Here is a 144,179-nt window from a genome sequence, read left to right as displayed (position 1 = left end):
AGTACACTGAATTACTGCTTAACTATCCGAACTTGACCAGGCCGCCCGGCGCTCCCAGGTTCATACCACATGATACGCTGCATCACATTCAAACGACTGATGGTCGCCCAGTAGCATGCTGACCTAGGCGTCTCGCTCCGGACCGATTGTCGATAGCGAAGGCAGAATTTGACGCCATGATTCGCGAGGGCATAATGCGGCCATCTAAGAGCCCGTGGTCCTACGCATTACATCTTGTTCTGAAGAAGAGTGGAGCTTCGCGCCCATGCGGTGACTACCATGAGCTTAACTCGCGAACAGTGCCGGACAGATATCCCGTTCCGTTACTGAGGGATTATAATCACGCTTTACATGGTGCCACGGTGTTCACATTTCTGGACTGCGCTAAAGCGTATACACAGATTCCGGTGGCCAATGACGACATTCCGAAGACTGCAATAATAACGCCTTTCGGTTCATTTGAAAGCAAATTTATGACTTTCGGTTTACGCAATGCCGCTCAGACCTGGCAAAGGTTTATAGACTCGGTTCTCCAGGGGCTGCCGTTCTGTTTATTATTATTATTCCTTATTTTTTGAGTTAATTGCTAGTTCCGTGCCTCCTGGCTTGTGTGGACGAGTACGGTTTTCTCTCCAATAACTATGGAAGTTTTCCCAGGATTAAGGATCCTTCTGTAGAGGCCGGAAGCAAATTTTGTAACTCCGATCAGTCCATGCATGCCGGGCGTCGGCAGATACGCGCTCGCAATAAAGTTATTGTTGCTGAACTGAAGGTCTTTATTCTTCTGAATCACGTTAAGCAAAGGTCGTGCAGCCACCAGTTTAGCTGAACCCGACATCTCCACTAATTTGTGTATCACGTCCAATTGATCACTTGGGATTACTGTTTTTTTTTGTGAGCATGCTTTTCCTATCTTCTCACACATGCGAAGTTTTTGTTTAACTCGCACATAGACGGAAGTCGGCGGCCTTTCGTACGATTACGACGGGAAAATTAGGTTTTCCGTCATTCAGTACGAAACCTTTTTCCCGCTGGTGACGTCCTCAACATGATGAAGAGGAAAATGTTAATCGCATTCTATATTTTCGCTCTTCATACAGTAAACGTTTATGTTTATTTCGTCTTTGTGACTAAATTTATTCGCAACACATGTAGCAGACAGTATCCACTTGTGCAGTTGAATGTGCCTGCAAAAATCATATACACACATCAAAAAAAGGTTTGCATCACCCCGTTTCCCAAAACTCCTGAAGACAGACATTGACTGTGGATATTGTATCACAGACACAGACAGTCCCTTTGACTGTTCAGAGATGTCATTAAACGCACCCCCCCCCCCCCCAAACAACCATGAATGAGCAGCGCCTATTAGACAGCCGGTCAGTTCCACCAGGAAGGATGTGCACAGCTCGTGTTGTCTGTAGTTCAACCATGTCTAGACGGTCAATACCGTGTGTGGCGAAATAAATAAAAAAACATTTGATTTTAATTGTGTTTTTTAACTTTAGAATTTTTGAAAGGCTTTTTGACGGATTGTATTGACCGGCTTGAATGCGGACAAATTCAGTGCTGCGTGAAATATGCCTGTAATATAATTTACCATTTCGATTAATTACATTTTGAATTCTACGTCATTGTTGGTTTAATCAGAGTTCTCACCTTAGACGTAGAATTAGTCCTTCTGCTACAATATTAATTCATCAGTCGCCATCGAAGTTCTTCTCTTTGTTGACCGTGTGTATCTTCCTAAGTCGGCATCGGTTCACTTCACGAAGACGGTGGAAACCAAGGAATACAATGCTACGTTGCTTTAAATAATTTTCGTAACACTTCGATACTTCTCACTATTTTTATTCACAAGACAATAAGACTTGCTCTGCTAGTCGCACAGACCATAATTACTAACAACATGGCTGCCTTTCCGCACAGTCCAAAAATCACGTCCATCCTCCATGAGGCAACAATCGAAAGTGTCCCTTAGCTCCTTGGAGTATGAAACAAAAGAGAATCCAATGTGAACTTTACAAAGATTATAATATACATGCCTCTCAATTTATCTTTGGCGCAGCTTTTAAGATATTGTATGTCTCTGCGTCGGAATGTGTCATTACAACTGCCCCCCTACTGTATACTGTCACTAGAAAATTTTATTTGATTGACAGGATACAGTAGTCGACCTTGCAATTGATAGGTTTGGGGTTCTTTTATTTACAAACTTCATTTCTATTGTCTCATTTTCATGGCACTGTGAATTCTTTGGTATTACTGAGTGTGTGTCAGTTTTTTGGTATACTTATGCTAATATTTACAAACCTTAATCCTAATATACAAAGTTTTGGTTAACATTGAGAAAACATCATGTGGTAAAGTTTGTACAATAAAATATACAATGAATACAACGTTATTTACAAATGTTTCCTTCCTCATCAGAGGTGAAAATTAAGTCCTTGTATTGCTTTCTGTATTTATTCTGGGGCGACGAGCTTTGTTCGCTAGCCCGTGTTGAATATGGGCGGGTGATACTCGCGCCTGATTGTTTGGTCGTCCGTTAGCTGGCGACGTTGGTTGAATGCACGCGCCAGTGCACTGAATATACACCGACGTGAGGGTACCGTCAAGACTTCCGAACCTCAGTGTGCGTGTGCTTTTTGTAGTTCCTTCCAGTACTTAGACTGGATACGACGAGGTACATTGGAATATGTGCCCCGAAGAACACACCACACTATGTGCGAGGCGGAGGACGATCCCGTCGATGCAGCTCCAGGTAAGAAGCTTACCATGTCAAACTTGTTTGGCATTGTCCTTTCCTATTGTGACGCCATGGGTCGTTTGACGATACTAGCTTCAATTTTTCGATGTCCCTTGTTTAGGCTCGCTGACACTTGCAACGTAGCACTACTTTGCACAATTTCAATTTCTACACACACCACTTTAACCGCGAGTATTGCGATCGAAACTTCCTTTTCACTACTTTTTTCTTCGCATTAACCCCTTTTACCTATTGTAATGAGATTCATTCCCCTCAATACTTCTGGTCAATGTACATAAATATTCACAAATTTGTAAGTCACGGGACTTGGCATGAAATACAAAATACATCACATACAATGGAGTAACATATAATACATACAATACATTGTTTACATTAACTATAGGAAAAAACTATCGACTAAAATTGAAAAAAAATTTTTGACCACTCATAGTGGCTTCTTCGTCTTGGATTTTACTGACACACACACACCTTTTTCCATTAATCAGTTAGAAGGAACAAGTCCTTTCTTTTCTTTCTTGAACTCGAGTGTAAGTTAAGGTTTACCTTCGTTACGTATTCTTCATACGCAACGACATGCATCAGCATGCAGAGAACACACCTGTAGCCGCTCCACTGCAGCTTGGGAAGGGAATTTTCTACCTTCTACTTAGGGTAATGGCAACGACTACGTGTATGCTACGGTTTTTACCTATAAAATCTGAAAATGCACGAAATAATCATTTATATGCAGCGTAACCCTAATATGTACAGTGTTTTGTGCTTAAGCACGTTCTGGTGTGCTTGTAAATCGTTACCTCTAATAAAATTTCCTACATTAACATAGACATATAAACATACAATCTTGAAGTTCAGGGTGTAGCAACTATTAATATGTACAGTGTTTCATAATAGCAGCACGCCCTTGTGTGCGTGTATCATTTTCAATTTAAGTACGCTTATAGGCGTCTTGTGTTATCATGGGAGAAAAAATACAGACATTTTAATGCATCGGTTGTCATGAAAATCTATGTACACGAATAATCCGACTTTCATAGCTTCAGTGCAGCATGAAATTCTGTATGACGTTTTTTTTTTTTTTTTCATAGTTTATTTTATAGATGATTCCTTTGCTTACAGGTCGTCGATCACACTACTTACCTGTTTCTCGTACAGCGGCGATATCATTTTCATTCTTTGTGACTGTAAATCGTGATATGTATGAAAAATATAGTTTTGACATGATTTATCATTTCATGTTTCAAGTGTGTAAAGTAATTCATATCTTCCTTCCGCATACATGAGTGAAGAATCGCTAATGTTGCACTTTGTATCAGGTTTTTCGTATTTTCTGGTAAACTCGTAGAGTCTTACGGTTTTAATTGTTTCTTGACGTTAGGTATACCTGTTTATACGAGGTTGTCTTAAGAGTTTAATTTTCCTTATACACTTCTACGTTGGTTAAGTTCCGTACATGTACAGAGCTTCTTTCGCCTTTCACACATTCATACATACGTTTATACACACAAAAAATATCTACCACTATATTATACACTTTGCTGGTGGGGCCCTTTTTCGGTACCCTGCACCATTCCTTCAATATTCCAAAATAATTCAGGGCGTGCTGAGCATCGTCCCTTCATACTAATAATACTTACAACTAAATATTTCTTCCTACATACATAACTGCCTTACGGTCCATTAATGCGCAATCATTCCATATTTTCCTCCTTGACACTTTAGCTTTCGTACATGTAACCTCGTGTATAGCTTATATATTCTACAAAGTTGTTTGCTGAGTGCTTTAGGTGTTTCCTAACGTTAATGTGTTTCAAATCCTAGGTATTTGCTTTGAGAGCGATTCAGTTCATTACTCACGCTGCATAGATCTGTTTATTATTTTCCTATTTTCACGCTTGTGTCATTCTTTTCCTTAGTCACAAAAATTCACACGTTTACCTTGTTGTTCATTCTAAAAATCGCTAGCTACTGTGTAATGTAAATGTATGCGTTATCTCTTTGCTTTCCTCTTTGCTGCTTTTTCCCAATATGTAATTGTGTGTTGTTCTCGTGTACATAGCCTTTCTTCCGGTTATCTATCTGCATTATTTATTTATTTTTTTTCTATTTTCTTTCTCCTTCTGTACAAGCTAAGATTTTTTACTCAGTATAATATAATATTACAATACCGTCCATGACCAGTATGTACTTGTATGTTCACTTTTATTACGTAGTACCAGCTTATAATTAAATTTTCTAAGCTACTATTTACAAGACTTGTGTACCCTTTTCTTTCTTGTTTTTGAATGGCTCTCGTCACTGTGTCTCATAGTAAGCGTGGTCTCAAAACTTTTAAACGTTCTGCGCATGCGCGCTTGTGTACCATGACTGGACTGCAGGCGCGGGGAAAACTCTGCATTGTTGGTGAACATTATTCGTGATAGCCGCCATCGTGTAATATGAGTCACGTGTCGTCTGGACTCGACCGCGCATGCGCCTTCGCGCTTTGTATACACTCAGCTGATCGGACAGGGAAGGGGGAAGATTTCTCCCCGGCTCGCTGCCTACAGCGCGGCCAATGACCTCGTCTTGACATGCAGCTATCGCGTGCTCATCAGCTGAGCGTTGGATTGCAACTTCGACGCGTGGTTTGTTGCTCGTCTCAAGCGAACAAACTCTGGCCTTCGCGTTAATTTGTCTTTGTTCCTCTCTCTTAAATAACTGAGTTAGACTACAAAAGTACCGTATGGTTTATTTTATAGTGTTAAAGACTCACAGTAACACATGTTTCATTAGGTGTGGTTAACTATGCGTTTTTTAGCTGGCATATGCCCCCAGTTGGTTACTAGTTTCGATGTTTACTTTATGCTGCCGGAAAACTTCAATACCTAAAATACAATTGACGATTAACTTGTCAACGATTAAGAATGTACAGTTTATCGTGACATCGCTAATGGTAACAGGTATTTGCGTCTGCCACTTAATACTTTTTGACTTGTTACCTACAGCTGTCAAGATTTTACAATTTTCCATTGGCAACACTGGTACTTTTAATGCTTTCGAAACTTCTTTGAATAAACTGTTAGAAATAATATTCGTAGATGCCCCTGTATCTAAAATTACGTTGGTAATTATAGTTCCTATCTTTGCTGTTATTACAGCCTGCACGAGGTCACTTACCTTGTCTGGTGCTTTCATCTCTTCTTCACATAGATCATCTTCTACGGTCGCATCCTGATCATATCTTAAAAATAATTGTCTAAGATGTAATGTGTTCTTGTTTGTGCCCCCTGTCGTCAAATCGGTCGGCCGGTGGGGGCTCATTACGACCGATTGTTGTTTACCGGGGGAGACAACGGCGTTGCTTCAGTACTGTCCGTTACATCTACAAAGTGTACTGAGTGATTATTCTGTCGCCAATTAGTTTCCGGACCGCTGCGTGCAACATTTTCTTGCGACCGGCCGTCGCTATTCCTCCTTGGTCTGTCATTCCTATTACTGTAACTATTGTAATTTTCATTTGTGTGCCGCCTTTCATCACGCGGGCCTGACCAATCATTCACGTGATTTCTATCATTTCCATACCGCCGTGGACCGTAATCTGTACTATACCTTCGGTCTTCACGTCTCTGTGGCGCCGAATTCCTCCGATTCCCGTAATTCCAGGTTCCATTATTTGGCCTTGTCGCATACGGATGCCAACTGTGTGGGTTTTGCCCACTGCCATTAAAATGATATCCGTTACCGTTGTTTTGATTGGTTCCGGAATATTCATTCCGATTACTTGTGCTCGGCTCTTCTTCGTATATTAGATCAATTGAGTCAAGCACGGAAAGAAAGTATTCAAGGTCGTTCTCCGGTATGGTTACCAATTTTTCGCGTAAATTCGCGGGCAGTCTGTTTTTCAGAATTTTGAGAACGTCTACGTGCGGTATTGGATTGTTCCAATAGCGCGTCTTATTCAAGTACTTTTCGAAATACTTTCTCAACCCGCCGTTTTTTAGGTTGAACGGTTGTGGGTTGAATACCTCACGTCGCAGTCTTTCTTGGACCCCAGCAGACCAATATTTCTCCAAGAAAGCCCGTTCAAATTGTTCGTAGGTGACGCACTGTTCAGCCATGTGTGGCCCACAAAAGTGCGTCGCCTTGTGTGAAGCCTACTACATATCTAATCTTCTGTGCCTCAGTCCAGTTTCTTGGTAAGACATTTTTAAATGCTCTTACAAATACGACTGGATGAGTTTTTCTGGATTCTGTGGAGAAAACTGGAAACTGTCTATGTTTCAACAGGCTCTCATCGACTAGAATCGTCGAGATGCAAGGCGACACGCCTACTGCCTGTTGCAGCACCGCGTTTGGCGAATAGCCATTGTTTGCCTGCGCCGGTGCGTGCACATACGCCGAACTGGACGCGTGATGTTCTGCGTTATTGACATCGTAATCTGGCACGGGTGAATAAGTGTCAGGCTGCCTGTTGCTTGACGTAGGCAAATCATTTGAAACATTCAGTCTACCAGCAATTTCCTTGCGTATTCTATCCTCGGCTACTTTGATTTCATTACCTAATTTTTCAAAAAGTTTTGTTTCCCGGTCAGTTATTGATTCATTTACATTACCGTTTTCTAAAGTTTCATTTATTTTGATAATGTCCGCGTTGATACGTCGAGTCTCCTGTTTCAGAAAACCGACTTCTTCGTTAACTTTATTAACTTGGTCAGGTATTTCTTCACATGCGGACTGTACTCTTGTTAAATTTAATTGAATAGCCTGTACGTTTTCATGTATTTCTTTTTGTACGGTTTGTGTTTGATTGTGTGTTTCTACTATTTCTGACAGTTCCTGTTCCTGTTTGTTTGTAAGATCTGACAATTTCTTTTCTAAGTCATTTGCTAATACATTGTATACACTATTGACGGTTTTGATGACTTTGTCTTCGATCTTTTGATCGATTTCATTGGTGAGTTTATTTAAGCGTTGATCGAAATGTCTGTGCATGTTCGCCAGTTTTGTGTTCGTTGTGTTGTGACTGATCTTTAAATCAGATAATTGCTCGCTCACGTTTGACATCAGACTATATAATGCCTCAAGCGTAACTGACGAAGCTTGTGTGTTTGTCTTTATTCCATTATTTGTAGCCATTGTTTCTCTACCACGATCTGATTGAATCGAAACCGGGCTAGGTTCACTGGTTTCACGCGAAATATTTTCATCTGATCTGGTAATCGATGCTTCATCGACTGTGCACAAGGTTTCATTTGCAAGTGGTTCATTATTGTTAATCCCTGTGGAGTGCAACTGAATCGTATTTACTTCTACATTATGTTGTGCTGAAAAACTAATTGCGTCATCATTTACGTCACTATTGTCAGAATCGGTGACGTGTCCATGAACATTTGTCAAATTAAAGTTCTCCTATTCCATTGTGGAGATATTATTTTTATCTGTACTTTACTGTTAATCTAAATCTTTAAATTCTCTCGCAGTTGAATTAATAAAAATATCTCGCGATTGTTATTTGTTGCGCGTCGGAAATTTACAAGATGGCGCACTACGTCTTCTAATTCTGCGATTGTTGAACATAAAAAAGTAATTATCAAAGTGTAATTGTGTTTTGCCACAAACACTACCAGGATTTTAATATGGAAAGGAAAAGGTTCTGCTTTAAGTGGAGCTAAGCCAAGGTGCAGCCACTGCATGCGTTTGCGCTTTCCTACCTTAATTCCGGCTGAGCTGCGTCACTCACGATTACGTTAGTTTTGTAAATCCTTGTCCTTGTTCCTTCTGGTTATTGTGCCATCCGTTTATACAGTTAATATTGTTTCACCTTATTCGTCATTTTCCATGTGCGTCATGTAACAGAGAAACAGTAATTAGTACATTTGTAGCACAACAATGAAGTACTTACTCTTTGTTCCACCAGCACTGTCCCTGTCAGCGGTCGCCAGTGTGGCGAAATAAATAAAAAAACATTTGAATTTTATTGTGTTTTTTTTAACTTTAGAATTTTTGAAAGGCTTTTTGACGGATTGTATTGACCGGCTTGAATGCGGACAAATTCAGTGCTGCGTGAAATATGCCTGTAATATAATTTACCATTTCGATTAATTACATTTTGAATTCTACGTCATTGTTGGTTTAATCAGAGTTCTCACCTTAGACGTAGAATTAGTCCTTCTGCTACAATATTAATTCATCAGTCGCCATCGAAGTTCTTCTCTTTGTTGACCGTGTGTATCTTCCTAAGTCGGCATCGGTTCACTTCACGAAGACGGTGGAAACCAAGGAATACAATGCTACGTTGCTTTAAATAATTTTCGTAACACTTCGATACTTCTCACTATTTTTATTCACAAGACAATAAGACTTGCTCTGCTAGTCGCACAGACCATAATTACTAACAACATGGCTGCCTTTCCGCACAGTCCAAAAATCACGTCCATCCTCCACGAGGCAACAATCGAAAGTGTCCCTTAGCTCCTTGGAGTATGAAACAAAAGAGAATCCAATGTGAACTTTACAAAGATTATAATATACATGCCTCTCAATTTATCTTTGGCGCAGCTTTTAAGATATTGTATGTCTCTGCGTCGGAATGTGTCATTACACGTGGTTCCATCGAATTCACGTTGTTACTTTGTGCCAGGAAGCACTCTCAACAAGGGAAGTGTCCAGGCATCTTGGAGTGAACCAAAGTGATGTTGTTCGGATGTGGACGAGGTACAGAGAGACAGGAACTGTCGCTGACATCCCTCACTCAGGCCGCCCACTACTACTACTACTACTACTACTACTGCAGTGGATGATCGCTATCTATGGATTATGGCTCAGAGGAACCCTGACAGCGACGCCACCATGTTGAATAATGCTTTTCGTGCAGCGACAGGACGTCGTGTTACGACTCCAACTGTGCACAATAGGATGCATGATGCGCAATTTCACTCTCATCGTCCATGGCGAGGTCCATCTTTGCAACCGCGACACCATGCAGTGAGGTGCAGATGGGCCCAGCAACATGCCGAATGGACTGCTCAGGATTGGTATCACGTTCTCTTCATCAATGAGTGTCGCATATGCCTTCAACCAGACAATCAACTGAGACGTGTTTGGAGGCAACCTCGTCAGGCTGAACTGCTTAGACACACCGTCTAGTGAGTGCAGCAAGGTGGAGGTTCCCTGCTCTTTTGGAGTGGCATTATGTGGGGCTGACGCTTGCCGCTGGTGGCCATGTAAGACGTCATAAGAGCTCTACGATATGTGAATGCCATCCTCCAACCAATAGTGCAACCATATCGGCAGCATATAGGTGAGGCATTCGGTTTCATGGACGACAATTCGCACCCCCATCATGCACATTTTGTGAATGACTTCCTTCAGGATAATGACATCGCAGAGTGGCCAGCGTGTTTTCCAGACATGAGCCCTATGAGCCTTGGGATAGATTGAAAAGGGCTGTTTATGGACGACATGACCCCCCAGCCACTCTGAGGGACCTACACCGAATCGCCATTGAGTGGTGGGAAATTCTGGACAAACAGTGCCTTGATGAACTTGTGGATAGCATGCCATGACGAATACAGGCATGCATCAATGCAATAGGACGTGCTACTGGGTATTAGAGGTACTGGTGTGTACAGCGATCTGGACCACCACCTCTGAAGGTCTCGCTGTATGGTGGTACAACATGCAATGTGTGGTTTTCATTGTCAATAAAAAGGACGGAAATGATGTTTACGTTGATCTCTATTCCAATTTTCTGTGCAGGTTTGCGACCGGACCGCTGAATCTTTCCATCAGTAAATGGGGTATGTTCTCCACTGACTCGGTTGTTTTAACCCCCTCCACTGACGGAATGACCCACTTCCCAATTCCGTATGTATAAAACCAATACGGACTTGTAGCTGTCACGCCTTTGCGCTTACTGCTACGTATTTTAACTGTAAATAGCTCAGTCCCAATGGTAAGAGGCAGTAGTGAATTCACGTAGTTAATATTTGAATCCAGCACAGCTGCCACAAGCTCAGCTCACTTTTACTCCACTCCTACCCTCGCCATTGCACCACATTAACTAGGTGCTACGTGGACCTTGCTAAATTCACTTGCGTATACATTTTTGACCGTTACTCGCCAGTATTTACCTAATGAATAGTACACTACTAACCGGACTATTTCCCTAAGAGCTGTGATGATTGAACGGGTTCGATCCACGGCCTACAGTGCCCTACAGTTCACACGGTAACACTGCCTACCTGACCCACTTAACTTGGTAGTGAGCTTATGTATCCAATCACCACTGCTGGCAGCAGTGGATAATCCTATCAGCACGGCGAGAGCAGCAGACTTACCGTCGAATCCTCCTGAAAATACTTATAACTACGGTCGCCAGCTCTGAAGGAGCAAAAGAATAAATCAATTTTTGGGCTCGTTTCAAAGTGAAATGGCTTGAGTTGAATTTAAACTTAATTCTGAATACTACTATTTCTGATCATTCTAGATGATTCTACAAAGCAAATACTCTCTCAATTTCTGTGAGGTGGCTTGGTAATTACTACCAAGACAGGTTATGCAACTTCGGTTAACAAAATTCTATCCTTCAACTTATTTAATGATTTTGGATATTACTCTTTGGACCATTGATACAGAATCAGTTAAGTGACTTTACTTGAAAGGTTGCTCAGAAAAATTTAAGTAACTGTAAATAGGCGACTCATTCTGGTGTGACCATTGCTCTTTTCAACATTCTTATACGCTAAAGTATTCTACAACCAAAAGAATTGTAAATGAAAGAGGCGATGGTGGCCTCAGTCTGATTTCACTATACTATGTTTGAGGTTACTACACTTTACAATGAACAACATGCGTCGTAATTTTACTCATTACTATATTCTGTCCTCTGCACTTGCATAAAAGAAAACTGGTATTCTCCTTTTACATGTATACAAAGTTCGACTTAACAATTGCAAGCAGTCTTGCCTTGGGTAGACGTGTCGGTGCTGGTGGTGAGATGCACGTGGCTAACGCAGCTCTTCACGCCTCATGCCCTTAATGGCGGCTGGAACTACGAGCTGTAGCACTCGTATAAGCTACTGCACGTCCGCCATAAATTCTGGGCGCAGGAACTCTTACAATCAGCCCCAGTGGCATAGAGGCGGCTTCGACAACCATTCGTCGCGTTCTACTCCACAAACGGCGACGATATTCGCCTCTTCACTGTTGCACTATCACTTTTGCGTGAGCACAGTTACGCACGTCCGATCACGTCAACACTCCCCAGGCCATTCCATTGTTCAGTCCCTGTGTCTCCAGCTACCTCTAGCTACGCTCGTATCACCAAGAGTGGGGGCGTTCCCCTACCACCTTTCTACCGAAATCATTTAGTATTTAAGAATATTTATATTTACTACCCTGGAGTTCATACCAGTCATAATAATTTACTACTAGCGCTTTACTACATTAAATTATACAGTAATAACTTATAATTACCAAGAAAAAGAATACATTTGACTCTGAGAGCTTAGTGCATTGTCTGACAGCGCTAATTCCCAGTTTCGCCAATAGATGGCATCAGGGTGCACTCCCTGGCAGTCTCACACAAGCGCGCCCGTTTCCGACGCGCGGGCTCCAAATTACTGTCAGCCCACCATCATTTCAGTTCCGTTACACATGCCCCACTTCTTATTGAAGTATCTTACAGTGATAATTCAATAAGAAGTCTCTCCTATAATGAATCTGAAATGCTCGATAAGCTTTTTACCATGGGTTTTCCCTTTCTTACTGATACACCTCGATACTTATATTACATATTTAAAATGAAACACCAATTCTTTCTCTCTTTCCTGCTAAACATTACATAAATGATTTACATATATTCTTTCCAATTTTCTTATTTCTAAACACAGTACACTTTAAACAACTTTTTTTTTTTTTTACAAAGTTTTAAATACACTTCTTTTATTTCAGGCAAGTAAAACACACCTTATGCGCCTATTACTTTGTAGCCCGTCCTTTTCACTTTACCTCCTCACTTTTCTACCTCTTCCACAACACTTATTTACACATCTATTAAGGCTTTCTTAGAAGCTCAGTCTTTTCCAGTCTGTTTAGGCTCTACTTAAACTAGAAGTTTCATTAGAATACTGCAATATATTTTAGTGAGCGTTTACCTTTCACATAGAACAAAAGAAACACAACTATTTACATATTGGTTTACTTTAATATTTATTTATATATTTATTTTCAATCTGGTAGAATTCGTGGTTCATACCTTTTGAGATCCACAGGCGTTTGCCTGTTAATGGGTACTCTAAATAATAAGCATTCACATTGGGTATGGACACTATTTTAAATGGTCCATTATATATATATTTAAATTTGCTGATCTCGTTATTAATTTCACTTGACTTTTCATGTGTTTTTACAAGAACGAGATCACCTATTTTGAATTTGGGATTCCTTACTTTTTCGTCGTGACGACGAATTCTCGCATCTGCTTGTTTTCTCATCTTGTCTTTTACTAAGTTCTTTTTACTATCATAATCTAATTCAACTCTATTTGGAAATTCTAGTAGGTCTTCTACTAGACTTTTACTCCTTGTCTTTTTCAGGATTTCTTCTGGAGTAAATCCAGTGCTCTCGTTTGTTAATGAATTCATGATTTCTTCGAATTCACTCACATACATGCCCCACTTCTTGTGGTTACTATGGCAGTACGTCCTAAATAACCGACCTATCTCACGCATATATCTTTCTGCTGGATTGGTTGATGGGTGATAAGCTGAGATATGTACCACTTCTACCTGTTTCTCAGTTATCCCATCCTTCCACATTTTTGAGCAAAACTGAACACCATTATCTGATAGTATTCTCTTTGGCTTCCCTACTTTCACAAAATAATCACACACCATTTTATCATACACAGCTCTGGCAGTAGCTTTTCTCAAGGGATAAAGCTTTATATACTTTGAGAAAAGTTCAACTGCTACAAATATGTACACAAAAGCCCCCATGGTTTTCGGTAATGGTCCAAAGATATCTACTGCTACTATTTCTAATACTTCATCAGGTTTTATTGATTGCATGGGCCCTTGATTAGTTGCATTTGTTACTTTCGCCTTTTGGCATAGATCACAAGATCTTATCCTCTGTGCTACCCTTCGTGCCATGTTGTTAAAGGTAATGCATTCATCTAACTTATCGGTACACTTCCGTGCACCACAATGGCCATATGCCAAGTGAACATAATCTATCAGCACTTCAGTGTGTTGTTCCGGCCAACATACTCTCCACTTCCCTGGATTATTTAATCTTTGAAGATACAGTACACCTTTATGTATTTTATATGAAGCCCTTATGTTAGTTGCGTCCGGATTGTCAAACTTGACCTTTACCGACTTGAGTGCATCATCATCACTTTGATATCTTCGCATATTCCGACATATTTCCCTAATTTTTTCTCTTCCTTCCGCTTTTTTGAAGTAAATCACCTCAAAAACATCTTCCCTATCCTTTACACTTTCTAGTGTCTCACCTCCTTCCAGTAATCTCGACAAAGCATCCGGTACTGCATGTTCTTTCCCTTTAACATACTTGATCTCTATATCAAATTGTTGTAAAAACAGCGCCCATCTGGTCAACCTGTTATGTAACAATCTGCAGTCCTTCAAAAATATTAAAGCTTTGTGGTCTGTATGGACCACAGTCTTATGTCCCCATAAGAAAAGTTGAAATTTCCTAAAACCCCATACTATAGCTAAAGCCTCCTTCTCTGAAACTGTATAGTTTCTTTCGTACTTAGACATGGTTCTACTCGCAAATGCTATTTGTCTATGAGTTTTTTCCCCATCTATCATTACCTCCTGAAATATGGATACTCCCAATCCATAATCTGGACTATCTGTTGCCATGTGGAATGGTTCACACAGGTCAGGGTGCCATAACTTTATGTTTTTAGCCAAATTGTCTTTTAGCCGGTTGAATGCTGTTTCACATTCCTCAGTCCATATATACACACTGTTCTTCTTAAGTAGGTTGTTCAGATGTGGGCTATTGAACACTTGATCATCCACATACTTACGATAAAAGGAACAAAGTCCTATAAACGACTTTAGTTGTTTTTTATTCTTGGGAGCCGGACAATTTCTTATGGCTTTGACTTTGTTGGGATCCTTTTCAATTCCCTCTGGTGTTACTATGTGACCTAAAAACTTTATTTCTTTCTTCACAAACTCGCATTTTTTCAGGTTCAGGGTCATTCCTCCTTTAATTAAAGCTTTGAACACCCTGTCGCATAACTCCATGTGCTCTTCCCATGTCCTTGTAGCAATTAACAAATCATCTACATAAACCGTGATTAGCGAACTCAGTTCACTCCCAAAAATTTTGTCTAAAGCCCGAATGAACACTGAAACGGAAGTATTTAGGCCAAATGGTACCACTGTGTAATGGTAGCAGAATAAAAATGCCGTGTACTTCCTAGACTCCTCACTTAATGGGATTTGCCAGTATCCTGCCGTTAGGTCTAAACTAGTCATGTACTTTACACCATTAAACTTCTGCAATAAATTATCTATGTTCTCTGGACGATCCAACTCCCTCTTCACTACTTTATTCAGAGTACGAGCATCTATCACTATTCGTACACTTCCATCCTTCTTACCTACTATCACCAATGGGTTATTATATGGGCTAGAACTCCGTTCAATGACCCCACATGAAACCATTTTATCTATTTCTTTTTGAACTGCTTCTTTCTTAGACAAGGGTACATTATATGGTGGTTTAGAGAAAGGTTCATGCTCCTCTACCTCCATGCAGTACTCATAATTTATCACTTGTCCCGGTTTGTCCGAAAATACCTCCTGATTTTCTTTCAGAATTTGCCATAGATCCTCCCTTTGGGCATCAGATAGTCCTTCCGTTTTATCCACTACATTTCGAAGGAGTGTCCCCTTATTTCCATCTTCAACTATCTGCCTCACCAGAAACCAATCGTATTTTTGACCTATTCCTGAATCATGATCATCTCTAAATTCTACCCATCTCAGCTGGTTCTCTTCCATTACTCTAGATGATTCAAATGGTATTTCTAATACCGCACTATCAACTTTACAAACTATTATCCCTTTGTCACAATCTATAATTACTTTTTGTTTTATTAACCAGTCAATGCCTAAAATGATCTCGGCACTGAGCTCTGGAACTACTAAAAATGCATTAGAAAATAGCTTGTTTTTTATCTTAAATTCCATCATCACTTGATGTTTAAGAGGTTTACTACATTTCCCTGTCGCCCCTATCACTTTAACACCTGTTACTGGCATCATGACTACTCCTCGTTGCTCTTTGATCATCTCAAAAAATGCGTGCGAAATAGCACTTATTTGAGCACCCGTATCCAACAATACATATAAATCGTACCCACATACATTAATAGGTAGGATTGTTTGCATCCTATTGTCCTCTTTCATACTTTCTTTATCTTCCCATAATAAATCCTTTTCCACCGCCAAGTCTTGCCATATTATTTTTCCGGTTTTTATACTGACCATTCCATCCGGAGGTTTCTTTCTCCTTTTCATCCTAAATTCTTTCACCACTTTTTCCAATAGTCCTTCGTCTAGGCTCTTTAATGCCATCGCGTTCTCATTCGAATCTGTCATGCCTGAACTCTCGGTTGCGGAATCGGAAACTTCCTCTATTTCTTTTTCTCCCTGGATGCTTTCTGATGATTCTGACGATAATTCCTCCTCCTTAGAAATATGACCTTCTTCGGGTTCAAATAATTCTCGCAAATTATAATCCATTTCAATACTTTCCCTTTGTTGGATAGTGCATTCGCCACTCTTACTTTCATTATTTTCCCCTACTAATGGAATTCCAGTCTCACTCAACTCATTTGCTTCAGTACTACAGGGATCACAACACTCTTTCTCTTGGTTAGATACACTTTCTCTAATTTCTTTAAAAGAATCTTCATCACAGTCATGTACTCTTGCTGTCACTAGGTACACATCATAATCGGTATGGCTCTCTAACACTGTCATGGAAATGGAAATGGAAATGAAGTCCCGTGCTTCTTTTGTCATATTCGGGTCCAAATTAATCACTTGAGTGGAAGATCTTTCTAATTGTGCTGGCTTGCTTTTGAGCTGATGTATATATTCTGCATACGAGGTAATTTCTGAATCGGCATGCGTCTCTGCACTATGCCCCTTTTTCTTATCCACCCTTTCCTCTTTAATTACTTCTCGATGCGATTCGTCGACTATTCGTACGAACCTTTTACCATAAGTCACATCACTCCTCCCTTGCCCCTGCCTCTCTGCACAGTTGCCATCCCTACCGACAAACAACGCCTTCTCTGACTCTTCCTTCATCAATTCGTCACTCTGACCTCGAATTGTACTTATTTCATTCACGTGAGCCTTCACATCCGACCGACATTCTTTTCCTACTTCATTTCCCTTAATAATTCCTCCCTGCTCTCTCTCCTCTGTTTGTATCCCTGCATTATAGTTCGCAAAGTTTCGTTTATGTAACTGCTCTTCAGGCGAACGACGCACTATCCTACTATAGTACTGCCTACTCCGATCTTCCCTATATTTGGGCCATTTCTTTCTTTCCGCGCGCGTTAGGCCCTTGACCTGCGCGGTATTTAGTTTTCCTGATTTTGATAATGCATCCTGTTTCCCTGATAGTGTCCTCTCCCTCGCTGAGAGTTACCTTCTTGACCTCTTCCTCTCATCATGTTAATTTGCGGTTCATTCCTACCACCTTTTACTATTCCATTCTGATTTCTGAAACCTCGAAACTCTCTAGTTTCACGCCACCTATCTTCATTCTCGATTTTTTCTAAAAATTCATCGAATGTTCGATGAGTGCCTCCTACATAACGCTTTGAATCGTCAGGTAGCTTTTTCCACAACTCCCACACTATCTCCGATTCTGATCTACGATCTTTAAGATACTCCAAACGCTTGAACCATCCTTCACAGTATTCTTTCATGAGCCCACGCCCATGTTCTGGCATTCTGGCGACAACGAATTCTCTCCACAACCTATCTCTCTGTTGCGTGCTCCAGAATTCCTCAAGGAACTTTTCTTTGAAGTCTGTAAACTTCAAATTGTCGATATCCAAATTCAATCCCCAACGTTTAGCATGACCTGCTAAAGCGTCTATTACTAAATTAATTTTTTCTTTATCCGACATGTCTGTTGGTAAGACACGTTCACAATTTTTTATAAAATCCATTGGATGCCATCCACCTTGTTTCTTTTGAGGATCGTATTTTTCCTCCCTACTCAGTATTTCCGATTTTTGCATTACCAATGGGATACCACTACAGTTAAGAAACGTCTGATTCTGAACTTGCTGACTTAATAATTTTATCTCATTACGGAGTGTATTTTCCTGCTCCTGCACACATGCATCAAAACTCAACATGGTATTGCGCAGTGTTTCAATATCAACTGCCGTTTCTTTAACAATCTCTTTCTTTAGAACTGGTACTATCACCTGTAATTTACTTTCAATTATCGGTTCTAATTTTTCACTAACCAAAGGTTCCACTGATTTCTCTATTCTCTGAATTTCGGTATCAAACCTTTCCTCTATTTCTGTGACTTTTCTCTGAACATTTGTTATTTCAGCCCTAATGCTATTTACTGATTTGTTTACCTCTGTGATACGTTGGCTTTGCGTATTCAAAATATCTAAATTGGCTTTTATTTTACCAGATAGGTTTTCATCCAATTGGGATATATGACTAGCCATTTCTGCTTTCAAACTAGCATTCCCTTCTTGAATTTGCGCCATCATCCTATTTAACAAACTTGTTAATTCCATATCCTCTCCCTTGTGACTTGCATCCACAGATACATTGGGTTCACTTTTCACTACCTTTGGTTTCACTTCCTGTTCCTCCTGTCTTATGGGTGTGGATTCATCTATAAGATTTTCCAACCCTACAACAGTATCTATGGTCCCTAATTCTGGGTCTGACCTTGTAATGTTTTCGTCTTGCTTGTTACTATTCGACTCCATCTTATGCTGCTGTATTTCGTGCCTAATAGAAATGTTTATTAAACCAAGTATTACTTGTTTAACTCCTACTATTGGACTTTCTTTTGCTGCTTTGCAGGTTGTCGTCTTGAACTTACCAATTGTGGTATATTTGTCTACAACAGAATTTTAAATTTTAAATTTTCTTGAAACTACAAGTTTATATAAAACACTTTTATTGCAGCCATTATTCTACAAACTTGGTTAGTCCTGTCACGGTCGCCACATGCGACCGAACCGCTGAATCTTTCCATCAGTAAATGGGGTATGTTCTCCACTGACTCGGTTGTTTTAACCCCCTCCACTGACGGAATGACCCACTTCCCAATTCCGTATGTATAAAACCAATACGGACTTGTAGCTGTCACGCCTTTGCGCTTACTGCTACGTATTTTAACTGTAAATAGCTCAGTCCCAATGGTAAGAGGCAGTAGTGAATTCACGTAGTTAATATTTGAATCCAGCACAGCTGCCACAAGCTCAGCTCACTTTTACTCCACTCCTACCCTCGCCATTGCACCACATTAACTAGGTGCTACGTGGACCTTGCTAAATTCACTTGCGTATACATTTTTGACCGTTACTCGCCAGTATTTACCTAATGAATAGTACACTACTAACCGGACTATTTCCCTAAGAGCTGTGATGATTGAACGGGTTCGATCCACGGCCTACAGTGCCCTACAGTTCACACGGTAACACTGCCTACCTGACCCACTTAACTTGGTAGTGAGCTTATGTATCCAATCACCACTGCTGGCAGCAGTGGATAATCCTATCAGCACGGCGAGAGCAGCAGACTTACCGTCGAATCCTCCTGAAAATACTTATAACTACGGTCGCCAGCTCTGAAGGAGCAAAAGAATAAATCAATTTTTGGGCTCGTTTCAAAGTGAAATGGCTTGAGTTGAATTTAAACTTAATTCTGAATACTACTATTTCTGATCATTCTAGATGATTCTACAAAGCAAATACTCTCTCAATTTCTGTGAGGTGGCTTGGTAATTACTACCAAGACAGGTTATGCAACTTCGGTTAACAAAATTCTATCCTTCAACTTATTTAATGATTTTGGATATTACTCTTTGGACCATTGATACAGAATCAGTTAAGTGACTTTACTTGAAAGGTTGCTCAGAAAAATTTAAGTAACTGTAAATAGGCGACTCATTCTGGTGTGACCATTGCTCTTTTCAACATTCTTATACGCTAAAGTATTCTACAACCAAAAGAATTGTAAATGAAAGAGGCGATGGTGGCCTCAGTCTGATTTCACTATACTATGTTTGAGGTTACTACACTTTACAATGAACAACATGCGTCGTAATTTTACTCATTACTATATTCTGTCCTCTGCACTTGCATAAAAGAAAACTGGTATTCTCCTTTTACATGTATACAAAGTTCGACTTAACAATTGCAAGCAGTCTTGCCTTGGGTAGACGTGTCGGTGCTGGTGGTGAGATGCACGTGGCTAACGCAGCTCTTCACGCCTCATGCCCTTAATGGCGGCTGGAACTACGAGCTGTAGCACTCGTATAAGCTACTGCACGTCCGCCATAAATTCTGGGCGCAGGAACTCTTACAATCAGCCCCAGTGGCATAGAGGCGGCTTCGACAACCATTCGTCGCGTTCTACTCCACAAACGGCGACGATATTCGCCTCTTCGCTGTTGCACTATCACTTTTGCGTGAGCACAGTTACGCACGTCCGATCACGTCAACACTCCCCAGGCCATTCCATTGTTCAGTCCCTGTGTCTCCAGCTACCTCTAGCTACGCTCGTATCACCAAGAGTGGGGGCGTTCCCCTACCACCTTTCTACCGAAATCATTTAGTATTTAAGAATATTTATATTTACTACCCTGGAGTTCATACCAGTCATAATAATTTACTACTAGCGCTTTACTACATTAAATTATACAGTAATAACTTATAATTACCAAGAAAAAGAATACATTTGACTCTGAGAGCTTAGTGCATTGTCTGACAGCGCTAATTCCCAGTTTCGCCAATAGATGGCATCAGGGTGCACTCCCTGGCAGTCTCACACAAGCGCGCCCGTTTCCGACGCGCGGGCTCCAAATTACTGTCAGCCCACCATCATTTCAGTTCCGTTACAGGTTCCAGAACTCTAGGAAGCAAGATGATGCTAAACTTTTTTTGATGTGTGTATTATATGACACATAGTTAAGGAGATATGAGGAAAGGGAGACGTACAGTGAAAGGTGGGAGAGTAGGAGCTGGACAGAGAATAAGGAGAGCAGTTGGTGGCTAGGGAGAGGGGAAGAGGAAATGGATGTAGAAACGAAAGAGGGGGGATGGACAGAGGGTGGGGAGGGGTGGAGAAGATGGAGAGAGAGGAGAGGAGAAGGAGGTGGATGGAGAGGGGGCAGAGGAGGGGGACAGAAAAAGGAAAGAGAAGGAGAGGGACAGAGGGGTGTCAGAGAAGGTGGACAGAGAAAGGGGGAAGGAGGAGATCGACTAATGAGCTTGAAATGAGTACGTATTAGAGCAGCAGCAGGTATTCATGTAGTATTTAAGTAAATTACATTATTATCATACTTTCAGCAATACATAGTTTATTGTTTTTTTTCATTGAGTTCTCAGAATCATTGTTTCCATGTTATTGTACACTAATGGTCAATTTACATTGGCCATCATGTCATGTCACAGGATGTCACATGATGGCACCATCTTGTCAAAGTGTACTCACAGTGTCTGCTATGGCACATCAATGCACTTAGCCGAGTGCCAAACTGTGAATGCAGGCCATCAGTTACCATCTGTATTCAATGTTAAAGTTTATTAATGGCCAAAGCAAACTTCATGATGTACACTCTTGATCAGTTTTGTGTGGTAAAGTGCTTTGATCTGAAACAACATTTTGATAATGCTCATTTATTTAGTAACTAAAATGTATACATATAAACACATCAAATAATATTTACAAGGTAATAAATAGGGTCTGTTACCTTATCAGTTACATTTTTTCTTACATAACTAATAATGCAACAAAGAACTACATTCTTCTTCTTCATTAGAGCTGACATTTTCACTCATAATGATGTTTAATGAAAATTGCTTTACCAAGTTATGTTCTTATTTACAGAGTAGAGTAGAGTAGAGTTCCGTTGGTCCTGCTAGTCATATTGTACACAAATGGCACATTCTTATGTAGGACAAGTCAATGTATAACAAAATATAATAACAAGCAATTTACATGTACATTAACTTCATTATTTCCTGTTAAACAATCTTTGAGTTACAATATACAGTGCAAATTTTGTACAAAAATAAAGGGAAGATATTACAAAGCAGTATTATATGTTAAATCATCAAGGCTCTCATAGCACTTATGTGATTCATCACTAACGAAAAACACAAATTTTTGGTTTACTTCCTGAAGGAACTCGTGGAGGCTATAGAAATAGTGATCAGTCAGATATGCCTTAGCAGCTGACTTGAAATTTGCAATGTCATTTATTGATTTAGTTTCTGGGGAAAGTTTATTATAAATAACTTCGTCATAGTATAGTAGAGGTTTATTATAAATAACTTTCCCATAATACAGGGCTTCCTTTTTATTTAGGGTGGTATTGGTGGGCTTTATATGAACGTTTCCTTTCTGCTTAGTGTTATGGAAGTGGATATCTTAAATTTTTTCGGAGCAAGTGGGATTTTTCCATTGAATATTTTACCACAAAAACAATTATCTCATACACATATATACATGGAAGTTAGAGGATTTCTAGCTTTTTAAAGAGTGGTCTGCAGGGTTTGTTCCGTTTTACACTTTCCATTGTTATTATAATTCTTGTTTTTAGCCTAAAGAGCTTTTGGCTAAGAGAAGAATTACCACAGAAAATAGGTCCTTGTTTTAAGTTGTGAGTTTATATAGAAATAATATACAGTTTTGAGACAATCTTTGTTGCAGCATCCTTCTAATAATCTCATTAAGAATTTCTTACAGATTTTTTCAATATGCATCCTTCCATTTAATATTATCTTGGAGTGCTCAACCAAGAACTTAATGTTGTCTACACTCTGAAGATGCTTGTCAAATATCTGAGTCTGCACAGTTTGTTCATCCTTCTTCACATTGCAGAAATTTAGTGCCACTGTCTTACTTGCATTTATTACAAATTTGTTGTGACTGAACAAGTTTTCAATATTGTTCAGTGTCTCTGTTGTAGGCTTCTGAAACATTTTCTTTTTCCCACTCACTAGTACACATGTATCATCAGCAAACTGGATGGTGTTCTGGCAGAATTTGTTTAACTCATTCACATACAACAGAAATACAAGAAGTCCTAGCACTGCACCTTGTGGCACTCTATATTTAATGGCTCTATAATATGAATTGTGTTGGGTCCATTTGCTGAAACTTCGATTTAGTACTTCAACCACTTGTTTTCGATTGCTTAGGTATGATTTTATCCAATTAGTAAATGTCCTCTTTAATGCCCATGTTTTCAAGCTTAGGCAAACGTTTTGTGTGATCTATGACAACAATACTTCTGGTCAGGTGACTACAGGGCTATAAATACAAAATCAAATAGGGTTAATGCAGGAGTTGGTTTAATAATGAATAAAAATAGGAATATGGATAAGATACTATGAACAGCATAGTGAACACATTATTGTAGCCAAGATAGACACAAAGCCCTCGCCTACCACAGTAGTACAAGTTTGTATGTTAACCAGCTCCGCAGATGACGAAGAGATTGAAGAAATATATAATGCGATTAAAGAAAGTATTCAGATAGTGAAAGGAAATGAAAATGTAATAGTTACAGGGGACTGGAATTCGATAGTAGGAAAAGGAAGAGAAGGAAAAGTAGTAGGTGAATATGGAATGGGGGTAAGGAATGGAAGAGGAAGCCGCCAGGTAGAATTTTGCACAAAACAAAACTTAATCATAGCTAACACTTGGTCCAAGAATAATGAATGTTGTACACATGGAAAAGACCTGGAGATACTGGAAGGTTTCGGATAGATTATATAATGGTAAGACAGAGATTTTGGAACTAGGTTTTAAATTGTAAGGCATTTCCAAGGGCAGATGTTGACTCTGACCGCAATCTATTGGTTATGAACTGTAGATTAAAACTGAAGAAACTGCACAAAGGTGGGAATTTAAGGTGATGAGGCATGGATAAATCAAAAGAATCAGAGGTTGTATAGACTTTCATAGAGAGCTTTAGGGAAGGATTGACAAGAACAGGGGAAAGAAATACAGTAGAAGGCTGCAGAGGATGAAGTAGGTAAAAAGGCGAGTCCTAGAAGGAATCCTTGGGTAACAGAAGAGATATTGAATCTAATTCATGAAAGGAGAAAATATAAAAATGCAGAAAATGATGCAGGTGAAAAGGAATACAAACATCTCAGAAATGAGATCGACTGGAAGTGCAAAATGTTTAAGGAGACATGGCTAGAGGACAGGTGCATGGATGAAGAGGCATATATCACTAGAAGTAAACACATACTGCCTACAGGAAAACTGAAGAGACCTTTGTAGAAAAGAGAACCACCTGTATGAATATCAAGAGCTCAGATCGAAAACCAGTCCTAAGCAAAGAAGGAAAAAAGAAAGTTGGAAGGAATATATAGAGGGTCTATACATGGGCGGTGTACATGAGGGCAATATTGTGGAAATGGAAGAGGACGTAGATGAAGATGAAATGGGAGATACGATACTGGGTGGAGAATTTGACAGAGTACTGATAGACCTAAGTCGAAACAAGGCCCCAAGAATAGACAACATTCCATTGGAACTACTGATAGCCTTGGGAGAGCCAGCTGTGACAAAACTCTACCATCTGGTGAGGGAGCTGCATGAGACAGGTGAAATACCCTCAGACTTCAAGAAGATTGTAATAATTCCAATCCCAAAGAAAGCAAGTGTTACTGAACTATCAGTTTAATAAGCCACAGCTGCAAAATACTAATACGAATTCTTTACAGACAAATGGAAAACTGGTAGAAGCTGATCTTGAGGAAGATTCGATTAAATTACATAGAAATGTTGGAACACATGAGGCAATACTGATCCTACGACTTATCTTAGAGGATAGGTTAAGGAAACGCAAACTTAGGTTTCCAGCATTTGTCGACTTAGAAAAAGCTTTTAACAATAGTGACTGGATTACTCTCTTTGAAATTCTGAAGTTGGCAAGTTTAAAATACAGAGAACGAAAAGCTATTTACAATTTGTACATAAACCAGATGGCAGTTATAAGTGTCCAGGGGCATGAAAGGGAAGCAGTGGTTGGGAAGGACGTGAGACAGGGTTGTGCCGTATCCCTGATGTTATTCAATCTGTATATTGAGAAAGCAGTAAAGGAAACAAAAGAAAAATTCGGAGTAGAAATTAATATCCATGGAGAAGAAATAAAAACTTTGAGGTTCGCCGATGACATTGCAATTCTGTCAGAGACAGCAAAGGACTTGGAAGAGCAGTTGAATGGAATGGACAGTGTCTTGAAAGGAGGATATAAGATGAACATCAACAAGAGTAAAACGAGGATAACAAAATGTAGTCGAATTAAATCAGGTGATGTTGAGGGACTTCGATTAGGAAATGAGACAATTAAAGTAGTAGATGAGTTTAGCTATTTGGTCAGCAAAATAACTAATAATGGTCGAAATAGAGAGGATATAAAATGTAGACTGGCAATGGCAAGGAAAGAGTTTCTGAAGAAGAGAAATTTGTTAACATAGAGTATAGATTTAAGTGTCAGGAAGTCGTTTTGACAGAACATGAATGGAGTGTAGCAATGTATGGAAGTGTAACGTGGACGATAAATAAGACGAGAATAGAAGCTTTCAAAATGTGGTGCTGTAGAAGAATGCTGAAGATTAGATGAGTAGATCACGTGACAGATGAGAAGGTATTGAATAGAATTGGGGAGAAGAGGAATTTGTGGCACAACTTGACTAGAAGAATTGATCGGTTGGTAGGACACATTCTGAGGTATCAAGGGATCACCAAATTGTACTGGAGAGAAGTATGGAGGGTAAAAATCGTAGAAGGAGACCAAGAGATGAATACAGCAAGCATTTTCAGAAGGACATAGGTTGCAGTAGTTACTCAGAGGTGAAGAAGCTTGCACAGGATGGAGTAGCATGGAGAGCTGCATCCAACCAGTCTCTGGACTGGTGACCACAACAACATCATCACAAAAACAACAACATGACAACAAAAGCCTTAGAGAGAGATATTCCAATGACATTATCGCCATTGTCTAGTTTCTTAAGTACTTCACTTAATAGTTCAAAAATTGCTACATTAGTTGTTGTGGATAGTATTTTGTGCTCTTCCAGGAAAGCTACTACTGTTCTTTGAAAATTTGTTCTATGATTTTTGAGTATACTGATAGTAGAGTGATGCACCTGTTGTTAGCCAATTCATCCTTTTTACCTTTTTTGAATAGTAGTTTGAGCTTAGCTGTTTTTAGTCACAATTGTAAAATTCAAAGTGAGCAAATGGTTGTACAATGAAATCTCCACATTTTTAATAAGACTGTTGGGAATGCCATCTATACCAATGGAACAGTTCATTTTTAAACTATTGATAACTGACAGGACGTTTTTCTGAGTTGTTGGAGAAAGGAAGTTTTTATTGCAAGGTTTGATTCAGTGACTAACTGCTCACCTATATTGCTAAAATAAATATTGAACATATTTGCTGTTTCTTTAGGGTCATTAACTTCTCTGCCATTACAAATCAGTTTAATATTGGAACTCGGGGAGAAAAATTATCAGTTTGCTGTTTCACTATATTCTATACAATTTTCATTTTGTTGTTAGAGTTACTTATAAAGTAGTCATCTGCCATTGCTTTAGTGTCCTTGATGACTTTTTTAAGTATCATTTTATATTTCTGACATATGTAAGGAATTCATTAGATACTATGGAGATTTTGGTGGTCGCATATAATCTTTTCTTTTCAGCTATTTTTACACATATTATCAACAAGCAAATTTTTTGTTAATTTTTTTGATTGATTTTTAACTGGAAATGACATGTTGAAACAATGTGTAAGGATATCTGTAAATATGTTGAACTTCTCATGCTTGTTTTTGTATCTGTTCATGTCAGACCATGTTTCCTTGCTTAGTAAATTGCTAAAGTATTAAATGTTTTGATGGCTGAAGGGAATTTATAATTTATGTTGCAAAAATAGCCATGATCGTCTCTATCTTTCTGAACTTTGTTGAAGTCTATGTTAAACTCTTCACAAATTATAACTGTTTTGTTCAGGAACTTGGTGCTGTCAAGACTACCTTCAAATTGATTAAAGAATACTTTTATGTTTGGGTTTGGACTTCTGTATAGCCTAATGATGATTGTTTTTATTGAAGTTACTTCTATAGTAGAAATTTTAAAATCACCTTCTTTTCCGAACTTTTCCAGAGATTTTAAGCACCAATAGCTGATACTTTCTCTCGCAAACACACAAGTTCCTCCTCTTGTAGATATTTTTCTACAGAAATGAGATGTCGTAACTTATCCCTGTATGCTTGTGATTGTTAACACCTCACCAGTTAGTCAATGTTTAATAAAACACATGACAGATGGACCTGACAATGATACTTCTAGCTCATTAATTTGCAATGTCTGCACATTTTTATGGACAACTGTAAACGTGGTGTTTCTGCTTGGCATATTTGATTCATTACTTACCTTATTATTTTCGATTTCATCTGAAGAGCACTTTTGGGATGATCTATGGAAACGTTGTCTTCCTGTGTGGCCAGTTAAAATCCGTAGTGTAGGTGTCTGTTCTCTTGTGTTGTAGTAAAATCTGAATAATTTTTAGCTTTCCGATATGTGGTTCCACTTGACTAAGAACACTCAATGAAAAAAGTAACCAAGCCACCATAAAACTTGCTATTTCTAATAATAAAATACAAATTAATATCTAAAAGCAGAAAATCCAATACTATAACATTTGTGAGGGCGGCGAAAATAGGTTAAGTTCCGATGTCAGCAGACGACGTCACCATCAAAACTTTCTTCCCGAAAAACCTTGATGTGACGTGACGTGATATGATGGTCCACTGATGGCTTGTGTATGGTAAATGGCACTATTTGAATTGCATTGTGCAATACTTTGATGTCAGTAAAAGGAGGCAATATGTAACCATTAACAAGTTATACAGGTCAGAGATTAGAAGCATTAGCTATGGTGTGCTTCAAGGATCTGTAATGGGATCTTTCCTCTTCAAATTATTTGTATATAATGAATGAATGAATGGAAATGAAAATAAGATACTGTATGCAAATGATAAGACTTTACTAAATGTTTCCAACAATTCTGAAGCACTTGAGAAAAACACTTCTTTGTCAGTGAACAATACAGCTCAATGGACCAAGGAAAATGAGTTAATTATTTATCTGAAAATAAAACTATGTGCATGGTTTCCAACAGTAAACAAAAACATGAACACACAGATGTTTTTCAGAAAAAAAGAGTGGAAGATGTAGCTTGAGTTAAATTTTTGTGTATGATAATAGACGGTCAGCGAAATTGGAAGCAGCATGTAAGTGCTGTTATAATAACTTAAGTTCTGTGGTGTTTGAAATGAAATAACTGGCTCATTATGTACGACAAGACCTCTTGTGCACTGTCTATGATGGACATTTTGAATCATATATGCAAATGGAATCACAGTATGTGAGAACTCAACCATCACAATAATGAGAAGAATATTAACATTACAGCAGAAAGATGCTCGAATTAATGAAAAGGAAGCAAAAAGAATCTTGTAGAAACTGTTTCAAAGATCTTAACACTTTGATGTTTCCATCATCATGGTGGAAATATATTGGATCTAATGGCAACAAATAGACCTGACTTCTTTGAGGATGTCCACATCGGAACTGGTATCAGTGACCATGATGCAAGTATGCCAACAATGATAACTGAAGTACAAAGGACAACTAAAACAAACAGAAAGATATATATGTTCAGTACACTAGACAAAAAATCAGTAGTGTCACATCTCAATGAGGAACTTGAAAATTTCAGCACAGGGCCAGAGCATGTGGAGAAACTGTGGCTCAAGTTTAAAGGAATGGTTGGCCATGCACTGGATAGTTGTGTACCCAGTAGAACAGTTCAGAATGGGAGGGAGCCTCCGTGGCATACGGTCACTGTAAAGGAACTTCTAAGAAAACAGAAATTACTCGATAATAGGTGTAAAACAAAGCGTAGGTCTACAGATAGAGAGATACTGAATGAAACGCATTTGCCTGTCAAGAAAGCAACGTGTGACACTTTCAATGAGTAACTGGTCATATGTAAAGGCTGTTAGTGGCACCAAATTTAGTGTCCAGTCCCTAGCGAATGAGACAGGAAATGAAACTGAGGGCTGCAAACCAAAACCTGAAATGTTCCTTTTCAAAGGAAAATCCGGAAGAAGTACCCCAGTTTAATCTTTATGCTGCTGAAAAGATGAATGAAATACATGTTAGTGTCAGTGGTGTTGAGCAACAGCTGAAATCGATAAAATTGAACAAACCTTCAGGCTCTGATGGAATCGCTGTCAGACTCTACTGAATTTGCGGCATATTAACTCGGATGGAGAATCTGATGTAGTAGTAACTTTGGGTGTGCCCCAGAGAAATGTGTTGGGACTGTTTATGATGGATATTAATGAGCTTCGAGACAATATTAATAGTAAAATGAGGATTTTTGCATATGATGCAGTTATCTATAATAAAGTACTATCTGAGGGAATCTGAATAAACATTCAGTCAGACTTTGATAAGATTTCAAAGTGGTGCAGAGATTGGCAACTTGTTGTAAATGTTGAAAATGTAAAATTTTGCCCTTCACAAAACGAAAGACTGTAGTATCATATTACTATAATATCAATGAGTCACTGTTGGAATCAGCCCACTCAGACAGATACCCGAATGTAGTACTTTGCAGGGATATGAAACGGAATGAACACATATGTTAAGGAAAAGCAGAAAGGTGGAAGGAGTATATAGAGGGTGAATACAAGGGCGATGTACTTGAGGACAATATTATGGAAATGGAAGAGGACGTAGATGAAGATGAAATGGGAGATATGATACTGCGTGAAGAGTTTGACAGAGCACTGAAAGATCTGAGTCGAAACAAGGCCCCGGGAGTAGACAACATTCCATTAGAACTACTGACAGCCTTGGGAGAGCCAGTCCTGACAAAACTCTACCATCTGGTGAGCAAGATATATGAGACAGGCGAAATACCCTCAGACTTGAAGAAGAATATAATAATTCCAATCCCAAAGAAAGCAGGTGTTGACAGATGTGAAAATTACCGAACAATCAGTTTAATAAGTCACAGCTGCAAAATACTAACGCGAATTCTTTACAGACGAATGGAAAAACTAGTAGAAGCCGACCTCAGGGGAAGATCAGTTTGGATTCCGTAAAAATATTGGAACACGTGAGGCAATACTGACCCTACGACTTATCTTAGAAGCTAGATTAAGAAAAAGCAAACCTACGTTTCTAGCATTTGTAGACTTAGAGTAAGCTTTTGACAATGTTGACTGGAACACTCTCTTTCGAATTATGAAGGTGGCAGGGGTAAAATACAGAGAGCTAATGGGTATTTACAATTTGTACAGAAACCAGATGGCAGTTATAAAAGTCAAGGGACATGGAAGGGAAGCAGTGGTTGGGAAGGGAGTGAGACAGGGTTGTAGCCTGTCCCCGATGTTATACAATCTGTATATTAAGCAAGCAGTGAAGGAAACAAAAGAAAAATTCGGAGTAGGTATTAAAATCCATGGAGAGGAAATAAGAACTTTGAGGTTTGCCGATGACATTGTAATTCTGTCAGAGACAGCAAAGGACTTGGAAGAGCAGTTGAACGGAATGGATAGTGTCTTGAAAGGAGGATATAAGATGAACATCAACAAAAGCAAAACGAGGATAATGGAATGTAGTCGAATTAAGTCGGGTGATGCTGAGGGAATTATATTAGGAAATGAGACACTTAAAGTAGTAAAGGAGTTTTACTATTTGGATAGCAAAATAACTGATTATGGTCGAAGTAGAGCGTATATAAAATGTAGACTGGCAATGGCAAGGAAAGCGTTTCTGAAGAAGAGAAATTTGTTAACATTGAGTATATATTTAAGTGTCAGGAAGTCGTTTCTGAAAGTATTTGTATGGAGTGTAGCCACGTATGGAAGTGAAACATGGATGATAAATAGTTTGGACAAGAAGAGAAAAGAAGCTTTTGAAATGTGGTGCTACAGAAGAATGCTGAAGATTAGATGGGTAGATCACATAACTAATGAGGAGGTAGTGAATAGGATTGGGGAGAAGAGAAATTTGTGGCGCAACTTGACTAGAAGAAGGGCATGGTTGGTAGGACATGTTCTGAGGCATCAAGGGATCACCAATTTAGTATTGGAGGACAGCGTGGAGGGTAAAAATCGTAGAGGGAGACCAAGAGATGAATATAATAAGCAGATTGAGAACGATGTAGGTTGCAGTAGTTACTGGGAGATGAAGAAGCTTGCACAGGATAGAGTAGCATGGAGAGCTGCATCAAACCAGTCTCAGGACTGAAGACCACAACAATAACAACAACATATTCCTTTATGATGCAGGGACCTGAAGATGGCAAAATGAATTGCCGAAACTGGTTGTGTTCGAAATAAAATAAATTAACCTAATGTATATGGCTGTTGGTAAAGTTTATTGAATTGAAAAGTACATACCAACTGAGGTCCCCTGGCCATAATGGCATAATCGACCGACATAGGCTAAATACTTTGGACCAAATTAATACAAGCATTTACAAGAGATTTACAAAACTTCAAAATTGAGGTGTTCCCTGCAACCCTAGAAAAGTTTTTCGTAGAAGAAGGATTCTATAGAGTGGCTGAGTATATGTGCACAACCTGAGTGGCAAATTGTATGCACCACAGTTAAAGAAAAATTAGCATAGAACTTAGTGCTAGAAAGTAAACTGGAATTAGAACCACTCATGCCCAATGTAAGATAATATCATGTCGCAAAATTATATATTTTTAAACTTTATCACATATATTTTTAATCATTCTGCGTTGTGTAATATTATGTATGTAATGTGGAAACTGTTGTATGTATTTACTGTGTAACCAATTATATGTATATATTGTCTAGATTGTAAGCATAATGACGTGTCTATGTTATAAGTTCATAGCTGTACAAAAGGTAATTTATAGGACCAATAACAATCACAATCACGTGATCTGGTGCGACGTGACTTGAAATGATTTGACGTGACAAGACGGCTAATGTGAATTGACCATAACCAGCATTTTATTTTATTACTTAGTTCCATGTATGTTTTGTATGTGACCCTGTGATAGCTGGTATAGGTATTATTTACTTTGCTTCAGTTTGTCATCTACAATTTTAGTTCATTAAAGTTGCAATGAAAATCTGAACTCATTACCGTCGTCTTTCGTTTCCTGGTTTCCATCTTCGGAAGTCATTTTGTTGCTGACTGTGATTATTCTAACAGGGTATCAAATGCACTAGAAACAAAATCCGTTTCATATTGCATACCAGGTACAAAATATTAAAATCGGAATGACGAATTTCCTATCAATGCTGCGCTGAAACATATTACTTGGGTCACAAACTGGTGTTATGAAGAAGTTTGCAGTAGCTAAAGTAAGAAAAAAGTTGGGAAGTGGTATTAATTTTTACGAGAATTTTGATTATCGTGCCTGTATCTTGGGCAAATTTGGCGATATAAGCTTTTACTATTGGCCTATGTTTCAGGACACAAATTGCGACTAATTTTTCCATTATACAAAGGAAAGTCGTTTTACCATAAACATACAATAACTAAAGCACAAGTGCAGCACACATGAGACTACTGTACTACTGCTCAGTAAGTTTACGCTGTCTGCCACAGGAAAGCACTGCGAACCACAGTCTTATGTTAGACTGTGCTACGAACTGCAAATTCAAGGCCAGTCGAGAGCAACCGATCGCCTCACACGATCGGCACCACAGTCTAACATAACAGTCGCGACACTTCGCCTCGATTTTGTTGCCTACAGCGCCGGCAGTGCCCCAAGCGGCTGGTAGGTTGAACTGTGAGTTCGGCGCGATCGTGAAAGCGAATAGTGATTATTTTGATTTATACAATGGTTTTTACCATCGGAAGCGTTTGTAGCGCAATAAATTGAAGTAACAACAGGAAGAAGACACCACTGCTGTCGCTTTTTAGGTTTCCTAAGGTTCCTGAGAGATATATACCATCATGTTATTAAACTGTATCGTCAGGATTCACTTGCAAACTATATGTGTATAAATGATGAATGTATCGTTTTAGGAGCAGAAAATGGCTTGTTAATAGCAGACGAGAAGACCTTATGAAGATAGACCCAGTTTACCTGTATAATAATATTAGGTTTTGTCCGCTACATTTCGAAGAAAACCAGTTCATGAACGCAGACAATAACAAACTCGTGTGGAATGCAGTACCCACACTGTTTGACATCCTAAATAAGCCACCTCAACTGACGATGAAGAGGAAACCGCCACAAAGATTCGACAGTCAATCTAAAGCTGTAAAACAGTCGTATGACACAGAAGCAGCCAGTTCAGCTCTCCATGTATCAGTGCCAGATTCGTGCGAATCGTCACCACAGACGTGCTATGACGAAAAAGTGGTTAGATTAAGTGCAGCTGTTCATGTCTTACAAAAGCGTGTGAAGTGTCAGAATGTGCAGATCGAGCGAAACTATTACGGGACAAGGAAAGTGCCTACAGACAGATTGCAAATTATTCAAATATTTGGTTTTTCGTGAAATGTAATGTAATCAGCTCATTATAATGTTTTCAGCATATTTCTGCCACTATTTGGCAGTTGCTTTACTCACTTTGAATAATATAAAGATTAAGGTCGTACTTGTGGCAACAGGCAACAATGACACACACAGTAGGCCTACAGAACGATAAACGAGCTGTCGATCGCTTTTGCATGTAGAGGTACATGTCTGTGCTTCTTACATGTGAATCTGTGTGTTTATATTCTTTTGATATCAACGTGGTAAGCTGCAATTTTGTCCAATGTCACAAGTGTTTCTTCACGAATGTGTTGTAGCTTGCCACTCTATTCATGGTTTTTGTCCATACTTGCGCTTATTTTAGAATCATTAATAGAAACATATATGCCTTCCGATACTAAACAAACTCTTGGAGGCAAGAAAATAACTCGAATAATTCGGAAATTACGTAGGAAATGGATGTAAACATACATTATGATTACAACGCGTCTGACGTTCACCTTACCTGCCGCTTGGAGCGCTAGTGTCGCTCCATCTGTCAAACGGCAACAACTTTTACAGCAGTGAGTGTCGCAACTGTTATGTTAGACTCATAGACTGTGATCGGCACTAAGATTTGCTGTTCATAGGCACAAGTCCTTCTTTGGCGTCACATAAATAAACCTCATTGGGTGTCTGCCACAGGAAAGCACTGCGAACCATAGTCTTATGTTAGACTGTGCTACCAACTGCAAATTCAAGGCCAGTCGAGAGCAACCGATCGCCTCACACGATCGGCACTACGATTTGCTGTTCATAGGCATAAGTCCTTCTTTGGCGTCACATAAACCTCATTGGGTGTCACTTTTTTATTTGCATGTTTACATTGATGTTTATTTTAATTGAGCAATGTTTTGAATGAATATTTTTCTATTATTGACCTTGCTTAACATAATAAAGATCAAAATTTGTCTACAATAGATTCCAATCCGCACTAATGAAGTACCCCAATTAAAAAAACACGCTTTTGGGGTGACAAAATCACCTTGGTATCGTGATACGCATAAACCAAACACGAAAGTAGCGTACCCAACTGTCACGTGCATTTACGAGTTTTGTGAGTTCTATTTAATATGACATGCCCTGGAAAACTTTCATATGAAATATGTGAATTAAGACTAATGTGTCTGTTCCAACCGGATGCATGTGATGTGTGTAACAGTCAGAAGGAAAAAATTGAAGTCATGTGTTTGTGTGATTGTGATACTTCTAATTTTCGGACTGATTGCTAGATATGTCCTCCCGAAGAATATCAGAGAACTTGCAGACCTAGGAAAGTGCCCTGCATGTTACGGGGTTGATTTGTGCCCGATTGTGTTGGGAGATGGCATTAAATTAATCAATTTTGATAGTCTAGCGTCGGTGATTAATATTATAGGATATAAGAACGTATGGTTTGGAACGTATAAAAACGCAAAGATTGTGGTTAAGAAGTTGGGTAGCGATTGGGAACTAGAACAACTTGATAATAAACTTTGTGGAAACGAGGGGCGTAATTGCAACGTTACTAGTTCCGTTTCTCATGTCACCAATCTATCAGTGATTGAAAATTATATGAAGAGTCTCAAAAGTCGTGAGGGTTCAGTGAATGACGTTCTGTCAGGTGATTTTTATGTATGTCCAACAACATCTGGGGTTAACAGGCTGTTACAGCATGTAAAATTAAGGAATGAAGCCATAGATACAAAGACATTTCTACAAAATGTATGGACAATTATGCATATAAACCCAGAACCTGTCATCCTTCAGGTACGGTTGGCGTTCCAAGTACCTATTTTACTAAGTAAACAGATAGTACGTTATACACTCAGTGCAAGAGGTGTTTTGCTGAATATAACATAAATCTATGATATGAATACACTTTTTATGAGTCATTTACCTAGAAAATATGGTTTGTTGTGTTTGCATGGCAGTGCGAGTTAGAGTTGTATGGAAAAGTTACAAGGATACATACAATCAGACTTAGCTAAGTCTGTTTATTTACTTTGAGATCATAATAAAAAATCAGCTGAAACATTATACTGGATTAAATATTGTTTTTACTTTATAGTTTAAAACCTACATTCGCTGTTTTCCAGGACTTCCGCTGTGACAGATCGCCAGCTACAATGAATATTTTAACTTTAATCAAAATTAATTCATAGTAATGTTTTATACCTCAAAGTCAGTGTATGTTGTAGAAGCAATGCTCTCGTCATGCATGTGCATGACACTTGGTTGGCTTTTCAGTATTCTGTACATGACCATTATCCGCAAGAGGAAACAGAGTTTGAGTCACCTTTATGTTTTTGCTTGTGTTTATTATTGGAGTCACTTTTGAACTTGAAGGGCAAGTTGCCACAACAGCTTTCCTTTTGATTGGTGGCCTGAATTCTGTCTCTGCACCACATGTTTTTCTTGCAATTTTCTTCTCCTCTTGATGTTTATTCCATTGGTCTTCAATGAGAGAGGACAGCTTCTGATCATAGAATAAAAATGGTTCATGGTTTGTTTCTTCATAACTCTTCACCAGGTGTGAAATTTCCTCTTCTATTTTTCGTAATTCCTTCTGTATAACTTTTCTTTCCTTCTCTTCCCGAAGTAACTGACCTCCACGGTTGTTTAACAAACGATCTCTATCATTAGCTTTACTTTCAAAGGCAATCGTTTTCTCCCAAAGTTTCTGACGCTTCTCCATTAACTGAAACAAAGGCTTGTTTGTATCATAAAACTTTTTTAATCTTTCTATTTCAAGTTCATGCAATCCAAGTGAATTCTCTGTATAACAGTCAGAAAAATAAGGTTTGAACTTGTGCCTTTGAGTTTCACCAAAGCAACATTTGTCCCAGAGGTTATGAATTTCTTGCCTAATATTCTCCACGAAAATCTTTATGTTGTGTCGCTTTTTTTCCTCGCAACGTGTTATTTCAGTTTTGAGAGCTTCTATAGTTTTGACTGAATAGCCACGATGTGCATCAAGAAATGCAGTCCGTGCATCAAAGCTCTCATGAAGCCGGTTCCACAATTTGCAGAGTTTCTCCCGAAGTTCCATTGACAAGGCCTTTGTGTTTTCTAGCTTCTGAACCAGGGTGTTATGCCATTCTTTTAGTTTAGCTATATTCTCTTTTGATAGCTTAAATGAATCTTCATCATCACATACTACTTTCTTTTCAAAATCCAATAAAGGAGTCATTTCCAGCTCCCTCATTATTTCCATTATACTTGACCTTGTTTGGTAGAAAAAATTGGTGAGTCGATCCTTTTCATCAGCTTTAAATTTAATGTACACTTCAAACTGAGATAGCTGCTCCTCTGAAGGTACAGCATTTGGTATTTCGTAAACATCTTCTAGACCCAAATGCTCACACAATTCTAGTCACTACAGCTGTCCACACAATAATAGATATAAGTGTGAAATACACTGCTGGCCATTAAAGTTGCAACACTATGAAAATCCAATGCAATGTACAAATGTCAGTGTACTACATGCTTTAGATGTGTAAGGGCAGTATTTCAGTGCAACTGCATGAAGTAGGGAGGAGTAACATTGTGTACATTTTGTATACAAGGCATAGTGCCCTGAGCTTCTCATTCACAAATCACATTTGAATATTTGTTGCTTTTGAGAAGATCATGTGATTCGCATGCAAGAAGGAGAAATGCTTATTATCAAGTGTCCGAATTTGGAGTGAGGCAGCATTGTAGCCTATTAAGACTGTGGTTTATCGTGGTAACGCAAGACTGCCTGTTGCCCTTGCTGTCTGTCCCACATTTATACAGAGTGAGTCTCCAAATTTTTCACCCAGTGACAACATTTGGGCATGGTTTACCAAGATATTGGCTTGCCACCACTTGGCAGACACTGTGATTGATAAACTGTGGCACAGAGTGGAATCAGCATGGAATGACATATCCATATCTTTTATCCAAGCTCAGTTCAACTCATGATCCACCATATTAGAACCACTGTTGCTGCCAGAATTGGCAGCTCTGTGTACCAAATTTCGCATAACCAAACCACCTACACATTTAAAAATGTATTCTTCGTACTATACTGTATGCGCATACAATTAGGGAAGTACCGTTTTTTACTATTCTTGTGTATATAAATGAAGAGGTGTAAGGAATCTGTACAAATATGAGATAGGATTTGCAATGCAGATGAAGTACCAGCCGTGAAGTAGAGATTCATATGTATACTCCCAAGAAGTTAATCAAGTAAGAAATAATTGTGACATTTGGGTGGAATGAAAATAATGGGAGATAGTGTATGCAAACCACATATTGTGGAGAACATGGCATTTATCGCTGATAGGTAAAGAGATTTAACAAATATCTGGTGGGAAAAGAGTCTATCCTTGATGTGGAGTATTGTCGTGAAGTAAATAAGAAAGATATCAAGATATCTGTAATGACTGGAATGAGACAAGTGCTGATATAGTTCCACATAGGGAATAGCTGCTCAATATGGATAATTCCAGATATCTTGAAAGCGATGTATGAGCAAAAGGGTAGAGCCTGATACATGTGGCATGCAGAACAAATCATGTTAAGACAGCTACAAACAAAAAGTAATAGTCCTCTTGCCTCAAACATTGTCATCATGGGGATAAGGAAACAGTTTATTGAGATTTTTGTATGGAGTCTGTTTTCTTTTATAAATGTGCACAACTGGAGCAGAGGGAAAGAGAAGAATCAGTGCTTTCAAGATTCAGTACTTCTGCCAGGTGCTTAGCATACGACATGGGCATGACCAGAGTTATTGATGAACAGCCTTTGGAAAACCAGTAAGGCAAGCTTACCTTTTGTGTGGACAGTACCCTTCAGCATGGGAGTCTATTACAGGCCATATTAGAATGTTCTCTAGATGGCCAGTATACAAGTTGAAGACTGAAAATGATATTTGGGGTGTTTCTATAAGGACTTTGAAATGTTTAAAATTCTTACAAACTTGTTCTTATGTCTTACAGGACTACTCATGAAATAATAGGAAAATAGATTCAGTTTTGACTCTTAATAAGCTAGTAAATAACACACTAGCAACAGTTAAAGCAGAGATGGCTGCCTTTACTGGTCCCACACTTGCTTGCTGCATGTTTGGTTTGATGAATCATAGTTTGTAATAACTATGTGACATAATTTTCATACTAAGTATGGTAGAGATCTTCCCAGTAAGCCTACCATTTATGAATGGCAGAAATGTGTCATTGAGATCAGCTGCTGGGTAAGCCATAAAATTACTTATATCAATCAAATGGGTCTGATGACATTGTAGTGCAAGTAAGGCAAAGCTTTGTTAACAGTCCTACAAAATAGACCTAGAGTGCTGTCTGTGAGCTAGGCATTGCATGTGTGACTGTTTGGCATGAGCTACAAAGACCTTTGTATCTCATACCATACAAATTAACAATAGTGCAAGAACTAAAGACACTGATAGGATAGGTCATAAGGATTTTTTGGATAGGTCATAAGGATATTTCTGGGTAAATGTTACATCATTTGGATAAAGGCAAAAATTTCATTGGAAACATTATCCTTAGTTTTGAGTTGACATTTAATTTAAGTAGTAAGTTAATAAACAAAACTGTAAGCCTTGAGGAGTGAAAATCAGCAACAAAACATGGAAAATATTTGTAACAGCCAAAAATTTAGTGTCTTTTGTGCATTGAGCAAGAGCAAAGTCTATGGCCCTTTCTTTTCCAAGAAAAAAACAGTCAACAGTGTACTTAGATATGCTGGAAAACTTTTTAAGTGTGCTGACTGATGAGGCCAAGAACACCATGTACACTTCTCGCAAGATAAGGCACTGCTGCACTATCTCAGTGTCATCTGGGACTTTCTCATTAATTGCTTTCCAAATAAATGGACTGTTTGAGGTGCACTGATTCCTTGGCCTCACGTTCACCAGACCTGACACCTCTTGTTCTATTTTTTCTTGTGGGAATTCATCAAAGATACTGTACTTGTACCATCCTTACCAGATTGTGTAATAGATCTTGGGACAAGAATCTGTGCTGCAATGAAACAAGTTATGTCTGACATGCTGCAGCAGATTTGAGAAGAAATTGATTACAGGTATGATATGTGCCATATAATCAATGGAAGTGTCATTCATTCTATTTTGCAACAAATAAACTTAAATCATTGAAATATTACTTTAAAACCAGGAGATGTCCTTTATTAAACAGTGGGTGTCGAATGAGATGATGATGATGGTGATACATATATTACAAACTGGAAAATTTATGAACTTCCTAAAATAAGACAAACGATATAACTCACAATGTGTATTTAAAACAAATCCTAACAAAGAGATAGAGGGGCTGACCAGTACTTACCTCAGCTCAGCTCAGTACAAAAAACAGAACAGAAAATTTACATTCCTAGCTTTCGGAACTTTGTTCCTTCATCAGGGAGGAGAGAGGGGAAAGAAAGGGAAGAAGGGAAAGTGGATTCAGTTACTCACAACCCAGGCTATGAAGCAACAGGGAAAGGAAAACAGGTAGGGTAGCAAGGATGGAGGCATGGTTGTCGGAGGGAAGCCAAAGATATTCTACTGTAAGTACTGTGCCAGCTTCAAACCAAAGAGGATGCATACACAAGTAAAGAGGTATATAGTATAAAGATAAACACAACTATGTAGGATGAAAAAATGCGTGCATGGCTAAAGAGGAAAGGGAAAGAGGAGAAGTCTGAAGAGTAAATGGGAGTGAGGTTGTTTAACGTAGGTTCAGTCCAGGGGGATTGCGGGATGAAAGGATGTGTTGGAGTGCAAGTTCCCTTCTCCGCAGTTCCGAGGGACTGGTGTTGGGTGGGAGAAGCCAAATGGCACATACGGTGTAGCAGGTTCCTAGGTCCCTAGAATTATGCTGGAGGGCATGCTCTGCTACTGGGTATTTGACATCTCCTAGGCGGACAGTTTGTCTGTGTCCGTTCATGCGCTCAGCCAGTTTAGTTGTTGTCATACCGATGTAAAAGTCTGTGCAGTGCAGGCATGTCAGCTGATAAATGACATGTGTTGTTTCACATGTGGCCCTGCCTTGAATTGTGTATATTTTACCAGTAGCGGGGCTGGAGTAGAGACATCTGTTCTATCAAAAGGCTTAACCTTTAGCCTCACGCCTAAATTCAACCGCACTGCCCTGGTTAAAGATCTCCTCTCATTCACCTGGAACCTCAACTGGCTCCTCTCATTCACCCGGAACCTCAACTGGAAATATCACTTCACTACCCAAACACAGCCCCCAAATACTAGACCCAGTGTTGAACCCTGTCTAGAACAACTCCAACTGCCTTCTCAAAGGGATCCTCCTCCCCTCCCCCAAAACCATCCCTTGCAGACATTTCAGGAATTCCTCAAATCCAGTGTTGCCTCCCAGTCCTTGAAAAATATCCCAACAACCCCCAACATCACCCCAGCTGAATCCCGTGCTATTAAGGAGCTGAAAACAGACTGCTCTATTGTCATCCTCCTGGCGGATAAAGGCTCCACAACTGTGGTACTTGACCATGTGGAGTATGTGGCAGAAGGACTGTGTCAACTCTCCGACACCTCAACCTACAAAGCTGTTACCCAGGATCCCATTCCCTCCATCCAGACTGAGCTGCAGAAAATCCTAAAAATCCAAGGTCCCTCACAAGGCCTCACAACGGCTTCCACAGACCTACTCACTGCACCTGAGCCAGGTACCCCTATCTTCTACCTATTACCCAAAATCCACAAAGAGAACCATCCTGGCCGTCCCATTGTAGCAGGCTTCAAAGCCCCAACCGAACGTATCTCAGCTCTGGTAGACCAGCACCTCCAACCTATCACCCGCAGACTCCCATCCTACATCAAAGACAAACCACTTCCTAGAACGCCTCAAATCCATTCCCATTCCCCTCCCACCTGAAACCTGTCTTGTCACCATAGATGCTACATCCCTTTACACAAACATCCCACATACCCATGGTCTCTCTGCCCTTGAGCACTACCTCTCCCAACACCCACTCGAAGATCTTCCAAAAAACCTCATTCCTTATCACACTTACCAACTTCATCCTAACCCATAATTACTTCACTTCTGAAGGCCAGACCTACAAACAATTCAGGGGAACGGCCATGGGAACCAGGATGGCTCCGTCCTATGCCAACCTCTTCATGGGCTGTATGGAAGAGGCTTTCCTGAAGACCCAACAGCTGCTTCCCCGGGCCTGGTATAGGTTTATAGATGACATCTTTGTGGTCTGGACTCATGGTGAAGAAACACTCCTTAATTTCCTCCATAACCTCAACTCCTTTTCGAATCTGAATTTCACCTGGTCCTTCTCCAAAACCCAAGCCACCTTCCTGGATGTTGACCTTCCTCTTGTTGAAGCTCACATCCACACCTCTTTCCATATCAAACCCACAAACAAACAACAGTACCTTCACTTTGATAGCTGCCATCCATTCCACATCAAACACTCCCTTCCCTTCAGCCTAGGTATTCATGGCAAACGTATCTGCTCCAGTGACGAATCCCTCAACAATTACACCAATAACCTGTCCGGTGCTTTCCTCTCCCGCAACTATCCTGCAGACCTTGTCCACAAACAGATCTCCCGAGCAATATTCCTCCCTGTCCAACAACAATGTTCCTACCCCCAGACCACACAGAAGCATCCCCCTTGTCACCCAATGTTATCCTGGCCTCGAATACATCAACAAATTACTCCGCCAGGGATATGACTTTCTCAAGTCACCCCTGAAATGAGATCATCCCTTGACAAAATTCTCCCCACTCCACCCAGAGTTACCTTTCGTCGCCCCCCTAACCTCCGTAACATCCTTGTCAAACCCTACAATATTCCCAGACTACCTTCTCTACCCAGCGGTTCCTACCCCTGTAACTGACCCCGCTGCAAAACCTGCCCCATGCATCCCCCCACAATCACCTACTCCAGCCCCGTTACTGGTAAAACATACACAATTCAAGGCAGGGCAACATGTGAAACAACACATGTCATTTATCAGCTGACATGCCTGCACTGCACAGCCTTTTACATCGGTATGACAACAACTAAACTGGCTGAGCACATGAACGGACACAGACAAACTGTCTGCCTAGCAGATGTCAAATACCCAGTAGCAGAGCATGCCCTCCAGCATAATTCTAGGGACCTAGGAACCTGCTACACCGTATGTGCCATTTGGCTTCTCCCACCCAACACCAGTCCCTCGGAACTGCGGAGATGGGAACTTGCACTCCAACACATCCTTTCATCCCGCCATCCCCCTGGACTGAACCTACGTTAAACAACCTCACTCCCATTTACTCTTCAGACTTCTCCTCTTTCCCTTTCCTCTTTAGCCATTCGCGCATCTTTTCATCCTACATAGTTGTGTTTATCTTTATACTATATACCCCTTTACTTCTGTATGCATCCTCTTTGGTTTGAAGCTGGCACAGTACTTACAGTAGAATATCTTTGGCTTCCCTCTGACAACCATGCCTCCATCCTTGCTACCCTACCTGTTTTCCTTTCCCTGTTGCGTCAGAACCTGGGTTGTGAGTAACTGAATCCACTTTCCCTTCTTCCCTTTCTTTCCCGTCTCTCCTCCCTGATGAAGGAACAAAGTTCCGAAAGCTAGGAACGTAAATTTTCTGTTCTGTTCTGTGTATCTATCGGCTGTACTGAGCTGAGGTAAGTACTGGCCAGCCCCTCTATTTCTTTGTTAGTATTTGTTTCACATCTTTATATGAGATTTTCCATTAATCATTTTACTGTGTATTTAAACACACATTTATTTAAATTGGAGCAGTGATTTTGTGTTTATTTGAGTCTCCTCAAATATTACTAACCGAAAAAATTGTTTTGGGACATTATTTTAATTGCCAGAGAGGCAAGAACTGGCATCTCTTAGCTTTTCTGCATTTGTTCATAGATCCCATGGGCTAGGGATGCTTGTTTTTGTCTATAGTTTGGAACTGACCAGCTGATCTTGTTAAATACACATAAAGTAGGTTTTCAGGAAGATTCACAATGTATGCTGAATGTTGATGCCAAAAGTCTACCAATCTTGTGTAAGTATTAGAGACTTCCTGGTGATGTGAAGTATTCCCCAGAAATATGAAATGAGAAATAATCTACATCTGTTGGTTCTCTAAACTTTCTCAAAAGTCTTCCCCACATGTAGCATATCCATAATACTTGTGTGTTGGTTGAACATACTGGTAAGAAATCTAGCAGCACATCTTGGAACTGCTTCATTGTCTTCCTTTAATCTGGCCTGGTGGAAATCCCAAACATTTGAGCAGTAATCAAGAATAGGTGGCTTGAGTGTTCCATATGTGGTCTCCTTTATAGATAAGCTACCGTTTCACAGAATTCTTCCAGTTATCTGACGTCAATCAATTGTTTTCCCTCCAGCCGACCGTAAGTGCTCATTCCATTTCATGTCACCTTGCTACGTTATGCTTAGATAATAATCAACATGACTGTGTCGAACTACACACCACTAATACTGTATTTGCACATTGTAAGCTTGTTTTCTCCGTTCAGCTGAATTTATTTTGATATTCCAACAAGCTGTCATTCACAACAGCAAATAGAAATCCTGTCAGTGTCATCCTGTATTCTCCCACAGCCATTTAAAGACAACATTACCCTGTACACTACCTCATTACCAGCAAACAGCTGCAGAGTGATGTGATAATGCGAAAAGTGCTGCCAGGAGCCAATATTTATCACAGAAGAGCTGTGAGTGAGAAGAAGGGGAGGACCCAAGAGAATACCCATGTTTGAGTTAAAGGCCAGTCTTACTGCAGGGCTGATTCTCTAAAAGGCCTCTTTAAGCAGTTTTGAGAGTTGCATGGAACTCACAAAAACTGGCAGTTAATTGGGTAATCCTCCCTGGTATTGGATATAGTAACATGTTTCTGTACTCTGAAGTTATTCTTCCACATTAATCAATGAAGTTATTCTTCCAGTACAAAAAAAACTTAGGGATTCAGAAGGGTTCTTGTAAAATAAATCCCTTTTTAGTAGATGAATGTTGCAGCTTATTCAGTATGCATAGTGATTAGTCCATAAAACATTTGTATTAGACTGTGGAACTATGAGTTAGCTACAGGATCTGTTACTGGGAGGGACAAACTTGGTAATACAGTTTGGGTAAGTGAATTACTATACAATGAGATGACAAAAGTCATGGGATAGCAATATGCACATACACTATGTGATCAAAGGTATCCGGACAGTTAGCTGAAAATGACTCGCAAGTTCGTGGTGCCCTCCATCAGTAATTCTGGAATTCAGTATGGTGTTGGCTCACCCTTAGCTTTGATGACAGCTTCCACTCTCATAGGGATACGTTTAATCAGGTACTGGAAGGTTTCTTGGGGAATTGTAGCCCATTATTCACGGAGTGCTGCACTGAGGAGAGGTATCAATGTCAGTCAGCGAGGCCTGACATGAAGTCGGCATTCCAAAACGTCCCAAAGGTGATCTATAGAATTCAGGTCAGGACTCTGTGCAGGCCAGTCCATTACAGTGATGTTATTGTCATGTAACCACTCCACCACAAGCTGTGCATTATGAACAGGTGCTCGATAATGTTGAAAGATGCAATCGCCATCCCCGAATTGCCCCTCAACAGTGGGAAGCAAGAAGGTGCTTAAAACATCAATGTAGGCCTGTGCTGTGATAGTGCCATGCAAAACAACAAGGGGTGCAAGCCCCCTCCATGGAAAACATGATCACACTAGAACACCACCGCCTCTGAATTTTTACTGTTGGCACTGCACACGCTTGCAGATGATGTTCACCAGGCTTTTGCCATACCCACACCCTGCCATCGGATCTTCACATTGTGTAATGTGATTTGTCACTCCACACAAAGTTTTTCCACTGTTCAATCATCCAACGTTTATGCTCCTTACACCAAGTGAGGCATTGTTTGGCATTTACCAGCATGATGTGCGGCTTATGAGCATCCACTCAATTATGAAATCCAAGTTTTCTCACCTCCCACCTAACTGTCATTTTACTTGCAGTGGATCCTGATGGAGTTTGGAATTCCTGTGTGATGGTCTGGATAGATGTCTGCCTATTACAAATTACGATCCTCTTCAACTGTCGGCGGTCTCTGTCAGTCAACAGACGAGGTCGGCCTGTACTCTTTAGTCCTGCCCGTGTTCCTTCAAGTTTCCACTTCGCTATCACATTGGAAACAGTGGACCTAGGGATGTTTAGGAGTGTGGAAATCTTGCGTACAGACGTATGACACAAGTGACACCCAATCATCTGACCATTTTTGAAGTCCGTGAGTTTCGCGGAGCTCTACAATCTGCTCTCTCATGTTGTCTAATAACTACTGAGGTCGCTGACGTGGAGTACCTGGCAGTAGGTGGCAGTACAATGCAGCTAATATAAAAAACTTATGTTTTTGCGGGTATCCAGATACTTTTGATCACATAGTGTATATAGATGGGGGTAGTATTGTGGCACACAAGGTATAAAAGGACAGTGCGTTGGCAGAGCTGTCATTTGTAATCAGGTGATTCATATGAAAATGTTTTTGACATGATTATGGCCGCATGACAGGAATTAACAGACTTTGAATGTGGAATGGTAGATTGAGCTAGATGCATGGAACGTTCCATTTTGGAAATCATTAGGGAACTCAATATTCTGATGTGCACAGTGTCAAGAATGTGCCAAAAATACTAAATGTCAGGCATTACCTGCACCATGGCAACACAGCAGCTTATGGCCTTCACTTAGTGACCAGGAGCATCAGTATTTGTGTAGAGTTTCCAGTGCTAACAGACAAGCAACACTGTGTGAAATAACTGCATGAATCAATGTGGAACATATGACAAACGTATCAGTTAGGAATGTGCAGTGAAATTTGGTGTTAATGGGCTAGGCAGCTAATGACCGATGGAGTACCTTTGCCAACTGTACGACATTGCCTCCAGTGCCTCTCCTGGGCTCATGACTAATATTGGTTGGACCCTTGATGACTGGAAAACCTTGGCCTGGTCAGATGAGTCCTTATTTCATTTGGTAAGGGCTGATGGTAAGGCTTAAGTGTGGCAAAGACCCCACAAAGGCATGGACCCAAGCACTGTGCAAGCTGGTGGTGGCTCCATAATGGTGTGGGCTGTGTTTACCTGGAAAGAACTGGGTCCTTTGGTCCAACTGAACTGGTTATTGGCTGGAAATGTTTAAGTTCAGCTGTTTGGAGACCATTTGTAGCCATTAAAGGACATCATGGAATTTTTATTTATGACAATGTGCCATATCACCATGCCACAATTGCTTGTGATTGGTTTGAAGAACTTTCTGGACAATTTGAGTGAATGATTTGGCCATCCAGATTCCTGACATGAATTCCATCAAATGCTTAAGGGATATAATTGAGAGTTCAGTTTGTGCACAAAATGCTGCACTGGCAACACTTGCAATTATGGATGGCTATAGAGGCAGCATGACTCAATATTTCTGCAGAGGACTTCCAAAGACTTGTGTCCATGCCACATCAAGTTGCTGCACTATGCCAGACAAAAGGAGGTCCCATTACTTTTGTCGCCTTAGTATATTACTTAGTTCTAAGTAGACTGTTGTACATCCAAGCTTTGAAAACAAACAAAATGCTCATCATTCCACTAATATTTGCTTATTACAAACAATTTTTTGTCTTATTGTGCTATCATCAACTAGTGTCTACAAAAGACACTAGTATGCAGGGAACCACATCTTGGAAACTAAAGATATCACCAAAATACAATATTTTTTCATGCCGTAAGCTATAAAATGTCAAATGGAGTGGTCAGTTCTCATAATGGATATTATGAAATACCGGGTGATCAAAAAGTCAGTATAAATTTGAAAACTGAATAAATCACGGAATAATGTAGATAGAGAGGTACAAATTGACACACATGCTTGGAATGACATGGGGTTTTATTAGAACCAAAAAAATACAAAAGTTCAAAAAATGTCCGACAGATGGTGCTTCATCTGATCAGAATAGCAATAATTAGCATAACAAAGTAAGACAAAGCAAATATGATGTTCTTTACAGGATATGCTCATTATGTCCACCATCATTCCTCAACAATAGCTGTAGTCGAGGAATAATGTTGTGAACAGCACTGTAAAGCATGTCCGGAGTTATGGTGAGGCATTGGCGTCAGATGTTGTCTTTCAGCATCCCTAGAGATGTCGTTCGATCACGATACACTTGCGATTTCAGGTAACCCCAAAGCCAATAATCGAACGGACTGAGGTCTGGGGACCTGGGAGGCCAAGAATGATGAAAGTGGTGGCTGAGCACATGATCATCACCAAATGACGCGCGCAAGAGATCTTTCACGCATCTAGAAATATGGGGTGGAGTGCCATCCTGCTTAAACATCTTACGTTCCAGCAGGTGTTTATCAGCCAGGCTGGGGATGATGCGATCTTGTAACATATCGGCGTACCTCTCACCCATCATGGTAGCAGTCACTGACATTTTGCTGTCCAGCAGCATCTGTCGGACATTTTGTGAACTTTTTTCCAAGCATGTGTGTCAATTTTTACCTCTCTATCTACATTATTCTGTGGTTTATTAAGTTTTCAAATTTATACTGACTTTTTGATCACCTGGTATGTTATGATAGTTAGTGGGTTAGTGTGGTACAGCTGCAATGTAAATAGTTGTCAAAGTATCTGTAACACATTTCAGTACAAATATCACAAGGGCTCTAATTGCTAATATTACATACACAAGAATTGTTATTGTTCTTTTATCATCATCCTGTGTAATATGTACCAATCTATATCTTCCCTGTGTAAAACAACATTGGTCCAGTCTGAAATATCAGTGTCATTGGATATTCCCTCTATATGCAGAACATTTATACACAGAGCCACCCCACCCCCCACCCCTTCCCCGTGCAGGTCCAGGGATAAGAATAGGCCCGAGGTATTCCTGCCTGTCATAAGAGGCGATTAAAAGGAGTGTCACATGTTTCGGCCTTTATGTGATGGTCCCCTGTAGGGTTTGACCTCCATTCTTCACAATTTTTCCGAAGAGCAAGTCAATTGGGGAAGGGTGCCTTACATGGCGCATCGTGTCCATCATGCCTTGAGATCTGTAGCCCGCTTTCTCGTCGTTGTATTGCAGTCCTGCTCATTCTCCATCTCTTGGGTGAGGACACCTTCCTGGGTGCGTTTTGTACCATGTACTATGCAGTGTCGCTTTCTGTGCTGACGATGACCATGGACTTGTTTGCTCCTCATATCCAGCACGGTAGCCAGTCCGTTGTGGTGGGGCCGCTATGTAACCTGTTGGTTGTAGCCCCTGACAACACAGGGATTGCTCTGCTGATGACTGTGCCGTTAACTCCCCACGTATGCCAAGGAGTAGGTGCCTGTCACCCTGGGGCATCGGGACTCCCGGCAATGTCCATTCTGCCAGGTGGCCTTTGATGCGGTTTGGTGGCGCCCTTGGGGTCGGCCCCTGGTCAGTGTGGGTGACATCAGGGAAGATGACGTGCAATAAAGCATACCATGTCATCGCTTGCTGGTGATCAAACCCCAGCAGACCTAAGTGTTCTAAGTCTTAGTACAATGCAAGGAAGTACGGCCCTAAATCATTCCCCTCCCTGGCCACACCATGGGAGGAACGCCAGGCTAAGGATGACAGCGAACCTTACTCACTCCAGTACCTCGTATGTACGAGAACTGATGGGGACTCCTTTGTTTCGATGAAGCCCCAGTTTTTTGTAGACCATTTAGAGGACAAGTTTGGGGAGGTGGAGGGCTTGTCCAAAATGCGGTCACGGTCACTCTTGATAAAAACAGCATCCTCTGCCCAGTCACAGGCATTACTCACTTGTGACAATATGGGGGATGTTTCCATAAGCATCACGCCCCATAAGAGCTTAAATATGGTCCAGGGTATTATATTTCGCAGGGACCTTCTTTTGCAGTATGATGATCTGCACGCCAACTTAGAGCGACGAGGCGTTCATTTTGTCCGGCGCATCCATCGGGGTCTGAGGAACAATCAGGTTGCCACTGGTGCCTTCATCTTGGCCTTCGAGGCTGACACATTGCCCAAAAAGGTCAAGGTGATGGTCTACCGCTGTGATGTAAAGCCATATATCCCTCCCCCTATGCGGTGCTTTAAGTGTTGGAAGTTCGGCCATACGTCTTCCCGCTGTACTTCCAGCATTACATGTCGCATCTGACTGCAAGTGACATCTCTTCATCATCTTCAACCGGATCTGGTGTGACGGTGTCTTTCCATCGCAATGGTGGGAGAGCACCATCATTCCGGTGCTCAAACCTGATAGAAACACGCTTGATATGGATAGCTATTGGTCCATTAGCCTCACAAAAGTTCTTTGTAAGCTGCTGCAATGTATGGTGTTTCAGCAGTTGGGTTGGCTCCTGGAGTCACGTGGCCTACTGGCTCCATGTCAGGGTGGCTTCCACCAGAGTCGTTCTACCACTGATAATCTTGTGACCCTCGAGTCTGCCATCCACACAGCCTTTTCCAAATGCCAACACCTGGTTGCCGTCTTTTAAGATTTACGAAAAGCGTATGACACGACCTGGGGACATCATATCCTTGCCACATTATACAAGTGGGGTCTCTGAGGCCCGCTCCCAATTTTTATACAAAATTTCCTTTTGCTTCATACTTTCTGTGTCCAAGTTGGTGTCTCCCATAGTTCCATCCATATCCAGGAGAATGGAGTCCTGCAGGGCTCCGTACTGAGTGTCTCTCTGTATTGTTACTGGCCATTAACGGTCTAGCAGCAGCTGTAGGGCCATCTGTCTCGCCTTCTCTGTATGCGGATGACTTCTGCATTTCTTACTGCTCCTCCCGCTCCCAATTTTTATACAAAATTTCCTTTTGCTTCATACTTTCTGTGTCCAAGTTGGTGTCTCCCATAGTTCCATCCATATCCAGGAGAATGGAGTCCCACAGGGCTCCGTACTGAGTGTCTCTCTCTATTGTTACTGGCCATTAACGGTCTAGCAGCAGCTGTAGGGCCATCTGTCTCACCTTCTCTGTATGCGGATGACTTCTGCATTTCTTACTGCTCCTCCAGTAATGGTGTTGCTGAGCAGTGCCTACAGGGAACCATTCACAAGGTGGAGTCATGGGCTCTATCCCACGGCTTCCAGCTTTCAGCCATGAAGTTGTGTGTCATGCACTTCTGTCAGCATTGTACTGTTCATCCGGAACCAGAACTTTATCTTACTGGCGATCCATTCACTGTAATGAAGGCATATTGATTCTTAGGATTGGTTTCTGATTCCCGATTGACTTTGCTACCTCATCTTCGTCAGCTTAAGCGGAAATGCTGGCAGCATCTCAATGCCCTCTGCTGCCTGAGCAACACCAACTGGGGTGCAGATCACTCTATGCTACTGCAGCTCTACAGAGCCCTTGTTCAATCCTGCCTTGGCTATGGGAGTGTGGTTTATGGTTTGGTGACACTCTCGGCATTGCGTTTACTTGACCCAGTGCACCAGTGTGGCATTCGCCTAGCAACAGGTTGTCCTGGAATGAGCCTGGTGACCAGTGTCCTGGTGGAGGCTGGAGTCCCTCCATTGAACGTTAGGCATGCACAACTGCTTGCCAGGTCCATTGCACATGTTCATAGTTCTCCTTTCCCCAACTGCGGCAGCCCATCTCCCGCATCGGCGGCCCAGGTCAGGGCTAACGATTGCGGTTCGTGTGCGATCCCTTCTGTCTGAACTGGAGTGCTTCCCTTCACCACCTATACTTGAGGTCCATTCATGTACATGTCCATGGTGTACACCTAGGTCGCGACTTCGCCTGGACCTTTCACATGGCCCTCAGTTAGCCCTGCGACTCTCTGCTGTCACTTCCTCTCGATTCTCGACATGTACTGGGACCATGAAGTGGTTTACACTGATGGTTCGAAGGTGTGATGGTCAGATTGGCTTTGCTTATGTTCATGGAGGCCATATAGAACAGCACTCCTTGCCTGATGGCTGCACTGTTTTCACTGCAGAGCTGGTGACCATATTTCATGCTCGTGAGCAAATCCGCCCTTGCCCAGGTGAGTCATTTCTCGTGTGTATTGACTCTTTGAGCAGCCTACAAGCTATCGGTCAATGCTGCCCTCATCATCCTTTGGTAGCAACCATCCAGGAGTTCATCTATGCCCTAGAATGGTCCGGTCGTTCACTGGTGTTTGTCTGGACCCCAGGTCACATCGGAATCTCAGGTAACGAACTTGCCGACAGGCTGGCCAAGCAGGCGATGTGGAAACCGCTTCTGGAGACTGGCATCTCTGGACCTAGCCTGTGTTCCGACTTATTCTGCAGGGTTTTTCGACTTTGGGAGACGGAATGGCATAACAGTATGCACAACAAACTGTGTGTCATGAAGGAGATTACGAAAGTGTAGAAGTCTTCCATGCAGGCCTCTTGCAGGGAATTAGTTGTCCTCTGCTGGCTCCACATTGGCCATGCTTGGGCAACCCACGGTTACCTCCTGCTCCTTGAAGACCCACGTCAGTGTCACTGTGGCGCCACCCACGTCAGTGTCAGTGTGGCGCCCGATTGACAGTGGCCCATCTTCTGGTGCACTGTCCCACTTTGACTGCCCAGCGATGGAATCTTGGGTTACCGGACTCGTTGCTGCTAAATTTATCTGACAACGCCTTATTGGCTGATTTTGTTTTATGTTTTATTCATGAGGGTGTGGTTTTACCATTTGATCTAAGTTTTAGCGCATGTCCTTTATCCCTCTGTGTCCTCCACCCTAGTGCTTTTAGGGTGGAGGTTTTAATGTGTTGCAGAGTGGCTGGCTTCTCCTTTTTATTCTCATAGTCAGCCAACACCAGTCATCTGCTTTGTTGTTTTACTCTCTTCATCCCATTTCTTGCATTTCTGTGGTTTTCTTGTCCCCCTTTTGTCCATTTACACGTTTGAATTTTTTTTTTCTTGGGTGAATTTGCATGATGCCACTCCATTGATTGCCTCTTCATCTCTGGTGAAAAGTGATGGAGCCATGTTTCATCACCTGTCACAATTTTACCAAGAAATTCATCTCCACGATTCTCATACTGTTGCAAAAGTTCGCTGCATACCATTTTTCTTGTTCCTTTGTGAGCTTATGTCAATATCCTGGGAACCCATCTGGCACAAACCTTTTTTAATGCCAACACTTACAGTATTCTGCAAACACTTTCTTCCCCTATCCCAACATAGCATGATAATTCGTTCACTGTGATGCATCTGTCAGCTGTCACCAATTCGTTAACTCTCAGCACATTGTCTGGAGTGTGTGCAGTACGAGGCCTGCTGCTACGAGGACAATCCTCAATATTGCCATGCCTGCTTTCATCACGTAACCTACTGGTCCACTGACTAACTGTACTGCGATCAACAGCAGCATCTCCATACATCTTTTTCAACCTCTTGTGGATGTTTCCCACTGTCTCGTTTTCACAGCACAGGAATTCTATGACAGCACATTGCTTCTGAGGAATGTCAAGTGTAGCAGACATCTTGGAGACATGCTGTGATGGCGCCACTCATGGGAACAGGTTGAACTAAGTTTGAAAACAAGCAGGAAGGATGTATCTACACACTGTAAAACTTTCACACATGCAGAATGAAAACTGTATTTTTACAAAAATAGTGTGCTTTTTTTTGGAGTGACCCTCGTAGTAAGCACAAAAACAGAGTTTTGTGTGAGAACCATTGCTTACCATAGCAACTGCATCAGATGCATATAAATCTAGAGGTTAAGCAGTCATGAAGAATAATACCTGTGATTAATCATCCAACCACATAATGTTTTTATACATATATAATTAATACCTAAACAAAGGTAACATGATAACTGCTACTTAGCACAGTTTTCTTCTCATCTAAATTTTTTATTTAGCATTTCATATGTAAGTGTAAAAACACATTTCATGTGTAGTACAGTATAAAAACATGCTGCAGTTGTTTAATCAGCCAAGACACATCACCCCTATTTTTTGGTAGTGGTCATATTGGGAGAACTGTTACTGATAAGTTTTCAACATGTGAGAGGGCATTGATACTTATGTAGGAGGTCAGGATGCTTATGTGGATTCCATAAGGTCAAGGCCACTGCTAAAAAAAATCAGTATATCCAAGTTTGTGTCTGTTCCTGGCAAAAATTTTCAGTTCCAATTTCAGAAGCAAAAAGATACAGTTACTGTGTTAATTAATGATTATTATGTAAATGTTTAATTCTGTGTGGTGTAAGTGGGTACTATGAGACCTCATATTTAATATTTTTTCTTTGAATATTTTGAGGTCAAACTGCTCTTCAGTTTGTGCAACTTGTTTGTTAAGGTTTTTGAAGCCAATGCTACAAGGGAAAAATCAGAACACTGTGCTGATGAACTATAGGATATAAAGGCAATTACAATTAAACTTTCGCTACTTGAGGGACTGCTGCCCTGCCCCCCCCCCCCCCCCTCCCCACATGAAAAACAAGCAAGTGACCTTGGGACAATGAAACTTTGTATAGACATTTTTCAAGACATGCAAAAGAGAAATAATGAAAAGACCATTAAAAGAAACTAATTTTAATTTCCATATTTGTTAACGACGTACCTTGTTTACGAACCAGTCTACAAATGTTGTTCATTGTGATGACCATCTGCATGACAGCTTGGCACTTCTCTAGAGATTACTCTACTGCTGCTGGAAACATCTCAGGTGGGATGTTGGCTACCTCCTTCGCCATGTTAATCTTCAACCTCCAATGTGTGTTAGTGCCCTTTTGGTAAAACCTATCCTTCAGGTAAACCCATAACCATTAAATCACACAGGTTCAAATCAGGTGATCTTGGTGTCTACACAGTTCGGAATGATCAGCCAGTGATGCAGTTTTCTCGACCTCATGTTTTATGGAGTAATTGAGTGACCTCACAAGCAATGTGGGGTGGAGCACCACTGTGCATCAAAACAGCTGAGTTCAAAGCACCTCTCTCCATATAGCAGAGATAACATGTTGGTGAAGCAAATCACAGTAACATGTACAATTCACGCTGCTTGCCCTTGGTCCTTGGTCCAAGTTCCTCGTATGACACTGTACTATTACTGGTGCCTAACAGCAAGTCATGATACTAACACTACTAATGATGCAAATCCTACAGCACACATTCTGAACATAATTCCAAAAAGTTGGGTACCCATACAGTAAACAGTTTTCCATCTACATTGGTTCCATTAGTGAAAGTTTAGTTATAACCACACTGTTTTTAGTTCCATTTAAGCATTCATGTTATAGCTTCATAGCATATATACAAAATTAATTTATTTACATAAGACTGCTAGCAATACAAATTATTGATGTAAAAAATGTTCTGCATCTGTTAAATATTTTGCTATCTCCCAGAAATCCATGAGCAAGAAAAGTTTGTTCAAAATTTGTGCAGAGAACTTCTGCTTTAAAGCATCATGTATACTGGGAACGACATTAATTGTTCACTTTATTTCTATCTACAGTTAGTTTCATTGCATCCTTGAAAATGTAGCTTTGCTGATTTAAAGTTACAAGTTAAAAAACATTGTATGAATTCCTTATTCCATTTACAAATGGAAGATAGAAAGAATATAAACTTTTAATTCATGTGTAGGCCTGTAAGAGGTAGTGAATTGCCACAAGTTTAGTCTGTGGAATACTGCATCACAATCTTAACTTCTCTCTGAAAAATTAATTTTAAAAATTTTTATTTTTTTAGACAGTCAGTGTCTTGCTTTGAACACCTATAAATTGAGATCTTTTGACATTTCTGTAATTCACTTTTGTGAGCCAGGCTGGCCTTTTTTGTATGATCTTCAGATTTGTTCCAATAAATGGTTTTTCATTGCCTGTCTCTCTCACACTTTCTGTTTCAGATCCTACCTAAGGAAGATGGTTGGCCAGTTCCATTTTATTATGGTGCCTGTGGCAGGCTCATAATAGAAGAATATGCTGGAGAAACATTAACAACATATTACACAAAACCGTGGTTAGAAAGGGCAAAACTTGCTCAAAAGCTTCTTGTTGCTGCCAAGAAGTTAACAAATGACCACCCAGGTTTCAGATTTTATCTGACAGATGTCTCGCCTGACAACATTGCAGTAGATGCCAGTGGTAGTGTATACTTCATTGACTTGGAAGATGTAATCATTGTGGACAGGAATATTCCAGACCATGGTACGTACAGTACTGAACATTTCTTCTAGTGAATATTTATGATGCCACAAGTTAAATAATGTTACAATATTAAGACAAGGGTAGATTACTACTGCTGTATAGAGGAGATGTTGAGTTGCTGATGGGCATAACAGAAGGACTGTTGTACTTGTCTGTGACTCAACATCTCCTCTATATGGCATGTATAAATCTATCCTTGTTATAATATTGTCATTAGTCCATCCGGGATATTCCATTGTTTAAATAAAGTGAATAATTTAGAAGCAAGAGAGACCACCCATCCATTAGCAGAAGTGTTGAATTGTCAGCAGGCACACACACAAGGGAAAGAAAGCTCAAAAGCTTTCTGATTAAATCCTCTGATGAATCCCCCCCCCCCCCCCCCACACACACAAAACACACATTTGACAAAATGAATTTTTTTAATGGCGTCTATTTGGCCAAAGATAAGCCCAAAAATTTCACTGTTAAAAGAATAATAATCTTCACTTCAAGCATTAGGCCATTTTTTTTGTTAATTTGCATGTTACGGTACTCATCGCTTCCTTGGTCTTCCTTGACATCTTGACAACCAGCTTAAATGTTACTATCTGGAGTGGTAATCTTTCTCCACTCATTCTATTGAGATGTTCGTTCCAATTTCTTCTACAGACATCAAAAAAAGTTTTGCATCACCTAGGTTCTGAGAGTTCCGGAACTTGTACAGAAAATTGGAAAAGAGATCAACATAAACCTCATTTCCGTCCTTTTTATTGCTCATGAAAACCACACATTGCATGTTGTACCACCATGCAGTGAGACCTTCAGAGGTGGTGGTCCAGATTGCTGTACACACTGGTACTTCTAATATGCACAGCACGTCCTCTTCCATTGATGCATGCATGTAATTGTCATGGCATACCATCCACAAGTTCATCAAGGCACAGTTGGTTCAGATTTTCCCACTCCTCAATGGCAATTCAGCGTAGATCCCTCAGAGTGGTTTGTGGGTCACGTCATCCATAAACATCCCTTTTTAGTCTATCCCAGGCATGTTTGATAGGGTTCATGTCTGGAGAAGGTGCTGGCCACTCTAGTCGAGTTATGTAATTATCCTGAAGGTAGTCATTCATGATGGAGGCGCAAATTGTTGTCCATGAAGATGGATGCCTCACCAATATGCTGCTGATATGGTTGCACTATCAATCGGAGGACGGCACTCGTGTATTGTACAGCCGTTACAGCGACTTCCATGACCGCCAGCGGCATTCGCTGGCCCCACATAATGCCACCCCAAAACAGCAGGGAACTTCCACCTTGCTCCACTGTCTAAGGCATCAGCCTGCCCGGGTTGCTTCCAAACATGTCTCTGCCGATTGTCTGGTTGAAGGCATATGTGACACTCATCGGTGAAGAGAACGTGATGCCAATCCTGAGCGGTCCATTCGGCATGTTGTTGGGCCCATCTGTACTGCACTGCATGGTGTCGTGGTTGCAAAGATGGACGTCGGGAGTGAAGTTGCGCATCATACGTGGTGATGTTGCTGTCACGGTTCCTCCAAGCCATAATGCTTAGGTAGCAGTCATCCACTGCAGTAAAAGCCCTTGGGCAACTTGAGTGAGGCATGTCATCGATAGTTCCTGTCTCTCTCTGTATCTCCTCCATGTACAAACAACATTGCTTTGGTTCACTCCGAGACACCTGGACACTTCCCTTGTAGAGAGCCTTTCCTGGCACAAAGTAACAATGTAGATGCGATCAAACTGCGGTACTGACCGTCTAGTCATGGTTGAACTACAGACAACACGAGCCGTGTACCTCTTTCCTGGTGGAATGACTGGAACTGATCGGCTGTCGGACCCGCTCCATCTAATAGGCGCTGCTCATGCATGGTTGTTTCCATCTTTGGGTGGGTTTACTGACATCTCTGAACAGTCAGAGGGACTGTCTCTGTGATACAGTGTCCACAGTCAATGTCTATCTTCAGGAGTTCTGGGAACCGGGATAATGCAAAACTTTTTTGATGTGCGTATTTAGTTGGGGATGTTAAATATAGTCAGCTCTTCCATAATTTCCAAATTTCTAAATCTGTCAGCTCTTGTGCATCCCTTTACTGCTCCTAGAAACTTCATCTCTATTGCCTGTATGCAACTTTCTTGACGTTTACTTATAATCCATGATTCACTTCCATAAAAAGCATTGGAACTGCAATTGTCTTATAAAATTTCAGTCTTCTTTCTTTCCTAATTTTATTTGTTAGAAATCTGTTTGTTGTTTCACATATATTCCCATACTTTGCTTATTTCTTCCGTATGTCTTCATCATACTTATAAGTGATGTCACAACACAAATAATTAAAATGTTTGATCTATTCTATTGTTCTACTGTTGATCACAATTTTTATCTGTACAGGATATTTCCCTTTGAAAGCCATTTAACTTTGTCTTCTGTTCTGAAAGCATCAAATGGTATTCACGAACCTTACCTAATAAAAGTATTCCCTTTGTGAGCCACCTTCATAATGTACCAGCAGTGTGGCATTGTTTTCTTATAAAAGACAATTCAAGTGGGAATTGCTATTAATCTTAATTCCCCTGTTAAAAATCTCCTTCCATTTCCGAATTGCATCATCTATTTAGATGTTAAAAAGTGTCAGTGAAATGCTACACTCTCATCTTACTGCTTTGTTAGTTGCTAGAGACTGTGTTTGAGTGACATTTATATCTAAAATTACAGTCGAATGTTTGTACAGGCTTTTTAAAATGTTTATTATGTGTTGAAGGTATCTTCTTTTCCACATAATTCTCCGCAGTTTCTGTTTATCAACATTATTGAATGCCTTAATAAAATCAATGAACACTAAACAGGTTTTTGAGTATTCATTTTATTATAAATGCTGCATCTGTTGTCGATCTGCCCCACTGAAATCCCTTCATTCTTCACCTAATAAACTCTCAGCTATAATCTTTAACCTATTGTTCACTATTCTTTCATAAACTTTGCATGCAGTGTCAAATAATCTGATTCCTCTATAGTTCTTACAGCTATTGCAGCTCCTTTTTCAAATAGTGGCATCACCTTTGCTTGTGACCATGCTTTTGGAATTGCTCTCTTTCTCCAGCACGTATTAAATAAATGTAGTAATCTCTTTTGTAGTAAGATGCCTCCATATTTTAGTAATTCAGCATTTATACTGTCCATACCAGTAGCTTTTCTGTGTGCGTTTTTTTGAGTTGAGTGCTTCTCTTAATTCATTCATGCATAAGTCGTTTATATGTCCTATTTCAAATTCATCTTCTATGTTCCCTGTGGAGTAATTTTCTTCATATCACAAGTTCTTGTAATATTCTATCCGTTTTGCTTGTTGGATGTTACTTATTTGAGCAACTTCTTTTTCTGTTTGATGTAGGATTTTCATTGTTTTATAACCTGTAATAGAGCTATAATAAGCTGTAATAGAACTAGATAATAATTGATTTTAAGAATCAACCACAATTTGACAATTAAAGGAAATACTATTGGTTAATAAACTAATCTTAAGCAACTGGGTTCAGTGGCCCATTGAAAAAAGTGTAGAATGTGTACAACTATGACAGTACAACAAATGACACTGCAAGTTACGTAGATGGCAACAAGGTTCAATTCTGTGTGGTGATTATAACATATTGCATAAAACCACAACTCTGGTCATTTGAAAAATAATAAGTATTAGCCCCCCCCCCCCAATTAACCATAGACCTTGCCGTTGGTGGGGAGGCTTGCGTGCCTCAGTGATACAGATAGCCGTACCGTAGGTGCAACCACAACAGAGGGGTATCTGTTAAGAGGTCAGACAAACGTGTGGTTCCTGAAGAGGGGCAGCAGCCTTTTCAGTAGTTGCAGGGGCAACAGTCTGGATGATTGACTGATCTGGCCTTGCAACACTAACTAAAACGGCCTTGCTGTGCTGGTACTGCGAACGGCTGAAAGCAAGGGGAAACTACAGCCATAATTTTTCCCGAGGGCATTCAGCTTTACTGTATGGTTAAATGATGATGGCGTCCTCTTGGGTAAAATATTCTGGAGGTAAAATAGTCCCCCATTCGGATCTCCGGGTGGGGACTACTCAAGAGGATGTATTTATCAGGATAAAGAAAACTGGCGTTCTACGGATCGGAGTGTGGAATGTCAGATCCCTTAATTGAGCAGGTAGGTTAGAAAATTTAAAAAGGGAAATGGATAGGTTGAAGTTAGATATAGTGGGAATTAGTGAAGTTCGGTGGCAGGAGGAACAAGACTTTTGGTCAGGTGAATACAGGGTTATAAATACAAAATCAAATAGGGGTAATGCAGGAGTAGGTTTAATAATGAATAAAAAAATTGGAGTGCCTGTAAGCTACTACCAACAGCATAGTCAACGCATTATTGTGGCCAAGATAGACACGAAGCCAATGCCTACTACAGTAGTACAAGTTTATATGCCAACTAGCTCTGCAGATGATGAAGAAATTGATGAAATGTACGATGAGATAAAGGAAATTATTCAGTTAGTGAAGGGAGACGAAAATTTAATAGTCATGGGTGACTGGAATTCGAGATTAGGAAAAGGGAGAGAAGGAAACGTAGTGGGTGAATATGGATTGGGGGAGAGAAATGAAAGAGGAAGCCTTCTGGTAGAATTTTGCACAGAGCATAACTTAATTATAGCTAACACTTGGTTCAAGAATCATAAAAGAAGATTGTATACATAGAAGAATCCTGGAGATACTATAAGGCATCAGATAGATTATATAATGGTAAGACAGAGATTTAGGAACCAGGTTTTAAATTGTAAGACATTTCCAGGGGCAGATATGGACTCTGACCACAATCTATTGGTTATGAACTGTAGATTAAAACTGAAGAAACTGCAAAAAGGTGGGAATTTAAGGAGATGGGACCTGGATAAACTGAAAGAACCAGAGGTTGTACAGAGTTTCAGGGAGAACATAAGGGAACAATTGACAGGAATGGGGGTAAGAAATACAGTAGAAGAAGAATGGTAGCTCTGAGGGTAGAAGTAGTGAAGGCAGCAAAGGATCAAGTAGGTAAAAAGACGAGGGCTAGTAGAAATCCTTGGGTAACAGAAGAAATATTGATTTTAATTGATGAAAGGAGAAAATATAAAAACACAGTAAATGAAGCAGGCAAAAAGGAATACAAAGTCTCAAAAATGAGATCGACAGGAAGTGCAAAATGGCTAAGCAGGGATGGCTAGAGGACAAATGTAGTAGAGGCTTATCTCACTAGGGGTAAGATAGATACTGCCTACAGGAAAATTAAAGAGACCTTTGGATAAAAGAGAGCCACTTGTATGAAAATCAAGAGCTCAGATGGAAACCCAGTCCTAAGCAAAGAAGGGAAAGCAGAAAGGTGGAAGGAGTATATAGAGGGTCTATACAAGGGCAATGTACTTGAGGACAATATTATGGAAATGGAAGAGGATGTAGATGAAGATGAAATGGGAGATACGATACTGCGTGAAGAGTTTGACAGAGCACTGAAAGACCTGAGTCGAAACAAGGCCCCGGGAGTAGACAACATAACATTAGAACTACTGACGGCCTTGGGAGAGCCAGTCCTGACAAAACTCTACCATCTGGTGAGCAAGATGTATGAGACAGGCGAAATACCCTCAGACTTCAAGAAGAACATAATAATTCCAATCCCAAAGAAAGCAGGTGTTAACAGATGTGAAAATTATCAAACTATCAGTTTAATAAGTCACAGCTGCAAAATACTAACACGAATTCTTTACAGACGAATGGAAACACTGGTAGAAGCCGACCTCGGCGAAGATCAGTTTGGAACACGTGAGGCAATACTGACCCTACGACTTATCTTAGAAAATGGATTAAGGAAAGGCAAACCTACATTTCTAGCATTTGTAGACTTAGAGAAAGCTTTTGACAATGTTGACTGGAATACTCTCTTTCAAATTCTAAAGGTGGCAGGGGTAAAATACAGGGAGCGAAAGGCTATTTACAATTTGTACAGAAACCAGATGGCAGTTATAAGAGTTGAGGGGCACGAAAGGGAAGCAGAGGTTGGGAAAGGAGTGAGACAGGGTTGTAGCCTGTCCCCGATGTTATTCAATCTGTATCTTGAGCAAGCAGTAAAGGAAACAAAAGAAAAATTTGAAGTAGGTATTAAAGTCCATGGAGAAGAAACAAAAACATTGTAATTCTGTCAGAGACAGCAAAGGACTTGGAAGAGCTGTTGAAAGGAATGGACAGTGTCTTGAAAGGAGGATATAAGATGAACATCAACAAAAGCAAAAAGAGGATAATGGATTGTAGTCGAATTATGTCGGGTGATGCTGAGGGAATTAGATTAGGAAATGAGACACTTAAAGTAGTAAAGGAGTTTTGCTATTTGGGGAGCAAAATAACTGATGATGGTCGAAGTAGAGAGGATATAAAATGTAGACCGGCAATGGAAAGAAAGGCGTTTCTGAAGAAGAAAAATTTGTTAACATCGAGTATAGATTTAAATGTCAGGAAGTCATTTGTGAAAGTATTTGTATGGAGTGTAGCCATGTATGGAAGTGAAACATGGACAATAAATAGTTTGGACAAGAAGAGAATAGAAGCTTTCAAAATGTGGTGCTACAGAAGAATGCTGAAGATTAGATGGGTAGATCGCATAACTGATGAGGAGGTATTGAATAGAGTTGGGGAGAAGAGGAGTTTGTGGCACAACTTGACTAGAAGAAGGGACCGGTTGGTAGGACATGTTCTGAGGCATCAAGGGATCACAAATTTAGCATTGGAGGGCAGCGTGGAGGGTAAAAATTGTAGAGAGAGACCAAGAGATGAGTACACTAAGCAGATTCAGAAGGATGTAGGTTGTAGTAAGTACTGGGAGATGAAGAAGCTTGCACAGGGTAGAGTAGCACCGAGAGCTGCATCAAACCACTCTCAGGACTGAAGACAACAACAAACAATAAGTATTAGGTTTCATGAAACAACAATTACAGTCACTACTGTACCAATTTGGACCAGTGCCTACATGGACATGCTGAAAAGTAATGTCTCTGAATTTTTTATTCTATTCTCAATATTAGTTGAGGTATTATATGTCAAGCTTAGTAGGATTTCCTGCTTTGCTGACGCAAGTTGCAAACCTCTGCCTATAGAGGGCTCTGAATTGTAGTGTGTATTGTGGTGGTGTATAACATAACTATGTTGGTGCATGAGGGACCCTCAGGAAACTGAAATAACAAACTCAAATAGTTCACCCACATATGGAGCACCCTCTCCTTTAGCATGAAAATGCCAGACCACACATGAGCTCTGCAACGTCTGCAACAATCCGAAAACTTGGCTTCACTGTCATTGATCATCCTCAATAAAATCACAACTTGGCTCAGTCCAATTTTTTGTCTGTTTCCAAAACTTAAAGAACACCTTTGAGGACTTCACTTTGATAATGATGAAGTGGTGCAACCAGCAGTGAGGTTGTGGCTCTTTAAACGAAGTCAGACATCTTACAGTGATTGTATCTACAAACTGGTTTCTTTTTGGGAGAAATGTGTTTGTTTCCGAGGTAAACTATGTTGAAAAATAAATATGTAGACATGAAGAATAAAGATGTGGAATGTTAATAAAGTTGCTTTTATTTTAAAAAACTTTAAAGGTTTTAACATAAAAATTTCGAAGGCCTTACTTACCAGCACACTCTTGTATTTGTGTCTGAGTATGCCACAACGTGGTGGGTAAAAATTGTAGAGGGAGACCAAGAGATGAATACACTAAGCAGATTCAGAAGGATGTAGGTTGTAGTAAGTACTGGGAGATGAAGAAGCTTGCACAGGATAGAGTAGCATGGAGAGCTGCATCAAACCACTCTCAGGACTGAAGACAACAACAAACAACAAGTATTAGGTTTCATCAAACAACAATTACAGTCACTACTGTACCAATTTGGACCAGTGCCTATTACAAGGACATGCTGAAAAGTAAAACTCTTCAGACTGCAACAAGAAAATTTCCAATGAGTACCTCAGAATTATCATTATGTACAATAGCTGTATACCAACCCACACTGGGAAGATTAAAATTTTAGTAACCCAGAAAGCTAAATAATTTTAAATTGTACCCCATAAAGTTAGTGATGAACAGAATTCCACTTATTTTCTAACCTATCTTGGTTAGCCAATAAAAGAGAACAATATTCGAAACAGTAACAATTGCAAAACACTCCTTAAAAGACCTGGTGTTTCAAAATGAATATTGGGGTTTTAAGGCTATTTAGTATTTATTGCATTCAACTTAAAATTATAAATAATACATTAAATGAAAGAGCAACTCGAACAGTTTTGTTTGTATACCTGTGTTCATGCACATGCACTGTTTCCCATGTTTTCCATGCCAACTTTGCAATTGTGATGTTGCTGCATGACAACGAGGATTATCTGGACCTTGTCAGCTTCAGTGATGAACTGACATTTCACGTAAATGGAAATGTGAATTCACATAATGTGCATGTCAGGAGTCACAAATCTCCATGAGAAGGTATAGTTGCAACCAGACTCCCTAAATTGAAGGTGTTTGTGCTATATCCCAGTAGGAAGTTCATGTGCCTTCCTTTTTCAGTGAAGCAACTGTAACTGCTGTTTCTTATCTTTATGTACTAGAACATGGCTCTTTCCTCAGATGGAAGAAACTTAACCTCAGAACTTTATTTGCCAGCAAGGTGGTGTGCCACCTCACTGACATAACTCAGTACACTATTGATTAAACAACATTGTACCCAACCACAACATTGGCCGCAAGGGGATGGGTGACAGCAAGTTCTGCATGACCTCCATGTTCACCTTATCTGATGACACATGATGTTTACCTTTGTTGATTCATAAAGTACCATGTGCTTGTGCCTCCACTGCCGGCTTATCTACCTGACTTAAGAAACAGAATTGAAGCAGTTGTTACAACAATTACTCCATACATGCTAATAAAGTTTTGGGAAGAACTCACCTTGACTTGATGTGAGTCGTGTAATGACTAGTCCTCATACTGATAATTTGTAAGAAAAACTGTGAGTTGCTCTTTCATTTGATGTATTATTTATATTTGTAATTTGAATGTAATAAATGCTACTAAGCCTCAAAACTCTAATATTCATTTTGAAACACTGGGTACAAATATCAGTAAATACATTAAATATCATAGTTAAACTTATGTAGGTTAAAGACTTATTAGGCTTGGTGACTTGCACATTAAGACCAACTACACACACTGATAAGATGTTCATAAATACAAGTCAGACTGTCTAACTAATTGCATGCATGAGTAACTACCAATGAGAAAATGAAGATGTTGCCTGTATACTCTGTATCAATAACATTTTTAAATGAGTAATAGAATTCTCCAAGTAAATTCAAATGCAGTTACTGAAGTCATGAACTGGAGAAGACAGCACTCCAGTACTGTTTAGTTAAGTCAAGCACTTTAAGTCTCAGAAGAATCATAGCAATAAATTTCATGTTTCTTGTACTGCCATAGCTTCATAAGGAAACATATCCACTCCTGGATGTTTAGCCATGCTGATGTAATCTATGATGGTATTGTATCCTTGTCAGTCAACGCTGGCTGGCAGTAGGGACTCATATCAGTGCTGCTGAACAACCAAGTCCTGGAACAGTATGCAGGTTGGAGCACAACTATGACACTCTTCTTGTAGCCACCTCAGCTAACCCAGGATCACATCACAAGTACTTGCAGAACCATGCTGCTCCGTGGCTCACAACATACTGCCTTCTCCCTACCTGATCCTGACATCGCTTGTTCAATGGCCTACAGGTGGCATCACAGCCATGAGCCAAAGATCCTCATTGTAACTTGAGTGTGCCTACAGTTAGTACATACATCCCCCCCTCCCCCTCCCAATCCTAGAGCTGTGGACCAGTAGCTATAGAAGCTCCCTTTTTTTGGTCTTAAGTCTTCTGCCATGATTGCCATATGCCAACCTTTTTATCTCAGAGTAGAACTACAACCTACATCGTCAATTATCTTCTGGATGTATTCCAGTCGTTGTCTTCCTTTACAGTTTTAATCCTCTACAGCTCCCTCTAGGAGCTAGATAGTAAAAAAAGAAATTTATACTAATTAACAAGTCTGTCACTGACTGGTTTTGACCTGGGAAAGGTGAAATCTCACAGTACACTTCCATTCAGAATCAAATAATAGTAAGCTGACAGGGGTCAGGAAAGCTACTACCTACTGCATTAAAAGAGGGTAAAAGCTTCTTAATGGTTTTGTCAACAGTTTTATTTGTGACCCCCAGTGTATCTCCAACTTGATAAGTACTGGGCTGTTGGCCCCTGTTACATCTTGTATTTCATACCTATGAGCTTTCCTAGTATTATTTTTCACTTTTTTCCCTCTGGGCAACCAATTACTGTGACAATATCAATTCAGGCAACATGTTCTTGATGGAAACCATAAGTTACCCATTGGAGTCAGAACCTTAGAATCAAAGAAGAGCTCTTTTCCTGTCAACAAAGGAAAATTAAGGGGAAAATATCTTGTAGTTACAAATTTTTTCATACTGCTATGTGGGAGTACCCTTAACAATGAACTAAAACTCCTAACTGGTGGGGTGTGAGCATTGGCATAGTGGTGGGGGGAGGGGGGGGGGACATTCATTTGAAGAACAATATTTTGTGCCTTTCTCAAATAACTTGAAAACCATGGCTCCTAGTGAAGATATTTTGCAAAGTACAAAATTAAACTACATTAAATTTTTTATTTTTTCTGGAAGACCAATAATTTATACATTGCAGGAGATTTAAACCTCAAAGATTATGAAAAATATTGTTTTAATGGTATAAAATTAATGTTTATCTTTAAATGAAGTGAGTTAAAAATCAATATTAGCTGTGTATATCATGTAAAAATGCAGTAAAGCCATATTAAGGGATAAATTGTGTTCTGCGGGTATAACAGGGTGAAGGGGGGGATTGTAGAGTAGAAGCACATGGTAAGGTAGGTCGTCAGATTGTATTCAAGCACTTCCTTCCTTCATAGGTCTGAAAACTGAAGATTGAACTGATGATTCCCCACTTTATTTACCCCACTCTGTCACAAGAAGCAACTACAGGGTGTTTCACAGAGTTATACCAACCCTCCACTGCATGCCATAGGAAGCACTGGAAGTGCAGTGTGCCTGGGCATGATTAATTCCCACAAAATGCATTAACACTACATGTAAGATAGATATACAAGGTATGACCTCAAAGTAAGTTCTGTTTGATTATATGAAACAAATGTGTACAAATACAGAAAAATATTTATTGTACTTAAATCTACAACTGTTAAACTACTTTTCTACATAGCTCCTGAAATTTTGTAGGCACTTGTCATAGCATGGCACAAGTTTTTGTATGCCTTCTTCATAGAAGGTTGCTGCCTGTGTATCCAACCATGTGGTAACATGTTCTTTCAGCTCGTCATTATCATTGAATAGTTGACCATCAAGAACAGATTTTAGATGTAAGAAGAAATGAAAGTTGCAAGGAGCGAGGTCCGTGCTGTACGGAGGATGATCAAACGCATCCCAGTGAAATTCCCATAAGAGTTGTTTGATCACATTCGTCGTGTGACGTCGGGCATTGTCATGGAAAAAAACAACACCTTTTGACATTAATCCTTGGCGCTTCTTCTGTATTGCGTGGCACAATTTCTTAATAGTCTTGCTGTAACCATGTGCATTGATTGTTTGGCCTTGTGGTAAGAAATCAATCAGCAAAATGCCTTTTCTGTCCCAAAAAAACAGTGCACATGACTTTTCGAAGTGTCAAGATTTGCTTAGGCTTAACCTTCATTGGGGATGAAGTGTGCCTCCATTCCTTTGTTTGCCGTTTTGTTTCAGGGGTGTTGTACGATACCCAAGTTTCATCCCCCCATGACTATCCGAGAAAGAAAACCATCGCCTTCTGCAATGTAGCATGTCAAAAACTGAAGTGCACTGCCCATCTGTTGTTTTTTGTGTTGTTCAGTAAGAATTCTGGGTACCCAACACAAGCAAATTTTTCAAAATTTCAGATTTTCAGTAACAATTTCATGAATTGGTGATCGTGAGATTTTCAGAACTTCCATAGCAAGGGCACTAAGTGTAAACGTATGGTTGTGCTTAATCTTCTCTTCAGTTGTGTGAACCAGTTCATCAGTAACCCGAGACAGGCGTCCACTTTATTCTTCATCGTGCACTTGATCATGCCCTTCATTGAACAGTCTGACACATCTTCTAACTGTTGAATCACTCATAGCATTTTGTCCGTAAACCTCGCAGATTTGTCGATGAATTTCCTTCGGTTTAACTTTCTTTGCATTTAGAAAACGAATCACAGATCTGATTTCACACACAGTGGCATTTTCAATTACGGCTGGCATTATAAAGAAGCACTACAAAGCACACGTCAGCAACAGCGATCTGAAAATAGTGTATATGTCTTCTCTAACGTTGCCACAAACACAAATAGGAATGGAACTTACTTTGTCGACGACCCTCGTATACTAATAATGCTAATACAGGTAACACATATGGATAGAATCTGCATAAATCTCTGCACACAATTCTACCCCACCAGAGGCGAAATTTATTCTTAGTCATTCTGTATGACAGATATAGGAAACTCAACTCCATCCACTTTGAGTGCTGCTAGATTTTCAGTTTACGAGCAGACTATGCCTTCCTGGCATTTGCTTTCCAGTTCTCTTGTGTGAGTGGACAAAATAACTTCACTGTGCTTGTGTTTATATAGTGGAGTTATTTTCAGTTTATTGCATGAGTAATTTTTACAGGTGTTAAGTGAGATATTATGTAAAATATGTTCCCGTAAACAATAGCTGAGGAATGTTTAGTTTGGAAGTGTGATGCTGGTAGCAAGGATGTCCCTGCCCGGGGGAGTAGGGGGCAAGGGGCTGTGGCCCCCTTCTCCTAACTCTCAGACAAAGGAAAAAATAAAGTTTAGTCAGGTGTTTTTCTCTCAAGAAAATTATTTAAAAGTTGGTGGTATACAGGTTTTTAACTGGATCATAATTGGAATTTTTTGATGGCTACTTACAAGTTGCAATTCGTCTTCCAAAACATTAAAAATACTCCATACCTCCAGGTCTAGCCTCCCCCCCCCCCCCCCCCCCCCCCCTACAAACTATCATATGGGTGCCCTTTGTTGTCAGTGACCTATTATTTTGTGTTGGTGGGAAAGATACTGAAATGGTAAATGTGACATGTGACACCTTGCAGCTGTCTATCATTGACTGTGTATTGTGAAGCCATGCAATTGTGCAGTAGTCACTTGGTGGTGAATTAATGAGTCATATAAAGTTACTGAACTTCTTTTGCTATTAACTGTGTCATTGATAGGTTGCATAAATCATTTCCATTCAGGAATTGCTGTCACTTGTAGAGTGTGATGCACTGAGTGGTGCCACTCACCGCACATCCTCAGTATATCTTCCAAGATGTGTGTGAACAAACCTGATGGAATGTTCAAGTCTAGAACGTTAATTTGCTGCCTTACTTATGTTGAAATATCTAAAGATCTATAACAAAATGTACTTGTCCTACCTCTGTTGGAGTGGCATGCAGTTTAAGCTGCTGGGTCTCTTTAGATGTTGGGAGAGTTAAGGCTGGGATGATGCTTTTGATACCCCTCACACTGTGAAAAGTATTCCAGACAGTCATAGTGGAGACAATGAAATTGGCATTGTTAAATACATTTGACAGCTTGTTACAGTTGGGACAGGCTCTTCTGTGTGGTTTACAGCTGACTCTTCCAGCTGTTGAGCTTTTTTACATAATAACTGTAGTAACACTGTTCAAGTTTATGTAGCACTTCACTTAGCATAGACCGGGACTGTGTCCTAGGCATGCCCGATGTTAAATGACTGGGCACGGCCCGTGCTGCCAAAGTTGTTGTTGTTGTTACGCCGTCAGAGGTCATGTCCGAATTCTCGCGTGCCCTCTTGTGGGCGGGACTCTACTTGCGGTAACTACCGTCCGTGACACACCGTGCTGATGTGCGCCTCCCGCGATCTTTCTGGTGGCTACTGCACTCCTCCTCCTTCGGGGGGTGAAGCCACTGCGATCCACTACGTCGGAAGGTGGAGCGTCGGGCAGGAGCGATGAGCTCCACATCCATTGGAAGGCCGGAGTCGAGGGGATCTGCCAAACCTCGAGCCGGAACCTTCGAATATGGCTGGAAGTGACCCACACGAAGAGGCCCCCATCGTCCCACCACCGGAGCCCGGGACAGAACGGGTGACAAGCTGTCGAACTCCGGATCCTGTTCCACCTCCGGAGGGGCAAGACCCAGTGGTGGGGACGATGGGGAAGGGACGGCCACAGGTGAACCAGCCTCCTGAGAAACCAGGCCTGCGAGGGGGGCCGGCTCTCGCTGGGGCATCTCAAACGATGGCGATGCTGGTGCTAGAGCTACTGGAGGCTACCAAGGCTGAGAACCATCGCAGTGCGGCAGAGTCGCAGCGGGGAGTGGCGGTAACGTCCCCTGAGAAATCAACACGGTTGCCGGCAATGGGGAAGCTGGTGTCCGAGAGGTCGGAGGATGGGTGCCCAAACGTGGACGTAGCTGGTTTTGGTGACGACGTACCACCCGGTCCCCTGCCTGGAAGGTATAGAGCCGGCGGCCATTTCGGCGCAGGACCACCGCCAGTATCCAACGTGGATTGTGACCAAACCGACGGGCCCAGACCGACATACCCAGTGGAAAGCCAGGTACTCCGTTTTGCGAAGACTGGCGAGGACCAGGCCGGAGGAGGTGCAGCAGAGTCCTAGGTTGGCGCCCATGGAGGAGCTCTGCGGGGCTGCGTTCTCCCATTGGTGTGGTCCGGTATGCCGTCAGGAAAAACGTCAATGCTTCCTCCGCAGGAAATTCGTGCACATACTTTTTCATCTGCATCTTAAATGTGCGCACCATGCGCTTGGCTTCCCCATTCAATTGTGGATGGAAGGGGGGAGAGCAAACGTGCCGAATACCGAAGCGCCTACAAAAATCCTGGAAGGTCTGCGAAATAAAATGCGGTCCATTGTCCGAGACCAGGGTGATTGGCAGAGCTTCCACAGAAAAGATTTTTGCTAGTGCCTGGATTGCAACTTCTGAAGTGGTTGAGGAGCAGCGAACCACATATGGGAATCGGGAATAAGCATCAATGACAATGAGCCAAAAGCCATTGAGAAACGGGCCCGCAAAATTGATGTGAACACGTTCCCATGCTTGGGTTGCCAGCGGCCATGAAGAGAACGCTGCCCTGGGAGATGCCTGTTGGCCTGGGAACAGGCAACCACCAAGTGCTCAATTTCTCTGTCAATACCGGGCCAGTACACATGTCTGTGAGCCAAGGTTTTAGTACGGGAAACACCCCAGTGCCCCGCATGTAATAACGTGAGGACCTCCCTTCGTAAACTTGCAGGAACAACCACGCGAGGAGCTGTATCATCGGTAGCCAGAAGGAGAACTCCTTCCAAGACCGAGAGGCGGTCTCGTAGAATAAAATAATTATGAAGAGGGTCCGAGGTCCGGCCTGGAGGGCGGGATGACCACCCCTGCTGAATGAGGCGAACTACTTGCCGGAGAACTGGGTCAGCTGCCGTTTCCCTGGCGACTCGAGAGCTAGTGATCGGGAAGCCATCAACCGCTTGGCGGGACGCCACATCCAAATGAAAACACATAACCTCCTCTCGATCGAACATAGGATCTGAGCCCACCGGAAGACGGGAAAGAGCGTTGGCATTGGCATGCTGTCTGGTAGGGCGAAAATGAATGTCATAATGGTACTTAGAGAGGAACAAGGCCCAGTGCTGTAGTCTGTGGGCCGCCCTATCCGGAATCTGAGAGGCGGGGCCAAATAACGATATTAACGGCTTATGGTCAGTGATTAACTGAAACTTCGTGCCATACAAGAAAGGGTGAAACTTGGTAACAGCGTAGACAATGGCCAAAGCCTCTTTTTCCACTTGGGAGTAATGGGTCTGCGTGGGACTAAGAGTTTTGGACGCAAACGCCAGTTGTTGCTCGGAACCATCTGTGTTGCAATGGGCCAGGACCGCCCCCACCCCATACTGCGAAGCATCTGTAGCCAGGACCAACGTCTTATGGGGGTCAAAAGTAGCCAAACAAGGCGCTGATGTGAGGAGGCCCTTCAATGAGGTGAACGCTCGCTCGCATGCAGGCGACCAATCAAAAGGAACACCCTTGCACAGAAGGCAGTACAGGGGGCGGACTATGATGGAAGCGCTGGGAATGAACCAGTGGTAATAGGCTATCTTGCCTAAAAAAGCTTGTAACTCTTTCAGCGAAGCGGGCCGAGGAAGGTCGACGATACCTTGGACCAAACTTCCAAGTGGCTGGATGCCGTGCCGAGAGATGGTGTAGCCCACATACTCAATGGACGGTTGGAAGAAGTTTGACTTATGCAGGTTGCAACACAAGCCCACAGACCTGAATTTGAGAAATAGGGTGCGAAGGTTGTGCAAGTGTTCCTTCATGATGTGGCCTGTGACAATTATGTCATCCAGGTAATTAATACAATGAGGAATTGTCGACATGACGTGCTCAAGATAATGCTGGAATATCGCTGGGGCACTGGATATTCCGAAGGCCAACCGCTGGTATTGGTAAAGGCCAAACGGGGTGTTGACGAACACCAGCCATTTGGAATCCTCATCAAGTGGTATCTGATGATAAGCCTCCGAAAGATCGATTTTCGAAAAATATTGGCCTTCCGCCATGGCAGAGAACAATTCATCAGCACGAGGCAAAGGATAGGTGTCCACCACCAATTGGGAATTAATGGTGGCCTTGAAATCGCCACAAAGACGTAATTTTCCCGAGGGCTTCCTTACAATAATGAGGGGCAAAGCCCACTCACTAGAAGAAATGGGAAGAACGACCCCTAGGGCTGTCAGCCAATCTAGTTCTTCCTTTACCTGAGGGCGGAGAGCCAAGGGGATCTGCCTCACGCGTTGAAAACGCGGGCGAGCCGACGCCTTCAACGTTAAGTGAGCTTCAAAATCTGAAACACGCCCCAGGCCCTCCTCAAAGATATCTGGAAAGTCTGAGATCAAAGATTCCAATGATTGATAGGGAACGTCTTCGGAGACCAACTGTATGGTGTCAGTGATAGAAAAACCAAAAGCTTGAAAGGCACCAAGGCCAAAAAGGTTAGTGGAGCTCGCATCACTGACAATAATAAAAGTAATAGGCCGAGTGACTGATTTGTAAGTCACGTCGGTAGTGAATTGACCCAGTAGGGGAATGAACTTTTTACCATAACCCCGTAGACGCCGGTAAACTGGTGCCAACGGGGGCGATCCAAGATCGGAATAAGTTTGTGCATTCAACAACGAAACTACCGTGCTCGTATCTACTTGCAGTTGTAACCGGCGCGACCGAACCGACACCTCGATAAAGAGTTTGCGTGCCGATGCGTCGGGAGCCTGGCCCGATGAAACTTCCTGAATGTCAACGTCCATGTCCTCTGTACCTGCTTCCTTCGATTCTTTTGAGGCTGAGCGGCAAACTTTAGCAATGTGACCTTTTTTATTACATTTGCGACAAACGGCCCAACGCTGGGGGCACTCTGACCGATCATGATGTTTATAGCACGACGCACAGGATGGTAACTGGGGCCAGCGGCCAGAATTCTGTTTACGCACCATGTGGGAGCGGCCGTAACAGCCGGATTGTACCACTCGACAGCAATGAACACAATGCCTCAAAAGACAAGGACGAGGGTTCCTGCAATGGCACTAGCTGCCGCAAAACTTAATACAGCGAGTGAGATATCCAAGACAAGAAGAGAGCACGACATACCTCTGCATTGGCAACATGAAACGCCTGGAAATGCTGCTGAAGGCGATGTTCATATGCGTCCCAATCCTCTGCCGTCTCGTCATACGGGGGAAAGGTAGGAGGGAATGGCACTGGAGCAGACTGTGTGGAGAACAACGCTGGAAGCACTTGTTTCATGGTGGCCATGAGCTCTGTCTGCTGCTCAACCAAAACCCGCACTAAATCCTCCAAGCCGTGGAGAAGCTGCGAAACCGGAACAACGACGCAACATGTGAAAGAACGACCCTACTCGTCGCCAATTGTGTAGTAACACTGTTCAAGTTTACGTAGCACTTCACTTAGCATAGACCGGGACTGTGTCCTAGGCATGCCCGATGTTAACTGACTGGGCACGGCCCGGGCTGCATGAGTTGTTGTTGTTGTTACGCCGGCAGAGGTCGCGTCCGAATTCTCGCGTGCCCTCTGGTTCATGGGACTCTACTTGCGGCAACTACCGTCCGTGACGCGCCGTGCTGATGTGCACCTCCCGCGATCTTTCTGGTGGCTACTGCAATAGCTTACTTCATAAACTGAAAGAAACTCAACTATATGACCATAAATTCAGTGAAATTATTTTGTCTATTCACATAAGAGAGATGCACAGGAAATTTTGGGAAGTATAGTCTGTCTCCAAAACAAAAAGCAAGCAGCACTCGAGGGGGAGGAATTTTTCATTCCCGGAAGAATGCTACAGAAGCCTTACAGTGTAGAGCAGGATGCAGAGATTAATGAGATTCTGTGCACATGCACTTCTTGTGTTAGTGTTATTAGTAATTCATGCGTGTGTTCCATATAGTGCTAATGCATTTAGTGGAAAATCCCATAAGCGTGTCTGTGCACTGTATCACCAGTGATTAATAAGGTGCGCCATGGGGACACCCTATAGTTGTTTCTTGTGATGTAGTGGGATAAATAAAATGGTGAATCACCTGCTTGAACTTCAGTCTGCAGACCAATGCAGAAGGGAAGTGGACGAACACAATCCGGAACTGTACTTCACATTGTTTTTCTAACCCACACATGGCCCCTTTCATCCTGTAACATCTGTGGAACACAATTTATCCATCAATATGGCTCTGCTGCACTTAGATGTGGTACACACCTTTCATATTTGCTTTTAACCCACTTCATTTAAAGATGAAAATTAATTTTATGCCATTAAAACAACATTTGTAATAATTTGCAATTTTTCTGTCCCCTGCAAGATGAAAACTATTAGTCCCAGAGAAAAAAATAAATAGGATCTTTTTTGTAGGAAATTTAATGTACTTTTAATTTCATACTTGACAAATTCCTGTTGGGAGCAGCGGTTTTTGAGTTATTTGGAAAAAAAGAAAAACAAAAATAAAAAGTGATCTTTAAATACTCCCCACCCTCCAACATTCACACCCCACCGGTCTGGATTTGTATATGTTCTTCAGGACACCCTCTCTTAGCACTGTGCAAAAAATTTGCAACTACATGATTCCCCCTCCCATCAACATCTTTAGGTCTTCGTTGAGTGGACTACGCAGCAGACATGAATTGGTGACTTTCATGTCTTGCTGTGTTGAAGGCTAAAATCAACCATGTTTACTAGACTTTTTTGCTTTGAATGGTCATTCCTCTCATATGCACAGCTATTGACTATTCCTCCTGGAACATCCTACTGAAACCCTTGCTAGGTCTTGACAGCAGTATTTGAGTGGGAGGCTATGTTTTATCCCTTTTGTGATACTTGAACAACCTCTAATTACAACATCCAAGTCAGGTACCATAACCAACAACCATCAAAGTCAGTTAAGTGACACAACAATTGCTGCTTGCAAGGCTTAAGGTTATATGTGTGTCCCAACTTAGAAATGTGACCCTGGGCAACTTCATATAAGCTGAGTACAAACAACTAAATACAACAGGTGAGCTACTTTAACCAATGGAAGTTATATCGGGCTCTAGGCCCACTACAATTCAGAACTGTCTTAAGGCCCAGAAACATGAATTAAAAATAACAATGACTGACAGGCTAAAAAAGAAAAACAATCACAGCAACACTAACAATACAGCAGTTGTCATCTCCAGCTGGATACCCCAGTGGCTGCCCTACTGAACAACTTCAAAAGCCAGTGTCCCGCCAGGTAAACCGAATCTGGAGACCCACTGAAGCACAAACAATTGCTCAAACTTAGTGATAAAACAAAAAAATATGAGCACCAACACCTAGCAATGTATTACAAAACATTGTTGAACCAGGCCCACTCAGTTCCAGACATGCTGCAATATAACCAAAAGCAACTTCACCGTATTACTATCCAAGACTTGATTCAAATTATCCCAATGTTCCTCCATAGTCTCACTATACACAACCAGGTTATCAAGTCAGAGTCCTAGAATTCTTAAGTAAAGGGATCTGATAATAATCTGATTCAAGTCAGTTACTGTTACCCTTGAGCCAAGCAAAACTCAAATGGAGATCAGGAACTGGAACAGATCCAAGAATTAATTTCCTTTAATCTACAACAGGTGTTGAGTCTGCTTCTGGCTTAGGAGCTAAAAATATCGGTGCTGTTGAAGTTGATTTTGACAGTGTATATCCTGTTATAACATCTTACCAATGTGCACCTATTAAAGTAATTTTCTCTAAGTGGTGATAAACAATACAAGGCACTTCTAACAGAAACATAAATCTCTAAGCTCTATTTTATATATCAACACCGCTCTTTACCTAGTTGGATAGTGCCTGACTATCTCTAGGTTAAGCAAGTTAAGTGCTTTGCACTATTCCTGCATTTCCTAATATGTATTTTGAGTGGGCCTATCGTGTGTGTTGGTCCTAATTTTGTGATGAGCATTTTATGTTAGTTAATACTCGTTACTGTGGTGGTTTTTACTGCCATAGCAGGTCGGGCCATCTTGTGGTGCCCCTTCTATGTATCTGGTTTCCGAGGTTCGAGACCAGTCTGTTCTCTGTCTGCTGTGATTTCTCATAGAAAAATTGAGCGGTCTGTCTTATTCTTTCCTTTATTGGCTGCACTCCAGTGATGGTATGCAACTCCCTAGTGGGAAAATCATGTGGGAGTTTCATGATCATCCTAAGTACTCTACCCTGGAGGCCCTGTAATCTCCGGATGTGGCAGTCTGCCGCATTGCCCCACACTACTGCCGCATACTCCATCACCGGCCTTATAAGGGCGAGAAACAGCGTAATGCCGCAGCGTGTGGGTAGGGTTGTCTTCGGGTTCAGGATTGGGAATAGCCCTCTCAATCTGCCATAGGCTTTACCCACAATGTCCCTTATGTGTGGTCCCCACGTGAGGCGCCTGTCTAGGGTCACCCCAAGGTATTTCGCAGTGCGGGTCCATGTGATGGGGCCTCCCATGATCTGCACCGGCTGTAGGTCGATGGGGATTCTTTTCCTCGTAATGATGATTGCCTGGCTTTTACTGGCATTGTATTTCAGGCACCACTTTGTGGCCCATGTACCTAGAGCTTCACATGCCGTCTGCAGGCGGCGGCGCACGAGGTTCACGTTCGCACTTCTGGTATACAACGCGGTGTCATCGGTGTACAATGCGAGCGAGACTCTGTTAGCCTTTGGCGTGTCCGAGGTATATAAGGAGTACAACAGGGGGCCAAGGACAGAACCCTGTGGCACTCCCGCCTGTATGGGCCTTCCTGTGGATATACCCGCTCCCGCACGGACATTGTACGTTCGTCCACTAAGGTAAGACTTGATGAGTCGAACGTGTGGCGTAGGTACCCCCATTGCAAACAGTTTGTAGAGGAGGCCCTTGTGCCACACACAATTGAAGGCCCTAGAGACATCAAGCAGCACTACCCTTGCGTACTGTCGACTCTCCAGGGCACCCATCGCATCCTCCACAAGACGTAACAGCTGTTGCTCTGTGCTATGTCCACGTCGGAAGCCGAATTGTTCCGGCGGGATCAGCTCCTCTGCATTTACGTGAAGCATTAGCCTTTTAGAGTACAGGTGCTCAAATACCTTAGAGATTGCTGGTAAAAGGCTGATCGGCCTGTAATTCTGTGGAAGCCTGGTGTCTTTGCCCTGTTTTGGTATGGCAACCACCTCTGCATGTTTCCATGCAGAGGGGAAGTTGCCAGTCTGCATGATTCGATTGAAGATCGCAGTGATGGGGCGAATGGCTGCTTGTGGTAACTGAAGTAGTATTGCATTTTCTAGCTGGTCCCCCCCCCCCCCCCCCCCCCCCGCTTTCCTCGGGTTTAACTGCTTCAATTGTGCCTGTACTTCCTCCTCTGAGAAGTCTTCTATGTCTGTTCCTGCATCACTTTCGAGGAAGACTGGGAGCCGTTGCTGCACTAGTCGAATGTGCTCCTCATCAATGGGATCCTCTACAGGAGTGAAATTCTCCACAAAGACATTGGCCAAGGCACTGGCCTTGGCATCAGGCTCGCATATCGCCTCACCCCTGACTTGTAGGGGAGGGATGTTTTGACCTTTCCTCCGAAAGTACTTTGTCATTTTCCAGGCTGACCCATCGTTTATCTGCAAGCTGGCTATTTTCCCTTCCCATTCCCTATTACGATGGCCTTCCACCGCCACTTCCAACTCTCTCCTAAGCCTGTTGAGGAGACGCTTAGTGACAGGACTTCTGGTTACTTGCCATTCCCGAAAGACTCTATTTTTGCGGCCTATAGCGTCTATTAGCTCTGGGGGGAGCTGGCATGAGGAGTCTTTAATTTTTTGTGGGTCTGTGGGGGACGCATTTGCTACAGCCTGTATTGTAGCTGCATTAAGTCTTCTGATTGCCTCATCTGTACCTATTTCAGCTGGGTCTGGGATGTCATTGAGGATACCTTGCAGGCTCTCTCTAAACTGTTCCCAGTTGACTTTACCTAGTGGCCTTCGGTGGCTCTGGAGTAGCTCGCCTTGAACCTCCAGGTCGAATATTACCGGTAGGTGATCCGACGAGAGCGTGTTTCGGATTGTTGCAGTTGTGCGGTTGCCCACTCCCTTCAGCAGTGCGATGTCGAGCACGTCGGGACGGCCGCCTTTTGCAGGATAGGAGGTGGGATCATACGGTCCCAGGGCGACTGCGTTGTGCTGTCGAACCACATTTAACAGGCGACGTCCACTCATGTTGGTCACTCTGGAGTTCCATTCGGCGTGTTTGGCATTGAGGTCACCCGCGATAAAGATTTTACCGCGGATGGACAACAATGCCGCCGGGTCCAGTAGTTTACCTGGTGGTCGGTAGGTTGCAACGAATGTGGTTTCGCCTGTCGATGTTTGTACTACGACTGCTGTGGCTTCAACCGTGCGAAGTCTTGGCAGTTGCACAATGTGGTGTTTGAGGCAGTTTTTAATATAAATAGCAGTGCCTCCTCCATGTGTTAACCTATCTGTGTGGTGGCATGTGTAATTCGCCGCGCCTATGTAAATGCCTGGCTTTAGCTTAGTTTCTGAAACTAGGCATATATCTATTGCCTCGTTCCAGAGAAACTGTCTGAATTCCCCTCCTTGGGTACGTATGCCATTTGCATTCCAGGCGCAAACTGTTAATCCATAAATGGCGTTATTCATTGGTTATATTGGTTCCAGATGGTTGTTGGGCCTTGTTGGCTGTCGTAATGGCAGTTACTAGGAGCTGCGGTAGGGTTTTCATCATTTCAGCTACCGATGTCATTAGAAGGCGCATCTCGCAGTGTTCCTCAGCGATGTTTGTGGCGGTGTTATTCGCGTCATGTTTGTGGAGGTGTTATTTGCGTCATTGGTGTGTTCTGTGGTCGTCACTGTTTCGCTCGTGTTAGCTGCGCTCTCGGTGGCTTGCGCGTTCGCACTTCTTGCGCCTGCACACTTGCCACCCGCTGTTGCTTGCGCGCCATTTCGCGGCTTGGCAATGCTGGAGTAACTTACGCCATTTTCGATTTTCCTGGATGGTGTGGCGTTTTTTCTCGCCGGTATGTTGTTCCTAGTCTGTTTGTTGTCAGCCTTCTTGAAGACCACGCACCCCCTGTAGCTTGCTATGTGGGCGAGCCCACAGTTGCAGCACTTGGGCGTGTTCGTGCTTGGTGTGGGGCAGTCTCTACTTTGGTGCTCCCCTGCGCATTTCACACACCGTGGGGGCATTGTGCAATATCTTGCCATGTGGTTTAACCCTTGGCAGGAGTAGCATTGTGCCCTGCGCCCTTTACCGTGGAACTTCTCAACTTGCACGTTCGTAATGTTTGCGACCCTAGTTACCTGGAATATCTTCCTGTTTTCTACGTTGTCTACCAGGACGACCATGAACAGTGGCGTTTGCCGATTTGTCTTCGGCATCTTCATGCGTGATACAGCCCTTATTCCATAGCCTAGGTCCTCCAGTTCCTCTTTCAGATGGTCAGGATCCATCTGGAAGGGGAGTCTGCGGAACACTACCTTCAGGAGCCTCAATGGTTCCGTGCTGTGAGTATATGTGTGCAGCCGTTTATCTTTCACTACCTTCATAATATTGTCGTAGTCCTCTCTGGATTTTGTAAGGACCTTGTAGGTATCTCTGCCTGCCACCTTGAATGATAGTGTGGACGATGTCACACCCTTCAAAAGTATTTGGAGGCTTTTGAAGTCCTCGGTCCATACAATGACTATTGGGGGGATTTGGGATTTGAACTGTTCTCTGTGTCGGTTGCTCAGTGGGTTCCCCTATTGTTGGTTCCCCCGGCTTGTCCGTGAATGTGACTTACCTATTTGAGGTGTCAAGTGGTCGTACTTGTTTGGGCACCGCTGCTCTGGCCGTGTGCCTCCTTTTCGGCACTTGGAAGCCGTCCTCAGTTAGCTGTACTCCTTTTGTGGCCTTTGTGCTGGCATGTGATGCCTTTTTGCACGTTTGCAAACTGGGAGCTTTTCCTTTAGATGTGGTTGGCTTTTCTGGGGATGTTATTTGGGAAGTTGCCGCTGGCCTCTTTCGTGGGACATTCTCCTCTCCTAAATCAGCCTGTTTTGGGGGGAGTGTCTTCTCAGAGGCCGCCTCTGAGCACCCCTGCTGGACAGCCGCCCCGTCTGTCACTGCCTGGTTCCTTCCTGGTATCAGACTTGTGAGGAACTCTAAGCTACTACTAGCCGCGTCCATTCCCGCGTCTGCAGTGTTATCCTCTTTTGCTGCGTTTGCATCCTCGTCTACTGATATGTCCGGCCGGTTTTTCCCCCCCTCTCCCCTCTCTACAGCTGGTGTTTCACCCCTCTCCTCTCGGGTTGTCTCCTTACACGGTTGTTACATTGTTTGCTTAGGTGACGCTCGTCCTTTCGGAAGTAGCAGTCGCAGTACGGTAGGGGTTTTCCTGTCTTTAGTTGCGCTTGCAAGTGGAAGCTGTGATGGGGGTGGAAGAGCTCTAGTTGGTGGTGATAAGCCTAGGGGGGATTTTGGAGCTGAGGGCTCCCTGTTTGCACTCGCCTCTTCAGTTCCTAAGATCGCAATGGCCGACCCTCCCGCTTGAGGGACAATTCTCGCTCTTGCTCCGATGATTTTCATGTCCGTCGGCGGAAAGGGAGTCAAAGCTGCCAGGGAGTGTCAGGAGTCGCTTTCGTTGTCACCGTTATCCGTCTCAGGCAACAACACCAACCCTATCGTCCTACCAAGCACGTGTGACTGGCCAGCGACCAGGTCCTGACTTGGGAAATTCCCTACGCCTCGGGGAGGGGGGGGGGGGGCAGATGGAGTATCTGCGGCAGCTAGGTGATCGATCCGGCTGGAAAGGCAGCACACGGCAGCAAGAAGGCACGCCCCAGACCGCGCCAACCCGCAGCCCACAACCAACACCGACAATTTGCACAACGGCTGTCTGTAATACAGCCCCTGGTGTCCGAATCTTCTTGCAACTTCGCTCCCGATTTAATAAAATCAGGAGCTCGGAAGCCTCAGTGCACGTAAATGTCCGGCCTTAGCGCAGACAAACGAGCGACTGTTCCCGCAAGTGGGTTCCTAAGGCTTGGTGCAGTACCGTATGCGCTCCCGCAGCCCAGCACACGATCACCGCACAGCTCTATTGTATATATCAAAAGCAAAGTGATTCCTATTCTGCGGTCAAGACATCACTAAAGTGTATGCACAGTTTAAGAATTTGAAGCCTCTGCTGATTACTCAAATGCTCCAAGTCCTTCAGTGACAAATCACTTACTGATGTAGGCCCCATCCACCTCTGGAATATTTCCTTTCATCAGCTTATTTTCACCACCATCATTTTCACACAGTGGAAACCTGAGATTCTGAGCAAACCTGAAATAATTACTAACAGCTAGCCTGATCCTCCTTGTAACATCCAAACCAATAATAAAGGGAGTTGACAAATTAGTTATTACCCTACTTTAAACTTCCATGAAAAGTGTTGTATTCTCAAAGAGACAAGCAACAGCCATCTGATTTCAATCTGTGTGTCGTTAGGTACTTCTTTGTACATTGATTCATGTTTGCTTTTTTTCCATTTCCAACTACTACTATTTCTGCTACTCCACCCCTGATCCAACATCTTTACAATGCTGCCAGAATCCAACAACCCACAAGCTGGCTCAGCTGAAGCTATTTAAGCTGCCTCCACTTCTTGGTTGTAATTGACCCAGTTCTAGGCACAAGACTCTCTCACCCTGGTTAACTCTATCTGTTAGAAGATAAACTGCTCTTGAAGACCTTGCTCATATCCATAATGCAAATGGATGAGTTCCTGCATGGCTTTATGTGGTATGGGTCCCTTGCATATCCTCTAATGAAAATTGTGCAGTGTTTCACCTTGGATAATGGCATTTTGCTCCTTTCCCAGCAAGCCACCAGTTACCTTCGTGTTTACTAGTTGTAACAACACTTCTTGTATAATGTTTAAGGCTGCATCCTTGTCTTCCAGTTTATCCAAAAAATATAGAAACTTAACTGACTTTGGAATGGATCTTACTAAAAACTCACCCACTACCTGTAAAGAAGCTTGAAGTAGGTCCGATAATTTACTGAAGTGACCAGTCCCAGTACTCCAAACTGTTTTTTCTACTGAAACCTCCTTATCTTTGGTGCCTAAATTAGAAGTAGCGAGCCACAAGGACTATGTAAAACACTTCTCTTGCACTTCCACCAACTATGATCTAATAGATGTAGTAGCACTGGTCACTAACAACAAATCCTTAATTTGGTTCATACAATGTTCCAGCTTTGCACCAAGGTTTCAAACTTGACATACAGACGGGACACTATTAACCAAAAGATTCTTTCAAATATAAAACTCTTCTATTGCCTTATCTATGATAGGAAGTGCAGATTTGATCTCTTTTTCCTTCTTGGGCAAAGTTAGCGGTAGCTTTGATCCGACTTCCTTCATCTGCTCCAACTCTGAGACAGTTCCATGGGGCTTCACCACTTTAAATCCTCTAATCCTCCTGATGAAGATAGCTAGGGCACCAAAGAATCTTGGTCATATATCTTGTAAATCTGACTGACTTGATACATTATACAAAACTATTCAACTGTAGCATCAAGGCATAACACTGATAACCCAGTAAGCACACTCTGCTTTGTAACACTTGAAACCTCTGCTTGGTCCTATGAGCAATACTTGAGTGGAAGGTTGTGATACTTAAACAACTTCTAGTTACAACATCCAAGTCAGGTACTATAGCCAACAACCATCTAAGGCATTTAAGCAACACACCAATTGCTGCTTGCATGGCTTAATCTTATATGTGTTTCCCAACATACTCAGAAATGTAACCCTGGTCAACTTCGTATAAGCTGAGGACCAACTAAATATAACGAGTGAGCTGCTTCAACCAATGTATGTTATATCGGGCCTTAGCTCCATTACAATTCAGAAATGCCTCAGGCCCCTAAACGTGAACTGCAAATAACAACCACTGACAGGTTAAAAGAGAGAAACAATCACAGCAACTCTAATACTACAACAGACTTCATCTCCTGCTGGATACCCCAGTGGCTGTCATACTTAACAACTTCAAAAGCCAGTGACCCCCAGATAAACCTAATCTGGAGACACACTGAAGCACAAACATCTCTCAAACTCAGTGATAAAACAAAAAATATGAGCACCAAAGCCTAGCGATGTATTACAAAACTTTGATGAACTAACCCCACTCAGTGTCAGATGTGCTGCAAAATAACCAAAAGCAGTGTCACCCTTTTACTATTTATCAACACACAACTTGCGGAAGTACTTGCAACCAAAGAGAAGCCCGTTCAGTGGACATGCTTATCTGGAAATCGAACTTGTTCCTTATGAATATTACCAACAATAGACTAGTACACTGTAAAATGACAAAGATATGTAACCAGAACACCAGACACCAAACTTAATAAATGTCAAGCTAATCAGCACAGCACTTAAAACCACATAAATATTTAAATAACAAGTAGAGCAATGCTAACCACAGGTCATCAAACGAATTCCTCTCAAGGAGAAATATGCAACCACAACAACATACTGCCAAGAGTGAAAGATTTGCAGTCCCTGCTCATATTTCCTTAACAACAGCTAACACCAGCAAAAAAAATACAACATCATTGAACTTGCAACAATTGACAGGTGGAAACTAGTGAAGTAATCGATGATTCTAACTATGCAGTTTTTCAAAGGACATTGACCAACAAAGAACATAAAAAAATGAAAGCATTCATAGCAGGTCTCAAAGCTAACAATGTGTTGGTGGACCACTACATACACTACTGAAAATTCTATGTCCGACTCACTGCCTGCTTGCCGGGCTGCTGCCAGCACTGCCCTGGCTAATACTGGAGGATACTGCTCACTTTCCTGGTATTGCACCCACAGTGTGTCTTTTAAATTACACTCTGTGAATCCAAAAGGAAAAACTTATGGGAAGTGCATATGGCACACTGTATGTAGGGAAATCATCATTAGAGTTGGGGGGAGGTTCAAGGAAATTCAGTATCACACCCAACTAAAACAGCCAAGCAAAGAAGCTGCCTGTGATGTGATCAAATGAGGTATGGCAAGTCTAATGCTCATCACAGGGGTGTAACAGGCAATACAAGTTGCAGTCAGCTGTAAAAAGATGTGTGATACCTTAAAGTCAGATTGCCCACAAAGATTACTGCTTGGCGCACCTGAGGTGGGCAACTAAGTCAGTCATTGATAAAATCTTGTTGGGTTGACAGCCAAGTCAATCTGCCATTCTCCAATAATGTTTCAGCAAATTTCTTACTTGCAATCTTCAGGCGAAGTGTCGGTTCATGTCTCATCCGGGTCTTTATAGCCACTGGATCATCCTCGGTGCTGGTTGGGCCAATCAGGCTTGAGTGGAATTGGTGAAGTAGCACGTGGCGGGGGAGAGCTGCAGGTGCCGGGTCTGAGCATCTTGTTTCGGTGTGGCCTTTTTATTTCATCAGCTGCCACCGTTCTGCCTCCATTGGTACATTCTTGTTGTATTCTTGCTAATGTTGTGTCCGACGCGGTGCTGATTCGGAAGCTGCTAACCCAGTTGACCAGGTTATCATTGACTTGTATCTCCACTGCCTGTTTAATTATAGAGTCCCAGAAATCTTTTGCTCTACACAGCATCTCGGTTTGTTCAGATCGAAACACGTGTTCTTCACTGAGGCTGTGCTCCGCTACCACGGATTTTCCCTTTTGTCCGAGGCAAATGCTTCTCATATGTTCAGAGATGCATTGTGTACTGCAACGCTGCCTCTGTCTGATATATTGTTTTCCACATTCACAGAAAATGCTCTAGACACCCGACGTTCTTAGACCTGAGTTGTCCTTCGTTGAGGGCAGCATATTCTTGATTTTTGCTGGAGGATGGAAGATGATTTTGATCTCGTTCTTCTCCAATACTCTGGTAATCTTTGCCTTAGGCGGCCCCATGTGTGGGAGGATCACCAGGCCCTTGTTGTCCTCTTCTTTCTGAAGGTCCTCCTCCTTCTTCTTGCTCATCTTGAGAGTGTGTCTAATCTGCCTTTCAATGTAGCCATTCTTCTGGAACGTTTTCATCAGATGCTGCATCTCAGTAGGTAGACCAATCTTGTTGCATATGTCACGAGCTCTGTGGATAAGGGTAGTAAGGACGGATTTCTGTTTTTCTGGATGACGGAAGCTGTTGGCGGTGAGGTATAGGTCTGTGTGTTTACTTTCAGTAGACTGAGTGTCCCAGGGTGCCATCCATTTCCTTCTTAATTGGGATATTGAGGAAGGTTAGGCACCCATTTTCTTCTAATTGCATCGCAAACTTGACGTTCTCACATATGCCGTTCAGTTGGTTGAGAAATTCTTTTATGATGTCCTCACTGTTTGGCCAGACCTCGAAAGTATTGTCCGAGTACCAATAAAAGACCTTCAGTTTAAGGCGTGCTTTTTCCAAGACGATATCAAAGTATTCAGTGTACAGGTCGGGATACGTGGTGCGAGTGAGGATCCCGTAGCGATTCCGTCCGTCTCTTGGTAAAACTTGCCCCCACACTGGAAATACGTGGTCGTGAGGGCACAGTAGAATAATTCCACTGTGTCTTCATCGAAATGATTCTCGAGTAGTTTCAAGGAGCCCTCTAGCGGTACCCTCATGAAGAGAGATGTGACGCCAAAGCTGACCGTAATATCATTGTTTGGGGAGAAGGACCCTACAACAGCTGTGACTAGGAAGACCAATTGGTCTTCTCAAGAACTCAGGTCTGGACAGGACCTGGTGAAAAGGTTTTACCCCAGAGCTCGGGTTCCACCACGTTTATACTGGCTACCCAAGATACACGAGAGGAAGGTACCACTACGCCTGATAGTATACACGATAATTCTCCTACATATGGTGTAGCCAAACACCTGGCACAACTACTCAAACTTCTTGTGCGCGAATCTCCTCACCACATCAAGAATTCCACGGAGTTTGTTAAGACACTCGAGGAGTGATGTCTTTGATGTCGCATCCCTTTTCGTGAGGGTACCAGTACAGGACTCCTTGAAACTACTTGAGAATCATTTTAACGAAGACACAGTGGAATTATTCCACCGTGGACTCACAACTGAGTATTTCCAGTCTTACCGACAGGCTGATGAAATCGCTACGGGATCCCCACTGGTGCCACATATCACCGATGTGTACACGGAATACTTCAAAGACATTGCTTCGGAAACAGTGTGCTTTAAACCCGAGGTCCTTTATAGGTATGTGGATGATACTTTCTCAGCCTGGTCACACAGGGAGGAGCCCTAAAAAAATTTCTCAACTATCTGAACAGCATACACCAGAACATCAAGTTCATAATGTAATCAGATGAAAATGGGTGCTTACCCTTCCTCGACATCCTAATAAAGAAGAAAATGGATGACACACAGAGACTTGTACCTCAATATCAATAGCTGCAATCACCCAGCGCAATGGAAATCCGTGCCCACTACCCTTGTCCACAGAGCTCACAATATATGCGACAAAGACAGTCTAGCTACTGAGATGCAGCACCTGAAGAAAACCTTCCAGAAGACTGGCTACACTGAAACACAGACTAGAAGCACTCTCAAGAAGAGCAAGAAGAAGGAGGACCTTGAGGAAGAAGAGGATGACAATGCCCTGGCATTCCTCCCATACGCGGGGCCACCCGTGGCAAAGATTGTCAGGGTACTGGAGACGAACAAAATCAGAGCCGTCTTCTGTCTTCGAGCAAAAACCAGGAATATGTTGCACTCGATGAAGCGCAGCTTGGGTCTAAGCACATCAGGTGTCTACAGCATTTCCTGTGAATGTGGAAAACAATATATTGGGCAGATGCAGTGTTGCATCACACAATATGTCTCTGAACACTTGAGAAGCCTTTGCCTCAGACAAAAGGAAAAATCCGTGGTAGCAGAGCACAGCCTCAGTGAAGAACACACGTTTCAATTTGAACAAACTGAGACGCTGTATATAGCAAAAGGTTTCTGAGACTCTATTATTAAACAGACATTGGAGCTATGAGCCAATGATAACCTGGTCAACTGGGTTAGCAGCTTCCAACTCAGCACCACATGGGACAAGACATTAGCAAGAATACAATGAGAGCACACTGATGGAGGCAGGATGCCGAGATCTGACACCTGCGGCTGCCCCCTACAATGCGCCGCCATGCTGATTCTGCTCACACCTGAGTGGTCCAACCAGTGCCAATGATACAGAGAAGCCCGTGGTCCAGCAGCTATAAAGGCCTAGTTGAGATGTGAACTGGACACTTTGCCTGAAGATGGCAAGTAAGAAACTTGCAGAAACATTGCTGGAGAATGACGCATTGACTCGGCAGTCAACCCAAGAGATTTTATCATCAGGATTTGCTGAGAAACCCTGCGTTCTCATATAATTATGTCAGTCATTAAAATATGCTGTACAAAATATAATTTTTAACTTTCCTAGAATCCCAAGAACATATCATCAAAATGTGTTACGGTTTCCTTGATTCATTTCTGAAATACAGCTTTTCCCCTCGTTACCCAAATATCCATCCTATATTTAATATTTCTTAATTATCTTTTCATACTTACTATTTCCAGATTTTTCAAATTTTTTTCATGAAACGTATTGTAGATACTGTGTGTTGATGCGCACACGTTATCAACTGCAGTACTAGTAACCACTTCATCTCCTTCCAGTGAAACATTTATCATCTAGTTAAGAGCTGCCTACAAGGAGAAAAGTATTGCTTCTCAGTCTGGGAGTAAATAATACGTTATTTTGCTAATTTCTTCATATGTGGGTACACATTCTCAATGTAATTTCTGAATAGTGGAACCATTGGGAAAAAAGCCAATGGAGCCAAGTTCTGTTATGCAAGATGATATTTATTGCACCATGTATGTATATGACATTACTGGCAAGTTTCAACTGTGACAATCACACTACACACATCGACAGTGTAAATGCATTTGAAAATGGCCACAATAAATGTCATCTCGTGTAGTAGAATTTGTCAGCCTAAGATGGTTTTTCTAAATATGGTTGTTCACTGAGAAATTTTATTTTGCATTTTTTTGACTGCTACAGAAAGATGTGGCATGACTGTTGTTTTGAAATGGTTGGTCTGGTAATCCCATTGGACATACTGATAGATCAATCAACATGATTATATGTATGTCGGGAATTATGCATTCATTCGTTGAGGTCACTAGGTGTGGTGGGGATGGATAGGTCTGCAGCCAGCAGGTCACACAGCAAAACACCGGACTGCCATGGCTTTCACTTGTCACCATCAACCAGTGTTTACAGCAAACTCTCTGGTGTGTCTATTCATGATGCTGCTCTACATGGTTTCCTCCTTGACTGTGATTTGTTCTTGTTACCTACTGTCTACATTTTGACTAGCATACAGACTTGCTTGTCAGACTAATGCAGTACTGTCTTCACTCATTGCTCAATTGAAGCTGCGCTTTCAGTGAATAGACCCGAGAGTCTGATTCATCTTTGAGTGCTTTCCAGTCTAATCTACAAACAGTGTTCTCCTGCACTGACATGTGAATCATTCAATAAACTTCCAGAGTACTGTATCAGCCAAGAGTAGAAAATGCAAGATTATGTTTTGTTGTGGAAAATCGTATGCAGAAACAGTAATCTGTGAAATGGTGATTAGAGTACCACTCAACAGGGAAGTGTGTGTTCAAGCATTACAGCAATCAGATCCTCCTTCTTTAACTGAAGTTTTGCATAGAGTTCTCAAGCAGCTCAGGCTTCCATTTTCACAGACTGAGAGATATCAGAACTATTATCTTGATCGGCAACTATGGCTCCCTCTCAATTGACCAAGACTCAAACCCAGTGTTTAATGGCTTTTACAGCCGGCCTCAGTAAAAATGTTGGAGATTGCTCAGTTGCCCAGATTGTTTTTCATTACATGCTGGATGTAATTGTCCCCATTATAACGATGTCTGTCAACAATGTTTTCATCATTGTTGAATCGGAGATGTTTGTCAGAGCTGGCCATGTATTTGAGGGTGCCAATGCAAATAAACAACACCCAAGAGTCAAGGGGAGGATCTCACCATCTTATACTATCAGCATCGGCTTGCTTATTAAATGGAGGGCGTCTCTATCCTTAAAACCAGGTAGTTCTGGAATCAATCTCTAACCAAGTGACTAGCACCATTCCTTTCATTGTGGTAGCAGAACCCCTAGTGGAAAATAGATGCATGTACAGCCTTCGGATTTTCTGTCCAGTACTTGATCCAGGGAATTCAGAATGCTATTCCAAAGTGGAGTCCTTGTGTCTCCAGGATGCTCCCTTTTTCACTCCAGAACAGACAATAAGTTTTAATTTTTTCACCCACTTTGCATTAGAAGAGTCAGCAGTACTGAAATTTTTCAAAGCCTGTACTTTTATGGATGGATGGTCTTAAGCCAATGTCAAATAATGTGGCAACTATTTTCCATATTTCTGTACCAATGGATGTCAAGAACAAGCTGGTTTTTATGGACAAGGTTATATATTATTCTGAATTTAACTGCCAAATTGCAACGATAGCCCACCCACTGAATCAGTCGCGGAGAAAAGGAGAATTCTCTATTGAAGGGGCCATATGAACTCTTCTCACTGATAATGGACAACATTTTGCATCCACTGATTTTCAGTGATTTTGCACCTGGAATGGAAGTTTCACCTCCCTTTAGTCAAACATTTTATGTGAACATTTAAAGCACAGATGGAAAAACCATTGACATTCATTTTTCCTCTTATCAGGTGGCACTAATCCATGATTGAATCCCAGGGGAAGTTTTGTATGGATGCTCTCATCATTCCTTGTTATATCTGCTGCAGCCACCATCAGTGCAAGAAGAAGAAGAAGAAGAAGAAGAAGAAGAAGAAGCTAAATCTTTTAAGTTTGGTATCCCCATCTGGGCGTGCACATTTGGGCATATGAGGCATCCTTCACTGGCACTGGAAGCAATGCAATTTGCTCCATCCAGGGAAAATCCTGCCTCCAGATCTGTCATACCAGTAGGAGCAGTCTTCTTGAACCACCCCAAGGACCAAAAGCAGCAGACATGGAGTTCAGAATGATGTCCCAGGCAGTGAGGACCAGGCTTTCCTAGTTCTCCAACTGTGCCCATCGCCCCTATTGATCTGGATCTGGATCAGTTTGCACTGAGTCTGATGTCCCACCCACCAGGCATTAGAGTGGCCTCTCTACAGTCGCCAGCACCCAAAGCCACACCCTAGCCTTCACAGTAGGCTACACTGTGGACATCTCATCATCCCCAGCTCTGATCAGGATAGTTCTGGGGGAGGGATCTTGTAAAGCCACTAGAAATATTGATGGATCAATTATTGATATACTTATGGCAATGGCAAACCACCTCCGCTAGGACCTTGCCTAGTTGGTGGTGTGTGTCTCCCGCATCGTCCCCTACGCTCCTCGAAGTATGGGACCTCATCATCATGATCATGCATACATCTGACGAGATTTCTAGGCATGCCATGGAAGGATACACCACCACCACCACCACCACCACCAGAGCAATGCCAGAATACCCATAGTAGGTTTAAGGGCTCTCATGGATTTTCATGGCTCTCACTTATCACATGCAGCTGATATTTACCACAAGCTCTCTGGTTTAGCTATTGATGATGACCATATGCAGTGTGGTTTTTTCCTGGACTTATTGTTACAGACCATCAATGTTTTGGTTAGTTGACAAACTTGCCTGTCCACCTAATGTCGTACTCCTTCACTAATTGCACGACCAAAAGTTGTGTTTTCAGTGAAGAGAGCAATGTAACTTGAGTACACTGATTGCTTTGGTTTATATCCAAGTGCTTCCTAGTGTTCTTCTGGACTAACATGTGAGTCACTGAACAAACGGCCAGAGTACTGTATTGACCAAAAGGTATCCACCTCTAAAAGTCTTTGGTTGGTTGGTTGATTGATTGGAGGAGGGGACCAAATAGGAAGGTCATCAGTCCCATGATCTAAGGTGGCAGAAACCAAGGTAGCAACAACACAAATAGCACAGTTCAGTCAAACAGAAGGAAAAATGTCCAAATAAAGAAGAAAAGGAACTTTGGAGCAGCAGGAAGAGGAAAGAACAGGAGGGGGATGGGGGAAAACAGTGAGAATAAGGGCACCCCAGAAACACTACACATGTTGGGACACCAGTACCACCACACCACAGCATGATCATGACACAACGGGGACAACACCAGGGAAAGAAGACATAAGAAAAGGGTAAACAAAATGGCACCAAAGACCAGACAAAATGTTGGATAAAAGGGGGGGGGGGGGGGATTACCCAGCCAGTGAGGAGGCAGGGGTAAGGCCTCCATAACCAATGTCAACACTAACTGAGGGATTTCAATTCCAGAGGGAAATTCAAGGACTTAAACCTGGGAGGCCAAACCACTTTCGCAAAGAAAACCAAGAACAGACGTAACCATGCACAGATCATCTGTTAACATCCGGACAAGGAAGATGGGAGTGCATATTTAGTAAGAAGGGCCAAAAGGCAGGGGCAGCCCCGCAAAATATGAATCACTGTGGGACGGGCCTGCAACTACAAAGGGGCGCAGCTCATAGCAGAGTGAAAAACTACCACAAATCTGCACCTGCAGGGGTCGTGGAGAACCTTGGGTAGGTAGTAGCCCCCCAGCCCCAGCCAGATGATCAGCACATTCATGAGATGCCTACATGGCCGGGAATCTATAGGAAATCAACCAAATAAGCAGCATTGCCAAGACTGGTGAGTAGGTCATGGCTAGCAGAGACTGAGGGATAGCAGAAGAAACAGCAAGTGACTCATTGAGTCTGTACATAACAAAACTCTGTAAAGCAGAGGGCCCAATAGATGGCCATCAGTTCTGCAGGTAACATCCCACACTTGGCAGGCAAGAGGTGGTGTTCTGCCAACATAAGACATGAAGGTATATCCCTCATGATCATCGGATTTAGAGTCGTTGCTGTAAAAAGACAATTGCATCCTGAAACTCCTGTAAGAGTGGGCAGAACAAACAAGAGAACACCATTGGAGCGATAGAGCCTTTCAGACCGTGGAAGAGATCTGGGGTCAGGGAATTAACCTACAGGGGGTGGTTGGGAGAGAACATGTGGAAGAGGTGGAAGTCATGGTGGAGAGACGCGAGGTGGAGCCCAACCAGTAAATTCACCCGAGGATGGGCAGCATGCTGACAACATCCTGAAGCCCTGAAAAGAATAGAATGAGAGGGGTGAGCAGGGGAAGAGTGGATAGTGAAGGCATAGGAATCCATGAGCTAGGACTGCCAAACTGAGAGGAGAAGGATCCCAGCAGACATTGAGTTTATGAAAACTACCAACCTTCAGATGATGGATATGGGGCAGCAAAGTAAGCTTATAGTCAAAAAGAAGATGTGAGAAACGGAACTGGGGGACCATGGTCAGTTATTGGGCATAGAGGTAAAGCTGCAGATCAGGATGCACCGTGGTAATTGAAAACTGTGTGAGAGTTTCCACATGGAAGTTCACTGGATGACCCCCTGCAGCTGTTGTTCCACAGAGGCCACCAAGTGGAAGCTAGCCCATATACAGAAATCATCTACATGCAGAGGCCACAAGTCTGTTAATGTTGTTGTTGTTGTTGTTGTTGTTGTTGTTGTTGTGGTCTTCAGTCCTGAGACTGGTTTGATGCAGCTCTCCATGCTACTCTATCCTGTGCAAGCTTCTTCATCTCCCAGTACCTACTGCAACCTACATCCTTCTGAATCTGCTTAGTGTATTCATCTCTTGGTCTCCCCCTACGATTTTTACCCTCCACGCTGCCCTCCAATACTAAATTGGTGATCCCTTGATGCCTCAGAACATGTCCTACCAACCGATCCCTTCTTCTGGTCAAGTTGTGCCACAAACTTCTCTTCTCCCCAATCCTATTCAATACTTCCTCATTAGTTATGTGATCTACCCATCTAATCTTCAGCATTCTTCTGTAGCACCACATTTCGAAAGCTTCTATTCTCTTCTTGTCCAAACTATTTACCGTCCATGTTTCACTTCCATACATGGCTACACTCCATACAAATACTTTCAGAAATGACTTCCGGACACTTAAATCTATACTCGATGTTAACAAATTTCTCTTCTTCAGAAACGCTTTCCTTGCCATTGCCAGTCTACATTTTATATCCTCTCTACTTCGACATTCATCAGTTATTTTGCTCCCCAAAAAGCAAAACTCCTTTACTACTTTAAGTGTCTCATTTCCTAATATAATTCCCTCAACATCACCCGACTTAATCCAACTATATTCCATTGTCCTCGTTTTGCTTTTGTTGATGTTAATCTTATATCCTCCTTTCAAGACACTGTCCATTCCATTCAACTGCTCTTCCAGGTCCTTTGCTGTCTCTGACAGAATTACAATGTCATCGGCAAACCTCAAAGTTTTTATTTCTTCTCCATGGATTTTAATACCTACTCCGAATTTTTCTTTTGTTTCCTTTACAGATTGAATAACATCGGGGAGAGGCTACAACCCTGTCTTACTCCCTTCCCAACCACTGCTTCCCTTTCATGTCCCTCGACTCCTATAACTGCCATCTGGGTTCTGTGCAAATTGTAAATAGCCTTTCGCTCCCTGTATTTTACCCCTGCCACCTTTAGAATTTGAAAGAGAGTATTCCAGTCAACATTGTCAAAAGCTTACTCTAAGTCTACAAATGCTAGAAACATAGGTTTGCCTTTCCTTAATCCATTTTATAAGATAAGTCATAGGGTCAGTATTGCCTCACGTGTTCCAACATTTCTGCGGAATCCAAACTGATCTTCGCCGAGGTCGGCTTCTACCAGTGTTTCCATTTGTCTGTAAAGAATTCGTGTTAGTATTTTGCAGCTGTGACTTATTAAACTGATAGTTCGATAATTTTCACATCTGTCAACACCTGCTTTCTTTGGGATTGGAATTATTATATTCTTCTTGAAGTCTGAGGGTATCTCGCCTGTCTCATACATCTTTCTCACCAGATGGTAGAGTTTTGTCAGGACTGGCTCTCCCAAGGCCGTCAGTAGTTCTAATGGAATGTTGTCTACTCCGGGGCCTTGTTTCGACTCAGGTCTTTCAGTGCTCTGTCAAACTCTTCACGCAGTATCGTATCTCCCATTTCATCTTCATCTACATCCTCTTCCATTTCCATAATATTGTCCTCAAGTACATCGCCCTTGTATAGACCCTCTATATACTCCTTCCACCTTTCTGCTTTCCCTTCTTTGCTTAGAACTGGGTTTCCATCTGAGCTCTTGATGTTCATACAAGTGGTTCTCTTATCTCCAAAGGTCTCTTTAATTTTCCTGTAGGCAGTATCTATCTTACCCCTAGTGAGATAAGCCTCTACATCCTTACATTTGTCCTCTAGCCATCCCTGCTTAGCCATTTTGCACTTCCTGTCGATCTCATTTTTGAGACGTTTGTATTCCTTTTTGCCTACTTCATTAACTGCATTTTTATATTTTCTCCTTTCATCAATTAAATTCAATATTTCTTCTGTTACCCAAGGATTTCTACTAGCCCTGGTCTTTTTACCTACTTGATCCTCTGCTGCCTTCACTACTTCATGCCTCAAAGCTACACATTCTTCTTCTGCTATATTTCTTTCCCCCATTCCTGTCAATTGTTCCCTTATGGTCTTCCTAAAACTCTGTACAACCTCTGGTTTAGTCAGTTTATTCAGGTCCCATCTCCTTAAATTCCCACCTTTTTGCAGTTTCTTCAGTTTTAATCTACAGTTCATAGCCAACAGATTGTGGTCAGATTCCACATCTGCCCCTGGAAATGTCTTACAATTTAAAACCTGGTTCCTAAATCTCTGTCTTACCATTATATAATCTATCTGATACCTTTTAGTATCTCCAGGGTTCTTCCATGTATACAACCTTCTATCATGATTCTTAAACCAAGTGTTAGCTATGATTAAGTTGTGCTCTGTGCAAAATTCTTTCATTTCTTAGCCCCAATCCATATTCACCTACTACGTTTCCTTCTCTCCCTTTTCCTACACTCGAATTCCAGTCACCCATGACTATTAAATTTTCGTCTCCCTTCACTATCTGAATAATTTCTTTTATATCATCATACATTTCATCAATTTCTTCATCATCTGCAGAGCTAGTTGGCATATAAACTTGTATAACTGTAGTACACGTGGGCTTCGTGTCTATCTTGGCCACAATAATGCGTTCACTATGCTGTTTGTAGTAGCTTACTCGCATTCCTATTTTCCTATTCATTATTAAACCTACTCCTGCATTACCCCTATTTGACTTTGTGTTTATAACCCTGTAGTCACCTGACCAGAAGTCTTGTTCCTCCTGCCACCGAACTTCACTAATTCCCACTATATCTAACTTTAACCTATTCATTTCCCTTTTTAAATTTTCTAACCTACCTGCCCGATTAAGGGATCTGACATTCCACGCTCCGATCCGTAGGACGCCAGTTTTCTTTCTCCTGATAACAACATTCTCTTGAGTAGTCCCCGCCTGGAGATCCGAATGGGGGACTATTTTACCTCCGGAATATTTTACCCAAGAGGACGCCATCATCATTTAATCATACAGTAAAGCTGCATGCCCTCGGGAAAAATTACGGCCATAGCTTCCCCTTGCTTTCAGCCGTTCGCCGTACAAGCACAGCAAGGCCGTTTTGGTTATTGTTACAAGGCCAGATCAGTCAATCATCCAGACTGTTGCCCTTGCAGCTATTGAAAAGGCTGCTGGCCCTCTTCAGGAACCACACATTTGGGTGGGGATGAGAAAAAAGTATGACTTAATACAGAGCCCTGTGGAATGTCATTCTCATGGGTCTGTGGGGGCTGACAACAGTGCCAACCTGAACTCTCATTCATAGGTCAAGGAGGGCACGGCATGGAGGGAGAGCAGGCTTTTGCAAGATCCGGAACTGAAAGAGAGTGAGTGACCTTGGGGCACATGGACTGTGGGTCTTACGGCCAAGTTGTGGTACCAGACTTTCACCATGGGAGACACCTTGGGGAGGGGTCCAAGGAGGGAGCCCCATCACTGGTGGGTGCTGAGAGGGACACTACTCTGGCAGGGGAGGGGGCGGCAGCACTTGAAGGCAAGGGCGTGGGAACCACAGGGGAGGGGAAGTGGAGAGGGGAATGAGACTGGGGTAAGGAGGAGGGAGGAGGGGCAGAGGATGTAACAGAGGCAGAGTTAGATGTCATCAACACAGGGTGAAGTCTATCATATCTCAGATGAGCCTCGTTGTAGAATAAACAATCAAGGGCCTTATACTGCTGTGTCTTCTTTTCTTTCTTATAAAGCAGGCAATCTGTCGAGCATGGAGAGTGACAGTCATGACAATTGACACACACAGAAAACAGGGACTCCGCTCATGGAGTGGATGTACACATTCACCAGATAGAGAGTCCACCGCACAATGGGAAGACAAACCCAAAACGCAAGCACCGAAAATGTCTATTCGGTGGTGGAACATACAGTTTCACATCACACTGATAACTCATAACCTTGACCTTCTCCAGGAGTGTAACTCCCTCAGATGCCAATCTAAAGGTGCTGGTATCGGTGCGACTGTCTTTACAACTTTTCTGGACATTCTGAACAAAATGCTTCTTCGTTCCAGATTGGCTTGGAGTTCCTCATCAGCTTGAAGGATGGGATCCCTACAACAAATGATTTTGAACCATATTCAAAGACTGATGAAGAGTAATGGTCACTGGGGCATCGCCAAGATGGTCCAAGCATGAAGGGCTGCAGATTGGGTAGCAGAAGCAGTTTTGATCATCAGTGAATCCTATGGTATCTTACTGAGAGACTCTACTCTGCCAAACTTGTCTTCAATATTTTCCACAAAAAATAATGGCTTGGTGGCAGTGAAAGTGTCCCTGTGAGCCTTGTGAAGACCAGGTAGCAGGGAAAGTGTTTCATCCGAAGCCGGCGAGCCTGGCTCTCCCCTCGGAGTGTAGCCAGGGAAGGGAAGGCTGCAGCATTATAAAAAGCAGCATTAAACGATCCATTACCGGCTGAAGAGATGGCCGTAGAAGAATGGCCAATTTTTTGGAGATTAATATGTTTCATAGGCTTAGCATCCACTTTATTATACCATCCACTTTGATAAGGGGCTCTCCTCATGGGTGCCTCTAAGCCATAGCAAGGGCCATTTGGCATGGCAGCCATTGCCAGGATTTCCAACGTCCCCGAATGACAAGCAATCACTCCTAGGCATACATGAAGAGGCATCAGCTCAAGTACCAGAAGTGTGATCTCTATGTTGTCAGGGGGCTCAGCCAGATGGGTGCATATCGGCGCCACTACACAGACTGGTTACATGTGCTGGTGACCTAGCAGGGTGGAAGGGGCCGATGATGGCTAAGAAAGAAGGGAAGGAGGGGGGTGGGGGAGGAATCCACACTGTAGATGCCAGGGAGGTCTTCTTTGAACGGATGACACTAAGGGGAGAAAATTTAGAAGTGGAATTCAAACCCAAATGGAGGAACAAAACCCCAAAAAGGAAGGATGAAAAGTATAAGGCTAGGGGAATGAAACCAGAAGCAATACAAGAAACCAGGTGGATAGCCAAGTCGACATATCTACATCTACATCTACATCTACATGGATACTCTGCAAATCTCATTTAAGTGCCTGGCAGAGGGTTCATCAAACCACCTTCACAATTCTTTATTATCCAATCTTATATAGGGCGCAGAAAGAACAAATATCTATATCTTATGGTGATCATTTCTCCCTATGTAGGTCAGTGTCAACAACATATTTTTGCATTTGGAGGAGAAAGTTGGTGATTGGAATTTGTTGAGAAGATTTTGTCACAACGAAAAATGCCTTTCTTTTAATGATGTTCAGCCCGAATCCTGTATCATTTCAGTGACACTCTTTCCACATTTCGCGATAATACAAAACATGCTGCCCTTCTTTGAACTTTTCCAATGTACTCCACCAGTCCTATGTGGTAAGGATCCCACACCATGCAGCAATATTCTAAAAGAGGATGGACAAACGTAGTGTAGGTAGTCCCTCAGTAGATCTGTTACATTAAGTATTCTGCCAATAAAATTAAGCCTTTGGTTAGCCTTCCACCACAACATTTTCTTTGTGTTCCTTCCAATTTGAGTTGTTCGTAATTATAATTTCTAGGTATTTAGTTGAATTTACGGCCTTTAGATTTGACTGATTTATCGACATAAGTAAGAACACCGAGAGAGGGGATGGAGGGGGCATAGGGAAGGGAAAAGGAAAGGAAGGAAGGGGCATGAGGAAGGAAATGCAGCCCGAGAAGGAAGAATTGGTGGGCTGCAATAGCTTGGGGACCCGTGAGTGTCATGCATGAATTCACATAAAACCGTGAGACACCTTGGGGGAGAAGTCTCTTGTTTTGCGTATTTCCGCAGGAGTCAGGAACTATTACTGTTTGTGATTTATTTTTATATAATTTGTGTTTAGTAAAATGTGTATTGTTAAAGAAGCAAACTTACAGCAGGTGGATTATTACAAGACCAGCTGTAAAATCGAATGTTTGTGTATGGACACATTTTTTGCAGAAAGGGTCTTACCAGTAACGTGAAATGTACATGTACATTAGAATATCTCTTAGGTCACTAAATAGTGTGCCTCTGTAGAGTGTAATCCTGCCTGCTGTGATACTTGTAATAGAATATTAAAATGTTGTATGTGATTGAAAGCTGCTCCCCCCCTTGAGCTAACTTGTAAACAGCCATTTACTTGACATATTTCCTGGCAGACTTGAATGTGTAGTAGCATTACCTATCTATTTATAAACCCATCTGTAAACCAAGTTAAAGTAGGCATATCACTTATAACTAAAGAACCATTTCCCACCTTTCAGTCCTCTCTCTCTCTCTCTCTCTCTCTCTCTCTCTCTCTCTCTCTCTCTCTCTCTCTCTCCTTTTTTTTTAATGAGTATTTGTTAACAATGACCAAACAAAGGCAGACAAAATGTGTAAATACCATGTAACAGAAGATTTACAGCCACGCACTAAGCTGACAGTCTCACTAGCTTTTGGTGTCAGATGTTCCTTTGTCCACTGAAAGAGACAAGAAATGTGCTCCTTGTCCATTGAAAGAGAGAGAAAAGGGTTAAGACAAATTGGAGCATCACTGTGAAAGTTTTGAGAATTTATAAGGTTGTCACTTGTGGTTGCAGTTCCAAGAAACATATTACAGTAGCAGCATCCAGAATAACCGGGATACAGTTTCCCCAATTTTGTCATTTTTTTGAATTAGTTGGTAAACACATTTATTGGAAAAATTAAATACAAGTTGAACATATAGTAATTGAAGCAGTCTGTCTTCTTTTACAGAAAAGCCAGTTTCTTGGACATCTCAACATGTGAGTGAACTGTATGAATGCGCAAGTTGTTTCACTTTTTCACGGAGTGAAATTTGCAACCATCATATCAGTGATCATAATTTGTATGCTGTTTGCCAGGTAGGGTATATTAAATAATATGTTCTTTCGATTCATTTCTGATATGTGAAAAGTGATTTTACTGTGTTTCATTAATTATGGAAATAATAGTATTTTATATGTGGATGAGTTTATCTGTTGAGTATACTGTGCTTTGGAGTAGAAGTCACAGTGGATTTAAGCCTCCTGTAATCCACATTTATCTGTACTGAGACTAGTGCATTCTGTTTTCAAATAGAAGTGACATTAGATGTAAGCATCATGTTTCTATTATAGTGTAGCTATAATATGGAGCATTAGAAGCCAGAATTCACAACATGATTCAACATTGGAAAACACAAGTTGTTAACAGTGTTTCACTGAGCTGGTGTTACAAATATGCATAAAGACAAGATGGCTAACATGTTAAGCTGAAGTTCAGAGTATAAAGAACCTGTATGATTTATGATCTAAATCAAGCATTGAATATATTGCAATAAAATATATGGCGCTGGAAAGAAGAAAAGCCACAGTGACATCAAAGTCATTAGAGACAGACCACTGCTTCAGTTGGATAAGTATAAGGAAGATGTAGTATCTACAGTCCTGTTGCAAATAACAAAGTACACATAACAGTGACTGAGCACTGGGGAGAATGCTCACATGGAGAGACACAATGGGAGGAAACATTTCAGACCAAGTTCAGTAACAAGCAATTTCATCATAACAAATCACTGAACAGTCCTAATTGGCATGTACAGTCTTCATGGAATGCAAATGATGTGAGAAAGAGTGACTGCTGCTGATGTGTAGCCATCTCAGTTTGACCAGTGGTGTCACTAGCAGCAAACAATGCAGGCACTCTTGTTTCATTATTTTGCTTGTGGCACCAAGTGGGAACTCTGCTTATGTGATGGATTGGCGTAAGTGGACATGCTGCCACATCTTGCCCCCACCCCCTTTGGGGAGTTGACACTGCAGGTGTCAATAGTAAATGGCAGAAGCCCATGTGAGTGGGCCTCTCACTGGACAGGGACTGGTATGGCCAACGAGGCCATGAGATCCACCCAAGCGGTTCCACAGCAGAGGCAGCAGTGCAGCTGCATATTGGTGACATTCTTCTCCATTGGCTTGTTGGTGTTCAATGAGACATTGCCGTCTCCAGCCCAGTGGGGTGCATGGCAGGAAGTGACTTGGACAGTGTTGAGTCAGGCACAGGAATGGCGCCACACATAGCAGCAATGTGGAAACTGCAGCCCATGCAGGAGGGCAGCTTCCAGGTGATCTACAGCAAACGGTGGGAAAGGACTCAGTGCGGCTGTTGGCTGCACACCAATGTTGTCAACGCCCAACAGCTCTTCAAGCAAAAGCACCCCTACGGCACTCGGCCCCTAGAATCGAGCGGCCCTTGCAGGCAGGCTCCCTGCCAACATCTGCTGTTATTGTGGGTGCAGCGGATTTGCATCTTACTGAGGACACAGCTAGTTATGTTGGCAATGGAGTGACATACCACGAATGCCCATGGTGAACATTTGCTGACCATGTGTTGCTCACACTATTGCCAGTGCCAATTCATGTCAACCAAAAGTATATGCATTTTGCAAAGGGCGGAAGCATACCTCAAGCCATGACACAGGGCAGAGCAAGTGCAGTAGAGCACAGCGCTGTCAGCCATGGAAGACCTCCACAGGGCTTCTGCCATGTAGTGGTGTGATCCTGTAGGAGAAACAGGGCAATGCTAAGTCTGCTAAGCACTTTTTTAACTGCATCTTACAGATGCACAGCATACGCTGCAGCTCCCCATTACGCTACTGGTGGAATGGGGTGGACATGAATTGGGCAGTACCATAGCAAGCTCAGAAATATTGAAATTATATTGATGTGAACTGTGGGATATTATCGAAGACAATCATCCAGGGCAGTCCATCAGGCACACAGACCTGGGTAAGAGACCACACTGTAGCCTTTGTAGTTGTGGAGCATATGCATGGGACATGTGGGTAAATGGACAGTGTGTTAACTGCCACCAACCACAGAAATGAAAAACGGGGCTGCACAGTCAATGTGAATGCAGTTCCATTGCTGATGTGATGTTGGCTGTGGAGTGAAAGTTCTTGGTAGTATCACCTGCTATTCGGCATTATATTTGCATTTATGGACAGTTCTCTCAATCTCCAGGTTGAGGCCAGACCAGTAGACAAAACGCTACGCAAGGACCTCCATATGCAACATACCCCAGTGGCCATTTTGTAAGTGAGCAAGAATATGAGTGCATGAGACCGGAGATACAAGAAGCCCAGAGTTGTCTGAGTTGTTACTAAGGAGAAGGGTGCTGTTGACTACCGCCAGCAGATGACAGAGGAGGAAAGAGCTGCTGAGCAAACTAGACTCCATGGTGGGCACATGCATAGGCCAATCATTGCACACAAAATCAACCACTTGTTGGAGCCTGGGATCTTGACGGATGGCCTACACGACATGATGAGTTGTCACAGGTAGCTTATCCACAGTGTACTGCAAGTGAGGATTGATCTGGAAATGACAACTTTAGCTTCTTCAAAGGCTGGGTTGGATCGCATGGCTGACAATGGTAAAGGATGGATGGATGGATGGATGGATGGATGGAGGGTGTATATGATGACTAAAGTCTTGTTTTTATCTGAGAGTAAGTGAGTTGAGTGACTGTCAACAGTTTGAAGTCATAGGGAGAGGCTGTTCAGTGTTTCTGTGAGCTAAGACAACTCAAATCCCATATTAAGAAGCATCAATTGCCAGAACAAGATGTTTGCTTGATGTAAAGATATTGAGGTACTGCAGTGACTTTAACAACACCTTTATGTGGGCAAACACTGTGTTGCAGGGTGCTCATCAAACATAAGAAACATCCTTTTTTTCACAACTCATTTAACATATGAGTTATATCCACTGTGTTAGGGAGAAATTTTGAATAAAACTGACTTTGTCCGGAAATGATTGGAGTTCCTTCAGGCTATGCAGTTTAGGGAGGTTATTGATTGTTGCTATATGGTTCTTCATAGGATTGATGCCATCCTTCAAAAGAAGGTGGCCAAAATATTCAGTTCCTGTCTGAAGAACTTTTAGTTTTGCAGACTGCATATAAGGCCTGGCAATTGCAATAATCTGAAGGTTAGTGATATGTTGTTGCCATGAGGAATCCTTGACAATGATGTTATCAAGATGGTTAGCTCAGTATTAGCTGTTCCAAAAATCTCTGGAAAGCAGTGCATGCACTTGCAGTGCCAAACAACAGGTGTGAATAATGGTAAAACCCAAAGGGCGTGTTGATGACCATTACTGGTTGAGGATTGAGAGCGGAAGCTGCAGGTGTGCCTCTGCCAAGTCAGTTTTTGACAAACACTTACCATCTGCCAGATGCTTGAGTATTTCTTCTGGGTAGGAAATGTGGTAGATATCCACTACTGACCGGATGTTAATGGTAGACTTAAAATTCTTGCACAAACAAAGTGCCCCCATAGGCTTTCAGGCAACAACCAGAGGCATAGCCCACTGTCTGTAAGGAACAGCTTCAACAATACCTAGGCCAACCACCTACCCAACTGGCCGCAGAACAAACAGAATAGGCTGAGCATGACAAATTTGGGGACAGCTGTTGGTTTACGGGTGATGAGTGCCTTGTAGTCCTTCATGTGGGCCTCATAGCCCTTTACAGCATCCAATACAAGTGTAAACAACACCCAATCTCATGGCAGATGTCATCTAACACCTAGAATGGGATGGAGTCAGAAATAAGATGCAGAGCATTCTGAATTTGACATCTGAAAGCTGTGACTCAATAAAGACCAAAATATGTTTTCAGATATCGCACTTATGGTGGCCAGAATATCTGACTGCCCACGCAACATGCTCATACTCAACATTGATTGTGAACTGGCCTTGAACAAGAATCAGCTGATTGCTGTAACTGATCAAATGATGAACAGTGGAGGGGAGAGAATGGTGACCCCAGTACTGATCAGAAAATGGAATGGCTGTTTCCAAATTTGCAGTGTAATATAAATCTTGCTGGGAACTCTGGGCTCCTAGCTGAGCACCAGTATGACACTATGAACCTCCAAGTTCTCCATGACCAATGACTTGCCATGTGGGAAGCCACGACAGACAAACACCACATGGCTTTGTTTATGGCAAGTGGCACACTACACACACCAATGTGGGCAGTGACAATGGATGTTTGTTTGGAAACAATCAGGATATCAGAGAAAACTATGTTGGGAAGAACCACAATCCCACAGTGAATGGTGCAAACAGAAGGAAACAGGTGTTTGATGAATTATACTGTTGCTGTGGTACCGATCACATCGCTGCTACTCCCACTATGTCCACAACCTGTTTAGTTGCAGTCTGTGACACTTTGAACACCTGAGTGAAAGTTAGGATCTTCTTGCTGTGGGGTCATGCAAACATAACGCCTCCCAATGCATCTCTTTGTCTGGAGCAGAACAGGCAATGATGTTGCATATCAGAGAGTCAGCATGGTACTTAACAATGAGCACACCTAAATCTGCACTTCTGACTTAACCTTGGACGTCAGCTTTCCATACCAGATATAATAGCCCAGTTTCTGTTGTCATAGATGAATGTCCATATGAGAAGTCACATTGTGGATTTGCTTATGGTAATAAACATCGAGCAACTCACACATTTCAGAAAATGACAACATCTCAAGGTCTGTTAATAGAGTGAGTTTATGAAGCAAATGAAGTGCTTCATACTCAGTGCAAGACAAGAAAGTTGTATCCTCTTCCTGAAATGCCACATAATCTGTTGCAAATGTCACTTGTACAGGCCCCCTTCTTCCTTTACCTCTTGGAATGACGAAGAAGGTGGGACATTGGTGATTGTCCCAAGGGTAGATGCAGAAGGACTGTGGCACTCTGCAAAGACATAAGCTACTGACAGAGCATGCTTTTGTCACCATTCAAGTTGCTGCTGTTGTAACAACTGAACCAATGCCAGATCCAGTGTGCTTATGTAACATGCCAGAAACAAAATGACCTTATCACCAGAAACTGTAGTACATACAGTCTTATTGCATATAAAAAAAGTACACAGTGAATATAATTGCAGTGATTGAGCACCAGAGACTACACACACATGGACAGAAACAGTGGGAAAAACAGTCCGAACCAAGTCTGGTAACAAGCAAGTTCATTATAACATATCACTGAACAATCCAAACTGGCACGTAGAGCCTTCACAGAGTGTGAACAATGTAAGAGAGGGCGGGCCTTATTACTGGTGTGCGGCTGTCCCTGCTCAGCCAGTGTTCATGCTCGTAGCAAGTGATGCAGACAGACCTTTCGTTTTGTTCTCTCACTAGTGGCACTACATGTGAACTCTGTGAGTGTGATGACTGCAGCATAAGTGGACACACCACAGAAGAGAACCAGTATTTCCTTTACTGAAGGGACTATCTCAGCACTTATCAGAAGTCATTTGGCATAGCAGGGCAAATCTGTAACAAGTTATTTGGCTGGCGATTGGAAAATCAATCCTCTCAGATATAAGTTAATACACTTAACTATTGTTTTGTGTTCAATATGTCTTGCAGCCTTTGTGTAGTTGATAAATGACATTATGAAGAAGAACAGGCCGGTTGGAATGGCCGAGCGGTTCTAGGCGCTTCAGTCTGGAACTGTGCGTGTGATGTGCTTAGGTTAGTTAGGTTTAGGTAGTTTTAAGTTCTAGGGGACTGATGACCTCAGATGTTAAGTCCCATAGTGCTCAGAGCCATTTTGAACAAGGACATGGCTGCTTGCTTCTTATATTGTATTTCTCTGGACTGTTATTGAGGTACACACTTATTGTAAGTAATCATACATTTTATTTTTATGCCTTAATAGAATTTTTACAGATGTTTATGGAAAGTTCTGATAATTTAATCTGCTTTCCAGCATGTCTTCGTATTGGTGTGAATGAGGCTAATTGTGTTTTATAATACAGCACGAATAGCCTCATTCACAGCAAAATGATGATGTACATAGCACAATTAACCTCATTCATACCAATATGAGGACATACTGGAAAGCAGATAAAACTGAAAGACCATCTCCATAAACACATGCAAAAATCCGTGTAAGCATAGAACTGAAAGACAAGACCACCGACGATGAGTAGTAGCTTTATACCAGTCTGGACAAATAAAAATATAGAAAGCGAGTAGCATTATCATTGTCTATGTATAAAAATAAGGCCATTTATTAACTGTTGTGCCACTTCACTTTGAATGGCTTTGGGAAATCTGAAGGAGTCTTTGGCCTCGTGGTGAGGATGATCTATTGATGAAAGTTGGTGGTTGTGTGGATATAACTCAACAACTCATCTCAAATGACCAAGACTGTTTGCCAGGTTACTGCTCTCTCTCTCTCTCTCTCTCTCTCTCTCTCTCTCTCTCTCTCTCTCTCAGCCTCTCAGCCTCTCAGCTGCCCAACACACAGTGTGGTGGCATGTGCAGCATTGCTGTCAAGCATTGCATACAGAGGAGCATGGGCAGGAGCACACATCTATGCATTATGCTATTCAAGTAGCTATACATTGTACAACATGTACATTATCCAAAAAATTTTTAACATGGTTTATGTTGACAGATGTAAAAAAAAAAAAAGATGTTCCATTCCTTACTTAACGTCTTAGATGTTGATTCTTTTTTGCTTTCTAAAGTAACTTGTCTTCTTTCTCATTATCTCCATAACACAAATCATCAAAATCAATTCAGCAGTTTAGTCGTGAAAATATGGCAGACAGAGTTACTTTTGCATTTATAATATTAGTATTGATGATAAAACTTTAAATTACAGTATATTTTTTGGTGATCCAATTTTGATGAAATAAAGCCTATATGTTGGCCCCTAAGATATGTTCAATTTACTTATGAAAACCCCATGAAAATTCTAGTAGTTTCTGAGATTAGTGAGTTCAGGCAGTTGTGATGATGTTAGATTAACCTGTAAATCATATCTTTATGTCTGTGATCTGATTTTGATGAAGTAAAGCCTGAAATTGCCATAAGCTGCACCAGAGTTGCCTGTGAATACCCTATGAAAATTTGTCTAGTACTTTTGGAGACAAGCATTTTCAGACAGACAAACATGATGGTTCTACATAAAATTTAAGTCTTGATATATTGTTTTTACATGATTTAATTTTAATGAAATAAAGCCTATACAGTGCCTCAAGCTATGCTCAAGTTAACTGTGAAGTCAGTGAAAATTTGTCTTGTAGTTTTAGAGATTAACGTGATCAGACAGAAGACACAAGTATTTTACAGTTTTATTGTTAGTATATATACAGGGTGACAATTATTGAACTATATGGGAAAAATGTAAATTAGTTACAAATTACAGTGTAAACACACTTGATTCAACATGTAAACATCACTGCAGATATTCAGATTTAGGTTATGACATGTTCGATATGCCTGCCATCCTTGGTGATGATGTGGCACAGACAAACAGTGAAATTCTGCATGACCCGCTGAAGTGTCAGAACATCAGTGCTGTCAATGACCTCCAGGTATTGCTGTTTTCAACTCAGCAGTGGTTTTGGCATTATTGCTGTACACCTTGTTGTTAATATAACCCCACAAAAAGGAGTCACATGTATTCAGATTTGGAGAATATGGCAGCCAATCAAGGCCCATGCCAGTGGCCTCTGGGTACCCCAGAGCCAAAATGTGGTCCCAAAAGTGCTCCTCCAGGACATCAAACACTCTCCTGCTTCAATGGGATCAAGTGCTGTCTTGCATGAACCACATCTTGTGGGAATCAGGGTCACTTTGGATAATGTGGATGAAATCATCTTCCAAAACCTTCACATGCCTTTCAGTTGTCAACGTGCCATCAAGGTATATTGCACCAATTATTCTTTGACTGGACATTGCGCACCACACAGTCACCTGTTGAGGGTGAAGAGACTTCTTGATCATGAAATACAGATTCTCAGATCCCCAAATGAACCAGTTTTGCGTACTGACAAACTCTTCCAAATGAAAGTGGGCTTTGCTGCTAAACCAAACCATATTCACATCAAAGTACTGTTCTGTGAACAGTAGTGTTGGTGAAACAACCTCTGTTCCATGGCCGTGGGACTGAATGGCTGATGGGTTTGAATTTTGTATGGGTAGAGATACGGATCTTCTACAGCAATTTGTTGCAGTGTCTCCCAGTTGATTCACATCAGTTGTGCAGCTCACCTTATCAATTTCTTGGGGCCAGTTTGAAACACAGCATGTGTCTTCTTGATGTTTCCAGGCATTTACACCATTTTTGGATGACCAACACATTCATCACAAACACTACCCATTCTCTGAAACTTGCAAATAAAATTCTTGATTGTTAGTGCATTTGTACCAGTTGTCTTCAGCTTGAACTCACTCACAAATTTCTTCTGAGCCACAGTTGGGCTGTTATTGCTCACATAGTAGGTTTTCATAAGACATATATACTCAGGTGAGCTGTGTCATGACATTATCACGTGCAAATGGCTGGCAACAACAAGGTGCGTGTGCATGTGCAGACTAATTCTGAGCATGCCCCATGACCAACCATGTAGTTTGAACATCCTAACACAAACTGTTCAGGAGTTATGAGGCTTGTATTTCAAATAGTTCAATAATTGCCACGCTTTATCAAAGTGGATCAGATATTTCAGTAGTGGTTAGAATGAAGTGAAGGTAAAACTGTAGCCATTTGTTTGGAATGATACAATGACACAACTAGACTGTTTATTTCAAAACTTGGTACTGAATAATGATAAGCTTTTTTGAAGTTGATTGGCTGTCTCTCTCTCTCTCTCTCTCTCTTTTTTTTTTTTTTTTTTTTTTTTTTTTTTCCAGGAAACAATATTAAACAGCAATATATTCTCCAATCAGATTGTGATACAAGTGCATGGTGCTGTTAACAAGCATTTACAGTTTAGGGAAAGAATTCACTGCAGAGTTCTTGCCATACACATAAAGCAAATCAGTTATACCGCAAACTAAATGATATACAGCATTTTCAAACAGCAGCTTTCCTAAGGCTTCAGAATAACAAAATTTATCTGGAACCATGCACCTGCTTCACTTACCCTCCAGCCATAAGAAGGAATAAACAGTGGTAGTCGCGAGATACTTGGTAAATTTACTAGAAAACTATTGACAATTTGACAGATTACGACTATATACCAGACAATGACTCAGGTTTATATATTTACCTTTCATAGCAGCTACTCCCCATTCTTTGAAAGTATATATTCCTACAGCAGAAGTTGGAAACTATAGGTATGAATGCTAGCAGATTGATGTCACAAAGTTGTGAGGCATGCTCAGATGACTCAGTTCATGAAGCATTACCTGTGAATGCAAAGATTCTTGTGAAATCTCTGCCTGCTACACAAATTGATCTGTAAGAGGGCTTAATATCAGCAAACATTATATTATGAGAGAAGTTTTAATCCAACATTATTGCGATTTCATACTTTTTGAACTGATGGTATTGTTGTTGCAATGCAGATACACATTACGTGCCACACAAATAATGACACACTGTATAATTTTTTAACAAAAATTTTAACTGCAAAATTAAAAAAAGCATTTTTCCATCACTAGTTCACTTCTTTAATCTTTGTATTTAACCTTATTTTACTTGAATCAGTGTTCAGCAATATTATAGGCTTACTGAGAAATTCATGGAGCAGTTGCTGGTTATAGTGGGTGATACACCAGACAACAAAGCTCTCTGGATGCAGGAATATAGTTATTATTTTGGAATGACTGCAGTGAAGCAGCTGTGATCAGAGTACATATGTAATGGATGCATCACTTTACTTTGTCTCCATTTGTCATGTATCATAATCTTATTCTACACATAAATGGTAACTTTACGGTCTACAGTGTGTATTTAATACCTCCACAACATTGCTATCTATTCCTTCTTTAATTCATACCTGCATGATACTATTTCATAGCTTTTTTGTTAAAGAAGTGCCATAATTATCACTTCTGAGGACATATGAATTTTCATCTGGCTCATTTCCTCACCCATTCTTAACAACATTGTATCATAGAATAAAATGTTACCGCCACAAGATTCTGCATTCTTACACAACTTGTATCATAGATTATAAGGGAAGGAAGAAAGGAAGATTAGAGCTTGAAAACCCATTGATGATGAAGTCATTAGAGATGAGCATAGACATCGTTAATGACTACACACCACTGGTTCCCAACCTGAGAGTAATTATCCACTATAGGGTAAAATTAAATGCTCTGAGGGATTAAAAAAAGAGGGTTTGGTTGTGTTTTGATCATGAAAGTGTACTTGTTTTTAAAGATTTTTGCTATCACTGTTTCATAATGCTGTAATAGTGATTATATAAGTTGTAATAACTAAACAAAGGAAATTCCAAGATGGAATAATGACTCCATTATGAAAAAGATAGAGTGCTACTCACCATATGGTAGGGATGTTGAGTTACAGACAGGCACAACAAAAAGAAGCTAAACAAGTAAGCTTTCAGCCAAAAGGCCATATTCTGAATTAGACAAAACGCGCGCACACACACACACACACACACACACACACACACACACACACACGTGTATAAATTTGCAACTCACACTCACATAACCACTGTCTCTGGCAGCTGAGGCCAGACCTGCGCATGATGAGAGAAGCAGTTTGGGCGATGGGGATAAGGAGGATGCTGGGTTTGGAAGAGGGAGGCATAGCAGGGTAGGCATACAGAGACGAGGTGTACAGGAGTTAGGGCAGCTAGGTGCAGTCATGAGGTTAGACAGAGGGTGGGGGAAGGGGGAGGGGGTGGAAAAGGAGAGAAGTAAAAAGACTGTGCATTAGTGGAATAGAAGGCTGTGTAGTCCTGGAATGGGACCAGGGAATGGGATAGGTGGGTGAAGGACAATGACAATGGAGATTGAGACCAGGAGGTTTACTGAAATGTAGGATATGTTGCAGGGAGAGTTCCCACCTGCACAATTCGGAAAAGCTGATGTTGGTAGGAAGGATCCAGAAATAAAGAATGTTACATTGAGCTGTGTGCTCAGCAACTGGGGGGTCCAGCTATTTCTTGGCTACAGTTTGTCAGTGATCATTCATGTGGGCAGACAGTTTGTTGGTTGTCATGCCCACATACAATGCAGCACAATGGTTGCAGCTTAGCTTGTAGATCACATGATTGGTTTCACGAATAGGTGATGCTTGTGACAAGACTGCAGTAGATAGTGGTGGAAGATACGTGGGACAGGTCTATTACAGGGGTACGAGCCTTGAGGCAAAGGGGTTGGGCAGGATATTCTGTAGTTCCATGGGTGGCGGAATACCCCTGTGTAGGGAGGAAGGGCCCAACAAGAGGTAGTCGAAACCCTGGCAGAGAATGTGGTTCATTTACTCCAGTGCTGGGTTACTGAGTCATGAGCAGAATGCTATTTTGTGGCTGGACGGTGTCACTTTGGAAGGCGATGGGTGACTGGAGAGTGAAGGCACAGGAGATTTGCTTCTGTACAAGGTTGGGAGAGTAAGTACAGTCCACGAAAGCCTCAGTGAGAACCTTGGTATATTTCACTAGGGACTGCATATCGCAACAGATGCGATGGCCACAGGTGGCTAGGCTGTATGGAAAGGACTTCTCGGTATTGGATGAGTGGTACAGTAGCTGTTGAAGAGGAGGTATTGCTGTTGGTTGGTGGGTTTTCTATGAAGGGAGGTAATGATGTAGCCAATTTTGAAGTGGAGATCAGTGTGGAGCGAGGTGGCTTGTTTTGTTGAGGAGGACTGGGTGAAGTGATCGGGGAGAAGGTGTTGAAGTTCTGGAAGAGTGTGGATAGGGTGTCCTCGCCCTTGATTCAGGTCGCAAAGATGTCATCAATGAATCTGAATCAGTTGAGGGGTTTAGGATTCTGGATGTATAGGAAGGATTCCTGTCGATGGCCCATGAATAGGTTGGCATAGGATGGTGCCAATCAGGTGCCCATAGTCTTACTTTGAATTTGTTTGTAGGCACTGCCTTCAAAGGAGAAGTAATTGTGGGTGAGGATATAGTTGGTCATGGTGACCAGGAACGAGGTTGTAGGTTTGGAAGCTGTATTGCATTGGGAAAGGTGGTGTTCAAGAGTGGCAAGACCATGGGCATTAGGGATGCTAGAGGAAATGACATCAGTGGTGGTGAGCACCATGTGGTAAAGGAACACAAACTGCTGAGAGTCAGTGGAAGAAATGATGGGTAGGTTACAAGTGACAGATTGAAGGTGTTCTTCTACAAGAGCAGAGATTCTCTCAATGGAAACACATAACCAGCCACGATGAGGCATCCTGGGTGGTTGGGTTATGGACTTAGGAAGCATGTAGAAGGTAGGAGTGCGGGGAGTGGTAGGGGTGAGGAGAGAAAGAGACTCCAGGGAGAGTTTCTGGGATGGGCCTACGGATTTGAGGAGAGACTGTAGATCCTGCTGGATTTCTGGAATGGGATCACTGTGGCAGTGTTTGTACGTGAACAAATCTGACAGCTGGTGTAGTCCTTGCACCAGATACTCTTTGCACTTCAAAACCACAATGACGAAGTCTTTGTCAGCAGGTAGAATAATAAGATTGGGATCAGTTTGTAGTTAGTGGATTGTGGTTCTTTCCACAGATGTAAGGTCAGATTGCATGTTGAGGGATTTAGGGAATGAGCATAATGCAAGGTATGAGGTTAAGAAATTCTGGAAAGTTAAGGTGGGGTGATTTGGGACGTGGGTCGTGGGTGATGGTTGATGGAGGAGTGAATTTAGTCAAGCAAGATTCAACATTGTATTTTGGTTGTGTCTCATTGATGGGGTTGGTGGTGAAAAAGTTTTTCCATTCTAAGGATCAGGAGAAGTCCAGTATGATTGAATTTTGGAGCGGGGTAAAAGTTAAGTCCATTGGAAAGCAGTGATACATCTGTGGGACAAATGCTTTGGGAGGAAAGTTTCATGACTGTGTTGTGGATCTGTTTAAGTTCTGGATTCTGTATGGCGCTGGAAGGAAGTTTTTGAAGTTAGGGGAAATGTAGTAGGTCTGAGAGGCAGGAGTTGTCAGCTATAATGGGATGTGGGGGAGGTTTGGAAGCTGTTGTAGAGGTGATGGATTGTGGTAGTCTAGTGTGGGAGGAGGTGAAGAGCTTTGAGAGTTTCTTTGAGGTAGCATTTCCATGCTGCTCTAGTTCCTGGAAGGCAAGAGTTTGTTTGTGAGATGGGATACAGAAATTTAGCATTGCACAGCAGGAGAATTTTACAATGGAGAGGAGGTATTGCAAGGAGGTTTGGGTGTGATTTACATATTTTGCAGGACTAGGTTGGTGAGAGTTAAGGACTGGCAACATCTGAACAGTTGGAGGTCATTGTGGAAGGAGGGGTTGCAGCCAGAGATGGGTAATTTGATGGTAAGGCCATTAGGAGGGATTCCTTGAGCCAAGCAAAAAAAGCAGGAACATTATGTGGTACTGGGTTCTGGCTAGGGATAAGGAAACTTTTCTGTATTGGCACGGATGGAAGGAGCAAGGATCCATGGCGGAGGGTAAAAAGTACTAAAAGGCAGAAATTCTTGTGAGACAATTCACAAAAGTACACCAAAATATGTGGGAAAAATCACAAAATGGATGGAATAGATGAAGTATGGGGAAACGGTATGAAACCTGATTTTGTTAATGCATCAGGATTGGCCCAGAGGGGAAAGCAGTAGGCACCTGTTGAGGTGACAAATCAAACATATTTTTAACTGTTTGACTGAATGGGTTGTCGCCCAAGAGAGAAGGAGAGGAGAATGTTTGGTTGGGTCGGAAGCTACCAGCAGAAGAGACCAGATGGTGTGTCCGCTCCTAGCGGCTGGCTGCGGTCCCACCCCCATTTGACCACCTCCAAGCCTTACTATTGGTCAGCCAAATCGAAGATGCACAGTTCGGTAGTGTTACCTAGTCATCAACACCTGAATTTAGCTGCTGATGGTACAACACGTGAGTTTCAAAACGGTTATGTCCGGTTCTGGGCAATGTGACTGAGACGCTGCAACTAGCCGGAGGACAGGAGACACTGACAAACATCAAGTGAAAAATAAAAATCAAATTTTTATGCTAATAAATCCATTCAGTAACAGCCCCCACTGTACACCCTTCTCGACTCCGCAGGAGTGAAGCATGGGGGGTGGGGGGGGGGGGTGGGGGGTGGTAAATTGACAAATTGACATTTACTATGGGGCCTCACATAATTTTGACAATACACTTTGATTTCTTTTTTTTTTTTAATTTGCATTTGATTAATTCGGTGTGACAATGTTTGCTTTGGGTGATGAAGACTTGTGTGACAAAATTTGGTCGGCAGCAGATGGTGCGGCAGTGGTGTGAGACGTGGCGAGTGGCGGCAATCAGCTGTTGGCGCTGGCAGTGGTGGAGGTTGCTGGCCGTGATGGGTGCAGCAGCGTGCTGTGATGCACTGCTACTTCCGCTGGAGGGGGGGGGGTTGCACAAGGGGTGATGCACAGATCACAAGGAGGGGGGGGGGGAGGGGGGAAGAGGGTTGACATTTTTGAATCACTTTACACACATACTTCGTTGCTTACACCTGAAGGAGGGCCATGCCTTTCCTTTTGGGTGTATTTTACTTATTTACTATTCCTTTCTACACACTACTATTTCCTACTGGACTACTACAGTATGAGGGCAGCAAGGAACACTCTTGCTCCCATTTCACAACTTATGCGTGGTATTCCCCAGGGGGTTGCTGTTCAGGGACAGCAGGAGCGGGGCAACCAAAGTCGCACAAAACGTCCTTTTCTAAACACTACCCATAGTGACAAACCAATAAAGATAATTACTAAAGGGGTACACACAGAACTAGGAATAACTATACGACTGAGATAGTGGTGGTGGTGCCAATCCGTGATGCTCGTGGTGGCATGGTCTAGCGTAATCTGCCCTAACTCTTTGTTTACCAGGTCAGTTAAAGACTGGACGAGCTGGGAATGTGAGTGAGTAGGGAGAGATGGCCAATTGTCAGGTGATGGTAGTACCATCAGTGGCTCTGGTAATTACCACATGAGAGGAGGGAGTCGCTCATTTTGGGTGTAAGGTAAGTGTGCAAACACCTCCTCGGTGGGGGTAGTGATATCACAGTGAGAGCAGTTAAATAGTAAACTGCTACCATTGAGTAGCACACAGTAGAGTTGGGTTCCTCTAAAGAATTCGTAACATACGACAGTGGTTGTTACTGGGTGGGGTAGGGTGTCTAAAATACTGTTGCCTATAGCAACAAACTAATCTTGTTAGCTCCAGCTGGTAGTTATGTTATGAAAGGGAAGTATTACAGTGGATGAAAAGGTAGTAAGTAATTACCTGAGGTTGTAGTGATGGGTGAAAAGTTGATGGTTAACAGACTTGTGTGCATTATGTCACTGGGCAATTTAAACTGGCGATTACAAAGAACAGCAGGGGTATAAGTTAGTAGCAACGGGGTAGTGAAGGAAGGAGGGGGATATGGTCATGCTGAAAAGAGGCTTACTCGTCATCCTGATCGGCATGAGTGCAAAAATGTGGGGTTGCATTAATCAATGCTTGCAATCGATACGTAGGAGGAATTCACAGTATGTAGTGGTTTCATAAGTGATGTGCGGAATCGGAAGCTTTAGTAACAGATGTTGGAGCTTAGGAAGAAAAGGGATTCGACCAATGGGAAAAAATCATATTGCGTTTAATGCAGGGTTTTTCCTGGGTATATTTGTGGACAGCCATCTGTGATTGCAATGCCAGGGTACCCTGACATATTGGCCATTTATGTCAAGAGGCCCACCTGCTGTTAACCGGAAGGGTGTTCATGTTGAAGAATAAGAAATTGGGTATAATTGGGAACGAGTTCAGGTAACAGGTTTCAAAGTAAAATTGATTCAGTGGTGATAGATTCACTAGTCACAGGGTACAGAGACATGAGGTTAGACACACAAGTCTACTGGGTGATTGGATTCTTGCTTGAGTGACTAGCCAAGACACAGGTTTTCCCCAACTGTAATACCTCAGAAAGTAGCTAATGGGCCACTGTAATCATGGGAGGAGCAATACCTCTATTAAATGGCTGGAAAAGCATGTCTAATATACAATGTTACATTAGCTCTTGTGGTTCTCCCAGAAGGCATAGCTAAGCTACCCTTCCCTGACAGAAAAGAAGAAAAGATAGAATAGAGACGTTGACCCAGCAGGAGGTTAAGAGAAAAAGGGGAAGGCAAAAAAAATATCTGCAGCAACTGATAGGGCAGTAGGGTGCACCGTCCACAGAGACTTCCACAACAGAATTGGTTGCCTACCACCAGCCTAGCAGGAGAGTAAGGAACAGAGACAACGAAAATTGGCCTCTACTAAACTCAGTTTAACTTGGGTCAAACAGGTCTGGTTTTAGTTATCCACCAGTGAATCAACTACGTAGCACCTTGGGGGTGAGTGTTATCCTTAAAAAACAAGATAAATAGGAAGTCTATGTGGCACAAGGGTAATTACTAATACTATACGAAGATGGGTGGTGGAATTTTGAGAAAACTTCTCGAGCGGCTTGTGAGCCATACAGTGAAATCAGTTGCAAACCACGTATTAGTTGGTTTGGAGGTGGGGCATCTCATTGCCCGGGACTACGAAAGTCACATAGCCTTGACAGTAGAAAGTGTTAGTGTGGGAGGACAGTGTCAAATATCCAGGGCTGCTAGTGTGTGAGTGTATGTTTGTGTTGTTGGTTGAAAAACAGCTCTGCTTAACTCCTATGCCAGGGAAAAGTAGAGGGAAGCAGTGCTGTAAAGCAGTTCTGCTTAACCCTCATGCCAGGGAAAAGTAGGGAGGGAGCCATGTTGCTGCAGTTGTATCCATGATTCTGAGTCGATTTCAGATTGGAATAGGTGGATAGCCTAAGGGCAGGCAGGGTGCAGGATGAGTGTTTCTAGAGGAGCCCAGCCACAGGCTGAATGTGACGATAACAGAGAGTTTCCGACTGTAGTATCTGTATTGGAATATAAAAGGTATCCTTTCCCCTCGCTCTGGGGGGAGGCAGTGATGCATAGATGAAAGAGAAAGTGAAAACTGAAAGAATAAACCAATCAGCTGGGTACTCTATGGGTGCTAACCACAACGTGTAAGGCACACAGCCCTGGAGGACGGTGGTACAAAGTAATGGTCACGGTTGGAACAAATAGATGAGCGACTGAGAGCAATGGTAGTGACCCAGTGCAATGCATAGACGAGGAAGACATAGGGCGATTACGTCTCGTGGGGGTTAAGTACTACATAATTCCCAAAATACCTGAAGTAACAGGGTGAGCTACCAAAAAAAAGGGGGTGTGAACTAATGCGACATTGTACCATAAAACTTTTATTCGTTAGGGTGGATATCTCTTGCTAACTATATTTCTAACAAGATAGCGCGTTACTGCTCGGGAGATGATGTCACATCATGGGTGCTAATCATTGACAATCTACTGCTTAGTTCAGTGGGTGCTTCAATCTTGTTACATCATGGGTGTGTTTGAATAAATGAACGGGTATGTCTCGCTTCCTAAAAGCACGGCGGGGCACTGTACCCAAATGGTAGGAGTGTCGATTTCCATGCTCATGCATAACATCTTTACTTCAACAATAAATTACTTCATAAGAAGTCAGATGAACAACAATGAAACCTGTATTCGTCTGAGTGAACTCTTAAACGTGCAACACACACATGGGGTGCTAACTACTATTCTTCATTTACTTGGGTGAAACTTAATTACTTCTATCCTACCACAAAATCTATCTTGCTTACCTCTCAACTTCAGGGGCACATTCAACTCTTCTCTAACGGGTATTTTATATAACTTGGGCTCTGCAGACTCCTCTAAACATACCAGTCCAGCTCTGGGGATGACCATGGCACATAATAGGATTCCAGAATTGCTAACTCAAAAAGTCGCATATCACGACTGAAGGGGAATCTTAGGTAATGGGAGTGTTGCTGTAGTGCAGCATATCTAAAATCCAGGGCTGTGGTGGGCCTTTACCTACCGGAGTCATAAATATAAAATACAAGTGCATATGATACAACACCAATGGCATAAATTATAAAAATTCATGAATGAAATAACACATATGATATAGCAAGGGTGTTGCTGCGCAGCAAAATGATTATGAAATGCTTAAACCTAACATAAAACCATAAGGGGAGAAAAATACAAGGTACTGGTACCAATTATTAATTAGCTATCAACTGGTAACGCATAGTGGGTCAGACATCACTCAACACTTCTAATCATACAAAAGGCGCCTAACACTGAGTGGTAAAACAGTTTATCAAACTCGGTACTTGGTGAGGCTGGTAGTGCTATGAAACTGGCGAGAGGCATAAATGGATAGAGGCGCCAGAGGCAGGTTTTAAGTTAGTGCTGAAATTGCAGAGCAGCACTGTGGGATGTGGATGGCTGAGATAGTGGAACAGCTGTGCGGCGCGTGTAACGCTGAGATAGCTGGGCAGCGGCGCATGTCTTCAGTGAGCGATGCCTTGGGGCATTGGAACAAACCATTTACAAAATGCAGTCCATGTAAATTAGTAACATTAGAAGGGATTTAGTGATTATTGTGAAGAGTATTCCAACTCCTTTCGCGAATGAATCGATAAATATGAGTTAAATGGGCTGTGATCGGCACATAATGGTGAAGCCATTTACGAATTTGGGAAAGGAACAGGTAGTCGGTTATTAAGGTGTGTCAACTAGATGGGATGTGGTAGGGTGGTACTATACTTCAGGGGAGGCTCATAAATGCAAAATGCCGCCAAGCTAAATGGCGGTGCACGGAAAAACACCCCATAACGGCACGCTTCGTTATTGCAATGCTTTTCCATTTCGCCATCCATCAGCTGGAGGTCACTTGCTTCTAAACTCCCCTTGGAGTTATAGTCTGATCAGCAGACATGTTAAGAGCTTAGGTGTGCAAATAAATTTACGGGTGGATTTTCAAGTGGTTGAAATCACCCGGGCATTGAGACAGAAGAATGTAAGAAATCACGGTTAAAATAGGTATTTCATAAAAAATATGGGCCTTTCTGGGTTAAGTTGCTATGCATGGATTGATAGCAAAGATGGTTCTAATATATGTATGATCCCTTTGGCTGGTGGGTCGGCGCGGATTAGGGAGGGACGGAGGGGACTGTCAGGTGACTGAGATGACTCTGCCTCGCGTGAAATGGCCGCCATACACGTGACTCCCACTTGACAGTTGACTCTGACAGATGGAGTGCACGTGTTTACAATTTCGCTGTATCAGGGTTCAAATGGGAAAATTACTTAATGCAATCACTTCTTCATACAGTATTCTTATTTAGAATTAACTGTATTGTTACTGAACATAGGACTGCTGTCCGACCACTAGGCATGTCATAACACATAAATAAAAATAACATAAGTAAAATACTGGTTAGAACTAGGAATTAGGCCAGCATTGCAGAATAGGCTCTCCTTCAGAGAGGGAGGCTAGGGTGACATCTTAGTTATCGCAGCATGGGAGCATAAAATACATATTGTATGTGTAGGGTGTTCATCTGCAAAGGAAAATAATAAGGTGGTTACTTGAGTCTTGTTACTTTTTCTTTTGGCTGATATAACTGCAAAGTAAGAAGAAGTACCTGGGTGTTTAGTCCCGGGATCTAAGGGCATATGGGTGTTTAGATCTCAGAGTGTATCTAGGGCGAGCTGGGGGTGGTGGAACTTTCCTTTTCTCTGTTTCACAAGGGGAACAGAACCTGCTGAAGGTCCAGTGCTTGTCTTATAAGGTTGGAGGAGAGTCATAGTTCCTGAATAGGGTTTTAGCCTATCAATATGGACATTCACTTTGCGGTCAGGCAGTTGTAATTCTGCATTAACAGGAGAGGTGAGCTGAATAATTGAATGTGGTCCATCATACAGGGGGGTCACTTTCTTCACTCTTTCTTTCTTTACACAAGGTTTTTTTAGTAAAGCCAGATCACCAGGTTTATGGGCAGGAAGGATGGCATTTTTATTGCTTCTTTCTATCTACTTCCTGGTTGCCTTGCAGTTGTTCCCTTGTACCTTCTTCCAAATGGCCTTAAGGTGGTGGGCTAGCCCCTTAACAGCTGTGTGATCGATGCCTGGAGGTAATTTATCGATCTCAAAGGAGGATTCCACAGGGTGGCCAAAGACTATCTCATAAGGGTTATGTTCAGTGGCTTCGTGGAAACGGCTATTGTACGCACTTGCCACGTGTGAAATGTATCTTTGCCAGTCACTGTGGACTCAGTTGACGTAATAGGAAAGCATTCGTTTCACAGTGTGATGGACACGTTCAATGCGGCCATTTGCCTGGGGCTGAAAAGGAGTGGTTCTCCATTTTTTAATTCTCAGCAATTTGCAAACTTGGACAAATAAGGTGGACATAAAATTGGTTCCTTGATTGGTTATAATGGCTTCAGGGCTACTGAAAGGAAGGACAAGATGATCTACAAAACCTCATACTGTGGTTTCAGCCGAAATGTCAGTGATGGGTATCAAAATAAGATATTGGGAAAAGTAATCGATAATAGATAGAACATATTTACTTCCTTGTGTACTTACGGGAAGTGGCCCAACTATGTCTAAAGCTACAAACTGAAAGGGTTTTGATGCTCGGGAAGAGGTTGTAAGGGAATTTTGATTGGTGGGGGTGGTGCTCTTTGGGCACATGGTAGGCAGTTTTTATATACTTGACAACATCTCACCATCTGTTGTCCCACCAATACTTCATGGAAATTTGGGCATTTGTCGCTCTTCATCCACTATGGCAAGCTTGGATGCTGTTGTGGCACTGGGCAATAATTCTTGATTGCAAGTCTTAAGGTATTACTATACACTTACCCAGGGGGGTCTTGCGGCATAGAATTCCATCCTCTGTAAGAAAATCTGGATGGGAGCGATACTGGCAGCATTTTGCATCATTTTCCAGGGAGTTTTCTAATTAATCAATTAGCACATCATCTGTTTGAGCTACTCTCGCTTTTCTATTAAGGGTGTCAGCGTTCTGGTGCAACCTTCCAGCTTTTTGTTGCACTTGGTAGTCATACTCACTCAGTTTCAGGGCCCAGCGGATGAGACAGCTGCTAGGATCTTTTAAACTTGATAGCCACTGAAGTGCTGCATGATCTGTTACTGTTGTAAATTTTCTCCTGTGAAGATAGCATCTAAAGTAGTTAACTCCAAACATTAACACCAGTAATTCTTTCTTTGTAGTGCTGTAATTAATTTCTGCCTGGTTCAGCTGACGGGATGTGTAACCAATTGGTCTTTCCTTACCATCTAATAATATGGCCTAGTTACTGTACTTGACTCTCAGCAAAGGAACATTTCTCTGTCTTCAAACTTAGATTAGCACTTCTTAGTCTAGATAAAACATTTCTTAACCTGGTAACATGCTCATCTATTGTCCTGAAAAAAAAATATGATATCATCTAGATAAACTAGACACATTGTAGGTTTCAATCCTCTTAACAGTAAGTTGACAAGTTGTTGGAAAGTGGCTGGTGCATTGTGGAGCCCACATGGCATTCTCAGAAATAGATCAGAGGGAAATACAAATGCTGTTTTTGGCCTGTCTGGTGGTGCAATTGGTATTTGGTGGTGCTCACTCTTCATATCAAAGGTAGTGAAGTATTTGCAATTTCCTAACCTGTCCAGTGTTTCGTCGATACGGGGCAGAGGGTAAGTATCAGGAGTGGTTTCCTTATTTACTGCTCTCATATTGACACAGAGACGGTAGGTCTTCCCTCCATGGATTGATTTCTTGGGGACCACAACAATTGGGGATGACCAGGGACTGGTGGAGGGTTGTATTATCCCTGCCTCTAGCTGCTGTTGGATAGTTTCCTCCACAACAGGCTGGAGGTGATACAGTATTCTATATGGTTTTTGCACAGTGGGCCTTGCATCTCTGGTGGGAATTTCATGGTAAACAAGGTCAGTAGCTGGCAAATAACACCTTTCCTCAAATAACCAGGAGTGTTATTCCAAGACGGAGTGCAATTTGTTTTGGTCAGCCGCAGGGAGATGAGTTAACTTATCCTTAAATTTGTCTTTGAGCATGGGAGCAATATGACATTTGTTACATTCTGGAAGTGGGTGTTTTTGGTTAGATTTTGGCTTCTCTTGTACGGGGTGGTTTTCTTCAATCTCGTGGTTGCTAGCTGTAATGGTGCCACTAGGAATTTCTGCTTCCTTCATTCCGAAATTATCCAAATAGATGGGACTATAAAATTTCTTCCCCTGCACTTCTGCTGTTGTTAAACCCCATTTAATATGGACCTGTAATCTGTCAAGGACATCATTTTGATGGAGAGGATCCACCAATATGGCTGTTCTCGGCAGTTCGCGGGATTTGACCCCAAGCCAGAGAATGCGTCCCATGCCACCGCTGATTCTAACAGAGGTAGTTGTATGTAATGCCCACATTTGCGCAGAAGAAACCTGTGGAAGCGGCTGCATTTCACAAGTACCTTGCGACAGAATGTCATGGGAGCTGCTAAAACGGTGGGTTTCCTCACCAAGATGGATGGTTTGCATTCTGTAATCTACTACACTCTGATAGTGGTGGAGGAAATCACTCCCCAGGATGACATTGAAATCTCGCCTTCATTTCTGAATTACATCCATGTCAAGAAAGGTAGTGGCTGGTTCTGATTTTCAACATAACTTGGCGATACCCAGCAAGTATGATTATCTCATGGCTCAGACTGTTAATATGGTGATGTGGTGGTTTTAACAATTGTCTATCCCCATGTCCTATGAATAACACACTAGTTTGTGCTCCCGTGTTAATAAGTACTCTTACCTTCTTTCCTTGAACTTTACAATTGAGGAGGATACTCGCCACCTGATTTGTGACCCTGTGGCAGACTCGATGCGTAAATTTTACAGGGGGCGTGGTCTGGCAGCATGACTTGCCCCTCAACTGTTTCCTGGCTGTCTTTGGGGTCGGGGTGGATTGTTAGTGAATTGTTCCCTCTGCTGGTTGTACGAGGGGCCCCCGTTTCCTGGGTTCTGCGGGCAGTTTTTACTTATATGCCCTATGATTCCACACCAAGAACAATAAGGTGCACAGCACTGCGCAGCCGCATGACCTGCCTTTCGGCAGCGTTGGCATCCCTCCTCATATCTGAAACTTGGACGCAGCTGTTCGTCCGGGCGCACATAATTGGCTATATTATGTGCTACCTCCTCCCGCAACATCGTGAGTCATGTGGCATCATGCAACGAGGTGGGTTAGGCTATTTTGACCTCCCCACAAGATACGGGTTGATTCCATGTATAAATATGTCAATTGAGCTGGTTTCCGCTTGCTCGATTAACACTTCGTTACGGGTGGGATCCGAACCCAGCATGTGAGTGTGGCAAGCCACAGTGCGGATTCGGTCAGCAGATGCCTCTCCATCCTCCCCTTGCTTCTGGTGGAGGGTGGATAACTTGTCCCTGTAATAGCGGGCGCCACGTCTGCCAGAATATCTCTCTTTCAACCCAACTTCTAACATGGCAAAGGAGGTAGTGTCCCTAAGGGCGTGAACTGATTCAATGTATGTATGGGCATCACCTGGCAGTTTAAGGTGGAGATAGCTGAACAGGAAATCATCTGGCCAAGCACAAGTTTGTAGAAAGGAATTTATTTGCTCATTGGTTTTCCCGGAAAATGTCTGGATAAAGTTGACTGCAGGGAAACTGTTAGCCAAAGTTGCAATGTATCGCTGGGGTACTGTGCTACTGGAGGTGCTTGCTGCCGTTGTTTGTGGTACAGCAGGTCATGTTTCTGGGGTACTTGGATTGGCAGACTGGGTTTCAGCCAATTTTTGGCATTCTTCTGTCAATTCTATTTTTTGTAATAATAACTTATCTATTTTTGCTTGAAGGGTGGCTACTGGGTCTGGTGTTTCCATAGGTGGGGAGTTCCCCTCGCCAGTGGTGGTACTATGGGTGTGAGGCATGGTTGCACTGTTAGGACACCTAGTGCTTGCTAACAAATTTACAATTACAGCACGAGAAGGAAAAAAAAGGGCATATACTCGACAAGATGACAGCCTAGCTGGGAGCAAGGATGCAACAGCGAGGAGGAATGAAGTGCCGAACTTACAGAAGTTGCAGCGGTGGTGCATTGGATGATGACGGCAGGAAACGGTGGTGAAGGTGATGTCAGCAGTGTTGATGGTTGGGCGCCATGCCTCAGCTAGTCGGCTGGAATATGCGACTGTGCTGCGGAGTGGCGTGGAAAGCGGCTTCCCACAGTGTGACGTAGCATCGGACTGACTGGAGGTGGCAGCAGCGTGGCAGCTGCCTGTGTGGTGTGGCGAGGTGCCTGGTCATGCGGCCTGGTGTTCATTGCGGCAGCTGTTTAGAAAAAGCGCTGAAACGGTGGAACACTGAATGGCAAAGCACAAATGCAAGTGCTTGTTACTGCACGGCGCATCAAATGTGAAATATTACTGGCAGCTTCATTAGGTATGGCTTGTTAAACTTCAAATAAGAGGGTCTAACAGGGAGCAATCCCACTTCTGACACCAGATGTTAATGCGTCAGGATTGGCCAGGAGGGGAAAGCAGTAGGCAACCATTGAGGTGTAAAATCAAACATATTTTTAACTGCACGAATGTTTAATGCCATAAAAAGGAAAGCAGGCTTAGAGGAGCCGCTGAGACTGAATGCCGCCCAAGAGAGCATGAGAGGAGAATGTTTGGTTGGGTCAGAAGCTGCCAGCAGAAGAGACCGAACGACGTGTCTGCTCCCAGCAGCTGACTGCGGTCCCACCCCTCCTAGCCTCCCTATTGGTTGGCCAAATGGAAGACGCACAGTTCAGTAGCATTACCTCATCAGCAACACTTGAATTTAGCTGCTGATGGTTCAACACATGAGTTTCAAAGTGGTTATGTCCGGTTCTGGGCAACGTGACTGTGACGCTGCAACTAGCTGACAGGCAGAAGGCACTGATGAACATCAAGTGAAAAATAAAAATCAAGTTTTAATACTAAAAAATCCATTCAGTAACGGCCTCCACTGTACAGTTTTGACCACCAACCCCATCAATGAGACTCAACCAAAGGCCAAAATTGAATGCTGCCTGACTGTTCACTCTTCCATTTGATTGTGATCCACACTCATTGCCCACAAATCACCCCATCTTAACTTTCCGGAATTTCTTAAGCATAAACTATATGGTTAGTAGCAACCTATTCTTTTTCATAATATTATAGTTATAATAATTACATTCTTCCCCAAATCCCTCAACATGCAACCTAACTTTACATCTGAAGTGAGAACCACAATCCACCACCTAAAAACTGATCCCTACCTACCTGCTGGCAAAGGCTCCATCACTGTAGTTTTGAATCACGAGGATTAATTGGTGGAAGGACTACACCAGTTGTCAGGTTCATCCACCCACAAACCCTGCCACAATGATTTCATTCCAGAAATCGTGTAGGATCTCCAATCTCTCATCAACTCCTTAGGCCCATCCCTGAACCTCTCCCTGTAATCTATCTTTCTCCTCAGCCCTGCCACTCCTTGCACTCCTATCTTCTACATGCTTCATAAAGTCCATAAACCCAACCACCCAAGATGCCCCATTGTAGCTGGCTACTGTGCCCCACTGAGAGAATCTCTGCTCTCATAGACCAACACGTTCAACTTACTACCTGTAACCTATCCACCTGTATAAAAGACACCAACCATTTCCTCCAATGACTCTCCACAGTTCCTATTCCTTAACCACATGGTGCCCTGCTAGTCGCTATTGATGCCACTTCCCGTTACACTAATTTCCCAATGCAAACGTACAATCTCCTTCCTGGTCACCATATCCTCACCCACAATTACTTCTCCTTTGAAGGCATAAACTACAAAAATTTGCCGTAAGGCAATGGGCACTCAGGTGGCACCATTGTATGTCAACCTACCTGTGGGCCATCTAGAGGAATCCTTTCTAAACAAATAGAATATCAAATCCCTCTCCTGATTCATATTCACTGATGACATCATTGTTATTTGGATTGAGAGTGAGGACACATTATCCACATTTCTCCAGAACCTCAATACTTTCTCCTCCATTTGCTTCACCTGGTCCTCCTCAACACAACAAGTGACCTTCCTCGAGGTTGACCTCCACCTCAAAAATGGCTACATCAATACCTCTGTCCATATCAGACCTACCAACTACCAGCAATACCTCCACTTCAACAGCTGTCATTCATTCCATACCGAGAAATCCCTTCCACACAGCCTAGCCACCCATGGCCATCACATCTGTAGTGACAAACAATCCCTCTTGAAATATACTAAGGGTCTCACTGAGGCTTTCACAAACTGTAATTACCTTCCCAACCTTGTACAGAAACAGATCTCCCATGCCTTACCTCTCCAGTCACCCAGCATCTCCCAAAGACCCATGTCCAGCCCCAGAGGAGCATTCCCCTCATGACTCAGTTCCACCCTGGACTGGAGCAACTGAATCACATTCTCCGCCAGGATTTTGACTACCTCTCATTGTGCCCTGAAATGAGAGATGTACTTACTATCCACTATCCTTCCCACCCTTGTATTCTGCCTGCCACTATATCCTTGTTCATCCCTACTCAACCCCTCCTCCCAACCCCGTGCCTCAGGGCTCATGTGCCTGTGATAGACCTGCCCCATACATCCTCCCACCACCACCTGCTCTAGTCAGATCACAAGCATCATCTATCCCATCAAAGACTAGGCTATCTGAGAAACCAGTAGTGTGTCACTGTCCTTGATCCACCTATCACATTCCCTGTTCCCACTCTAGTACCACACAGCCTTCTATTCCACTAATGCACAGACATTTTGCTTCTCTCCTTTTCCACTCTCTCCCTCACGCCCATACACTCCACCTAACCTCCTGACTGCACTTAACTGTCCAACCTTCTCCCCATTTTATCCCTGTGTGCTCCCACAAGCAGCACTTAACTGTCCAACCTTCTCCCCATTTTATCCCTGTGTGCTCCCACAAGCAGCACTTCAATGCCCCACTCCTACCCTGCCATCTCTCCCCCTCCCCACCCTAGCTTCCTCCTGACTCCTCACCACCCAGATTGCTTTTCCCATCATGCACAGCTGCTTGCAGTGAGGCTTTGGCAGCCAGAGACAGTTGTCATATATGTGAGAACTGCGTTTGCATGAATGTGTGCGAGTATGTTGTCTAATTCAGAAGAAAGCCTTTTGGCCGAGAGCTTACTTGTTTCACATCTTTCTGTTGTTCTTGTCTGCGACTCAACATCTGTCCCATGTGGTTAGTAGCGATCTATCCTTTTTCGTAATATTGTAGTTATAATAATTAAATTTTTCGGACACAAGTATAACTTGTGGCACAATGTGGTGAAGGTTACTGCTTGTGAAATGAATCTAAGGCCATCATGTTCCTCACATAGTCCATCTACTGCACATGTACTTTTTACGAAGCATCTATGGCAGTAAAATAGAATCATATATGTCACATCTCCTGAAAATACCTTCTCTAAATTGTAGGTAGTTCCTCCAGTAAACCAGAAATTACTTCATTATTCACTTCACAAAAAATAAACAAACTAATTGACTGTACAGCACATGATGCACATTTTAACTGGGTTGATTTTAAATAGAGGTGCAGAGTGTGGGTGAAGCAAGTGTCACTAGGGAGATGAGTGGTGAAAAGGACACATGTTTTGTAACAAGTGTCTGTCCTCAGTGTGGATAGTTATCTCTCTTTTCCGAGATGGATAGGTAGCACTTGTTGTGTCCTGAGTATTGCTTCATAATTCTACAAATAATGGTTGTTAGAAATGAGTGGTTTCAATTGTTACATTTATTCAGTAGACTGTGGTTTAATAAAATACCACAAAAATTAAGTATCATTTACCTTTTGTTATTTTAAAAATAATAATGTGCAAAGAAAAATTTTTTTATTCTAAAGATTAATTGGGTAATGATGTTAATGATGTTAGGGGAGTGGAGGTTATTATCTAATATCCGATTGCACTTAGGTTTAATGATCTCAGAAAGTTTGGGAACCACTGCTGTGTATAAACAATAGACAGCTGTTAGGAAAGGTAATGCTGTATTCATGCTGCAGTTTATATGTTCACTTACAGTGTAGCTGTCTTATGGCACCTAACAAATAGGGAATGCACATTCTTTTGTAGTTGTGTTGCTGTAGCTTTCTATGTTACGCAGGGTACTGACAGGATTTAAGAATGGAAATTACAGCTGGCAATTCGGATGTGTATCTGTTAACTATAGTACTTACTTCTTGTCACTGTCAGTCAGATGGGACACAAGTTACTATGGGTCATCATAACAAAATCAGTCAATGGAAAATCCAGGATGGAATTTAACAATTTATGAAAAGGTTAGTTGCTATTTACCATATAGTGGAGGTGTCTGAGTCACAGACAGACACAACAAAAAGACTTTTGGGAATATAGCTAATGAGCTTTTTTAGAGAGAAATGTGTGGAATAGAGCTCCTTCCTTATATTGGTAAGCAATGGGTCCATTAAATGTAGATCACTACATATTCTCTGTTGAACTGGGTCTTGTGGGACCTGCCTTTGAATTTCCCAGGAACAGAAAATATTTTGAAATTCTGAGGTGAGAGTAAGTATTCAGTGATTTCACAGAATGTTTAACTGAAGACACACAACAGTGGAAGCAGTGTTGTAGAATATAATAACGTAAGCTGCGATTGTGGGATAGTATTTCACAACAGGAATAGGTCCAGAATTGGGAGATGGAAGTCATTTAGGGCTTCAGATTATCTGATTATGCATAGTTTTGTTGTTGTTGCATCTCATCACCATACCTTTAAAAAATTCTGAGGTTTCTACAATAGGTATGTGACCAGGTGTTAGACTGATTTTTCCATGTTTCCCTAAATTTTCTTCTGATGTTGGATCTTTAAAAGTTGTGGATGTGGAACTAGAATATACTGCACTTTGTTTTCTATATTTTAGTTTTCGCCTCTCTGTGGTTGTAATATTTTCGGATAATTTCATTAACTGAATATTTTTTATTAATCACATTTTATTTGCAAGTTGACTCCTTACCTTAGAATATAGTGTTTATAATAACTGAACTGTAGCCTCCCAATTTTGTTCACAAGAGTCAGAACCAAAGCATCACCTTTCTGTGTGGACAACATTGTTATTCGTGATTAACAGGTTTGTATGTTTTTCCACTCCACCATGTCCAGGTAAGTCTCATTCATCTTCCCTTTATGGAATAGAGAGTTTTAAAATGCACATCCCAAATTAACAGAACATTAAATTATTTAGTTTTGACTGTATTATTAAAAAAATCGAGCATAAAATTATTCAGTTTTGACTGTACTATTTCCAGTATTTTGAATGTGATGAACTCACTGACAAACAGATCTGTCTGGGTTTCTCTCTTATGTGTGACTATGGAAAAATTCCAACAATGAAAAACACAGATCTGAGAATATTCTGGTTGTGGTAATACCAGTGGCTAGAGAGACTAAGGGAATGCATTCTTAAAGGGAAAAGATTTATTTAGATATTAGACATCAGCTTTAAGGAAATGTACTATGGTGCTGAAACAGATTATTGGAGCATTATCTTAATTATACCACTCAGAGTAGCAACATTTCCAATAGCTCTCAACTGCTACTTTTTGGAAACCTAAATAACAACTTCACTCCTACAACTGAACATGTATCATATTTAAGAATGAGTTCCTAAGATGTGTGATGACCACATGCATTTCCAGTACTGCTGTCTAAAGATGCAGAGGTTGAATCTGCAGTTAGTTACCTGACCTCTGTTCTAAATTATGATTGTACTGTGGTTTAGTTCTGTTTTAGATACAATTTGTAATAACCTAGATGACCATAGAGGTTGAAGTTCTGCAGGAGCCACATGAAGATACTAATGTTATTCAGCTAATTTGGGGCATATATTACACCTATTGTTTCGAAGTATAGACACGTGAAATTTTGTCATATTTTCCAACTTTTTCTCTTTGCTTTCGTTGCCATTACTGCAAATTTTGCAAGAACTGTTAAAGTTTTCATTCTACATAAATGAGTATGATGTCAGTGTCTGTCATTAGTAATCAGGCATTCCACAGCAGCCTTACTGAATAGATATTTGTGATTCAGATGTGTTACATTCTTATGGAAGTCATTAAAAGGAAATGTCAAAAGAAACCACCAACATAGTAATGAGTTTATTTTGTATTAATGCATGTACTGCTTGTATATTTATTATTCATAACTCTCATTGTTTATACCTATCAAGTTGATGTTTCTTTTCAGCTACAGCTCTGTCAGCAGATTCTGTGTATAGTGCACAGGGGATTTGTAACTTGAAATAAAAATATTTCCTTGTTAATCTTAAATTGGGTGCAACATATTTATATATTAATAATAAATTATTGACATGTATATTTCTCTTTCTTTGAACTATTTCACACATGTTTGCTCACTTTTTCTTTTTCCATTTCTCATTTTTTACATTATGAAATGTACGATATGACTCTTTTCATTGACACACATTTGAAATGGTTGGAATGTTATGTCTGTACAGCATATTGTTGTCATAAGAAATCAAACTGTTGAATTTAATTTTAAACTGAGTAATTATGTTCTTAATTTCCATGCCTTGCTTTGTTTGTTCTCAGCATTTGCTATCACCAAAAGCAGTGCCTGGTATTATGCCAGGAGGTCTTCTCCACAGCACTCCACATCTTGTGTTAGAGAATTATCCAGACCTCCCATTGATTCTGACTCAGTGTGGGGAATCAGCAGCACCATTTGGGAGATTTAAAGCAGCAAATCAACTGTTGAATCTACTTGCTAACATTACAGAAACTCACAAAACTATAAATTAGAATGTACATTGATTTATACACTGTCAATTTTTTGTTTGCTGACTTGATCTGTGATACATTATGACTAAATGGTACTGTTAATGAATTAGTTACATTGTGCACACTGGTTTTTTAGATGAATGGATAAGATAATGAATATTTTATTAACACATTGTTTCATTGTAGAGAAATGCAGGTGCGGAAAGTTACTATTACTTGCTGCCAGAAATCATATCCAGAAATTATTCTAATCATCTATAGAGTCAAATAATGACAGCCACTTTGACATTTACGGTCTAGACAAAAAAAAAAAAAAAAAAAAAAAGACAAAAAAAAAAGAGCTCAATATATTGTAGTGATGTTATAATCTGATGAGATTGAAGGAAACATTTTGAAAGAACTATATTGTGAAAAAGACCTAACTTAATCCTTGTGATGTTTGGAAGAATGTGTACTGGTGTAGTGAAGTAGTAACTGAATCCTCGCATGATAATCAGAACCAATGCTTGATTTGTGATGGCATGCATCGATACTCCATACTGGGGCCTCTGATGAAAGAAAATCAGAAATGCAGGTTTTGAGATGTGGTACAATAGAACTTTTGCTGTGGTTGAAGTGATGTGTAACAAATGTTGTATTCACAATTTAAAATGCTCAGAAAAGCATTAATATAATGTTTTAAGAAATCTAAGTTTCAAAAACACCCCTGGAATATTGCAATATCGGAACTACTTCATTTTACATATGAAGCAAAGATTGATACCACAAACTTTCAAAACATGACAGTTAAATCAAAACCTTTTATTTCATTGAACACTTATTTCTGACCACAAATGATGAATACACACATATGCCATTCCCTTTCTCATCTACTTATCACTCTGGTTACTTTTATAACTTCAAGCACTCACCCTACTTCACTTGATTCACTAGCTTCCACTCAACCCTCAACACAACCCAAAGAGCTCCAAAAGACATAGATATCTTACTATTGTAACCATATAATTAACACCACAGATGACCAGGACTAGCAATTTTTGAATAAAAATAGTGTTTGCACCTAAACGCAGTTACACCAAAATAATTCCTTTAAGGAATGAATATTTACAAAGTAAACCAGCTTAAGTACATCAAAGTCCTGGTGGTGGACAATATTTTGTTCATAAAGGAGCTGCATTCAACCTCTTACAGAGGTCATGAACAGGTGTTTCAATTTTGAAAAATTCCGGTATTTCAGAGGAAACGATGTCACTCCTAGAAGAGTTGTCTGTGAATGCATTGAGTCCTACTGCAGATGAAATTAAGCATACCAGCTGTGGACAAATTACTGCTTTGTTTCTATTTGTTATTTATTTTATTGTCAAGTTCTTGACCTTTTCTATGCTATATGGTCTTTAGCTGATTGAATCCATGTTGTTCTTGCATTTTTTCTTATGCCACCTACCCACCTTCCTTTAGATGATCGTCATGGCTGTTTTTTAATCTCTTGGAGTACATTAAGAATTTGCTTGCTCCTTCTCTCATCCATTCACTTGGCTACATGTCTCTCCCATTCAATTTAATTTTTAAAAGAGTCATAATTACAGATTCTCTTCAACACTGTTCCTTGATTCCCCCCCCCCCCCCTATCACCCCCTCCCCCACACACACACACACTCTCTCCTTGTAAATCCTAACATGCATCTCTACATTGCTTATTGGGCATCTCTGTTTTAGAATAGTTTACACATTTACAACTGCTGTTGCACTGCCATAAGTCAAAACTTATTGTAAATTTTCCTTTTCGGATGTATCAGAAACTTAATTTTGGAAACTCGAGTAATTTTTACCCGTCTTTTTATTTCTTTTGGAGTTCATCCATCTGATTTCTTCAACTGCCCAGAATATAAAATCTAAACATTTGATTCAGTGATTTAATTGTTCACTACTGTATGCGATTGTTGTATGTTTTTTTGTTATAATTAATTTTCAGACTTAAATGAAAATTGATCAAATATATTATTTCACTGTTGTTGAAGTTCATCTGCAATGGAGGCTAACAGTACAGCGTCATCAGCAAACAGAGAAATTTGGATATACTTCACTGATAGATACTTCTTCATTTGAACAGTTGAAAAATTTCCTCTGGGATTTCTGAGAATGGTTTTGATGATGAGGAATCTCATTACTTGACTTTTTTTTTCAATTCTGATTTTCTCATGATCCTGATTAAGTCCAATTGAGCACCTTTTTTTGGAACAAAGGGGTCAAAATTGCCTACAGGACACCAGTGAAGGTATTAAAAACTGGAAGGAACCAGATAGACTATTCGTTAGGAGAATGAGTTGGCAATAGGTGTCTATTTTGTTATGTATAAGGGACGTTCAAAATGAAACGAGCCAGAGGCATAATTACAGAAACCATTACCTGTATGTTAGAAGTATTGACCCTGGTTGTTGAGACAATTGTCCCACTGTGACACAAGGTGGTGAATGGCTGTCCCATAAAATTGCTGGGGCTGCGATGTTAACCAGTTCCGCACATACAGCTGGACATTGTCATCCGAGGTGAATCGTTTGCCCCTCAGAGCCTTTTTAAGGGAACCAAAAATGGCCCCCTTCTGATTCACTTCCTGCAGCACAGGACAACAGTGAATGCTCAGCATTATTCACAAACCTTGACCACCTTTCGCCAAGTGATCAAATCAAAATGATCAGGCAATCTCACCCGTGGGGTATTTCTGCTCCATGACAATGCAAAGCCTCATATGGCCAACACAGTCGTGGCACTCCTGCAGAAATTCAAATGGGAGGTTCTCCATACAGTGTCATTTGACGTCTTTGGGCCCCACATTGGCACCAAATAATGTGGTGTCAGGGTCTCCTTAGAGTTGCCAAGACTCGATGGTGATGGTTGTCCCAGTCAGTATGACGTGGAATTACGACCATTGCTCATGACAACGGCACCCTGTAACTAGTAGAAACACACAAACTCCTCGCATGGTTTGGTCATACTTCAGATACCGTCTTTCATGATTAATGTCATTATTTCGATAGAGCAGCGCGTCAGAATGTGTCAGCTGGTCTTGTTTCTTCACTGATAAACGTGGCAATTGCACCACTCAATGATGCGATGACTTCTTTTACCTAATGATGACCACCAGTTCTCTTTTGTTGTGAGTCTGCGACAGAATTCTCAGCTTGAGCGAACTGGCTAACTGTAGTTCTTCTTTCTATTATGCCCGGTTAGATAATGGATGTTGAATACTAATAATATAAAGTCGTGAATCTTCAATCCATCACCCAAGTCATGGCCACATTATGGAATTGCGAGGACGTTAAGTTGATAAATTGTTATTCTGTCGTCAAGATGTCGCTATGTCGCGTGTTCAATAATTACACGACGTAATTCCAGTGATAACATATACTTAAGCAATGTTCAGGATGCATCATAATCTTGGGACAAATCGATGACTGTTCAATGTTAAATAACCATGAATTCACTTTTCACTTCATAATAGTCTAATAGTCAATTAATTTTCACTAATACACATGATAATGTCTCTTCAATTATGTAGGTGACACGAAGAATAAGTTTGAATCCAGTTTTATTGTTCCTTGTAATTAATTGTCCCTACACTGAGTATGCACACCGATTTCTCACTCAGGGAATTGCTTCCGTTTGCATCAGTAATCCTATCGTTGACGACAACTTCTGACAACTCGGCGCAATTGTACGTTCTTCGTGTTTGCATTTGTTTGTTACCTACTCGAGACTAATAATTTTTTGTTTTATTTTGTTGGCAATCTTTCTTTTTCAATGTCCTTGAATGTTCGTGCATATTCAGTATCACAAAGGCTAAGTCCCATCACAAATCTCACACGATTTAACTTCATCGCGAATCTCCATATCCCGTTATCTTGCTAATGGTAAAGATGACTTTGCTTTAGTATGACTTCTGAATAATGCTTCAGTCTAAATCGCAAAACTTTCAAACTTCCGATTAGCTTAAAACAATCTAGTAGCGCTTTCATGCATGCTACTATCACAATAGTACTATAGAGCGAGTAGACAGCAACTGAAGCTAACATTTCCATTTCCGAGTTACATTATAGTCACATCGAACTTCCTTTTTGATGCAGCTACAACTCTCTTCTGTGGTAAATGTTATTTTTGGCCAGTTTACCATCTTGGCTTTAACCTTCATTATTAATTATTTTGCATTTCTTTCTCTGATGATTTTGTTGCGAATCCTATCATATTCTTTCAGTCGGTCTCTATTTCATGATAAATATTATTATTCACATGACATTCCTGTTGATCAAATTACCACAAGTGTAAATTTTGTCATCAGTAGCTGCCGTCACTGTCAGGATGACTAATTTTCCTACTTCCTTTACAACAGAGGGTTGTTTATTAGGGTTTCTGTAATTGGGGTGTTACAAAATGTACTCACATTATTGAAGCTTGCATTGAGTTCTACCATTGTCAAAAGTGGCCACAACAGTCATACAGAGCTCGGGTAGTGAAACTTCACGGGCGTAGCCATCATTGCCAGTTTGTTAGTGAAGCCCACCAGGACTCAAACTGATTCACTGTTTCATGATGCTACAAAACGTGTTGCCTCTGATAAAGAAATTTGTGAACCTGCTTTAATGTATGAAAATCCCTCTCTCACAGAGAGAGATAAGCAGGAAATCAGATAGAAGCTTGGTGCAAAGTAGCAGCCCTTGCATCTCTTCCTCAGCTGTTGTTGATTAGCTCATGGGGGCAAGATGTTCTCGTGGCCATGCAATCACAATCTCCACATCACATGGGGCAGTGCCATGCTCAACAGCAGTCAACATCACAATAATGGTTGCATGGTGCTCTCCATTGTGCCTCTGCTGCATTGATAAACAAGAGTGGTCCATGTGCGAAAGCACTGAGTAGTGTGCAATCTTTATAAAAAAAAAAAGAAAACAAAATAAAAATACCCATATTGGGTAGTTTCCTGCTTCTGCATTGCATAAAGCAGTCGTTCACCCTTTGACATTTCTAGTGGTAGAAGATGCCAATGCTGAAAACTTATTTGGATTAGACACTTTCAAAATTTTTGGATTCTCTGTTTCTAATGAAGTGCATCTGGTATCAGATCAAGTTCCATACAAAATTGTTGGGCTACAGCCCTGTGTGTTGACAATGAAATCATGCATGTTGTGTCAGTCTGCCCATGGTGTGTCATCCAGCAGTTGACCCATGAGCCTCTCTCCCCCTGTAGTCCACCACCCTGCACCCCTGGGAGCATATTCATGCTGATTATGCTGATCCCTTCCTTAACTCCTTTGGTGTGTAGTTTACGCTTTCTCAAAATTTCAATATAAGGTTCATTGCATGTCCACATCCTTGGAAGGATTATTGTACACACTTGTGATGGACAATCGCCCACAATGGGTCTCAGGATTTTGAAGAATTTTTGAATAATTTGTGCAGTTTTTCTATTTCACCCCAATCAAAAGGCCTGCACTTTGAAAATTCAGATGAAAAAATGTGTCACACAGTCTTCTCCCAAGGAGAAGACAGCATGACATGTTTTTTCATCTGAGCCCTTGATAGGTTCTCAAGCTCTTATAGGTTCACTCCGATGGGTGATCATAGCCCAACAGAGCTGCTTCAACAGCTGCCAACACCGAATATAGCTTCAGCTGCTCTGGCCAACTCCCAGCCATCTGCCAGCGGCCACCTCACAGTGGTTCCAGCCAGGCTCTGTCGTCTGGGCCCATGGGCTTGAACGGAGGCCTAACTGGACACTGGTGGTCATCAGACACAGCAGAGGCCGCTGCCTCTGTGTCATGCGCACCTCCAATACTAGACCAGCTCTGCCCACATGTGACTGACCATTTGCTGGAGACCCCACCACTCTTGCAGCTGCTGTGGCCGCCACACTGTGGTCAATACCCCCCTCCATCTCCTGCGTGACCTTCATTCTGGGTACCCCTGGCACTGGGTAGTGTAGTTAGTGCAGGGCTGCCTCCATTTCTGAGGACCATTTTTCTGCTGCTGCCGCCACTGCTGCCTTTGTCTTCTCTCCTGCCATTGTCACCGAATGCCTGCACAGATGTGGACATGGATATGATACCTCCATCACCCCTGCTCCCTTACAGGCTCTCATTGGGGAGTGGGCGCCACACATCTTCATGCCTATCTTATTTCAGATTGTATTTTCCTGCAATGACATGACACCTATTCCAGCAGTCGTCTCCTTCCGATGAAGACATGAACATCTCCATGGTGATCAGTTTTCCCAAAATGGGGAAGGAGTGTTGTAACAGTATACAGTGAGTGCACATAATTAAACAGTGCATGCCCCTACGGCTGGCCTAAACAGGCTCCCTCACTTGGCACAGATGACTAAGCAAGTGCTATGTTGAGTGCAAGTGCTATGCTGAGTGCAAACAGCTTTATTATTACCAGTACGCTAGGCTCTTGGCTGCTCTAATGTTTCATGACTAGGAACACTTCACTGTCTGACTGTGCATGAATGTAACCCATGATTTTGTGTGCTTGTTCTTATTGCAATACCCTCTCTGAACTGTATTTTCCTGTACATGGAAATGAATTAAAAGTTATTTGTGGAAATTCTAATATTGTACTTGTGTAACATTACAGTAGTATCTATTTGAAATAAGTCTCAAGCTTTCCTTGACTGTTCAGCAACTGTATCATCTGTCACACCTCACAAATGAAGTTGGAGCACCATCAGTCACTGGCAATATGTTTGAATTTTCAGGGAAATTTTTGGGGCAATGAAATTAATAAGTGTTGTGAACTGAAAATTTTTGCCAGACCGGGAATAGAACCCAGATGTTCCGCCTCTCTAGAATGGTTGCCTTAACTGCCTCCGGCCACCTCAAAGTCGCAACTCATCGTGCAAGAAAGAAGACATGAACATCCCCACTGTGATCAGTTTTCCCACAATGGGAAAGGAGTGTTGTAACCCTATACAGTGAGTGCACATGTACCTCTCTCTCGCAGCATGTGACACCACATACATATATATGTAACATGTTTGAGTAATTGGTTTGTTTGTACTTTCTTTTTATAAGGAACAGAGCCTTTACTCTGTTTTAAATGATTTAATGGCATGTACTCTGTACTGAAATGTAACCAATTTCATAGTTGTTTGATACTATGAATTAGTATTTGAATGAATGAATGGGTATAAACGTAATGCTATTGCAGTCAAATCTAAGGAAAGTTGTTTTCTTAATATATATTTTACATTTAAAGATTTGCTGTCTTCTACTTTGATATGGAGTACATGCACATCTAGTGCAACGAGTAGAGAAAGTGAGGCACCACCTAGTTATGCCTGTACAATTCAATGTTATTTTCCTTACACATAATATGACAATGTATGTTGCATATGCTTTGTTTTCCAAATGCCGCCTTTGATGTGTAGGTATGAAATACATATTTTTTGATTTGTACTTCACATCATATATAAATAGAACTGGTGAACTTTTTATGCATATTGAAACAGTGTTTTTCTACTTTTGCTACTTTCTCATCTGAAATTGGCCAATGTGTGGTCGAAACCAATTGTGACAGTGTCCTAAAAAAAAGAAATGTATAATATATCAGTCACTCTTCTCCAAGGTCAAAGTCTTGTATTTTTCTTTTCTTTTCTTTTTTTCAAAAACTAATGATGGTGTTACAAAACACAGGACTACATTGTATGTTGGAGAAACATAAATTCCTTCAACCTTGTGCAGATTATATGGGACACAATTTGGATAAAGATGAAATCTTATCTGTTTCACATCATGTGGAAGCAGCAGATAAGCTAAACATCAATGCATTTAAAAGAGCTTTTCTTTTCCTTTCAAAGCTAAAATACACTCACTGATGAAATCAAATAAGCTTCACATGTTGAGATGCCATGTTGTTTTACTTCAGTGTTTATGAAATCAAGTTAAATGAACAACAAAAGTACAATATGGATGTGCTCAGCTGTGTGTTGCACTCCCTAGATCCTAGGTACACACACAGATTCAGTTGGGAAAGATGTCATGCAGCCTGTTCTGAGATAAGTTGTATCTGTGACACCTGATGGTATCTGACACCATGATACCAGGAGTAACACAGGTGTGATTCTCCAAAACATTGTCATAATGTGCTCTCTCCCCTCGACATTGCTGAACTTGCAGATGACACTCAACCAAATTAGCGCAGAATTGAGATTCATCACTGAAAATGATTCAGCTCCACTTGTTAGCAGTCCATGATCCTCAGCTACAACACTACTTTGAAGACTGCCATCTGTGCTGTAGTGTTAAATGGCAAACCACTGGTCAGATTGCAGAGCAGTAGCCCAGCTTCTACCAGAGATCAGGATCACACAGGATGTTGTAGTGTGTCCATTACTTGTACCCTCATGGGAGACAGATGTGAAGGTTACCGTATTTACTCGAATCTAAGCCGCACTTTTTTTCCGGTTTTCGTAATCCAAAAAACTGCCTGCGGCTTAGAATCGAGTGCAAAGCAAGTGGAAGTTATGAAAAATGTTGGTACGTGCCGCCACAACTAACTTCTGCCATCGAATATATGTAGCGCTACGCAGGCATGCTCTGTAGGCACAAAGATAAATATTGGCGCCAAAATCTCTGCGTCAGTAAATAAATTAAAAAAAAAAAGTGGAAGACGAGCTTTTTTTCTCCGCCGCGAGTTTCGACCACTGCATTTTCATACATTATCCAACGAAGTAAATACAAATTCCGTATTGTTCATCTTCGAATGTAGCACAATTTCAGTGTACTACGAAAATCTGACTGGCAAGACTGTTTGGGATGTTTGTCAATATGGCCAACTCTACGTTCTGAATTTTTTCCTATCTGTGAGAAGAGATGGTTGCTAATAGGAACCTGATGAAATTTGAATCACATACAGTATTCTTTTCACCATAAGAATAATACGAATATAAACATTTTGCCATGTATTCTTTCGTGTTTGCTGCTCTCTCATTTAAATCCTGTCTGCCTAATAAACTACGAAACTGGAGTGAGACAACAGCAAACGCGGAAGAATATACGTATCGTGTCATGTTTATATTCGTATTATTCTTATGCCTAACAGTGATACAGTCAGAAATGAAGCACGGCAAGTGACTAGATTTTTAAATCTAAGATGACTCTAATTTCTGTGCAGAAATTGATGTAATAAAGAAGCGGCCGCAAAGATTTTCAAACGGAGAAAAATTTTTGCCTAACTCTCGTTCAGAACATGTTCTATCATACGCAGTCTATTATTTGATTCTTGTTGATCATTATCAAAGAAAGCAGCAGTGTAAGTAACAACAAATAGCAGTCTCTTGCCATTGTTTCGCAAATGAGACGATTCCTCTCTTTTTTTTTTTTTAATTGTACGCGGCGGTAGCGCGCACAAAAGCAAGCCATGTTGCGACAGGCCGTAAACACGCACTATCAGAATGCGACAAACAATGCATGACACAGTGCAGTAATGCATTTTCAGCTTAAGAGTGACGCAAACTCCTATAACAAAGAAAACGGCACTTATCAGCTCAAAGCAAAATAAGCAATCGATTCAAACCAGACGAAGCATGTATAAATACGGACGGAGAGCCTGACGCATAGCAATGGCTACGTGGTAAAGCTTAACTGCTAAGCTTACGACTCGAACCAAACTACTGTAGCTGTATCGTCATTCATTCGACCTAAATTGTGTGTCATATTACAATGGACCAACTTTGTTTCGATTTGGAGGTGTGGCCTAAAACTTTTCTCTCCCCTTGAATTTCGAGTGTCAAATTTCAGGTGCGGCTTAGATTCGGGAAATTTTTTTTTCCTTCATTTCGAGTCTCATTTTTCAGGTGCGGCTTAGATTCGAGTGCAGCTTAGATTCGAGTAAATACGGTACATTGTGCTTGGTGTGCTGTATGACAATCATCCCTTGGTGTGGTCAGATTTTGTCAACAGAATTTTGCCAATTTGTGTTTTATTCTAATTCCATTCAGTCTGACATACAGCCACTGACAGATCCTAATGCCTCTAATACCTGAGTATTGCATGATTTGACCAGATGGCCACTGTAGACCAATGATGTGCTTTTAAAACTCTGTCGCTAATGTTATCTCACATAAGTGTGCAGCATTCTCAGAGGTTCTTCACAGTGCTCACAAATTATCCGATGCAACTCACACCAATTATATACCCTGTCAAGCTTGGTGACATGTTGTGGCAGTACTGATGCACTCTGGTGGCCATTCTAGCCATTTTCAAAGACCATTGCAACCCTAGTCATTTACATACCATCAGATAGTATGTCTGTATGTAAAACTCTGTATACTTTGGACCATTCTTTCCAGGTGCTTTTTCTCAGTCACAGTACATGCCAAGTTCATTCCTAGGCACCCTTCCATTATTCATCTTTACAAGAAGGAAATTCTGTTTCCTCATTCCTAGGTATGTGAGCTAGCTTTCTCTAAGCCATAAAAAAGTCTCTGTATTTGGCTACATTCTCTCTTGACAAACATTTGGTGTTCAACATCAATGCCTCACAGTAAATAATTGGCTCATTTCTTGTACATAAAAATGCAAGCGACACAAAACTACCAGTCATGTTCACATAAAAAGTGTTAGTGAAATTTTGTTGTAAAGATACGCAACATTTTGTTTTTGCTGTGTGCCAGAAATGCAAGCCTCAATGAATTGAAATAAAAAGTAACACTGCTAAGCTTGCCATACAATTATAGGTTTCTACACAGATCCACTAATGCTGTAGTGAGATTACTCCTTCCCACTTTCATCTAAGTTACAGAATATCCTTAACTGTAATAATATTAAGTCTATTGCTGACCCTCTTGGAAGAAAGTTTTGACAGTGGCTTCTAGTTAAACATTTGTCACATGTAATATTCTTTATTCTGAAATGAAAGTTAACCTTTCCGTTTACTTTTTTTATTTTATCCATCACTTTGCAATAGAAACATCTTTCAGGAGGACCTAATCTATCGATCCAGCTGCATCTACTATATGCAAAATTTTAAGTGTGAAAAAAAAAAAAAAACGAATTGTGAGCTATTTCCTGAATTCTTGTTCCTTTCAGGTAATGATACTCCAGGAACATACAACAGAAAGAGTTACAGACAAAGTTCTGCATTTCTGTACATCCATTCATTATTCTTTTTAATATACAGGAGTTTTCTGTTATCAATTCCAGTTACACAGGACTGTTCATTGCAGGAGTGATTGTTGATAAATGTGAGCTAGTTTAAGGGGCTAATTTGTTATCATATTCAGTGTAAAATGTATAAGGGATTCTGTTTAATTTGAGTAGTCTTGATTTTTGGTTCTGGTACTGGTAGTGTTTAAGTCATACAACCATTGTGAGTTTGTACTGTGGTCAGTTGACCATATAGCAGCAGAGTCCTCATATGTGAATACATTTTAGATGTAGAATTTTATATTTTAGTGTTCTCTCTGCTGCCTTCAGTTCCAACACTAGATTGATAGAAGAGAGACAGGATGAAATATTTTGAACCTTTGTCTTAACATAAAGCAGAACTCCTTTAGATTTTCTGATAGATATTCAAGGAAATTGCCGTAAGGTGCAAGAGTTGCTGTTATTGTACTAGAACTGGCTTCAAAATTATATAAACACTCAAGTTGAGTGCTTCCCCATACTCATCCTAGCTAGTTGCACAAGGCCTTACACAACCTACACGACCTGTCCCATACACACTGCACTGTCATGGAAAGTAGATGAATTTAAACATGTTTTGTCTATCAACTAGGTAAGACCTCACCTTCACAGGTGAATTGGTTCTCACAATATTACAACATTGAACGTCTGTGTCCTTCTGACGAGATGTGAGAAATCTTTGGATTGTCATCCCCATGTTGGCCACGCCATGGCAGAAACATCTTTATTTTGCCACTTACCTGTGTAACCCAAACAGTGGCTGATTCACTTGTCCTGCATTTAGGCTCTCCAACTACTCAGCTTCGGAACTTGTTTTTGTCAGTGTATACCTGGGCCTATGCCTACACAGCTTTCAGCAATATTTAGTCAGTGTTGTTTTCAAAGTTGGTAATTCATTCTGAAATGCAGCTGTGGCGTCGATAGGTCATATCAACCTTAGACAATATTAATCTTTGGGACTCAGGTCGCTTATCTGAGCCGCCATGTTAATTCAGTCTGTTCTTATACCTTGAACTGTGTGCACATGTATGATAATTGTCAAAATACATGTATGTGCAGATATTAGTGTGAACAGTTTATTCCGTATACTGCTATTCGTATCCTGTTCCCATACTGATGACCCCGAAGTTTCTACGTCTTCCGCGACTTCCGCGCCGGATGTTGTAAATCAACAGGTTATGCGCACGCTGCCATGGCCACCTCACCCAACTCTTTGTTAGAAGATTTGGAAGCTCAACTAAGACCACCGGGCCCCTTCAATCCTCCGTCGAATGTTGGCTCTCCATTACTCCATAGTGATTCACGATCTCCAAACATGTTAACCTCAAACTTTGTTTTCTACAACGGTCAAGTGCTACACCGTTAAATGAAACAATGGACTTGGGTTTTGTGTTACCGGGCTGTGCTTGCCAACATGTGAAGTGTGAAGTGGATAATATTCAGAACTGTGTACCTACCGAATGATCGTATAATGTTCAAAGTGATCTACATTCGCACACATACTTTGACTCTCAACAGAAGGCAACAACAGTTACTGTCATGCCATGTGCAACGCCGCCATTTGTACAAAACGCACCCGGCCACTATCAATTGCAACCTGTTCCGGTTTCGCCTCATTTGCAGACTAAGGATGGACATTTTCATGCACAAAATTCACCTTGTTCACCCCCCCCCCCCCCCCCCCCCCCCGACCTGTTGCTCAACTTTTCAACCACGTGGGTTTGAGTACATTTTTCGGCATTTCGCCTTCCAGGGGCATCTTACCACACCACAGTGATCTTGCACAAGTTCCACCGGTAATTTATAGTCTGGCCCCACAGGGCGTGTTTTCAACATGTGCGGAAAACTCACATTTTTGTCACATGAGTTACCAACCGATTCCCCCCTGCCCCCCTCCCCACACTTGCAGGGGGCCCCGGTTCTGACCGCTCAGCTGCTCGTCTCTCCCACAGCTCCATGTGTGTCTGCCACGCCAGCCTTCTGCGTTATTTCCAAGGTGGGAAGATTCAAATCAGTACCTGTAACCTACGGTTCACTTTATGGGACCCCTACATGTATAGCACATCTGCTCGTTCCCAGGGTACCGACTGTGCCAGCCGCATCGTGTTTTAG

At 41.8% G+C, this 144,179-nt stretch overlaps 1 protein-coding gene across 1 annotated transcript; it reads left to right on the top strand.

Moving 5' to 3' along the window:
* The first annotated feature begins 34,344 nt into the window (after nt 1–34,344).
* LOC126183333 (divergent protein kinase domain 2A) lies at nt 34,345–132,458 on the top strand. Its single transcript, XM_049925201.1, has 4 exons — nt 34,345–35,398; nt 55,523–55,823; nt 99,907–100,034; nt 130,702–132,458. Exons 1-4 carry the CDS (start codon nt 34,790–34,792, stop codon nt 130,909–130,911), a joined length of 1,248 nt encoding a protein of 415 aa, XP_049781158.1. The 5' UTR covers nt 34,345–34,789; the 3' UTR covers nt 130,912–132,458.
* Nucleotides 132,459–144,179: the final 11,721 nt, after the last annotated feature.

This window comes from Schistocerca cancellata, chromosome 1 (assembly GCF_023864275.1).
Source record: "Schistocerca cancellata isolate TAMUIC-IGC-003103 chromosome 1, iqSchCanc2.1, whole genome shotgun sequence".
Classification (NCBI taxonomy): domain Eukaryota; kingdom Metazoa; phylum Arthropoda; class Insecta; order Orthoptera; family Acrididae; genus Schistocerca; species Schistocerca cancellata.
This window is presented reverse-complemented; position numbering and strand designations above follow the sequence as displayed.

Coding starts and splice junctions, on each gene's coding strand:
- LOC126183333 (XM_049925201.1), top strand. CDS start 34,790: ATGCATGTGATGTGTGTAACAGTCAGAAGGAAAAAATTGAAGTCATGT. Junction 55,824..99,906: donor CAGGAATATTCCAGACCATG/GTACGTACAGTA, acceptor CTTCTTTTACAG/AAAAGCCAGTTTCTTGGACA. Junction 100,035..130,701: donor ATTTGTATGCTGTTTGCCAG/GTAGGGTATATT, acceptor GTTTGTTCTCAG/CATTTGCTATCACCAAAAGC.